The 144,179-nt window shown below is 41.0% G+C and overlaps 1 protein-coding gene across 1 annotated transcript; it reads right to left on the bottom strand.

Annotated features, from left to right (window-relative positions):
- Positions 1-53,592: 53,592 nt before the first annotated feature.
- SH2D4B (SH2 domain containing 4B) lies at positions 53,593-143,874 on the bottom strand. The gene is made up of 8 exons (XM_067552924.1): positions 143,691-143,874; positions 124,625-124,784; positions 123,334-123,481; positions 114,738-114,885; positions 103,900-104,110; positions 99,264-99,391; positions 58,729-58,949; positions 53,593-53,774 (listed from the first exon to the last, which is right to left on the bottom strand). The coding sequence occupies exons 1-8, from the start codon at positions 143,872-143,874 to the stop codon at positions 53,682-53,684; spliced, it is 1,293 nt and encodes a 430-aa protein (XP_067409025.1). The 3' UTR covers positions 53,593-53,681.
- Positions 143,875-144,179: the final 305 nt, after the last annotated feature.

Raw genomic sequence — 144,179 nt, 5'->3', positions numbered from 1 at the left:
TACAGTGAATGAACTCCTGCTTTCTCCTGACCTTGTTCTTCTCCCGTCCAGTCTCTCATGCCCACTTACACTCCATTCAACTCCAGCATCCAGCACAGATTCCCCTTCCTGAACACATTCTACCATGTGGTGAAAGGCAAAAGGACTCACCAATCCAGATCACCTGCATGAACTGTCACTCCCCTTCTGAAAGCCCAGGTAATTTAGAGGTAAGGAGTCACAGGACATACAAGGAGATTTTTTCATTTCTCACCCCCAAAGCCTAGGAGATCTGCTGGGAAGACGTTCCCCTGAGATGGGAGGTATATATATGCTGAAGGGAAGGAAGTGTCCGGACCTGGCAGAGCACTCTTCCATCCATCTTGCAGCCTCTGTTTCTACTGGCCTCATGTTCATCTGTAGTGCTTCCTTCCCAGTTCTTCATATACCTACAACAGCAGGCAGTCTGCTGCTCCAACAGAAGCACCAATCTCAGGGCCTACTCCCAAGACTTGGTCCTGAACTACTGTGGCCCACTTGAAGCCTGCTGGTGTGGTCCACTGATTTTAGTAGAATTACTACAGATTTACATTAGCAAAACAAAGCAGAGTTTGGCCTATTTCCATCTCAAGTTTCTCCATGCATAAAATAGGGATAAACCTTTTTTACCTACAGGAGCTGTGACAGAGCTAATGAATGTACAGTGCTTTGACAAGGTCCGCTGAGAATTTTCAAAGAGAATTGGAAATCTCAGCCTGTAAGTGTCAGACCACTGCTAAGTATCATTAAGAGTTTTCACCTGCTTGAAAAAGGCCTTTGGTGAAAATGGTCCTGTCAGAATTCAAGGTGGCTAATGTCACATGCTTATTGATCCTTGCCAATAAAAAACATGACATAATCTGTAATGCTATTATTTCTGAAGCAGGCACATGTGCACGTGCGCGCGCACACGCGCACACACACACACACACACACACACCCCCCCCTCAGGTGCTCTGCAACAACACTTTCTAAAACATTATTATTTTGGAAGCAGGCTGCTATTCAAGGGACAAAAGCAAGAGTAAAAATTCAGAGCAATATATGCAAGATATGATCACTCATTTTTACTCATTGCAATCAATCTGTCAGTTTACTGGCAGCCAATGTAAAGAATGCACAATGGGTGCAATATGCTCAGGATTGCTCAAAACCAGCAAGTAAATGTGCTGCTGAGCTCTGAACAAGCTGTAAATAGTACACCTGTCCTGTTGAAAGCCCTACTGAAAGGGAACTACAATAAATCAAGTCTCCAGGTTATGGGGAGGATGTCTTGCTGTTGCTAGGTCATCACCAGATAAGGAAAGGAGCAGGATGTGCAAATTGTACCACTGGACACATTTTCACACCATATCCAGAATATTGGGCTTTCCAGAGAATTACATGTCAGGTCAACAGGGGTGATGATATTTAGTGTAACTACCTCCTTCAGAGCAAATCTTTGCAACAAATAGCATCACAACGAAGAAGTCTTCTCATACTGATGACCTCAAGTGTCACAACAAGAAAAGCCCTTCACATATTGAAGGCTTCTACCAGCAAAGTCCAGTGCTCACACCTGTAGATTTATATATTCATACTGCCACCTACTATTTGTAGCACTCGCTTCTGTCCTGTTTATTGTTAGATTGTAAACTTACCTGTTCTGTTCATCCCCTCTAAAGCCTCTGGCATTAGCCACTGTCGGAAGACATGATACTGGGCTAGATGGACCATTGGTCTGACCCAGTATGGTCGTTCTTATCAAGGCAGGAAACGTGTCTACCTATATGTTCTGGAAGGCACCTAGCCTAACAGGGGCAGTCTGCATTATCTCTACCTAACAGCCAAGCTAACTTTTTATGGGGCTGAGAACAAGTACCATCTGGATGCATCAGAGTTAATGTTATGTAAGCAATTCTCCAGAGCACAGACCGAACTCCATGGGGCAGGAGATATGCAGAGGTTTAGGATGGGAATACTGTTGTTAGTGTATGCCATGTTCAGAACTGATCTTCACTAGCGGCTTCATATGTTTATTAAACAATGCACGAGTGAGAATAGATCCTGGATAGCTGCCATGTTTTAATTCCATATGTACTGAAATGCAATTATGACCTGACTGTTTCCTTCAAGGTCTAAACAGAGGACCATCTCAGCTCTAAAGTATGGTTGGGACCACAACTGGAAAGTACCCAGGATACTATTAGTAGTATATTAGGCATCTGAAAATGAAGAGCAACCACCATGTTTCACAAAAGGAAGAAACCTGAGACAGGACAGTAACTGGCTGATAGTTCAACATCAAAAGATGATTTCTTGAAGAGAGGGTAGACCCCTAAGAATGGTCAGCGTCCATCCCTCAATAATGCATTCATAATACACCACAGCCAAATCATTTAGCAGCCAAGGTGGGTAAGGATAACAGCCACATATGGTGCACAAATATGTCCACAAACATGGTAGGTGCCCAGCTTGGCTTAACAAAGAAGTCTTTGATAAACTTAACACACAAAAAAGAAGCTTACAAGAAGTGGAACCTTGGTCAGATGACAACGGAGAGTTATAAAAATACTGCTCGAACATGCAGGAATGAAATCAGGAAGGCCAAAGTGCAATTGGAATTGCAGCTAGCAAAGGACGTGAAAGGGAACAAGAATGGTTTCTACAGGTATGTTTCCCTAAGCTTCCTCTTGTTGGTAAGTGTGGGCCCCTTACAGAATGGGGGAGGCAACCTACTGACAGAGGATGTGGAGAAACCTGAGATACTCAATGCCCCTTTTCTCTGTCTTCACAAAGAAGGTCAGCTCCCAGACTACTGCACTGGGTAGCACAAAATGGGGAGGAGGTGAACATCCCTCAGTGCTGAAGGAACAGGACCAGAACTATTTAGAAAGATTGGACATACACAAATCCATGGGGCCAGATGCAATGCATCCGAGGGTGCTGAGGGAGTTGGCTGATGTGATTTCAGAGCCATTGGCTATTATCTTTGAAAGCTCACGGCAATTGGGGGAAGATCTCTGATGATTGGAAAAAGGCAAATATAGTGCCCATCTTCAAGAAAGGGAAGAAAGATAATCCAGGGAACTACAGACCGGTCAGCCTCACTTCAATCCCTGGAAAAAAAAATCATGGAGCAGGTCCTCAAGGAATCCATTTTAAGGCACTTGGAAGAGAGGAAGGTGATCAGGAACAGTCAACATGGATTCACCAAGGGCAAGTCATGCCTGACCAACCTGATTGCCTTCTATGAAGTGGTGACTGGCTCTGTGGATGTGGGGAAAGCGGTGGACATGATCTACCTTGACTTTAGCAAAGCTTTTGATAGTCTCCCACAGTATCGCAGTATTCTTATCAGCAAGTTTAAGAAGTATGGGTTGGATGAATGGTCTATAAAATGGATATAGAGCTGGCTGGATCATCAGGCTCAATGGGTAGTGATCAATGGCTCCATGTCTAGCTTGCAGCCGGTCACAAGCGGGGTGCCCCAGGGGTCAGTCCTGGGGCTGGTTTTGTTCAGCATCTTCATTAACTAAATAGAGGATGGGGTAGATTGCATCCTCAGCAAGTTAGCAGATGAGCTAAGCTAGGGGAGTGGTAGATACCCTGGAAGGTAGGGAGAGGATACAGAGGGACCCAGACAAATTGGAGGATTGGGCCAAAAGAAATCTGATGAGGTTCAACAAGGACAAGTGCAGAGTCCTGCACTTAGGACAAAAGAATCCCATGCACAGCTACAGAATGGGGACCCCCGGGCTAGGCAGCAGTTCTGCAGAAAAGGACCTGGGGGTTACAGTGGATAAGAAGCTGGATGTGAGTCAGTAGGGTGCCCTGGTCGCCAAAAAGGCTAATAGCAATGCCCCTACTAATGCAGTCCACTATGCTAGCAGATCAAGGGAAGTTATTATTCCCCTCTATTCGGCACTGGTCAGGCCGCATTTGGAGCACTGTGTCCAGTTTAGGGCCCCTCATTACAAAAAGGATGTGGACAAATTGGAGAGAGTCCAGCGGAGGGCAACAAAAATGATTAGGAGGCTGGAGCACAAGACTTATGAGGAGAGACTGAGGGAACTAGGTTTGTTTAGTCTGCAAAAAAGAAAAATGTGGGGGGATTTGATAGCAGCCTTTAACTAGCTGAAAGGGGCTTCCAGGGAGGATGGAGCTAGGCTGTTCTCAATGGTGGCAGATGACAGAACAAGGAGCAATGGTCTCTAGTTGCAGTGGGGGAGGTCTAGGTTGGACATTAGGAAAAAGTTTTTCACCAGGAGGGTGGTGAAGCACTGGAATGGGTTACCTAGGAAGATGACGGAATCTCCATCTTTAGAGGTTTTTAAGCTGTGGCTTGACAAAGCCCTGGCTGGGATGATTAGCTGAGGTTGGTCCTGCTTTGAGCAGGGGAGTGGACTAGATGACCTCCTGAGGTCCCTTCCAACTCTAATATTCTAGGATTCTGTGATCCCCTCCCTCCTCCTCCTCCTCCCCACCCATGTAGAGTCAGCCACAATCGAGCCCTTAATGCACAGCTTAGCTAATAACCTGGAGCAAGAGTATTTGAGGAGAGTACAAGAAATGCTGCAAAAAACGTTTGTTTAAAACTATGACTGGCAGCAAAATAATGTACTGGCATAGCTCAGACATGGCTATTTTGCAAGCTATCAACACTGGTAACGGGATTACAGAAGGGACAGTCTGCATACCAATCAGCCTAGGTGAATCCTGGAACAGAAAAATCTTGCACAGGGCACCCTTAACTGCTTTGTGGAACTTGCATTTTACTTGCATGTAGAGTGCTGTGCACACACTAATGTGAATATATGAAAGACACTGATGCATCTTAGCTAAGGCTGCTAACATTTCAGACCAACAGCAGTTCAACAGGGTGACTGACTTTCCTTTTTCCAAACAAACATTATCTTCTTCCTCCAAACATGGAATTTCTCTTCCAAATTATATGCACTTGGGACCAGGACGGGCAATGCTCAGTCCCACACCAGGGACAAAGACAAGACCAAAGAGCTTGTGACCCACCGGAGTTAGAAACATGAGCTTGAGACTACTGGCAACTAGCTCGACAGCCTCAAGGCTGAGGGGAAAAAAAACAACAACAAAAAAACCACCAACCACTAAGCCCCCCATCCTGCGAACACTTCCACATGAGGATTTTTGCAGCCATAAATTGTGCCATTGAAGGCAATAGGCTACTGGGTGGTGTCAGAATTTGTGGGATCAGGGCCAACATTTGTAAATGTTTCAAAAACAGTACCCCCTCCCCCGCGCGCACACACACTATAAAATCTGTCACCCATACAGAGTGTGTGATGGGGTGATGTGTGCGCACTACAGCCATCCCAAACCTATGCCTATCAAGTCTATTCCTCATGCCATTCTGTGCACTGACTGCACATATGCAATAGCCTTAAATAAGAAACATCAGAGAAAACACAAGCAAAATAGATTTCACTGGAAAAGAGAAAGGTCTCTCCTAGTAACAAAAAGAAATAGACTTTCAGCCCGAGCGATGAAAGTAACCTTGCTCCCTTTTAATGTTTCTGTTGCCCTCTATTCTTAAAGTGGTACCGCAGCCTCCAGAAGTGTCTCGAACTAGAGAGATGCGTAGCATGCATCATCGGGATATTAAGAAGAATCGAGGGCATCCCATGTGGTAAAACAGCTCTGCCTGGATGATTAGCTCAATGGTGCCACCTGCTGAGCAAAAAGACCAGTCACCGAGTGCAGAGTCATTCATAGGAGTGTGGCTCCTTTCACACAGATCTGCATTGCTCGCGGTCCTGCTTTGCGTAACACACCGCAGTAAGCTTTTGGTCAGCTTTTACCTTTGCATAAGTGTAAGAGGAAGAACACCAACTAGAAATGAATGTGAGTACGAGTTGCCCAGAAAATATTACTGGGGACAGAGGGAGAGAGAAAGGTCCTTCTCCCTTTAGAAGGCTGCCTGTTGTCCATCTGCTTCTTCCTCACATTACAATGGAGGGTTCAAGTGATCTATACATCATTATTTATTTATTTGTTAATACAGGCTTCTCTCTTAGCTTATTCAGGCTTCTGTCATCTTGTGCTAGTAAATGCCAGTGGCTCTAGGAACAGGCTCTGTCTTTTCCTTCACCACAGCTAACGCAGCCAAGTTGCAAGCTGAGAGACACAGAACTGCAGTATGCACAAAAGACAGAGAGGGAAGGGAAACAGACACAAAGCCCAGAGTTTCCTCTGTCAAGCTCAGAAAATTGAAAAGACCGCAATATGTGCTGCATAAAAGATCTCTCTCACTAGACCACTGTTTCTGTTTTCATACCAGAAAAGATCATCCCTCAAAACTCCACTCAGCCTCCAGGTTGGGTCACATAAACGTCCTTTTACTCTCCAGAATAATAATTTTAAAAAAATGTTAGATTCAAGGTCAGATAGTGGCAAGGGGGAATGCAGGGCTAAATCCTGCCTTGAGGTGGGGAGGAGGGGTGCATGGGGTGATGGAGGGGAAAGGCTACAGGAAGCTTTATCCACCTTACTAGCTACACAGGAGCAGGGAAGAATGCCTTTCCAGCACTCCTCTGAGCAGCAGGAAGGGGCACAGCCATCACAGGGAAACAGAGCGTGACCAGACCCCACACTCTTTGTGGTTATACTGCAGTTTGCAGCATATTAACAGGGTTCATGCTGCTCCTTAATATAGGCTCCTCAGACAGTGGGCTAATTCAGGACCTACTGCTTGATCCTCATTGCTTTTCTCCCCACAACCCCTCTTTCCTGTAACTGAGCGTTTCCTCCCCTCCCCCTGTACTGCTTTGAATTAGCCACACATCTTCATTTAAAACAAGAAATGTGGGGCCAAATGTTCTGCACTGCTTTGAAAATCCTAACCACAGAGAGGAAGGGCAGTACTGTGTTTAAAGTCAGATGGTCTGTTTCACAGTGTGTGCCAGAGAGGTAACAATCCCCTCAGAAAAAAATCTCTATTAAACAGTCCAGTGCAGGAAAAACTGAAGAGAAGCCCAAGATCAATGCAGCCCACAGCATTCTGCAGTACCCAGACTCATTCTTATTTGGAGGTGCAGCCGGTGGAGAACATCTAGATTCATAGCTGTCAAGTTCAGAAAGCACCATCAGATCATCTAGTCTGACCCCCTCTAGAACAGACCAAAGAATTCCACCCAGTTACCCCTGCACTGAGCTCATAACTCAAATCCAAGTTGCCTCCATGTAGTTTTTTCTTTACTCATCTTCAAAGAGAAGGAGTGAATCTTGATCTGACTGGACCCCAGATTGCCAGGGCTAAATTCATCTCCTTTGTAATTCTATTACACCGGATTAGTTTAGTACAGTGCAAGAGGTCCACTAAGGTTTAAAACAACTGCCAAATTACAGGATTAATTAGTCCCTATAGTAAATGCTCTGATTCATTCTACTATTTTATTAGTTGGATTTCCTGATACAATCCACATTCTCACTGGATACATGAAAACAGACCCGTAAAATCAAGTTCTGCACTACTGACACCTGGGATGTGTGTCTTTTGCCAAGTGATATGATGCTACAGCCTGAAACCACATCACTAGAAAGGTATTTTTCCCTTATTTTTTACATCCTGCCCACTCTTCTTCCAGAGTATGTCAACATGGCATGAAAAAGGACAGTTCTCTCCCACACCTGCACCCACAAATCAGATTACATGGAAACAATTGCCATTTGGGTGGCTGCACGTTTTCCATCTCATGTATCCATAGTTAGTGTGGTGGATTTAATCACGATCCTCTTCTAATCACCTTTTTTTCCCCTGAAACAAAACTACAGTAATCAGTCTTTGTGTGATGAGAATGAATTATGTCCTGGTAGCTCTGCAAATTCAGGGCTTGTGGAATCTAGTGTGCCAATTAATGGTATCCAATGACTGGTAGATTGTATTTGATCATCCCAATCTTCTACTTGCCAAATTTCTGCAGCTGTGTAATTGATCATAAACGCCAAGTGACAGAGGACGGGGTGTACATTATGCATATCAGAGGAGTAAGGCATTTTTGTAGATTCTGAATTTTGTTTTATTTTAGGGATATTTACAGACTAAAAAAAAAAAAAGAATGCACAGTTGTTTCCTGCTGCTGCAAGCGCATTCTAATGAAGGAAGAGAATATCCAGGGCTCATTCAATCCTTTTAAAAAAGATCACCACAGTTCCTTGTGTGAGAGAGATTGAAAACAAAGAGGTATTCTCTCTGGCACATCAACTGAAATACCAGTCACCAAAGATGTTCCCATCTATACAAGTTTCACTAGGAGTAATATTTACCTTCTGCCTACCCATAATTCCCCTATTAATTTCCACTGCAGAGGGTGGTCTTTAATTCTTCTCCCTGCAACATCGCTAGCACAGAAGCTCAAGTTTAACCTTGCATGTGCAAATGTGTGCACAACCAAATATAAGAGTTCCAGAGGGGTAGCCGTGTTAGTCTGTATACAGCAAAAACAACGAGAGTCCTGTAGCACTTTAAAGACTAACATTTAATTTTAGCAGGCATAAGCTTTCGTGAGGCTCAGCTCACTTTGTCAGATGCAGAGGTAGAAATGAGAAACATAGGATCATCATATGTATATACAAGTGATGAGAGAACAATGGGGGAGGTGGATGAAAGCCGGGTACTTGAGGTCTAATGACAGTCATTGAGTAGGCGGTGAGAATGGGTGAGCAAAGCAATTTACCTCTTGTAATGACAGAGAGCCATTCCAAATCTCTGTTTAAACCCAGTTTGATTGTGTCAAGTTTGCAGATTTCTAAGTCAGCAGTTTCTCTTTGAAGTCTGTTTTTGGAGTTTTTTTTTAGAAGTACAGCAACTTTCATTGTTCTCTATGCACTTGTATATGCATGATGATGATCCTACGTTTCTCATTTCTACCTTTGCATCTGACAAAGTGAGCTGAGGCTCACGAAAGCTTATGACTGCTAAAATTAAATGTTAGTCTTTAAAGTGCCACAGAACTCTCGTTTTTACAACCAAATATGTAAATTGTGACTGGTTAGATGTGTCACCACTAATCTCTGAAGAATAATCAGTTTTTTTAATTAGTAAACTAGAATAACTATCATATTCCACACCAGAGATGGCTGCAGCAGATTGGTCAATTCGATGTATGCCTTGTGCCAACTGCTTACTGAAGGATGAGTACACACCATCTCAAAGTTTAATACATAATTTAAGTGGGATTGTCTGTGTAGAGGTCAGCTGAACATTTTCAAACTGAATAAATAAAAATAATGAGATCAAATTTTGGCTAAAGATTTGAGTCAATTTTACCCAAACTAGTTTGACTTTCCTTATTAAAAAAGAAAAGGGAGAGTTGTGGCCTGGGAAGCATTCCAGGGAAGAGTGGCTTTCATGACCTAATCGGGTTTCCTTATTTGGTCGGTCTCCAGCTTGTAAGTATCACAGACATTACAGCCAGGGTATTCAGAAGCCAAAAGAAAAAAAGATCAAACTTCCAATATAGGGAAAACAGTGATCACAAGCAGCTCATTTTGAAAAGGAATTCCCCCATCACCACTTTTTTTAATGTTCTTGAGTTTTCATTATGACGACACAGTGTATAATGTGAATGTGCTTAGCGTTAAACTTCATTTAAACTTAAGGCCTTTTTGATTGGCAAAACAGTAGCAGACTCAACGCTCTGAGTCTTCTTACCTGTTGGAAAGATTTCATTACTGATTAGTCAAGTGACATTTTGTTGGGGAGAGCCTTGCTCAGTTTTCCAAATTAACATTTTTTCCTCTGCATGCTGCTGGCACAAACAGTAAAATGTTCCTCTCCAAGAAATTTTATCTGTACATGTTGGTGAAATGTGTGAGCTGCTTGATGAGGAAAGTCATGGAAGCTTCTGAAATTTTTTAGCTCTTTTAACTTTCAGTTTTGAGGAAACAGAGATAGAAAGCAAAAGCATCATTGCCTTGGCAATATGAATCTAGACAAATGCTCTAATAGATAAGACTATCATCCAGAGAGATCAAAGTGTGACACCCACAGGTGATCCTACTACAGCACTGGTTGTATACAGAGTTCTTGAAAAAACATTAAGTAATTAGTCCTTACACCACTTTATTGGGTGCTAAGTATTAGTACTTTTCCCACTTTACAGATGGAAATTGAGGCATAAAGCAGAACTGACGTGGCAGAAGAATCAATATTAGGGCTGGGATTAGAACTCACGAGAGTGCTAAACACGTCTGAAAATTAGACTCCAAATGTCTCAAGTTCGGCACCTAAACTCTTTGCAAGACTCTTTAGACCTGGCCAATAATTATAATTATTTATTGTTTTTGACACTATACAAACACAGGAGATTAAATGGAGCTCAGTTCAGTGGAATTGCACCAGAGATGAATTTGGCCCATGGTCTCTACTCTCACTTCCATACAAGTCTAACTCAGACTCAGATAATACGAGTCAAATTTTTGGGTGCCAATCCAATTCCAAACCTAATCTCCAAAACTCTTAAAGACGCACCTATCACTACACTTCTTACCACTGGGACTGCAGCATGTTACTTTTGGAATGTTACTTATTGCTGCTCCTGATCAGATTGCAGTTTAATAGGCAGGGAGAATTCCTTTGACACTCCTATACTAACGATAGCAGGAAGGATTTGAAAGGGGGGGGGGGGGGAATATCAAACCAAAACTATCAGAGGCCCAGCAAACAGTGAGTAGAGACTTTCCAGTCTTTGTATGCAAAGCCAGACCTACAGTATATGCTATTCAGCTATATCCAAAAATCTTTATAAGAGGAAAATTCATCAGATTTAAGGGGTTATTCTCTCCGGCTGAAAAAGCATGCATACACTTAATTTGCATTATCAGCGAAGCTCAGTCCAAGTAGAGAGAGAAGGAGGCAAATAGAGTTCTTGAGATAGCAAGAACCTTCATTTTCCTCTAGTAATAAGAAATCTGTTTAAATAGGACGCCCATATAGAAGAGTTCCATTGAATTTACTAAAGAATGGCATCCTTTCGATAGGCTGTTTGAATCATCCTGCCAGTGGTGCTGGAACAATTTTTATGCTGGGTGTGACGAAAGCCATTGAACTAAACTGTAAACGCTGTATATGAGGGGAAACTACTTCAAGACAGGGATGTGGGAGCATCCACCAGCACTTCTAGTTCTGGCACCTGTGCATCCTGGGAATTTTAGAGAATTTTATTCTCATTACAGAATTTTAGAGGAGGGTCAAAACAATTAGTAAGTTCTCTGAAGGATATCCTGACTCCAGTGAAGTCAATGGCAAAAAACTCTCAAGATTGCAATGGTGTCAGTGTCATTCTACAGGTTTTAAGAAAATTTCTATGGAACCCTCTTGATTCCATCCATAATCAAGTCTATATGCCTTCCCCATATTACAAAATGATTTTAATAAAATGGATTAAAATTCAGATTACAACATTGTGCTCGATAGGTAAAATTCACTTGAGGTGTGGAAGACAGAGCAAGGGTGTCAGCACCATTTGTACTCTACAGATATTCTGGGGAATGTATATGGACAGATAAGAGCAGAAAGCTTTCTTTTTTGCCTGCTATACTACAGCAGTCCGAAACGGGTCTGTAAATAGAGACTGAATGAGACAGGCCGGTCATGTGATCTACAGCCATGCAGATTCAGAGTCTCCACATGTACATGTAGGGGGTGCAGATCAGCAGCCGCCACTTTGCCATCTTACAAGATGTACTAATAGCCCTGCAGCCTGTCCAGAAACTGGAAATAATGTCATCATACAACCCTGCTATAGTTCAGTTGCTTTGGCTTTCTGCAGCAAGGGTGCACCGCATCTTACCTGTGTTAGTTGGCAATACTATTTATTGAGAGAAAATTCTGGGACTCCAACAGTCATCAGAAGCAACGGGGAGGGATTGTAAATTACAAATTATAACTACAAACTGCCAGTGCACACAAAGTTATTTCCTCTTAACATAGTCAATGCAATGTATCAGTTGGATTCTTATTTTTTATACAAAGACAAAAAGCTACAGTACCAAGGTCGCTAAAGATGGACAAATCATTGTGGTGTTTACATTTAGATTTTTTTTTTTTAAATGTACCCATTCATGTTCTAAAGCAATTCTGTTTTTGTTTGTTTTGTATTTGCCCCACATGGAGCATGTATCTCCCAAAACTCTTGTTTGGTTTTTAGTTAGTGTTGAGAAGTCAAAATGTTGTGAAGATGTTCTCTGAATCATTAAATTGACACACTTGCTAATAACAATGGAGAAATGAAATAGCAAGCAAAGAGGAAGCTAGGTTTCTGCGGCACTGGGGAAAAAGTTAACTGCAATGACCAACTATCCTCTGGATTGCTTCTTTGGCATGCTTTCAAAGTATGTCACTAACAAATTAACAACTTGATCAATGGGCAAGGTGTTTCCTAATCTGCCTTCAACTCTGTTAGCCTCACTTTGTCAGGTGCCAACAGAGATTCCTGTTGGCAAGAGCAAGTTGTGGAGATATTTCAGGAAATACTAGAATATAGACAGACTTAGGTTTGTGGGAAATCAGACATGCAGGGACCCTAGAAAGCTGGTTAAGGATCCTGATCCTCCAAGCATCAGTGACAAGATTAGCTGGAAGGACAGCTTGCAATGGAACTGTAAAGCACCAATCATAAGGAAGAAACTTTCATACTTTGGGAGCAATGGTGTCCCTGAAACAGAGATGCCTAGGAGCAGCTGCTACTAGACGTGCTCCAAGAACATGGGCCGGCTGGATATATATACACACTACACGTGAGGGCACACAGGACCACAGACTTTGGGGTCCCTACTCCAAGCACCTGTGCATTACTAGGAGAAGCACCAGGACTACCTAAGTGGTTAACTTTCAAAATTACTCTTATATAAGAAAAATAGGTTGAGCTCATTAAGGTCTCCTTCTGAGTAATCTAGGCTTTCTTTCCAGTGCTTTAACATCAGCTGAGCCCAGCATAATATACTCATTTTAAATATGTTCATGGTGTATCTCCACAATTTCCCAATTCACTAACCACAAAATTAACCAAAGGGCTGTTGAGTGTTATTAGTCTATAGGTATCATTCTAAATGATTACTCATTTGGTTCAAACTGCAGGAATGCTCAGCAAGATAGAAGAAAGTTTGTGGAATTACAGTACGCTAAAGAACAGAACTGCCATTTTTTATATTAATCCACTAGTGGGGACATTACACACACACCCACACACACCATTTCTCTTCTTTATGAAACACTAATACTATCCTCCAGTTTATACATTCTCTCTCTCACACAGTTAATTTTATTAATAAGATCTCAATTTCATTTTGATTCTCAGGTAACATGCCCATTCTCATTACAGGAAAAAATCATTTGTGAGATCAAGAATGATAAGCCTGACTGGTTGTGCATGTTTGTTTCCCATTTGCATGCTCAGACAAACTACGGAATGTTGAGCTGATACGCTCACCCTAGTACTTGGCAATACCCTCAAACCTAGAGTCTCATCAAATTGCTAGGAGTCAGAGAATCCTACGTTGGTCTCCGTCTTAAAAAAAGACACACACACACACACAATCATCCCTGAAGCAATAAACAATCGTTGCAGTGACACCCTTTCACTGTTCTAATGTAATTTCCATTTAAGATACTACTTTTGGAGGCTTGTTTATTTTTGTTCAAAAAACATTACAGAAATGGAGTTCTATTGCCCTTATGAAAAATTCTGGTAGAATTTCACACACAATGAGGTATTCTATAGGCTTTTTTGGAACATCTAGAATTTAATGGAAAGTTGTGCGCTTGCTACAGAATTCTGTAGAATAGATCAAAACAGCTTTAGAAAGATTGTAGGGTTTGAGAGTAATTTCTATAGAACTTTAAGTGTCTATTGAACACTTTTAGTTTCAACATTAAATCTTTGAGTACTTCTGCTTAATCCTTTTTGATACCCACATATGGAGAATTCCCAGCCCAAGGCCAACGGGGAATTCTGCTTTTTAAAAAAAAAAAAAAAAAAAAAAAAAAAGTCAATACACTATGGCCCACATCCTCAAAAGATACTTGGTGCCTAAATCCTACTATTTCCATGAGAATTAGGCATCTAAGTACCACTGTGTATCTGGACTTGTGGCCTTTTTTGGGGAGGCACCAACTTCAATAATAGTACAGCTATCTGGTTACAGCCCATAGTGGAAATAACACTTTCCACTTTATACTCAGACTATTAGTTGGAATGGTCTAGTCACATTCTATTCATGTTTGATAGAAACTTGTTCTTGTACAAGAAAAATGAAATAGAAATCGTCTGGGTGGGTTAGCTAGACTTCCCAGAAGTGACGTTAGTTCATTTTTTAGAGTGGATGAGCCTCAGCTATTAGTATATACGAATACACACACATTTCACCAAAAGTTGCTATTTGAATGAAATTGTCTATTTGACATGACAGTGAATTCGGTGTGATAATCACAAGCCTGAAGGGGAAGTAAGTTAACAGCTTGATTGGTCTGAATTAAGAAAAAGATATGATGGACTGCACAGCAGTAAGCGTTAACTAACCCCTTCACAGCTGCACTAAAAGCAAGATCCTTGAAATTAATGCAAGTTGAGAGCACTTGCTGTCCACTAGCAAGGTGCCTATGCTGCTTTCCCATATAATGCACCCAGGGAGGTTTGTGCCTTTGAAGCACCCTCACTCCATTTCTGTTGGCACTTTGAATACCAAAGCTGGTACTGCATCTGACAGACACTTTTCTCCAGATTCAGGGGCATTTGGCAACATATATGGTTCATTCAGCCCTTGGCTACACAATGAAGTCAGGTGAATGCTGTGCACCTAAGATGTACTTTAGTCAGCACTACATAGTAATGGGCTGAAGATTCTCTTTATAAACTATGCGTTTGGAGGGCCCGGTTCTTTCATGGGGGTCCCCCTCCCCCATGATCAAGTGTGTTGCATTTTGTGCTGGAGAATACATTCGGGAGCATGAAACAGCTCCTGATCATTGGCAAACTTTTCAATCCAGAATTAAATTAACCCATTGATCAGGCCCATGTATTTGAAGAACAGAGGGGGGGAGAAAGCCAGTATAGAATTTCAAAGCACTGTCATTTCTTTCCTTAGTAGTCTGTTCAGTGAGAACAGGGTCTTGATCAATGGATTGCTAGTTCACTGTCAGGGCTGCCAAGAAATCTGGCAGGTCCTGGAGGGAGATTACTTTGACTGTCAGTTTTCCCCAGACAGACAGTAATATGATGGTCATCAGCTCAATCTCTATTGAAACAATTTGAGACCAGCTGTTTCACCAACCATTGTTTTGAAGGAAGTGGAAAACAGCTAGGCACGGGGAGGTGCATTCATCCACGATATTACAGCTCAAGCTGTGAACTCATTGTCTATGGCATGTCTTATAACGTCATCAATTATAGATGTTGATTGATCACATCATAAATATTTTAGGCCAGATTCACTTAAATTCTCTAGCTTCTTAGTACAAAGCAGCCAGATCATACTCGTAAATCCGGCTGTACATCTGTAAAGATTCTTGTGTGAAATCTAGGAAGGTCTGACTGTACACTGGCAAATGGGGAGAACATGCAAAAAGGGAAAATTCCATAACCATAGATCAGTGCACAGCAGCAGCTCTGTTTGTAGGATTGGACAATGAAAAAGTTATGTGAGTGGTGGAGTCGTACACACACACACCCACCCACCCCAGCTGGGTTGTCTCTCAGGACTGATCCCAAGACTGCTGCATGTAAAGAAGTGTAAGCTTCTACTGTTTGAACTGAACAATCAATTTTCCCTAACTTGAAGGCAGTAGCAGACTCATAAAACTAACTCCCTCTCGTTGCTGGACCAGATAATGTGCCACACTCTGGCCGTATGGGTTACACACAGTACAAGCTCATAGTGGAAGGAAGGACGCCAATCAATCAAACTCTCACAGTTCAGATTCAAGTCGATCAGAAAGTCTCTCTCCGAGCAATTGAATTATCCCTGCCATAACACCCAGCCGCTAGAAGATCAGTCTACCAAATTCCCAGGGAACAAGGAAGCCAAGCCTCATGCAATATTTAGAACAGAAATAGCTAATTAAGACATTCATAAAAGACCTACTTAGCAAACCTAGGAAACCAATTGAAAGCTTTAGTTTTTCCCTTTTAAATTCATATATGGACTTTCACTAGCTATAGGGCAATTGTTATGGTGTTATCAGGATGCTCCTCTCACTCATACAGGCTATAAACTGGTGTCATTCAATTGACTTTAACAGAGTTATTCTTGATTTACAGTAAGATCCTTACATGGCCCTCATTACTGGAATATTTACCCTTACCCTGTGAGGTAGTCAAGTATCATTTTGCTGTTTTACAGGTGGGGAATTGAGGCACAGAGAGAGACTAAGGGAGTTGCACAAGGTCACAAAGGAAGTACGTATGGGGCAGAGCAGAGAATTCAGTGAGGGTCTCCCGAGTCCCAGGCTAGCATCCTGACCATCCTCCCATTGGTGTAATAGGAAAATCAGGCCTATTATTCCTAATTGGAAGTTAGTGTTAGTATGAACTAAAATGAAGCTAGATACACGTATTGTGCATTCTACTAAGCAATCAGCCGTGTTCTCAAGTTAATAACATTTTGTGATTGAATAGTAAGTACTTTCTAATAGTGTCCATTAGAAGAACAAATTGATAATCAGCTTAGATACAACTCACTCTGCAAATGAGCCTCCTATTTATTTAGAGGAATAAAAATTGCCTATGTGAAATTCTAAGCTATTACAATCATGAGACATGACACCCAAAACTACATCAAAATAAAATGCTACCCTTCAATCCATCCAATAACCCACCCTAACCAATAATCCTCCTTATTCACCAAGGAAGATCGGGGGGAAGGGGGAGGGGAGAGAAGAGGATTGGCAGAATTACTCTGAGGTCATGCGCTGTCAGGCCTTCTCACTAAAAAATACCTGGTTTCAAGTCTTCTCCCATTCCATTACAGCCACAAGGTTATGAGACTAGGCACCTCCCTTCACCAAAACAGCCACAGCATTATATGAAGAGCATAATGTTTGACGTTATCACTAAAATCACTTAGGGCTTTAAAAGTCAAAGCCAGCTTAATAAACTGCACTATTTAAAAGCCAAGGCAGATCACAGGTATAATATGTCTTCTGCAAGAGGTACTATTTAGCATGCAGTCATTCTACAGCAAGTGATCTTCAGGAAAGTCTCATTACTGAGAATAATCTCTCTTAGAAGAGCTAATAGATGCTTATTAAAAAGGACCAAATATACAACTATTCATCTATCTTGAATCTCATATGATTTCTTTCTAAAATAACTTAGCTTCAAGCAGGTCCCCGGCATGGAAAATTTCAACCGGAACAGTTAAAACTTAGCAACTGTATAAGCAACTGAAAACAGTGTCTTACAAAATGGAAGGCAGCCTTAATAATCAAGGTGGTCAGGAATTTTTTTGATGAACCATTTCCCCTACCTCCCCCCTCCCCACACACATCAGCATTTTTCTCCCTGTGTATTCATCCAAACAAACAAAAACTGTTTGTGAAACAGTCAGTTTCGACAAGTCTCCTGACTCAACAAATCTTTGGAAAAGAGTTTCAAAATTGTCAGAATGGGACATTGACATTTAACCGGAAAGCTTTGAGCTGAAATGACTTTTCATTTTGAAATTGAAGTAAACAGACTTAAAATATTTTGAAAAAAGAGTGAAATCAAAATAAAATGTCAATTGACCCAAACCAATTTTTTTTAAAAAAAAGCAGATCCAGTTCATGCAAGTTTTCCAGATTTTCATTTTTATTTGTAATTTAAACAGATTTTTTTTTAATATCTCAAAATTTGGGAGGAGGGAAGGATGGGAAAATTGTTTTCCCACCCAGCTCCACTAAAAAATAGAGAGTGGTACCAACCCTGCCTATAATATTTATTGTCTCCCTTCTTAGTAAGGAACTAATAGATAAGTGTCAATAATTCATTAGTGGATTTTCTAAATCCTTCTTGCAATTCTTAAAATTAAAATGTGCCTATTTTAAAGATGTGCATTGAGGGCTGAATCCAAAGTTCATTGAAGCGAATGGAAAGCCTCCTATTGGCTTTGAACAATGCCCTTTGGGTGTAGGTCATCCACAGTGTGAAGGGCTGGCCCTGAGGCACTCCATAACACTTGTCCCACACGCTGTTATTGTGCAATGGGTCCACATCGCTGGATAAAATCCTAGACCTACTGAAGTCAATGAGAGTTTTGCCAGGAGCCTCTGCACAGACCTCTGCACACTGACACACCTAGAGAAGAGTTCCCTGGTGGCCCAAGATAGGTTGGTATATACAGGATCTTTGGGCTGGCCAGGACAGAGAGCCATAACTATGTGGATCCAGTGTCCTTAAGACCCTGCTTAGGGGTTACAGAACAGCAGCAGCTGTTGATCCATTGTCCATGCTGATATAACGAAGGGAGAGGCATGAGCTGCAGCCCCATTACATGGCCATGCAATTGAAGGCGCTACATTCCTGTTTTAAGTGTACTTCTACCTCAAGACACCTGTAGATTTACTTGTGAGCAGTTAAATGCTGCTGGTAGCTTCTTCACCTCTACAGGAAACTTTAATGTCAAGGTTTGATAAACATGGAGTTACAAGATGACAGATTATACTGCCTGAATGTGTCATATTCCTCCTCCAACATACATTAGAATGTTTGCCATTCAGCTAAAAGGAAACAAACCCCACCGGCTGTATGAATCAGTTATTGCAGCTCTTCCAATTAATTCTAATCAAACAACTCCTAAAACAGAATGACTTTTCTTAAAATTAACAGCTGGATGAGAGACTGCATGTTGGGAGAGAGGAATTGTTCTGGGGATGAGAAAGTTTTTAAAAAGACATGCACACACTGAGGCAACAACAAAGATAAGTTTGTGAAGAAATGTGCATGTCTCAGAATGTCCTCTACCTAGTAGTAAAAGCAGGAATGAAGCTTTTGAAGTGAGAATCAGTATTTATCACTAAAAGACAACTATTATCTTGCTTTCCTTTTTAAATTAGATTCCTATTGGCTGACTATTCTGAAATGAAAAGAATGCATTATTTCCCAACTAGTTGTGAATTACATGACTACACACTTTTCAAGTTGGTTTTAATTGTTGCTTAAGATTATTTTCTTGCTTAAAGGCTTTTTTAAATAAAACCCAAGTGTTCAATTTCCAGATAAACAGGATCCCCGCTGTTTACAAACAGAAAATATGGCATGCGGATCCTGTTTAGCCTAGAATGCATATCTGTGTTGGTGGAAGTCCATGGGGTAGACCCTGAGCTGTTTAAATTGTCATAGCTGTTGACTTCAAAGAAACTGATGATTCATGCCAATGCAGAATCTGCTTTCATGTGTTTTGTTGTAAAAATCTCACCCAAAGGTCAGTTTGGAGCATCAGAGCACCATTTAGTTCCCAGTGCCTGTTCTAGATTCTACAGAGTTTGCCTTCATTAGTTATTACAAAATAAATCATATGTTAGAGGGCTGGTCCAGCTCTCTTGTATTAGAGCTGTCCAGTCCCACCTGTTCCTGAAGGTCCTTACAGCTACAAAGAGGAGAAAAGGACTGTTCCTAGATGGAGGTCTCCTCTCTGCAGTATCTGCCTCTTCTGAGCTCACCCCTCTAGCCGAGAACTCCCCCAGAGTTATGAGACCAAACACTTAATTAAAGGGTCAGGCCTTATCCTGTAATCACCCTGGTCCTCTTCTTAGAGGGCTACATTTTTCCCTTGCCCCAAGCCCAAGAAGTCATGTGAGGGTACTAGGAGGATTTACAAAACCAGGAAGAGAAAGGAATCCTCCTCTCCCGAGTCTCAGAGGTGAAGGCACAGAACCATGCCATAGCTGCTACTACACCACACTGAGCTGCAGCTGTGCCCCCATTCCATACAGGATAATGGCTGATGGATTCACATAGCAGAAGATCCACTGGCCTTACCCTGCTCTTCATTCAGTCCACCCTGGTTGGGCTACCTTGCTAACCTCACTGAGTGAAGACTTAGAAAGAGCCACCCTATAATGATTCTCTGTGGCATAACTAGGTGGGCCCCAGAAATGCTGTTTCCCTGTGCTGCTAAAGCACCATAGTCCTGCTACATCTGGATGCCTCTGTGACCAAGTTGGTGGGGACAGAATTTCACCCAGGGTGCACATATTTTTGTTGGGCGGGAGGGGGGCAGGAAGGATGTGTTCTGGGGCAAATGAAGGAATGGAAAATACTGGACATTTTTATCTCCACTTTACACAGGTGGAAGTGACTACACAAGGCAGTGGAGATTCAGGTCCCTGTATTTTAATTCAGGGTATAACCAAAACGAATTGCTTGGCACTTAGGTAGAACAAAAGATAAAGGTGATTAATAGCTGAGTGGACATGTACCAGGGTGGAGAGTGCGCTGCTAGAATAATGAACAGCATCGTATACACCAACTGTACTGCCCTTTAGCACAGAGCATATTTCTTTCTAGAGATTAGTTACCTTACCAACGAACGCCTCTTCGTTTGCTGACATGAATGAAGGAAAGATTATGAAGAAAAGAAATTCCATACAGTCATGTAATTTTAATTAGATGTCAGCTAATCTGTTTTCAGCAGTGAACAAGTTTCACAACCTCTAATAACATTCCTTCTTATATATTAAAGGAGTGAGTTGTTCTTCAAGAGTATTATTGCTGTTCTGTGGGTTGGGTCCCCTTTCACTGAGGCAAAAGGTAAAACTTATTGATAAACCTGTGTGGGTGTTTACACAAACACACGCCACCACTTATTTCTGTAGTCAGAAATGTGATTGTACAATGAAAACATCTCAACCAATACTCATACAGTTTGTAATCACAGTCTGCTGCCCTCTGATCCATAAAAAAAACCAACTCCTTGCATCTCTACCTTAAAATTCAATTTAGATTCCTATTTCATTAAGCATTCAAGTTTTGTGGTCATAACCTACTCTGTGTGTGTTTATTTTGTCTTGTACTGGATTGTTATCACTTGGGTCTTTAGACTGCGTGCTTTGAGACAGGGAGCTGTTACGTTGTCAGTCTAAACTGCCTAGCACTGTGTCCATTCATGGTTCTATACAGTATGAACGATAAATAAGAATAGTTGATCACTTTTCCACAAGTATCACTCTTGAGGTTTCATATTGCAAATTAAGAGCTGGATCTTCTATTCTCGGATTTGCTTGTTGATTTATCTTAAATAATCGCATCAGAAGAGCTGTTGAGCAACAGCCCACATCTTAATTGCTATATGAAACAAGCAGTTCAGAAGCAGTGCAGTATTTCCAGATGACTCTTGTAAGAGACATTATGATCATGACTGCTGAAATTTAAACTACATTAAATCAGCTGCCTTACAATGTAGTTGCTGTTAGACTTCTGAAACTGATGGAATTCAAGACTGATTCTGGATTCCTCCCCATTTAATTACCTGCATTATATGATAAACCCAGTTTTTAAATGTTGAATTTCCATAGAAATGTCAATGCTATATAATTTGTCTAATGATATTTTGAAAAAAAGAGTGCTATTTTCTTAATTAGTAAATGTGATTAATAAAGCAGCACTGCTCAAGCCATTATGTCTATAAATTAGCCTGGGCAACATTGCAATGTTTCATGAAAAAAAATACACTACTAGGATTTTGCTTTGCTTGGCAATCACACTGATTACTCCCTGGAGCAAATGCCTAAGACCAGCAGCCATGCACAGAAAAACACACTCCTACCCTCCCTGGATCATCTGATGAGTCTTCTCCATCATAATGCAGGTCAGATGAGCTTTCCTCCCCCTCTCTGCTGCATCACTAATCAACCCTCCAATTACTCCCTTGATTGAGACTTAATGAGCACAATCTTTCTCAGTTAGAGACCTCTGGCTCAGTGAGGGCTACAAGTTAAAAAAAAGAAACTCAAAGAGGAAGATCTGTTTCTAGCAAATTCTCAGGGTAAGTTTCCCATGTTGCTGGCATAGCTTGCAAAGGACACAGGTTGGTGGGAATGGGCAGATCTCTATAGCAGTAAGTTATATTTGGGGATATTTTCAAGTGCCAGTAAGTTTCCAAGAGACCTTCTTGAATTCTGCATGGTACCACAGAATCTTCCAGCATTGTTTCCACAAGAGCAATTGTTTGGTGCTCAGTTAATGATTACAGGGTTATTTTTGGACTGGGGATGAGTCAGTAAAATAGTTTTAGGAGAGAAGAGGAAACTATTGACCAAGCCTCTAAAGTACAGCTTCCCTTAATAATGTAAGAGCCACAAGAGGTACCTCAAACATGGGAATTCAGCCGGTCATGGGGTGCTCCAGTCACCATCAGCCTGGCACCATCTCCTGGTCACTCTGGAAATTAGCTCTCAAGGCCAACATCATGTCCATGGTTTGCAGGCCACTGTTCTGTCTTTCTCACAGGTCTACAGTTCCTGTCTCCAGGACCCACAGCATCTCCTTTGTCACTTAACCCTCCTACTAGATCACTCAGCATCCCTATTCTGGGGTACAGTCCAGCAGCTGTCCAAGGCAGTCTTCCCATTCAATATCTCAGTTCTATACTACACCTCAGTGGATAGTAGGGGAACCCTCTTCTCTGGGTTCCAGTCCAGGGATCCCCTCAGCTCAGCCGTTTTGGGCTCTGTCTGCCCTCACTGCTCCTTCCCTAGACTGCTTCCTGGGTCCCCTTTTCTTCCTGGGTGTACCAACTCCAAGAACCCTCCTCCCAGGAACTGACTGCTGCCTTTCTCAGTACCCCCCCTCCTCATTTCCACAAAGCAACTGTGCTTTCTCAGCAGCTACCCAGTCTGTAGTCCACTGCCTGGCTTCATAGGCCCCACCTGTTCCTGCACAGGTGAGCCTGTTCCTAATCAATCTTCTCCTCCCTGACTCCTGCTCTAAGTGCAGCCTGAGGAGTTAATTGGCCTACCAGCCACTTTAACCTTTGCTCAGCTCTGTGTGGGGTGGACATTTCATCCCACAGCCCTATACCAGTGCACCAGACACAGGGTAACAGAGGCAGAAATACTAAAATTCTCCTCCTCCCTTCACTACTAGGTTCTAAGGTTCATTTGGCAAAATTATGGGCTGGCATAACTCTATGAAGTCAGTGGAGTGATGACAGAGCATTTGGCCCATTATCTGAAGTGATGTCCTGTTCACACCAGCAGATCCTTCAGAAAAGGACCAGTTGGGGCCATGCTCATTCCTGGTCAGGGAGTTTATGTTATGCAGATATAGTGCAAAAGCAGGTATAAGCTTAAACTTGAAGCCACAAAAATTGATACAGACACAAGACCTTCTTACTGTAATTATACAGCAGAAGAGAAGAAGCAGTCACAGTAAGCCAGCGAAATGAGGCCGGTCCACAGGTTTGACTCAGTCATCTCTTGGGAAAGAGTTGCAATCCCAGTGGTCTGCCCAGTGAGGCCTAGTTATTATTTCCATCTCATTTCAAATAATGAGGCCCTAGAACTTATGCTCCAGACTCCCACAGCATCCTTAGCCTCCTCAAATGGGCAGACAGTATGGTAGGCTCTATCTTTTACCTCCTCGTCTGACAATAAAGATATTCTTGCGTGGAAGGACCACATAGCAACCACATTCCTTCCTCTGATCTGGCTACAGCACACCAGGACCTCATGCTCAGGCTGTGTGGCTCTTAATCACTCTCTAGTGATAGTTCACCCCACGGAATTTATTCAGTACACTTTATCAGTTTGAATAATAGGCCATAAGAAGGGTGACTGCTGGTCCTGTATTTTAAGTGACATCCATTCCGTGGTGTCTAATTTCCCACAGAAACGCTAATCAGGAGCTGTTAAGAAGTAGGGCCCCGTTTTTTTCAAGAGTGATTAATGATTTTGGGTGCCTCAGTTTTTAGCTACACATTGGAAATAGGACTGGCAGGAACTTCCTAGGTCATTGAGTCCAGTCTAATGCAATTGCAGCAACTGTCATATAATCCCATTCATAAATTTATCAAGCTGCATCTTAAATCAAGTTAGGTTGTTTGCTCCTACAACCTGAGATGCCTTGAAAAGGCCTGATTTTTAAGGTACTCCACATTTCCTTAACATGAGGCCATTGTAAAGTGTGTCAAGTGGGCACTCAAACTAAGGGATCCAAAGTCATTGTCACTTTTGAAAATGTGGGTCATAATATGTTTATAAGAAGTGGATTGTACATACAATGGGATACACGTATATGACCACAAATAAGCATTGGAAAGTGAGATCTCTTAAGAAGATTACTCCTTTTGTTTTTATTTAGCTGTCCTTTATTTCCTTCTAATTCTAATCCATTTTAATCCAGGAATGGCTCAACATACTCTCAAACAAGTTCCTTCTGTTCTGCTGCCTGGCTTTAACCCTAAGAGGCTCACCATGTACAAGACAAGACAGCTGGAAATTATTAAAATGTCATGCTTCAAGATGACTAACTGCCTCCTTGTCTACTTATTAGAAAGGAGATGATAGAGCAAAATCACTGGCATTTCAATACTCAGGCCTCTCTCAAGAGGTTTCTAAAAGAGACTGGAAGGAACTGCTGCACAGGTTAGAGACTTTAATTTTCATTCTATACAAATGATTTCCTTTCTAAAGTGAGGAATTCCTAGTTCTCAGATTTGTGCCTGAGTGCTTCTTTGGAGGATTTGTTCATAATTCTTTAGAACCAGGACACAATAAACTAAAGGATTCTAGGCCTGCTCTAACTTCAGCACATGCTGAAAAGGAAAACATATTAAGTCAAGTATATCTGCCAAGCCCTGAGGAGGGTCAAACAGTGAGTGTCCAGATAAACGGAGAATGCAACCTGCTTTCCTCTGTCTGTCAAAAACAGGCTTCATTAGGAATCTATGGAGAATAGTTCCAGAGGTGTAGCCGTGTTAGTCTGTAAACAGCAAAAACGAGAGTTCTGTGGCACTTGAACTCTTGTTGTGGTTCTTTTTTTTTTTTTTTAAATCTATGGAGAGTTATGCATACTGGTCACATCTTGGCAAGATGTTGCAATATTTTAAAGTGTGGTGTTCCTTCTCCTTCTACAGGAAGAAAAGATGTGCTCTGAAATTATGTTTCATAAAGACAAACCAGCTGGAAGAGATTCTGGGCACTAAGATCCCTGAAAGATGTCTTCTTATACCAAGCGATAATTAGCAAAAAGTGAATTTTCAATCTGGTTTTATGGTATGTGGCAGCTAATATGCAGTACAAGTGAGACCAGAATGCCCTGATGCAGCAGGCCCTTAAAACGACATGCATAAAATTGCTGAACAGGGATGGACAAACATGCTTAAATGCTTTGTTGGACCCTATAAGAAAGACAATAAGAGAGTTGCACATTATTCTTGCCCTCAGCTTAGGTACGATATACATAAACAAGTGATAGTGTGTTTTGGACCAGGGAGGACAAGTTAACAATGAGCGGATTCTGATCAGCATGATCACTGTCCCAGTACCTTCCTTTTTACTGGTGTGGATTTGGAGCTTCCTGACCCTAGTCCTGCCAGCCCCATGTGTTCAGTAAGTGAGGCCCCCCCCCCCAAAAAAATATGATTGGCTTAAAAGTGATGAGTTAAAAAAATGAGTTCTTTTTATTTATCTTCTGCCCTTTAAGTCTTCAGGGTGCACTCAGGTCCCATTTTCAAGCTTTTCTCTACAACCATGAAGGATAGAACTATTTTTTTTTAAAGGAAGCCTAGATTCCATTCCTCATCACCTGCCTGTAGGAGTCACATCTTCCAGAAAAACACCAACTACCACACAAGTTGTGATAAAATCTCAAGGGCTGGTAACACATTGACTCAAATTGGAATGGAGTAGGCTTGAAAGGAAGAAGGCAAAGCCAGCTCTTCCTCTTCAGGGACCCTCCCCTTACCCTTCCAAGGCCTCTTCTTTATGTTCCAGCTGTCATGAAAGTCTATTTACCCATCTCTTCCTACCTTAGTGTGGGGTATGGACGTACTTCCTATCACAAACTTTATATTATACAGCTTTTTGTTAAATCCTCCCAAAACACTAAAAGGCATCTTTCCTCAGCAAGGCAAAAAAAAAATCAGTGCTTACCCTTAAACACCAAATGCTATGGCTACATTGCAATTGAACACCCACAGCTGATGTGTGGCAGCTGCCTCTGGCTGCAGGGCTGCAATCTTGTGGTGTAGACATTCAGGCTCAGGCTGGAGCCCAGTCTCCAGGATCCAAGCTTTGGCTCAAACCAAAACATCCACACTACAATTTAACAACCCTGGAGCCCAAGCCTGAGTTAGTTGATACAGGCTGGCACTTGACATACCACAATTGTTTAATCTTAAACGGTTACAGTGTTGTTGCTTTGTTAGAATCTGTTCAATGGTGGTGGAATAGGCTCTTTACACTGCACACAGCACAACTGGAAATCACTGGTTCTAGTACAAACCCAGATGCTTAGCTAGGATGAACTTCTGCTTATCCCTTTGCAGCATAATCCTGGGAGAAGAAGTGCATGGCCTGGAAAAAGTATGCAGAGGGAATTCTAATCTCCCATGTGCCCCAGAACCAAGTTTTGTGACAGCCCCCTCCCCAAGAGTTTCAAAATAGGGTTGAAATGATGCATGGGCCTGGTGCTGACTATCTGAAAAGGAGTGAATTCCCCCCCAAAGGCATATCTGTGTGTTGGAGAGGAGGGCAGGCCAGGGGCATGAACAGCAGCTCCACAACATGTTACTCCTGCTATTCCCTGCAGTAGGAAGCCACCTACAGCAGCTGGTGGCTGAGGACTGTTTTCTTCAACTCCAGGAATGTGTTTGAATGCACAGCATATATATTTGACTGCATGTGCCTACACAGGCTTTCCATCTTTAGTAAGAGTGATGTAAGGATTACTGAGTCCTGGGGCCTCACCTTCTGTTCACATGTGCCTAAGAATCTACATCTTAAAGTGTATTGCTATGTTTTCTTCTGCATCTTACTCTCTCTCTCTCTCTCTCTTTTTTGGAGGGGTGGGGGGGAGCTGACTGGTATTATTCACCTGAGTCTTAGATATTTACCATTGAAAAGCAGCTAAGTGCCAAAGAAGGCCTAACACTGCTATAAAAGGCTTCAGGTTTGGGCTAAGCTCTACTTAGACCCATTGATGTGATGACAGTTGAATGGGCGGCGAAGCCAAGAAAATCCACAAACTGTCGGCCTGCTTAGCATTGAGCAGTATTGGTTGCTCAGTGCTGGACTGAGAGTGGCAGCCGGGAAGGGAGGGGGGAATAAACGGTTGAAAGATGGAAGTAGTCTTTGTAGCAACAAGACCTCATTGAAGTCCATGGGAATTTTGCCATTAAATTCATTCTGCAAGTTGGACCATGAACATTAGAGCAGTATGAGATTTGTAACCAAATGCAAAATGGACTCCATGTTCCAGGATTTTTTCTTTTTTTGTCATGAACTTGAAAAGGGGCCCATTCTCACTTAAAAATGTAGCTAATTTTCAATTGCTATTTGGGGGTGAGAGCCATTTTCCATGGAAAATGAGCCAATTGCCAATGAATGTTGGCTCCATATTTTTGGAATGAAGATAGTTTTGAATCTGAAAACATTTGAAAGTCCTTGTGTGTGCATGTTTTAGAAATTACCAACTAAGTAAATTGAGGCACTGTGACATGATGCAAAAGACAGCCACAATTTCTAAATGTGAACAAAAGTTGTAAGTTTGCACAGATGTCATGAGTGAACCTTAAAAGTTTGAGGGGGATAGGGTACTTGAGTTCTATCAAACTGAGGGAGTTAGATGGCCCATATCACCATAGTATTTATGCTCCTCACAACACCTCTGAGGTAGAGAAGTGTTATTATTACATTTTACAGATGAGGAATGGAGGCACAGAGAGATGAAGTGACTTGCCCAGAGTCACACACGAAATTGTGGCAAAGCAGGCACTGGACTCAGGTCTCTTGTGGGCCGGGCTAGAATCTAACCACTAGCTCTACCTCTTGAGGATTTGATGCTCAGTTCAAGTCTCTCCCAGACCTTGTAGCAATAAGGTCTTGGTAGGATGTAAATCCAACTCTGGGCTGGTTCACACTGACCGCAAGATTCGGCGGCAGTTACGCAAACTACAGAGTAGTTTGCGTAACGGACGTCAACTGCTGTGCTTCCCTTCTGCACGCTGTTCTCACTGCACTGAGCAGCGTTCCCGTCGGCTCAGCACTACGCTACTTGAGGGGGTGGACTTACTCAGTCGACTTCCTGATCGATTGAGCAGGTCTCACTGACTGCTCAATCGATCAAGAAAAATCAATCTGGCGGCGGCGATTTTGCTGCCATCAGTCTGAACATAGCCTCAGTAACTAGGGACAGAATCCTGCAAGATGATTAAGGATGTTCCAAAGAGAATCTCATCAAGTGTTTCCCAGCTGGAAGGATGGTAGCTGGGACAATCTATCAGAGAGCAGAGGCAATTTAGGACTGTCTCTGGTATCTATTTTAGGGCTGGTCTACACTTACCTGGCGATTCGGCAGCAGATGGGAGTTATGCAAGCTATGCAAAGTAGCTTGCATATCTCCTGTCAATTGCTGTGCTTCCCTTCTGCGCGCTTTCTTCACTGAACTGCGCCATTTGAGGGGGTGGATTAACAGTGTCGATTTCTGGATCAACTGAGTGGGTCTTCACTGACCGCTCAATCGATCCAGATAGGTTGATCTGACGGCGGCGACTTTGCCACCATCAGTGTAGACATACCCTTAAAAAATGTAAAGGACACCCCTATTATCATGGTATCCAGGAGCCAAAAACCCTTTGAGCTCCATTCAGGAACATATAGAACCCAGCCCCTAGGCAACAACAACAAAATATCCCCACAGTTTGGGAAGATACTGAGGCCATAGACTGGTGGGTGGCACACAGATAACTGCATACACACACACACACACTTTTTCCATTTTTTCCACTGATCTAATAAAAAGTGAAATTGTTGATGATTCCTTTTCATTCAGGCTCTCACAAGCTAAATTACCGCATAATCATAAACCATAAATGGTGGTAGAAGTGGTGGTGGCTCTGGGTCAAAATTTGAGGTGGGCACTATATAACCTCTTCTTTCACTATACATGCATTCAGCCCAATTCAGGAAAACATTCCTGTTCATGGCAGCACTTAAGCATATGCTTAACTTTAAGGATATGCAGTCTGAAACAGGAGCACTAAATAGGAGACTAAAGCACTTGCTTAAAAAGCTTACTTGAAAAGATCAAGAGTACTTTTCAAAGGCACCTTGGTCATCTGCTGTGGCTGCAGGGTGTTAAATGGAATAGGAGTCTTAGAGATCCTGGGTGGAATGTAACTACACATCTGGGTTTGTACAGTCACTGATTCCCGTGTGGCTACTTCACTTGAAATATCAGAGCCTATGGCCTTTCAGGTAACACCCATGACCAAACTATACTTTTGGGGCAAAAGTATATTTATTTTACTTTGACTTATTTGAACACCAGCATGGCCTTCATAGTGAGACCAAACTGTGAAATGGCAGATTTGCTTCAAGATGTGAGACGTTAAGTCAGTTCTTTGCAGAAGTACTCCAGGACCTATTCAGAGCCACACTCTGCCTCCCTTACTCTCATGCTAATCCACTGATAGCAGTGGGGCTATTTTTGGAGTAATTCTACCCAGCTGAGTAAGGGTAACTTAATTTGGCCCTTAGAATGTAAGGCCTTCAGGAGAGGGAGCTTGTCTTTCTTTGTATCTCACACGGTACAGAGCACACTATTGGCACTTAAATAAAGCATAACAGCAACATTTAGTCTTTCTTGGGCTATTTCAGCTGATATCAGAAGTTGCAGAGAAGCACAAATGAACAAGAATACATTTTTAAAGTTAATCAGATGTTGCTTTGGGATTAATTCAATGGCTTGGCAAACTTTCAGGACAGTTTTTCTTATTTGAACCACTTATTGTCTTTGTCTCTGCATGTGAGAAAGAGTAGACTCACCGTTGACGGGCCCCCTCATGGCTAGATGTGGCATAGCAGGCTTTCCCCATCTAGTGCTCCCTGCTAATGGCCGCTCCAGTTCTGCAGTCATCAGTCTCCCTGTAACTTTCTTGGCCCTCTGGCCACATCACAGTTTAGTCCCACCCCTTTTGGGAGTAACAAAACCCAACAAATAATAATAAAAAATAATAATAAATAACAAATAAAAGTCCAAGTGTCCTCACAAAAGGTCTTCAGACCTGACTCTGGGCTGTCATGGTCTTCAAACTCTTCTCTCGGGGCTCTGTCAGCTTTATCCCTGTCTCATGGCAGCAGGAACTTATGCCACCATACCAGTGGCTGGTAGGGGAACCCAGGTCCTCCCACTACACTGGGTTCTAGTCCAAAGACCCTATAACTGGTAGTCAAGTCTGCTCTGCTTCTTTTTGAGACCTTTGTCACACAATCTCTCCAAGTTCACCCTTCTCTCAGGGCCAGGACTCACAGGCCTCTCTAATAGAATACCCCACAAAATCCCAAACTAAAAAGTAACCCACCTCTACCCTCCTCAGGCTTAACCTTACATCCCTTTTAAGTTCCCCTGCTCTGTTCCCTGGTTAAATGCCTCCCAGGGCTTTCTCCCAGTAAGTCCAATCCCTGTCTTTCTTTCAGAGCATATTACCAAAGCCTACAACAGTCCAGCATCTGCTCTGTGTCTCTCCTGGCTACTTGCCAGCCTTCTCTACAATAAGAAGAATCCCAAGGTTTACTCTTCTCCTAGACCCTTCTGGTCTCCCTACTCGATAATGCCAGAGAATGACTGCAGATTTTCTGTGCTTCAGTCTTTCTTCCTTTATACTAACCACAACGCTGACTCATCTTTAATTGGGCCAAGTGTAACCAGCTGAATTGATTGGACTCTCAGGCACACATTAACCCTTTCAGAGGCTGTGTGGGGAAAACACCCCATCACAGCACAGTTTCTTATTTAGAAGCCAAATTCAGCCAGACTTCTATTCAGATGTATTTGACTTCAAAATCTTTCTTGTTTAGTCCTAGGTAGTGTATGTTCATGAAATGGAAGGAATGTTTCTCTCATTCAGGAGTATGTAAAGATGGAGCAATTGGCTATCATAAGACTATGTTTTGTGGGCAAGAGGGAATGGAGTTCACACAGCCAGATTATTATATTATTTCTTACGATTGGTATTTTTTTAAAAGGCTGTCCTGACACTTCACACATGAATGGCTGGCTAGCAACTCGCATCCAGATACCCAGGGTATGTCTTCACTGATGGCAGCAAATTCGTCACTGTCAGATCGATTTATCCCAATCAATTGAGCAGCAGAGAAGACCCGCTCAATCGATCTGGAAGTTGATTAAATAAAACCGTCTCCAAAAAAAGTGTCGTGTTGCATCGACGGGTGCACATTTCCCATCAGCACAGCGTAGTGGAGACGGCACACAGAAGAGGATTTAGGAAGTCGATGTAAGTTATGCAAGCTACTCTGCATAGCTTGCGTAACTCCTGTTGACTGCCGCCGAATTTCCCCATAAGTATAGACCAGGCTTCAGACTGGTCCTTCTAGGTTACTGGTTCAAATGCAGCTCCACTCAGTCTGAGGGCTCTTAGAAGCTGATGTGAAGTATGCTGGCAGTCTTAATGTTATTCCTAGTGCCCAGCTATCCACTTCAAAGTTAATACTAATACGCAGAGAGGCCAAGAGCATAGCACCTTACCTGTCTTCTCTGCCTTTAAAATGAGCTCCACTGATCAGGAAAGATGTGTGTTGGTGGCACTGTATGGAACACCTTTAACTGGTGCTGCAGTTGCTCTGCCTGTCCTGGGAATAAAGGAGAGATGTCAGCCTCTCTCACTGTTAGTCCTGCACCATCACTAAGTTCATGCTTGTCTTGACCCTCATGATTCTGTTCTTTCTGGAGGCACAGCACATTCATTATATTTGCTCCACTTACTTACATGTCTGCTGTGCCACTCAGACATGGTCTAATTCCACTACCAATGAAGTCAATGGGAATTTCACCATTGACTTCAAGGGAAACAATACCGGGCTCTGGGAGTATAAAGTTACTGTCCTGGAAATTGTAACAGTAGAGTTCTGTTGCTTTTAATTCACACAAGATGAATGTCTTTAAAGGAACAGATATGAATGAATGAGGTAACTTAACACAAGTCAGTGATATGATCCAAACCTTCAGCAAGATTAATTCAGTGACATTCAAGCGATAACTCTTGGATGTCCTTTTGTATTCAAAGCAAGGAAACAGTGCCATAAACATTAATGGACCTCTTTTTCATAAAATGAATGATTTTTCAGCATATACCAAGGGTTTTATAATATTTCCTTCAAAGATAAGGGAGAAAATCAGCTTCAGAATGTTTTATTTAAACACAATTAAAATAAAACCCCATTGTACACTAGGGGTTCCCAAAACCTTTAAATAAGTTTGCCAACCATTCAAACCAAAGATCCCTTTTATATTAGATTGTGTTTTGTTTGGTGTTGATGGGATCCTGCAGAATAAAAAGGTGTGTGATGATATGGATTTGAAAGCATCATAAGTAACTTTTGATTACATATTAGTGCCATTTTATTGATAATGAGGGATTTGCTGACTATTTAACAGTGGCATTTGGAAAAGCTGTTCTGTAACCTGAAATGGTCTCCCTCTGTATAGCATTTATTATTTTAAGCTACAACCCCAGGGTAAACAAGTAGGTGTACTGCACAACATGACATTTTGATATATTCTGAAGAGTTAGTAAAGAATGTAGCATCAAAAGCAATGCTTCTGCCAAGGCAGATTAAAAAACATGGATGGACATTTTTATTAGTGACTGGTCATGCTCAGAAAATTCCAGGGTTCAGATATGAATACAACAGTTCAGATATTTATCTGAAATTCACTCACAGACTACAAGCTCCTGAGTCTAGCAAAATTGCTCTGGAGATCTTATGCAAAAAGCTTTCTTGTGAGACTTTAGTACTTCACATTTCCTGCTGTATTAGAAATAGCATGAGAAAAGTTGGTCGGGTACAATCCAAAGCCCAGTGAAGTTAATGGGAGTCTTTCCATTGACTTCAATAAGCTTTGGCTCTGGCCCTTTTATTACAGTATTTCTGTACTTGCAGTTCTGGGCTTAGTGAGACCCCAGAACTGAAATGATATAAAATGGGAAGCTAGGAGAATGGCTAACCAATTAGTGGCTAACCAATAATTTTCATACTTCAAAAGAGTTCTGAGTTGACAAACTGAACTGAGCCTCCATTTACTGTTCCATCTGGCCACGTTTCTCCTTACCCCTTTTTATAACTAACTTCTTTATCTGGACACTTTTTCCTAGCTTTAACATGATAAACAATTTTTAAACCATTTAGTACTAAACAGAAAACATCTTTTAATGTCATTGACTGAATTTTCAAACCTGGGTGCATATGGTTAGGCTCCAACACCTGTATTTAGGCACCTAAGGGTATGTCTACACTGACGGCAGCAAAGTCACCACCATCAGATCAACCTATCTGGATTGACTGAGCAGTCAGTGAAGACCCGCTCAGTTGATCCAGAAGTCGATGCAGTAAAACCACCCCCTCAAGTGGAGTAGTGTTGCGTCGATGGGAACACGGTTCCCATCGGCGCAGTGAAATGAAGATGTCGCACAGAAGGGAAGCACAGCAGTCGACAGGAGTTACGCAAGCTACTCTGCATAGCTTGCGTAACTCCCATTGACTGCCGCTGAATCGCCCAGTAAGTGTAGACCAGGCCTACTTGAAAGTGGCCTGATTTTTTAAAAAGTGCGAAGCACCTTCAGTTCATGTTAACTTCTATGGGATGTGTAGATGATTGGCACCTTTCAGAAATGAGGCCACTTTGATTTAGGTGTCTAAATATGGGTTTAGGAGCCTAATTTTAGACACATAGTTCTGAATTTTTAACATAACCCAATGTGAGAGGAAGTGCATACCCCCAAGGAATAAATAAAAACAACAATAGTTTTACCTCCAAAGTTCATTGACTCTGAAAAAATGATATCTATCAAGAAAGCTAATAGAACTGCTCTACTGGTCTTCCTTAGAGAAGTCATCACTCAGATGCTAATATAAATTCATTGAGTGGAAGGATATAGATGTGTTATCTGTTACAATATTTATTCGTTTCCTTGCTGTCAATAATGACAGATAGTTTTCTTTGTATTCTGTAGTTAGAAATGGACTGCATCATTTTTTCTTATGTACCTCCCAGCACCCCTGCGTAGTTTTTCAGTTATATCAACAGAGTTGTTACAGAATTCATAGTACTAATATTTCATAAAGACATGTGACAGCAACAACCATATCAGGTATACTTTTTTTTTTTTTGGTTTCTGTTTAAGCCAGTAATAGAATTTATATCCAAAGGACTTTCCTGGACTAAAATTAAACATCTAACAAATCCCCTGGCACCATCAAATAGTTCAAAAGAAAGGCACTGTAGTTTAATATATACATATTAAGTATTTTAATACTGTAGAAAGGAGAAGACAGACAAGCTTCCCCAATTGGCCTTCCTGAAATTGCACTTTTGGGCTTCTTTAGCAGAACCTTTATTTATACTCACACATTTCAAGTTCCTCTGTTGCCTATGAAATTATGCTAGAGGCTCAGTAAAGTTTTCTGAGCACAAAAACTTTGACAGATGAACAAGTCTCTAGCCCCTGGAAAAAGCAGAAACTTGTACATAGCAGGGGCAAGCCTGCTAGTTGGTTTGATCAGTCAGTCAGCTACTGTTTCACCAGAGTGAGGGACAAATCAAAAGAAAATAACCCAACGTACAATAAGACTAAATGAAGCAAGCCAAATGCCATCCAAGGGAGGTTAAACCTCCATAACATATCAGCGTTTGCATGAAATATGTTGTAAAACTTCCTTTTCCAGTTAGCAAAAACTTCTTTTACCCTGGTACGGTGACCCTCTTTCCCACTGGCTGTGCTATCATCTACCATTAACATAACTGAATGTCAGGCATGACTGCTATGTTCAACAGTAAAATTATCATCATTATAAGTAGATATGTTGCAAAGATAACCAGGTGTCCCAGTAAATATTAATGCTTCTTTATATTATTATTATATTATTACTTTCATAATACAGGTCCCAATTATTTGAGCTGGTCAGGAATTTTCCGATACATTCCCCCCACTGGCAAACACCGATTCACCAAATCCAAAACTGTTCTCAGGAAAGGGTTAGTTTCAACACATCTAACAATTTTAAAATATATATTTTAAAATTAACAGTGGGGTAACTCTGGACATACAGCCAGTACAGAACCAGGCCTCTCATAATTCCTGGGGGATGCACAGTGCCTGGGGGCTGGCCTGACAGCTTGTTACATGTGGGGGAGCCAAGAACCTGTGCCCTTTTCTCATGCAAAGATCAGGTATAAAACCACACTAGGAAAACCTCCTGGAGATTTCCTACTCCTGAGCCACTGCCTACAGGAAAATTGGGCCCATTGTTGTTATGCTCCGAAGAAAGTCATTACAAGACTGACTATCTTGCCTATTGAAAGACTATCTTAAAATGATTAACACTACAGATCACATTGTAGGAAATATATATAAATGACTAAATGCCATTCAATAGTCTTAAATTTAGTCTTCAATGAAGAATGGGGAAAGAGAATTAGACTTCACTTTCTCTCTCAAGAGAAATGGGAAAAGTTATAGCAAAATATTAAAGACACCTGTAGGTCTCTTTTCTTACCCTTCTTTCAGAACAAGACCATGAACAGGTTTTATTAGACCCCGAATGTCTTTTCAAGGCTGGGCTAATGAATCAAAGCAAATAGTGGTTTGTGTTTCTCCAGTCTGTGATCTTGAACCCACTCCTGTGATTCACATTTATATCCTATCCCTAACAGAGGGATCCCCTGGACCTACCAGGTGCATCTCATAACACCTCAAACAGACCTGCTGTGATCTAGAGGGAATCAATTCCAGCCATGCAGGACAAGCTTCTCCTCATGGTAAACCCAGGCTAAAGTAAGATTCTTGGGAAAATCCTTGATATTTCTTCCTTGCTTATTTAATCACAGTGGAAATAATTCTCTGCTAGCTTATATTTTGTGTTACCATTTACCGTAGTTCAATGTAGGTATAAAGTGCTACCTAATCAGACTGCTTAATAACAAGACCATGGAGAATTGGGACCAATGACTGTCAGGAGGGATGGGGAAGGAATTCTATCAACCAAGCTGTGAAACAGCTCTACAGCTGCTCCGCAGCGGCTACTCCAAGACAATGGCTGCTGTAGCATCCCTGGATCCTTCTGTGCTCTCACTTCCATGGAGGATCAGTGTAGCAGCCACCCATACCCACACCATTCACTGCCTGCTGCCTCCATAGAGCAGTGCTTTGTACCTCATAGGGGCCTTGGGGCCTTTGTGGGTCTTGGCCAAATCTTGTCTCCGTTATGAAGTGAAACCACATTGTTTTCACTGCTAGGGTTCCTTCTGCAGGTACAAGGACATGATTTAAACCTTTGTTCTTATACTACTTCATACCCTCAACTGCTTCTCGGAAGCTTTCAAAAGTTTAGGACTAACCCTGAACATAGGCTAAACTGCTCCTGGTCAATCATCAGACCCAGCAAGGAAGATCTATATTGACAGAGAGGAACTGGAAAATGTAGAACACTTTGCAGCCATCTTTCATAGAGGGAAAACCATAGGCATGGTTTGACTGCTATATTTGGGGGGGGCTGATAAACGCACTGAAGACAGTTGCCCTATCCCCCAGGCTCTCTCCCCCCTCCTGGATTGGTACCTGGGCTGTGGGGGAGCTTAATGAGGAGCCCCAGCTGCTGCCGCCAAAGGGATGCCGCATGCCCATCTCCTGCTTCCCCACCCCCCTTCCTGTACCCCCTTCTCTTCCCCCCTGCCCTATCCCATCCACCTTCCTCCCCACTGCAGTACTCCAAATTATCATGGGAACCAATCCAGCAAGCCCCCACAATATAACACTCCATGGTTAAAGCACAGCAGTACTGGCATCCATTATAGAAGTTCCCCCGTTTCCCCCCCTTACAGCATGCCCCCCCATCCCTTTTGCTAGCACCTAAGGCCTCCCCCCCAAAAAAAAATTTCAATTACCCCCATCAGCTCAAACCCAGCTGCCTCACAGGTGCAGGAACCTGCCCATTAGAGATCCTAGAGGCAGGCCTTATTCAGCTTGGCAGCTTGGAGTTGTTTATCTGCATTGGCTAAGGAGAGGAGAAAAAATGAGAACTACAGAGGTACAGTACATGAGGACATGCCTGTTGCATGACCAAGTGCACACAGTCATCCACTAGCCGTGCACACTGCATGGCGTTGAGAGACCAACACACACACCCTTGCACCCCCTCCCCCTCAGGAATGGTCTATAGCTCAGAATCGCCTGCCTGGGGCTGCATGGACAATTCAGTCACCTCTTCCCCCACCTCACCCCCTTTCCCTATGTCCCCTCTTGCCCCGCTCCTCTTCCCCATTCCACCCCATCCACTTACCGTTGTGCAGGAAACAGGATGGTGGCCGTGCAGGGTGCCCAGCACACGTACAAGTGGAAGTCAACTGGCACTAGGACCCAGGAAGCAGCATCCAACTGCAGAGACTGTGAGCATCCAGCGGGAGAAGCAGCTCTGTTCTGCCCCCTCCACTCCCAGCCCGGGCCCAGCTTGCAGTGAGAGGAGCAGCCCAGCAAGTTGGAAACATGCCAGAGGCAGGGGGAGTCATAGCATGGGAACGACAGAGCCTCCCTCTCCTCCCCCCAGCAGGCCGAGCAGAGCAAGCCCTATGCAGCTTGGCACTCACAGAAATGGGGCGGGGAGGGGGGACCAGTGGCACATAGCCCTGTGTGCCCCTCCCACACCTCACCTTTGTTTGGGAGGGGTAATGGCCCCCTGTACCTCCACAAACTACAGCCATGGCAAACATAGACGTCGAGATTCAGCGCAGGATCCGTTGTGCCAGCCTTGCCTTTGGCAGACCGTCCCAGCGGGTGTTCCACAACCACAATAGCAGAACACACAGTAGATGTTTAGTTTATAAAGCCGTGGTAACTCTCCTCTGTGGCTTTGAGACTTGGGTGACCTACAGAAAACACTTGAAAAAACCTGGAACACCAGCACCAACACTTTCTCCAGAAGATCCTCAACATAAAGAGAGAGGATCACCGTACTAATGTCAGGGTCCTCACAGAAGCCAACATCTTCAGTGTTTGAGGCCCTGATGATCCAGCACCAGCTGAGGTGGAGCAGGCATTGCATGTGCATGCCTACCAAAACAATTGCTGTACACCCAACTCACCAAAGGAGAAAGGAAATGGGAGGCCAAAAAAAAAAAAACGCGTCAAAGACACCTTCAAGACAAACATCAAGAGATGTGTCATTGACATTACATACTGGGAGACAGTATCACAAAACAGGCTAACTAGAGAAGTCTTGTCAGAGAAAGAGCCACCATTTTTTAGGAAAATCATCTTGCCCTGGTCGCAGAAAAACACCAGAAAAGAAAGTACAGACAACTGTCATGCATTAATCATGGTCCAGCCCTGGCTTCCAACACCAACTGCAACGTCTGCCAACACGTCTGCAGCTCAAGAATCAGACTCCTCAGTCACCAAAATACCCATATAAAATAAAACCCATAAAAGAGATCATCCTGGACTTGACAGATTGCTGACAAATGCACTGTGCATTGGCCATTACTCTTTTCAATGGGGAATTTTCTAACTGATTTTGGATATTTTTTCCCCAAAGGTAGGTAGTGGGATGTGTGTGTGAGTGAGAGACTTTACAAGTGGATATTTACACTCTATTTAATCATTCATCCAGCTATCCGCCTCAGCTCCCATTTCTTTCTATTGTACTGCAAAAAAAAAACAATGCCACTGTTTAAACAAAGTTCATTAACACAGGTAATTTTACTACAGCTGATCAAAAGGATGCTACCATTGTGCAGAGACAAAGGGGATGGTTATCAAAGCAAAAAATCTAAAGACTATTACCCTTCTAGACTTTGAAAACTTCACTTGATATTGAAATAGGGAAGGCAACATTAATTCAGTCTGAAGTTAAGCACTCTGTTCCATTAAAATTTCATTGATTTGCTGCTGATATAAAATGAACCACCAAAGACATTGATAAAAAAACTTTACAGAGAGATACACAAGTGATCATCAATTACAGCAAAAGAAGTAAGATGTAACTTGAACAGAGGTTTAGCACAGTGGGGAGTTGACAGACATTGTATTATATTTACAAACAGAATATTTGCAAGCCGGCAGGTTTCTCTTGGATTATTGTGAATTTAGTTCGTTATGAATAGGTCTTGGGGGAAAGGAAGGATGTCTCCATTTATCTCCAGACTGTGGCCCAAAGAAAGTGCATCCAAGCCTTTCCAACTCACCTTGACTGCCTCCTTGGAAGAGAGAATATTTTTAGTCCATTCAATTTTGAACAACTGCAGAGACCGAATGGGTAACTCTTTAGAATTATATGTACAGTTCAGTGAAACTGAGTGAAAATCCAAGGCCCAAATAGCAAAGTCCGTATTCCCAAGATGAGTTCCATTGCCTTCAATAAGTCTACTTGTGTAACTACTCACGAAAGGGAGTAAAAAGGCTGCAGTGATGTCCCAAATGTCATCTTGATCTCTGTGCATGGTCTCCTAATATCATAATTTTTTAAAATGTATTTTTATATAGAATTCTTAAAATAATTTCTGCATATCATTATAGGTCAGTAGTCTTATTTTCAAGCAGTTTACTGCAAATAATTTCTATTTAGTATTTGAAAATTGAGCTGTATTAATTAAATACCTTTGTCATGTACTATGTCTCCATTTCCTAATTGGATGATCTTAGCTCAAAATCAGATTTCCCTCATGATTATCATTATTACAAGTTGGAAATTTAGACCCTGATCCTGCATGTGTTTATGGCCCTCCTTTCCTTTCCTCATGAGAACAGTCCTATTGAAATTAATTTCTTTGCAGGGAAATTGAAATCAAGGCCTTCATCTCCCTGTATATTTTGCAATATTTGCATAAACTTAGTTGTTTCTGTGAACACTTCTGCCACAAAACATGTTTACTAGAATATTTATGGAAATCAAATACAAAGGCTAAAAATACTGAAAGCAATAACAAAATTGGAACAAATATTCATTGCATTTTTTCCCAGAATTTGCCCATCTTTATAGTTTGATTTTTGCTGAAAAAACACTATCTAGGGGATAATTTAAATCTTCTTCACTTTATTTCAGTTGCTAATCTGTCTTCTCCCTGAAACAGCAAATTTGTGTTAAGAGAAACAGTGGATACCTAATGAAATAATTACATGCAGAATATCAGAACAATTGAACATCTTTACTGTCTTGGGAAGTTAGAGAAAAGGGTGGTACACTTTAACAAATAGTTTCTTTTAGAGCTAGTCAAAAAGTGGCAATTGTTTTTGTGAGACATTTCAAAAACAAAAAATGAACTGTTTTTAGTTTCCTGCAAAAACACATAAACACATTTTGATAAACACATTTGCTTTTTCAGTTAGTACTTTTCAGTTTTCCTTTAATTTAAAATATGAAAGATCTCAAATGGAACAAATTTTCACCAAATTTTATTTTTAAATACAGGCCATGTTCCATTTGAAAAAAAAAATGTGGATGGGAGATTTTTTACTTGTTTTTCTTTCCTTCTTGAAGAAGGGGAAAGCAATCTACTAATCAGACTGACACAGAATAGAAAGGTATGTTGCTTATACAGATTTCCCACACTCTTGAACTAAGGATTAATTTAGACTTCAATAGGAGCTTTTGGAGCTCAGCTCAGCTCAGCTCAGGATCAGTCCCTAAAACAGGAAAAAATTCACATGTACTCTCACATGGATAGCTATCAACTAGCAGGTTGTGAAGCAGCTCCAGGAAGTCACAAGTAGGCAAAATTCCACTGCAGCACAGTACATAGTGTGCTTGGGTTTGTAACTCCTGAATCTTCAGTATGCTGGGAGTGTCAGCTACAAATCAATCAAACATTTTATTTGTCTAGTCAGCCTGGTTAGATACTTTTTATCATTTCAGGAAATCCCTGGGAGAAAGTAACATTCATGCATGGTGAAAATATATTATCAGATACATTATTGCCTTTTCCAGCATGTATTGCCTTTTCCAGTATTGATGAGCTCAGCAAACTGGTTACCCAGCTTGAGAATTTACAGTGGTTTGTGATTGCCAGGAGTCAATAAGAAACAAAGGCTTGCAGTCCCAGTGAAGCATGCAAGCACACTCTAATGGCAGTGGGGTGTCTTGTGTTCACTATATCACCAAAGGATGTCCAGGCCATACTTCTTTTAAATAGTTCAATACAGCCTTAGAGTTCTTTATTAAGCTTGGGTTTATAGGACTTCCAAAAGAAGTTCAGGAAGGGTCCTTCGAAACCTCATTGGCACATCTGCTGAAAGAGCAGACGATGCACTGATGGCCATGTCCTTTGTTTATTTTTTATACAAAGAGCTCTGTTGCAAGTTTGAATCATGATTTATGTGGTCAGCAAGGTTCATTTCCTTTATTTATATCCTGCTATTGGTGTGCATGACTCTCTAAACAAGATAAGTTCCAGAGGGGTAGCCATGTTAGTCTGTATACAGCAAAAACGATGAGAGTCCTGTAGCACTTTAAAGACTAACAAATTTAATTTCTGCAGGCATAAGCTTTCGTGGGCTGCAAACCACTTCATCAGATATGAGAAATAGAAATCAGATAGGGGGTATATATATGCATCCAAGGGTAAGGAACAACGAGGAGGGTAGGTGTTGGCAAAGTCTATTCAGTTAGAGTAGATGAGGCCTATTCACAACCATTGATTAGAAAGTGAGAATGTGTGAACAGTGACAATTACTTCTTGTAATGAGATAACCATTCCAAGTCCCTATTCAGACCCAGTTTGATTGTGTCAAGTTTGCATATGAGTTCCAGCTCTGCAGTTTCTCGCTGAAGTCTGTTTTTGAAGTTTTTTTGTAGAACTATGGCAACTTTCAAGTCAGCTACAGAGTGTCCTGGGAGACTGAAGTGCTCTCCGACTGGTTTACGGATGTTACCATTTTTATGTCTGATTTGTGTCCATTTATTCTTTTGCGTAGTGATAGTCCAGTTTGGCCAATGTACATGGCAGAGGGGCATTGCTGGCACATGATGGCATATATAACATTGGTAGATGTGCAGGTGAATGAGCTCCTTATGGTGTGTCTGATGTGGTTAGGACCTGTGATGGTGTCACCAGAGTCGATGGGTGGGCAAAGCTGGCAATGGGGTTTGTTGCAGGGATAGGTTCCTGGGTTTGTGTTCTTGTTGTATGGTGTACAGTTGCTGGTGAGTATTTGCTTCAGGTTGGGGCGCTGTCTGTAAGAAAGGACAGGTCTGCCTCCCACGGCTTGAGCGAGTGAGGGATCATCTGCTAGGATAGATTGTAAATCCTTAATGATGTGTTGGAGATATTTTAGCTGGGGGCTGTAGGTGATGGCCAGTGGTGATGGTGATGGTGATGGTGTTCTGTTGTTTTCTTTGTTGGATATGTCCTGTAGTAGGTGACTTCTGGGTACCCGTCTGGTTCTGTCAATTTGTTTCTTCACCTCTCCAGGTAGGTATTGTAGTTTTAAGAATGTTTTATGGAGATCCTGTAGGTGTTTGTCTCTGTCTGAGGGATCGGAGCAAATCCAGTTGTATCTTAGGGCTTAGCTGTAGACAATGGATCGTGTAATGTGTCCAGGGTGGAAGCTGGAGGCATGAAGATATGTATTGCGGTCAGTTGGTTTTCGGTATAGGATGGCATTAATGTGACCATCTTTTATTTGTATTGTAGTGTCCAGGAAGTGAATTTCTTGTGTGGACTGGTCCAGGTTGAGGTTGATGGTGGGGTGGAAATTAGTGGAATTCTTTGAGGAACTCTTTTCTGTGGGTCTAGGTGATCAAAATGTCATCAATGTAGCGTAGGTAAAGGAGAGGTGCTTGGGGACGAGTTTTGAGGAAGCGGTGTTCTAGGTCAGCCATAAAAATGTTGGCATACTGTGGGACCATGCAGGAGCTCATAGCTGTGCCACTGACTTGAAGGTATAGATTGCCTCCAAATCTGAAGTAGTTGTGGGTCATGACAAAGTCACAAAGTTCAGATACCAGGTGTTCCATATCGTCATCAGGGAAAATGTTCCTGATTGACTTGTAGTCCATCTTTGTGTAGAATGTTGGTGTAGAGAGCTTCTACATCCATAGTGGCTAGGATGGTGTTTCCTGGGAGATCACCGATGGATTGTAGTTTTCTCACGAAGTCAGTGGTATCATGAAGATAGCTAGGAGTGCTGGTGGCATAGGGCCTGAGGAGAGAGTCCACATAGCCTAACAGTCCTGCTATGAGAGTGCCAATGCCTGAGATGATAGGGGGTCCAGGATTCCCAGGTTTGTGGATCTTAGGTAGCAGATAGAATAACCCTGGTCGGTGCTCAGGGGGTGTGTCTGTGTAGATTTGTTCCTGTGTTTCTTTAGGGAGTTTCTGGAGTAGATGTTGAAGTTGCTTTTGGTATTCCTCAGTGGCATCAGACGGTAGTGGCTTGTAGAATGTGGTGTTGGAGAGTTGTCTGGCAGTGTCCTGTTTATAATCCAACCTATTCATGATGACTACAGCACCTCCTTTGTCTGCCTGTTTGATTATAATGTCAGAGTTGTGTTATGCCAGGCACCACTGATCACAGCTGCCTGCAGATTCTGAATACCAGGTGAAGAATAAAAACACGCCCACACCACTTAGGTGCACTTATCTTTAATCACGGCATATGCTGCAAGCAGCAGAGGGAGACTCTAACGCACACTGCGAAGCGGGCTGCAGGGGATCGGTGCCACGTAATCCAAGTGGATTCATGGCCAAGTCTCATTGTGCAGTTTTCATTTCAAGCTTTTATATGCAGCATAACATATCAGCTCTAAGGTACAGCTAGCATTGGCAAATTTACAGCATGTGACCTTGCTTCCTAACTTTCCTCCTCTTTCGGCACCACAGACAAATTCACATGGCTTTGCACAGCCTGTTTACCAGGCCGAGTTGCGCTTCTTATCAAACCGGTTCTGACCAGACCCGTCAAGCCCCTATCTCCATCCAACGCGTCACAAACATCTTCCATGGCCTACAAGTTGTTATTGAGGCTGTGGATGGCGTTGCGTTCTGCATGGCTGAGGTTATGGGGCAAGCGATGTTGCTTGTCGACAATCTCAGCTTGTGCACATCGGCAGAAACACTCTATGTCAGCGGTTCTCAACCTTTTTTCCCCAAATACCACTCGGGAAAAAAAAGGGGGGGGGGGACTTGCAGCGGTGGCGGGGTTTCGCGGCGACGGAGAGAGAGAGACTTCGGCGGCTTACACAATACCCGCCACCGAAACCCTGCCGCCGTTTGCCCATTTTCGGCGGCAAAGTTTCGCAAGGGCAGGTGGGAGGGCACTTCTGGCGGCGGATTCGGCGGCACAGTACGGCTCATGTACCACCCAGCCTTCTCGTAAGTACCACTGGTTGAGAACCACTGCTCTATGTAAAAGTCTAGTCTGTTGTTTCGACTATCTGGAGGAGTCTATGCAGAATTCTTCTCTTGTAACATTGGTAGGAAGGTATCTGTGGGTTAGTGGTTGTTCAGTGGTGTGGTGGAAACATTCCTTGAGTCTGAGACGGTGAAAATAGGATTCCAGGTCACCTCAGAATTGTATCATGTATGTGGGGATGGGGCAGAAAGAGAGTCCCTGAGATCAGACGGACTTTTCTGCTGGGTTAAGTGTATAGCTAGATAGATTTACAATATTGTTGGATGAGTCAAGGGTATCACAGTTGTGGTCTCTTGTGGCATGTAGGAGTTTAAATAGTTTAGAGTCCTTTTTCCTCTGTAGAGAAGCAAAGTGAGCGTTGTAAATGGCCTTCTTGTTTTTGTAAAGATCAACCACGTGCAAGTTTCTGTGGAGATTTCATGAGATTATCCAGCACTGAGAGTTCTTTCTTAATCTTCTCCTGTTTGCTGTATAGATTGCTGATCAGGTGGTTCCATAGTTTTTTTGAGTGTGCGTGACACAATCTCTCACCATAATCTGTATAATATGTCGATCATAAGGGATTTTTCACTTTCAGTCCATTTGGTATGATGTCCATTTCTTTGCATTTGGAGAGGAAGATGATGTCTGTATCTGTGCAACAAACCCCGTTGCCAGCTCTGCCGGCACATCAACTCTAGTGACACCATCACAGGTCCTAACCACATCAGACACACTATAAGGAGCTCATTCACCTGCACATCTACTAATGTAATATATGCCATCATGTGCCAGGCATGCCCCTCTGCCATGTACATTGGCCAAACTGGACTATCACTACGCAAAAGAATAAATGGACACAAATCAGACATAAAAATGGTAACATCCGTAAACCAGTCGGAGAGCACTTCAATCTCCCAGGACATTCTGTAGTTGACTTGAAAGTTGCCATACTTCTACAAAAAAACTTCAAAAACAGACTTCAGCGAGAAACTGCAGAGCTGAAACTCATATGCAAACTTGACACAATCAAACTGGGTCTGAATAGGGACTTGGAATGGTTATCTCATTACAAGTAATTGTCACTGTTCACACATTCTCACTTTCTAATCAATGGTTGTGAATAGGCCTCATCTATTTTAACTGAATGGACTTTGCTAACACCTACCCTCCTCATTGTTGTTCCTTACCCTTGGATATAGATATATACCCCTATCTGATTTCTATGTCTTGCATCTGACGAAGTGGGTTGCAGCCCACGAAAGCTTACAAAAGATAAGTTTTCTGACTCAAATAACTTTTAAAATCTAGTGTCTTAATCAGCTCTGTTTTTTTAAAATGTGAAAGTTGTTTGAAGAAAACTTTTTTCAGATGGGTTTGTAACAGGGGAAAACTGGTGGAGGAAATTGATCAATGAGGCAATATTTTTTTTAAATGCAAAGAGCACACTGGGTTTCCAAAAATATTGGCTGGCTAGAGTTACTGAGAATGCACTAAAACAAAGTCTTCATACACCAAGAATAATGAAACCAGGAACTGCAACGTTTCTGGGATCAAAAAATTGGAGATTTTTAAAAGTACTTCCATGCATTTTCCAGAAAACATACCACCATCAGGGTGTCTGAAAATATGCTTCTAAATTCTTTCATCGGTGCTTAAGGAGTATTCAAAATATATCTCATATAATACTCAGGGCCAAATCCTCCATGCTGATAAAGTGTAGCTACTCCTCAGATATTCTTTGTACAAAGCCACTTATGTGCTGACGCACTGATCAACTAATCAGTCATCTCCACAGGATTGTACATACCCTGCTCACAACTTATTCATCCCAGTGCATCCTCTGCCTGCTACCGTTGTGATGAGCAAAACAGCATATATGTTAGGATTCAGCCCCAACCATTTCACTTGCTAATTGGCATCCATTGTGTGCATCTGGCATTATTTCACTCTGGGCTATATTCTACCATGTGTAAGCTCCACAGAACCAGATGTGTCCGTCTATGCTCCCCCAATGCCACTGAACATATGTCCCTTTAGCCACATGTAGATGTCTGTGGAGTCTGAGAACACTGGGGTCAAATGGTGCCACAGAGGCAGCTAAGACCCTGGCATACAGTAGGGGCAAGAGATCTGCAAACTGAGAGCTTCCACCATAGGAACATAAGAACATAGGAATGGCCATACCGGGTCAGACCAATTATCCATCTACTCCAGTCCTGTCTTCCAACAGTGGCCAATGCCAGGGGCTTCACGGAATGAACAGAACAGTAATCATCAAGTGATCCTCCCATCACCCATTCCCAGCTTCTGGCAAACAGCTATCTCTGCCTATCCTGGCTAATAGCAATTGATGGACCTATCCTCCAAGGACATATCTAGTTCTTTTTTTAACCCCGTTCTAGTCTTGGCCTTCACAACAGCCCATGGCAAGGAGCTCCACAGGTTAACTGTGCATCATGTGAAGAAATACTGCCTTTTGTTTATTTTAAACCTGCTGCCTATTAATTTTCATTTGGTGACCCCTAGTTCTTGTGTTACGAGGAGTAAATAACACTTCCTGATTTACTTTCTCCACACCAGTCATAATTTTATAGACCTCTATCAAATCCCGCCTTAGTCATCTCTTTTACAATCTGAAGAGTCCCAGTCTTATTAATCACTCCTCATATGGAAGCATTTCCATAGTCCTATAATTTTTGTTGCCCTTTTCTGTACCTTTTCCCATTTCAATACATCTTTTTTGAGATGGGGTGACCAGATCTGCATGCAGTATTCAAGATGTGGGATTACCATGGATTTATAAAGAGGCAATACAACATTTTCTGTCTGTGACAGGGTGCTGGCTGAGAACTGAAGGTTAAGCCAGCCCTCTGCCCCTGAAAACCTAAGCAAAGAGGGAGTGGAGCCAGCTGAGTGAGCCTGCAGGTACTGGACTAACTCTGTTACGCTCATTAGATTGGCCCTATAAAGACTCACACGAAGGAGCTCAAGGGGGGCTCACCAGAGACTCACAGCAGGGAGGTGGGTGGGAGGAAGGAAGGTCGGTGGCCGGCCGGCCGGCCTGCCTGAGAGAGAGAAGCCTCAGTTGGAAGGGAGCTGCCCTGCGTTAGGGGCTGGGACTGTGTGGCCCCTGAGCCTGCCCTGTATTTGTAAATAGTTGGTGGTGGAAAAAAGCCTGTAAATAAAGAGCACTAGTGAGATCACGAAGCTGCGATCTGTGTATGGTTTGTGGGGCAGAAGACATAAGCAGCAGGGGGGCCAGTGTGAACCTGCTACACTGTCTTATTATGTATCCCTTTCCTAATGATTCCCAACATTCTGTTAGCTTTTTTGACTGCCACTGCACATTGAGTGGATGTTTTCAGAGAACTATCCACAATGACTCAAGATCTTTTTCTTGGGTGGTAACAGCTAATTTACACCCCATCATTTTATATGTATGGTTGCAATTATGTTTTCCAATGTGCATACTTTGTATTTATCAACATTTAATTTCATCGGCCATTTTGTTGTCCAGTCACCCAGTTTTGTAAGATCCAGGGGACATGATCTAAGTCCAAACAGAACCATCTCTTATGAAGCTGTTTCTCCACCCTAAAAAATGTACTTATAATCAATGTTTAATTAATGTATAATAACTAAACCTACAATACAGGATGTGACCTTAACTTAAAACTACTGGAAGAACTTCCAAGAGAGCAAAACACCACCAACAATTAGTTCCAGCTTGGTGGAAAATCTGCATTGGCACAGGCCATAATGTAAATACACAATCTGCAGGGGTAATCACTAGCAGTAAACAAATATTTGAAGAGGCGGTTTCAGAGTACTTGCATTGCAATAAATTAGCTATAGAAATCAATTATGCATCATTATCATCAAGCAGCCTAAAATATATCCAAGGAACAAGGATCAATCCAGGAAATACAAACCACTGTTCATATGCAAACACCTCCTTCTGCAATTGACAGACCAGCCTGGGGCACATTAATACTTCAGTTCACAAGCAAGAGCCTCTGGGGGAGAGGTGAAAAAGAAACTTAAAGAAGAGATCTAACAAAACAAATAAAAATGTAAATCTTTAGCAACTTGTGAAAAAATTGGCTCCAGCTTGTAAATGATGCAAATGAAATTTTACACAGAGAGAGAGAGAGAGAGAGAGAGAGAGAAACTTGCTCCCAGGAGGAGAGATGCCATTTCCTCCCTAGAGCAAATTTGTGCTGTGACATCATAAACATTGGAAGACAAGAATTTATGAGTTAGACTTCAAACCACTGTGGTGCACATAGGCACCGCTAGAAGATAACAATATAAATAGCCTTGTGTATGTTTAAAGCAAATTGTGCATTCATGCCTCCTGAAAGACATGGGGGATTGTGTGTACTCATGGAGTTGGATCTTCAGATAGTGTAAATCTGGGTAGCTTCATTGAAGTCAATGAAGGTATCTTGATTTACACCAGTGGAGGTTCTGGTTCATAAAGCTCAAAGTCAGTTGAAATTAATTCAAAGTCTCACATGATCTAAATGAACTCTGCATCAAGCCCAAATTCAGTAAATATGAACACCATGTATTGTCCATCTGTTTTAATTAAAATCTTTAAATAGACATCTCTCAGAGGCAGGGTTAGTCTTTTACTTGATGTTTGTTCAGTACAATGGGGCCCTGATACTAAATACGATTTTGAGGTGCTACTTTAATGCAAACATTTAATCATTTTAAAGACTCCTAAACTATGCATTAATTCCATTGCAATGCATATAGCAGAAATGGTACACTGGAAGTGAGCATCCAAATACCATAGGTGGGTTTCAAATTCTTATCCCTGTAGTAGAGCTTGTTTGGGATGTCTTTGCTTTCCCCTACAAAAGTCAACACCATTAAAGTGGCAAAATCTGCACACATCATTAGTATTGAGTCAAAACCAAAAATTCCAGCTGTAACAGGGATCCCAGAAAGCAAAGGTAATGAATACATTGGAGGTTCTTTCTGAAGAATATATATAAATACTTATGAACCTAGATAGTGCATTTATATTGCTATGACAGGGATAGAAAGGAAAGTCCGCTTCATTTAAGAATTTAAATGTTTTCCTTATTACTGAAGATTGTTTCCCTACAAAGTAGACTTACCATAACAGGCCTTCCATTCAGTTCCTAGAGGCCATATTGACCGGAAATATTGACAGGACGCCTTATAATGGAAATCTGCAACATGCAGCTCCCCTGCCTCAACACTAGCTAGGAAAGGAAAAATAAATCACAACCAAGATTTGAAGGTCACTGCTGTAATATCACAAACCTGGACATGCAGGAAAATGAAACCACCTCTGCAATCTTTTGAGGTGGTGAAATGGGCAGAACCAAAGAGTGGAATCAAACAACGCTGAATGCAGAGGAGGCAAGGCAGGGTTTTGGAATCTGAATGCAGATCCTGGTAAGAATCTGCAGTAAGGAATCTCTGTTCTTTATAATGGGCTAAGCCAACATCTCCAGACTTTGGGTATTTGAAATACAGTTCTGAATTTTCTGGCTCAGGCTCTACGTTCATTTTAAGCATTGTGATTTGGGGAAAAGAGCGATCTTCTGAGTTTCCTCCAAGGACTTCAAAAATACAGTAAAAGTTTTAAAAACGGAGATAAACACATTTGTCTCATTTTTTAATTCTCTCATTTTCTAAATTGTTTTTCCCCCTGCTATGCCTCCCACTCACAGGTTACCTTTTCATAGTCCATTTGTTTTCTAGAAGGCAGCAACAAACATTTGTTAGCTCAGAAAATGTCTCTACTCTTGTATTTCCCCCACTACCCTCCAGTGTATTGGCAGCAGCTGCACATCTTTACCAAGGAAAGCTTCTGTTCTTTTTAATTTCTATCTACTATGATCTCCTATTGTTTTCTTTGAAATTTATCTTCAGTTAAGTTGCACTGTATTTTATTGCCGATGTTTCTGGTTATATATTGTCAAGTTTTACTCTACGGTTCTCTATGAGTCGGCTGGATGTTTTTCATTATTTCTGTGGGGCTCTGGAAAAAAAAGCAATTCCTTTATTTGAGAATTGTGACATTTATTAACATAATAAAACTCTCAAGATGAAATTGTGGTTTTCCAGACAGTAATTTCATTTGCAGGAGAACTTACAAGGAATTTATTTTAAAGCCAGGTAAAACCTAAAATATGAGACATGCATGGAATGCAGACCCAAAAAAGTAGAAAATATATCATGAACTGAAAACTGTGTGGTTGTCACACGCATGTTAAAAGGGCACAACAGGACAGGTAGGCTTAAAGATCCAAACTTTCAAGTTCAAGTTACAATTCCTGGGAAATGTGTCATTTAGAAAGGAATAATGATGTTATTGCCAACCTCTTATGAATGTGAATTCTTTATACAGAACAACGCTGCTTCAATTTTATGCACACAAACATTCCCATAATTGTAGATGCTGAGTACTAAGGGTAGGTAAACCTCAAAAGAACTGGAAAACAATGTGTCTTGCTTTTAGAATACATAATGACCTTTTATATGAGAATCTGAAAGAAGTTTAGAAACGTGGGAGAGTCAGTATTATTGCCCCCATTTTCTAGGCTGGTAAATCGAAGCTCAAAGACTGACTGACTTGCAAGAAGCCCCCTGTTAAGCCAATTGCCAAGTACTGAAGACAACACACATCTCTTGACTTCCAGTCCTCTGCTTAAACTGCTAGGTCACAGTGCTTCCCAAGATACTGGCTAGATAAAAGACTATCCTAATTTTCCAAACATATTTGGTGAACTAATCTTGGCTGCATTCACATCAGAGTATTCTATGATAAGAATGGCTGTTCCAGCAAATGAACAGTACATTCAGTACTCCCTGATTACAATTTAGACTGAACACTAACTTCTTAGACAACCCTTTATTATGAGGTGTTACAGAAACCATTTAAAATCACCTGAGCCAATGACCCTATGTGGCCAGTGCAAATCACAGAGAAATTGTCCAACTAAATTTCCCTCTGTGGAAAAACAACGAGAGTCCTGTAGCATAAGCTTATGCCTGCAGAAATTAAATATGTTAGTCTTTAAAGTGCTGCAGGACTCTTGTTTTTGCTTTATACAGACTAACACGGATACCCCTCAGGAACTTTTCTCTGTGGAAAGTTTACTGGAATTCTCCCTCAGAGGTGACAAACACAGATGGATTTAATCTCACAAAAAGTTAACATTAACAAAAGGAAAATATAATCTGTGACATTGCGGTACATGTCTGAATTTTCTGATTTCAGCAAGGAAAAGACAATGATGAGGAAAGTCGCTATCATTATGAAGAGCATTTATTATTTATGTAGCACCATAAGTGTACCTGGAGCTTAACAAACATGTAAAGACAAGGTCCCTTCCCCTGAAGATCATCTTACAGTTTAATTCTGACAGACATAATACACAGGATACCAGTTCAAGGGCACAAGCAAGTGGAGTCACCCTCTGAGGGGGAAGGGATTCAATAATAATAATTATAAAAGGTTTTAAGGGGATGTGGAAGAGTGGCACATAAGAATTGTGAGGTGGTTCTAAGCATGAGAGTATCATGAAGTAAGGCACAAAGCTGAAAGTGAGAGGCACAAAGAGGGGTTTGTTAAGAGAGTACTGAGAAGAATTTCAAGGAGCAGGCCAAGGAAATGAGATGTGAGATGTAGGTGGGGGCAAAGTCCCTCATTATTCAAAATAGGTCTTAAATATCTGAAAAAAGATGAATCAACCCACTTAAGGGATCATGTGACCATTTCAGTTATGTCCCACCCCTGAAAATGACTCAGATCAAATATATTATGTTATATATTGTAAACAAACCTTCAGCATGGCCAGACTATTCTGAAATGAAGGGAAGAATAAGTCCTGAGGTACTGAAAAGGGAAACAAATGCACACCCCAGCTAGAAGCACAGCAAGATGGTAGTAAGAATTCTTTAAAATCAGCTTTGGTCTTTATGCTTCATAACTTGTCTAACTGGAATAATATCAAACTTGTCAATCAAGTAAATCTAAGCAGCTAGCCTATGTCACTCGCTTCTGTATACCTGTTTCTTTATATGTGTTCTTATATCTAGTAGGTAGCTGTAACAAATGGTTTAAAAGCTCTTTGATTGCCTCATTATAGAGGTGAACAGGCATGATATCTAACAAATATATATGGATCCCCCACTAGCGGAACAGGTAAGGGAGTGTTTGGAACAATAACAAAGTGAAGCTAGGAAACTTCAAGATACGGCTCGGACATCATTGAAAGTAGAGAAATGTCAGGGATTGATTAGAGTTTTGGGTAAGGATTCAGCTCATTTCATATTTTATCCAGAGTGGTTTGCCTGTCCTTCATTAATGCATTACTTCAAGTTTCAAAACTATATTCCCACCATAAAGTGATTTGTGAACGTTTTAAATCTTGTAGTTCTTTTTTTCCTATTGGAAACAGGGACTAGCTACACAGTGCAGAATAATTGACCATCTTCTCTATAATATGGGTGAAAGTCATTCCAGTGCAGCTGGACCACAAAGTCTTTAACAGCACACAGGGTCTTGTGCAGATGTCTACTCTGGGGCAAACTTCACTTTATAGGCCTGAATTTGAAGGCAAACAATAAGATATCACAAATTACACAAGGTTTTAAAGTCTATTTCCCCTTTCTCATCAAAACTGCAAGATTGACTGATGAGACTGTCATTGAAAACTAGCAAACCTGGCTTCGGAGGAAAGAACCTAATTCAACATATAATGCCTTGGGAATGCATAGAGTAGTTCTTCTTCCTTCTTAAAGTCAAGTCAGTTTGCATGTTCTACCCTGGACGTTAGTTGAAAAAATAAAATATGACCTTGAGTGTCAATGCCAGTTGACCCACATCTCTTAGAAGACACTAGGAATTGTCTTCACCTGTAGTCAGTCAGTATTCTCTCATCTTTAACTCTTGGTGATATAAATAATTACCACAAATCAGGTATCAAATAGTTGTTTCTAGGACTCTTTAGTTGTGATAAGTTTGTTGGCCAAATGGTTAGTGACTGAAGATTTGATAACTAACATACTATTTTAACTATCCATGGGGTTTTCATTCTAGTCCTAAAGACAGAAAACAGTCATTCAAATAAGGGACTGTAGTCAGGTGGGTTCTTCCTCTGTCCACATGGTTCCAGTAGTAGCTCCTCACCTGAGGATGTGATCATTTCTTCCTGGAAAAATAAAAGGACATTTATATTATCATTCAAATGTTATTATCATCAGCCCTCTCCTGGCCCCTAAAGAAATAAAACCATGGCAAAAAAAGAAGATCCTCACTCAATCCCAGTAAGGACCTACCCCTTGGTGAGATGAGAAACCAACTGCTGTTGCCCAACTATACATCTTAAACTATGATTATTGGAAATTCTAAGACACACAAATGTGCATCTGATAAAATGTGCTCTGGGATACCAGCTGCTCCTCTTCTCTCTTCAAGGACCTTGGCACAAAAAGTGGGAGTGTGCTAATAAAGTTTGCAGATGACACAATGTTTGGAGGTTTGCCAATACAAAGAAGGACTGGGATATCATTACAAGAAGATCTGGATGACCTTGTAAACCAGAGTAATAGAAATAGGATGAAATTCAATAGTGGAAAGTGCAAGATCATGCACTTAGGGACTAGTAACAAGAACTTTTGCTATAATCTGGGGACACATCAGTTGGAAGTGACAAAGGAGATGGACCTGCGCATATTGGTTGATCACAGGATGACTATAAGCCGCCAATGTGATGTAGCCATGAGAAAAAGCTAATGCGATCCTAGGATGCATCAGGTGAGGTATTTCCAGTAGAGATAGGGAGGTGTTAGTATCGATATACAAGGCACTGGTGAGACCTCATCTGGAATATTGTGTGCAGTTTGGGTCTCCCATGTTTAAGAAATATTAATTTAAATTGGAATAGGTGCAGAGAAGGGCTACTAAGATGATCCAAGGAATGGAAAACCTGCCTTATGAGAGGAGACTCAAAGAGCTTGGCTTGTTTAATCTAACCAAAAGAAAGCTGAGGGGAGATATGATTGCTCTCTATAAATATATCAGAGGGATAAATACCAGGCAGGGAGAGGAATTATTTAAGTTCAGCACCAATGTGGACACAAGAACAAATGGATATAAAATGCTCATCAAGAAGTTTAGACTTAAAATTAGGCGAAGGTTGCTAACCATCAGAGGAGTGAAGTTCTGGAACAGCCTTCTAAGGGGAGCAGTGGGAGCAAAACACCTAGCTGGCTTCAAGACTGAGCTTGATAAGTTTATGGAGGGGATGGTATGATGGGACAGCCTAAGTTGGCAATTTACTGGTCTTTGACTACTAGCGGTAAATATGCCCAATGGTCTGTGATGGGATGTTACATGGGGTGAATTCTGAATTACTACAGAGAACTCTTTCTGGGTCTCTGAATGGTGAGTTTTGCCCACATGTTCTTGCCCATATGCTGATCATCACATTTGGAATCGGGAAGTTTCTATGGCTTCTGCTTCTAGATGATGGCTTCTGCTAGATGATCATAATGGTCTCTTTTGACCTTAAAGTCTATGACTGCCCAAACAAAATACAGCTCCTTCTTTACCTCTGCTTTGTACAGGGACTGATATTCCCTCTTCCACACAGTCAGGGAAAAAGATCATGCTAGTTCCACATTCTGTCTTTAATGCTCTATATAACCTATGCCACCCGCTGCACATGCACAGCTATAAATTTATGCCAATATAAAAACAAAGAAATAAAAGACTATACCATTTTTTCCAAATTTAGCATAGAGGCTGTTATTCATTATTTAAATTGTCCCTTTAGAATACAATAACTGAATTGAGTGGGGAAAATACCAGTTGCCTAAATCAAGAGAATTTGTTTGTTTGTTTGTTTGGGCATTCATTCAAAAATGATTGAAACAATTTTAATAAGTTTATTAGAAATGACTTGGGGATTAGATATGGGACAAAGCCATAGATCAGAACATCCTAAAGTTAGGAGTTCATCTTAATCTAAATTTAGATTCACGTTATTGGGCTGGGATTTTCAAAGGTGTACAATTCTCACTGAAACTCAGTGGGAATTTGGGCACCTAACTCCTTTAGGCCCCATTGAAAATTGAAGTTTTAGTCCATGCCCAATCACTATGTTAAATTGAAAATAAGTATGGAAAGTTCCTATCCAAATGGAAACATTGTGGGAAAGTTATGAGCAAGCAGAAATGGGTTTAGCAGGGAAAGCCCTTCTCAACTTAAATATAGTGCTTTCCACACTATAATTCCATGCAAAAATAAACTCTAGTGAGTGTAAAAGCTCATATAAAATATGACTGGCTGGTGCCATATAGTCCTCTGTGGCTGCAGAGCTGGGTAGTTATCTGATATGGTCTGACAAACTCCCCACACCCACATTAACCAGTGTCTTCAAATAAAGACCAAAGTGAGGCAAAGAAGAGAAAAGAGGGTCAATCTCTGTATTATTGTCATTTCCTAGCCCCTTACTTTCTATTACTGGCTCTGAATCCTTACAACATTTGCTGTGGGTCTTTGGAATCACAGTATACTTCAGGCTCTGAATATAAATGGAATTCCATGTACAGCTTTTCTTAATCATGACAAAAAACCAGAAACCTTCCTGAAGGAGTTTCATCTAAGACAGAACTGGGGCGTAGTCTGGGAGAGACTCTGTTAATTTCTATTGCACTGCTTTCACATCCTCTTGCATTGTGTAGCTGGCCATTAGAAGGCTGTGGAGGGCTTGACAGTGCACATCAAAGTTAAGAAAAAACTTCAGAGACAACCATATGGAAGACAGGAATGGATATTAGGAGCAACCTGACCAGTTTCACATATGGCCAGTAAACTAGACAATTAAAAGAGAACTGTGTGGTCACTTTAAAGGAAGAGCAGCTTCTCTAATCAGCCTGTCATAACTAGACCTGTCAATTTTATCGTCAGGGGACCTCCACCCTCCCAGAAATATTTTTCTTAATGTCAGAGATTAGGAGACATTTTGCTTCTGACAGGTGCCCTTGTTCTTTTTGTAGATGGATGACTATCTTGTGTGGTTATTACCTATGATGGGCAAGGATAAAACAAGGGAAATACAGGAACTTTTGTCAGACTTGACGGCTCCCAAAAAGAGGAGGAGAGATCTTGGCTGCCAGAACTCCTGCTTCAAGGTCTAAGTTCCCCTAGAGTTTCAGCCTGCAGTGTTTAAATGCTAGCTGTGCAACTGTACATGCACTCTTCTATCCTGGCAAGGAGTATCCTGAGACTCCCTGTCTCCAATATACTGATCTAGGTGCTGCTTATCTCTGTAGGAGGCAGTACAAAGAGATGCATTAACTTTGACAAAAAGGCAGCCAGCATGAAGGCTTCTTCAAATGTATAAAATAAAACAGAGGTGTCTAGGTTCAGCTTGCCCCCTACTTATCATGGGAGGGGAGGTTATATGTATAATGGGCTAAATCCACAGCATAAGCAGCACTCTGCCACCTTTCCACCCCCCAAACTGAAGTTAGAACCATCTTAGGGCTGCTGTGCCTTATGCCAGGGGATAATGGTCTCGAGGAGTTGTTCCTCTAGGATCACTGGAGCACATTGCACTCTGGCCCCATCCCTGCCTGGAGTGGGCAAATAGAAGGTCTGTGTCAGGCTCAAATTTCTCCTATGTTAGTTAAATTCTCAGCTGCTGAATTAAGGTAATTTTAAGACCCCCTTTTGTGCCACTTTTTAAGAGATGTCAATGTATTTGTGTAGAATATCACACTCTGCTGTGTCTGCATTGTCTATTTCTTACTTGGGATGTAAATTCCTTGAGGAAGGGACTGTCATGTTCTGCGATGTTGTGGGTGCAACTTCGCATCTAGATTCAACTGATATAAAACTAGTGAATTATTCCAGATTTATACTGGCGTGACAGAACAGAATTTCCCTTGTGTTGCTCAGAATCATAAGAAATAACAAGAGGTTCACTGCGGGGAAGGAATAGAGTGTGTGTATGTGTGGAGAGGGCCTACAGAGGTGCTACAAACTGAGGATCATGGCACCTCAAGAAAGGCTTAAAGGAGAAGGAAGGGAAATTGGGAGCAGAGGAGAGGGGAAATTAGGGGAAGAAAAGGAAAACTCCTTACATGTTGTCTGGGAGGAAATGGGATATGGAAATAGTCATAGAGGAGAAAAAATTGACTGGAATGAGGGTGAAACAAAGATGAGAGAAAACCGGAGACAAGGAAAAGTAAAGGAAATTCTACAGAAGAAGGGAACAGTATGGGTGAGAAGAAAGAGAAAAGCAGAAGAAAAATTGATGGAGAGACAGAGGTGTTGGAACAATTTGTATAATGGAGATGCTGAGAGCCATTTAACCGAATGGTAAACCCTATATGTGATGGAAACAACTTCAAGCCAGGGGATGCAGTAGCACCCCACACACTCCAATTTCCAGCACCTAAGTGGAGAGAGACACACAAGAAGATGAAAATAACCTGTCCCATCGGAAATCATGCTGCTTTTTAGGCTCAGACTGGCCCATAGGAAGCACTACTTTCAGGAGAACCAATTCCTGTTCATGCAGAGTTGTCAAAGGCTCATAGTAAATTATTCTGGGAAGGGGGATTCAGAGAACATAAAAAATTAGCATTACTCTGTTCCTAAAATTGAACCCAAACATTTCTTCTATTTGTTTGACCCTCACTTTCCTAATTGTGTATGCTTTTGCATTTTGCTGCTCCAGGATCAGAGGCTACAGAGCTGGAATACCATTAAAAACCCTTTTCTTGTAATATTTTCAATCCAATTTTGCAGACCAAAGAAGCTCAGAAAGTGTTAGTTCTGTCAGTCCATTTTAGTGCATCTTTTGGTCCTTCAAAGCAGGCACTGCATACAAAGCTGGTTAGAAAGGTACACAAATGGATACTGAAGATTTTGAAAGCAGAAAAGAAATCCCCTGGCTCACTTCAGCAGAGAAACAAAACTCCAAGTGTGTGAATGTTAATTTGTATATTCTGACTAGAGCCACTGTTCACTAGTTTAGCTTTTCACTAAGGTTATTTCCACTTTCTAGGTTGGTTTCAAATTACATGGTTCCTCTTTAAATTATTAATCTGCTGAGTTCAGCGATTGATCTTTCTTTACACAATAAGTGATACCTTATGAAAATCAATAAGATCCGTGAGTGTCACATGCCGGTTGGGATCCACCCCCAAGAAGCTGTAGAAATCCCCCGAAGCATCCACCAGAAAGTGCTTGAACCCACTCTGTTGGCGATAAGACAAGGCATAGCCCCAGATTTTCTCACTGACCCGCACCAGGAATGCTCCTTCAGACTTGTTCATTAGCAGCTCTTCTGCCTCCTGGCGGCTAATAATACCTGCCAAGAAGAAAGAGGCCGCAGTCATCACATAATGGGCCCTGAAGAACTTAGTAATTAAAATGAAATAGACAAGTGTTAAAGGGTGGAGGTGAAGTTGAGATGGGCAGGGCCTCAGGTGTTCGAGCACTTATAATGGAACATGATTGAGGTTACGGTTCAGGAGACTCAGTAATTATTACCTGTCTTTGATGGAATTCTGCATGCGTAATTTGTTACTTATGTGATTAACAATTATTTCCACTTGTTTCACCAGATTCCCACTGTCTTCACATTTCTCCTAAAGATGTGCACAAATACAACTCATGGCAAAATGACTTAAATAGGAAAGGTAATTTAGTCTCTGTATTCAGTATCTACATTCTAAGCCATTGAAAGAAAGGGGACATCATAGTAGACAGGGGACTGGAATGCCCAGGGCTGCAGTGTCTGTATCATGAGTATTCAGGGGCTATTGGCAATAATAATTATACTTTTCATCAAGTAATATAGTACCTCTCATCTGATCATCTCAAAATGTTTTACAGTCAATAATTAAGGCAATCTTCAGTCTTGCAGAGAAGGGTATAATACGATCCAATGGCTGAAAGTAGAAGCTAGACAAATTCACACTAGAAATAAGATATAAACTTTTAACAGTGAGTAATCATTGGAAAAATTTACCAAGGGTCATGGTGGATTCTCCACCACTGACAATTTTTAAATCAAGATTGGATGTTTTTCTAAAAGATCTGCTCTAGGAATTATTTTGCGGAAATTCTTTGGCCTGTGTTAAACTGGAGGTGAGACTAGATGATCATAATGGCCCCTTCTGGCCTTGGAATCTCTGACTCTATAAAATACCACTTTAGGAGACACGGAGAAAGATTGCATCCCAGGTGATACAATCTCCCTGGAGCTGGCTGGTGTGCATGAGGGTTACATATTGCCCCATCCAGTAGCGTTATGCAGACTGCTCTCCTTTGTGGGCTGGCCCATTCCAAAGACCAATACGGAGGGGAATGTTCTTTGTCTTCTCCCCATCACTTGTTGAGCAACTGGCTCACTGGTAGGGGAAGTCTCTTTGCTAGCAGATAACCGCTAATTTATTCAGCAAATTCAAGAAAGATTTAGGCCTGGATTTTTCAAAGCTACTTGAGGGATCAGATTAAAGTTGATGGAAAATTAGTGTCCAAATCTCCCTGATAGCTTTCAAAATCCCACCCCAAACAGGGAGTTCTGGGGATATTTTGTTCCTTTCAGTTTGGAAAGACCTTAACTTTCTGTGGAGAACAAGGGCCATATGTTATCTCAATCAGGGCCCCAAAGCTGACATTGCTGAGGCTTTTGAATGTAGACAGAGTACTGTATAACCCTAACATACCCAATGAGGGGTACAGTCAGAACTGTCCATTAACTGAGTTATGCCCAGTCAGAATAATGGCCTACAAATGTACTCTAATTGTGAGCTCAACTATGAAAAGTTGAGTGAAGGTTCATAAAGTGTCACAATAACCTATAATAAACGTTGAAGGGCAAAGGTGCAAAAAGGAGACAGAAAGAATGAGTTAGTTCAACCAAAAGGGACAACTGATATAATTCAAGGTTAAGATTATGCCTGGTAAACAAAAGAAGTGTGGGATAAGAGTTCAGTTAACCAAAATTGGTATGTTGGCAATTAGACCTAATTGGTATGCAAAATAACAAAAGGATGGGCTATTTCATCCATCACTCCCTTTTAGAGACCTCAAAAAGAGACTTTTTGGGAAAATCTAATGGACTGCAACGCTGGCTGACTGAAAAATGAGAGTAGGGGAAAAAGCAAGCTTCACCATCATGGCTACCACCCCCCTCTGTCTCCTGGACCTTCTTCATCCTAATCCTGAAAGATATCCTGACCAGACCTGGCTTGAGAGAGACAGCCAAATGACATTGCCACCTCCACCAGCTTTTGCTAGATCCCAAATGCCATCTGGGATGTGAGACTTGGTCCCCATGTCTCTCCCCCGGGTATCCTTTTCCTTCCCTACCTTGTTTCTTCTCTTTTCCTATCTCTCTTCTTTTTCCTTCTGTCTTATAACATTCTGCCTTAGCAGGAAAAGACTGCATATTTTGCAACCCTGCTGTGAGCCTGTGACCAGACAGAGCAACTAATGAAATGCCCTAAAGTACCCGTGGGTGGTATGAGTTCGACAGGTCTCAGAGTGGCTAATAAGACCAAGTGTCATGCCTGTGTTTTTTCCAGCAGTGAGGTTACAAGTGAGAGTCAACACCAGAGACAGAAGCTGCATTTTTTTTATCACTGCTGTTCTTTTCTTTCCCCTTTTGTGTACATTTGTCTTTTAGGAAACAGGATCGGATTTTAACAACAGCTCTAGCCCATCTCTACTCACTTCTTCTCTTTTTCCCCCCAAAGAACGATTACCATCTGTAATACCATTTCAAAGACTATCATACAAGAGGGATTTCCTTCTAAAAACTCCCTCCTGCTAAAGGGAGAGGGAAGAAGGGGTGTTGTTAAAATGAAAGCCTTATTTAATATTTTTCATTTGAAATGCTTTGTTTTTTCTTCTCTTTTGTATCTTGAATAAAAGCAGTGTTTGCCATGATAATATCTCTGGGATCTCTGTATACTGTATAATATGGGATCTCTGTATACCAAACCCCAAACCTTATTTTTTAAAACTGTTTAATGTTAGACAGTGACTGGTTTAAGTTAACAACTTTAACTTTTTGGTCCATATATTCCATCTAAATTAATGCAACAGGTTCTACCTTCCACCTCGGGAGTTTCTCTTGAGGGCCTATGGCTCAATAAGCTCCTGTGTCTCATAACTAGCAGTGAAATAGCAAGAGCTGACTTTAAAAAAAAAGCTGAATTAATCAATTCTGGATAAGCACATGACAAAAGTAATAATAAAGTAATGCATATGAATAGTGCAACTCTCTTAGAGTATAAGAGTCTAAACTCGCTCAAACCGCATGTAATTGGATAGACTTATCAGTCTATGGCTATGTCTACTACGAGCTAGGGGTGTGATGCCCAGCTCATGAAGACATACTTGTGTTGGTTCTCATCAAGCCAGCGTGCTAAAAAGCACTAATGTACGAGCCATGCCAAGCACAAGGGGAGCACAAGCCACACCAAGTACATACCCACAGGGTTCAGGCAGGTTTGTACCTGGCAGAACTAGCCCATGCTGCCACTTGCCTCTACGTAAGCTACCCCAGCTACACTACTTCTTTTAGCACACTACTGTAAGGGCCAAGGTGTAGGCAGTTAGGTCTACTGGTCAAAGCCAGAGTCAGGCCTCCAGCCAAGAGTTGACGCTGGAGTCAGGAGTCAAGGCAGGGGTCAAGTTGGAGTCAGGGGTAGGGTGGAGGAGCAGGGATCTGGAGCAATTCAGGAAAGCAGGAACCTCGAGTGGAGGAGGATCTGGGATAAAGAGGGTAGGAACGGGCTGGAAGGCAAGAAGTCAGGACCTAAGTGACAGCCAGACAGGAATCCACTTAGATGCTCAGACAACTTCCTTTGCCTCTTTCTGGCTTAAGAAGGGCATCTGAGACCATTGGTGGAGCCACACATCTCCCACCAATAACGATCTTTGTGCAAGGAGCACTAGGTGAGCTAGATCTGTGCTAACCCCCTTCTCCACTGGTTCCAGTGAGCTAGTGGCCACATCCTTCACCGCTAGCATGGTGAAAGCTAGCTCAGGTATGTCTACTTGAGCTGGGAATAATTATGATGATTAGGCTGCCATCTCATACCGTGCCTTAGAAAAGGTTTTATTCCCGAGGCTGAACTTTATGCAGTTTAATGGGGATATGTTGGTGGCAATTCTTTTACAGGATCCCACAGATACCTTGAGCACTGTATGGCATCCACTGGTTCAAATCCACATCTCTTGTGTTCATTTGTTATATTTGAGTGTATTAACAACAGAGCTCTGAGTAATAAATTACTACTTACCATAGGTGAGCGCATACCTTCTGAGACTGAAGCAGAAGTGTCTCATGAGAGATTCCCTATATACACAGGCCCTGATTCAGCACTTAAAGCAGTGTTTTTCAAACTTTTTGAGCTGAGCCACTACTGTGAGTTACAATTTTTGGTTGCGTCCCCCCCCCCCCCCCCCCCCCAACCCAAAAAAAAAAAAAAAAGACAAATGCAAGGCTGGATGGTCCACTGAGGTGAGTCAGGGGGTAGAAGTGGCATTCCCTCCCCAAGCCTCACCATGCGGGGCCAGCCCAAGCTTCACTGTGCAGGGCTGGAGTCATCACTTCCCCCCATCCCCCAAACATTCCTCCGCACCCCTTCTGGAGGCATGCCCACCGTTTGAAAACCTCTGACTTAAGGAGAGGTAGTACATATAGGACCCTGGACTAAAAGGGGCGGTGAGAGGCAAAAAAGCATCCTTTAAAAATTGGAAGACAAACCCTACTGAGGAAAATAGACAGGAGCATAAACTCTGGCAAGTCAGGAATAATTAAGAAGGCCAAAAAAGAATGTGAAGAACAACTAGCAAGAGACACAAAAACTAACAGATTTTTTTTTTTAAATACTTCAGAAGCAGGATGCCTGCTGAACAATCAGTGGGGCCACTGGACTGCTAAAGGAGCACTCAAGGAAGACAAGGTCAATGCACAGAAGCTAAATGAATTCTTTACATCCGTCTTCACTGCAGAGGATGTGAGAGAGATTTCCATACCGCAGACATTATTTTTAGGTGACAAATGTGAGGAACTGTCCCAGATTGAGGTGTCAGTAGAGGAGGTTTCGGAACAAATTGATAAATTAAACAATTATAAGTCACCAGGACCAGATGATATCCACCCAAGAGTTCTGAAGGAATTCAGATGCAAAATTGCAGAACTACTATGTAACCTATTGCTTAAATCACCCTCTGTACCAAATGACTGAAATATAGCTAATGTAACACCAATTTTTAAAAAAGGCTCCAGAGGCAAGCCTGGCAATTACAGGCGAGTAAGTCTAATTTCAATACCAGACAAATTGGTTGAAACTATAGTAAAGAACAGAAGACACAGAGGAACACGATTTGTTGAGGAAGAGTCAAAACAGCTTTTGTATAGAGAAATTATGCCATGCCAAACTATTAAAATTCTTTGAGGGTATCAGAAAACATGCACGCAGGGTGATATAGTGTACTTGGACTTTCAGGAAGGCTTTGACAAGGCCCCTCACCAAAAGTTGCTAAGCAATGTAAGCAGTCATAGGATAAGAAGGAAGGTCCTCTCCTGGATCAGTAACTGGTTAAAAGATAGGAAACAAAACGTAAGAAGAAATGGTCAGTTTTCACAGTGTAGAGAGGTAAATAGAAGGACCCCCAAGGATCTGTACTAGCATTAGTGCTGTTTAACATATTCTTAAATTATCTAGAAAAAGGGGTAAATAGTGAGGTGTCAAAGTTTGCAGATGATATAAAATTACTCAATTTGGTTTTACTCAATATAGTTAAGTCCAAAGCAGACTGTGAAGAGCTACAAAGGGATCTCACTAAACTGGGTGATTGAGTAACAAAATGGCAGATGAAATTCAGTGTTGATAAATGCAAAGTAATACACATTGGAAAACACAATCCAAACTATACATACAAAATGATTGGGTCTAAATCAGTTCTTACACTCAAAAGACCTTGGGGTGATTGTAGATAGTTTTCTGTAAACATCCTCTTAACGTGCAATGTTAGTCAAAAAAGCTAACAGAATGTTAGGACCCGTTAGGAAAGGGTGAAATAATAAGACAGAAAAATATCATAATACCACTATATAAATCCATGGTATACACACAACTTGAATACTGCATGCAAATCTGGTCATCCTATCTTTAAAAAGATTACTGAGACAGGCAACAAAAATTATTAGAATATGGAACAACTTCTATATGAAAAGATATTAAAAGCACTGGGACTGTTCAGCTTTGTAAAGAGGCAGCTAAGGGGGGACATGATAGAGGTCTATAAAATCATGAATGGTATGAAGTGAATAAGGAAGTATTTATGCCTTCACATGACACAAGAACCAGGGGTTACCCAATGAAATGAATAGGCAGCAGGTTTAAAATAAAAGAAAGTACTTCTTCACACAATGCACAGTCAACCTGTGGAACTGGTTTCCAGGGAATGCTGTGAAAGTGAAAAGTATAACTGGATTTAAAAAAGAATGAGATAAGTTCCTGGAGCATAGGTCCATCAAGGGCTATTAGCCAAGATGGTCAGGGATGCAACCCTATGCCCAGGGTGTCCCTAAACCTCTAACTGCCAGATGCTGGAACTGGATGGCAGAGGATGGATTACTTGATGACTGCCCTGATCTGTTAATTCCCTCTGAAGCATTTGACATTGGCCACTGTGAGAAAACAGGATACCTAGCTAGATGGACTATTGGTTTGACCCAGTACTGCCATACTTATGTTCTTATGACAAAGACTCAATAGAGCGGGGCTCTATTCCCAGCTCTATCACTGACCTGCTATGTGACCTTAGACAAGTCATTTCACCTCTCTTTCGCCTATTTAAACTGAATGCTTTTTGGGTCAGAGACAATCTCTTACTGGGTTGGTACATTGCCTAACACAATGGGGGCCCATTCTAAGTGAGCCCAGTAGACTTTACTGCAATACGTGATAATAGTAAGCACATGCTTAAGTGCTTGCCTAAGTGAGGGCTACAATATGAGAGTCCTATTCTCCTTTCTGGAGAGCACTGTATTCTCTTTTCATTAAACATACAAACATATGCATCCATTTAGAAATGACATGCAAATCATCAGTCTAACAAGTCAATTAATCCATTTCTCAAAATCAAAAGAATGCTGTTAGGGAGGAAAGGAGAAGTGTTCAGATCTGAATTGTTAAAAATGACTCTTGCTGAAAGTTCAAAGGAAGGATAGTGCCACTGTGCACCCATGTGACATGTACTATTATGTGATGCTACACTATTAGATCCTAATACAAGATGCTTCTGTGTCATTCTTGGCATGTAATTAGTTCTGAAATCAAACTATTTGTTGAGGCAAAAATCCAATCCTCTGTCATACTGCCCTAATTTGAATATAGAAACAAAAGGATTTAACAGTGATTTGAGAACCAGGCTCTAACTCAGTTACCTCTATTAGCAAATACACAAACAAGGTATTCTCATAGTGTGCGTGTTTCATTTCCTTGTAAGGGCTGGCCTACTAATGGATAAAAGCCTGCTTCGGCTACCAGATAATGGCGTTATCCCATGAATTCAGATGGTCAAGGTCTGGGCTGTGATGCTGCGATTTCCAGGTTTAAACCTTGCTGATGACACAAGTGTGTGGCAGGGGAGGTTGTGGTTACACTTTTTCTTCTTACAGTGACAGAACTGTCCTGGGGCCCTGCTTGGGTGTGACAAGAACTGGGCAATCCAACAGCTTTACAGCAGAGGAATAAAAGAAAAGAGGGACTGCATACATAATATGGAGAACACTGGGATGAGGATATCTCAGGCTCTGAATGACCATCACTATCAGGCATATACCACCAAACATGTTTAGTCTCAGTTTGTTTAATTCAAAATAATCTGTCACCTGCTCCCAACTCCCACAGCTAAAACACTACAGGCCTCCACACAACACTATCTTCCTTGCCAGAGCTTGCTTGTGTGCTCCGGCACCAGTGTTGGTTGGTAGGTGAGAAATTGCTTAAGCCAAAAGCTTTTTGTTTTAATGCTCTTTCTTCCTAAAGATAGTGCAATAAATTATCAACCAGCTGCATTTTTCCCTTTCTCTCTCCTGATATTAAAGGCTCCTGGGAACATCATCTCGCTTTTTCCCCCCTTTCCCCAATTTTCTTTTATTTTTCTACAGTTCAGTTCTTCAGTGGGTGGTAATTAAAGCAATGAAAATCTCCCTCCATCCTTTGAGAACATTATAGTATTCTCATGGCAACAAGAAAAAGAGTGGCACCACTTGCTCCTGAGATGGCTGTAGAGAAATAAACATCTGTGAAAACCTTACCTGAGCATTTAAAATTATTGGAACCAAAGTCAAGAAACTTTGGTTTCCCAAGTCTCTGGTAAGAGATTTTGAATCACCAGTGCTTTTATTTGTGCTGATTACAATATTAATTGGAAATATTACCTGGCAAAAATCCTCTGCTGCTTTGAAAGCTATTTTTTCTCTCTCTCTGTTTCCTACTAATCTCTTTTTTTAAAAATAGTACCAGATTCTCAGCAAAGGTAAATCTGGATAATACTTAGTCCTGCCTTGGGTGCATGGGTACTGGACTAGAAGACCTCTTAAGATCCCTTCAATGGCATAGCTCCATTGACGGCAAACTACTGCAAAACTAAGTTGATTTTATGACAGCTGGGGATGTGGCCTCTAGTATTAAAATAAGTAATAATTTCAAATAAGCTCAGCTTTTCCAAGCAATGAGATCATTTAAAATAACAACATTACTATTAAACTCGTGACTAGTTTGATCATTTTAACTTTTCAGGCAACTAAACACATAATGGTGTATAAGGATATCAGCTCCCTACTCAACTCAGTCCAGAGCTAACTCACTTAACTACTTCCATACATCTTCCACCTGCCATGTCAATGAACAGGTGTCAGTGGTGTGACAGGGCCAGACCTGATGACTATGGGAGAGTATTGGAGGGAATATATATTAGCCCTAGGATCAACAAATCCTTGTTCCTTGGGTGATGAGCTGGGATTACTCCAAGTCAATTAGGCCAATTAGGCCAGTTGAGGCCAATTAAGGTGCTTGCCCCAGCAGTTAAAAGCCTCCCTGTCAGGCAGATAGGGGCAGCTGGAAGGGAGTTGAGAGAAGGAGTGGTGCGGTGCGGTGATGGAGCTTAGAGTGATTACTGTTGCTACCACAACATCAAAGATACTGGAGTTAAGGAGAAGCCCGTCTGTGCATAGCCAAGGGTCAAAGGCACAGAGGCCAGAAGGAGGACCCAGTCGCTCAGACAACTGAGCAAAGGAGTAGAGGTGGGGTGACCTCACCCAAACAGGGGGAGGAGCACAGGGACAGAGACCCATGGTGTAGAAGGGGAAAACCCTCACCCCGGTTCCAGGGAGTGGACCACAAGCAGTGGGGCCAAGGACAGGCAACCCAGGGAAGGTAGTAGCCCTCATGAACTAAGCAGTTTGAGGCTACTCCTCACAGGATCCCTGGGTCAGGGCCCAGGGTAGAGGGTGGGACCAGGCCCTCCCCTGCACCCAGCCATACCACCAGCGTAGCCAAAAAGGGCGCAGGAGCCGCAGAGTGGCAGAACAGGCCTCCCTCGCCACACTGGATACATACTGCTGCTGTATGATATGGTTTAGGCTGTATAAGAACAATAGGCCATGACCTTCAGTCCTCACTCTGTCAGGAAGTGCAATATGGACAACTGGCTTGATTTTCACACACATACACCCCAAAGTCCACTTGTTCACACACACTTTTACACAGACATACATGCACTCACAGTTAAAAGGTGGAAATAAACATTCTAGGCACCTGAATCCACAGGCCTAGAATAGGCCTAGACTGTCTATAGGCCTAAGCTGAAAATTTGGATCTAAAACTCTAGTTATTTCTAATGGTAGAAAAGCTAGTAATACATCATCATCTGCTCGGTTACTGATCAACGGCTGACTTTTTAAGTGTAGTGGTCTACATTGGTGTGATACTTTCAGTGATTTACAGATGCTTTGAGTATCTTACAGATTTTCATTGTAATTTTTTTCATTTTTAATGTTGTCTGTCATTTGAAAAGTAGAGAATTGTAATATTTAGAGTACACTGGAATTCTGTAACAACAGAAGGACCCATTACAAATGTAGTGGGTACGGCTCAAAATCTTGACCCTGCCACTGAGTTTATAATGGCTCCAACTCAATGGTAATGAGATGATTTCTTTGAAATACTATGAAGTAGGATTCCAGCTGCGTGCTAGGGGTTCTATTCTTGGAGATGGGGGAAAGAAAAACAATAACGTACATAAACATAAAATACAAGTTTGAATGGGACAGATGCTTGAAGAACAAAACAGTCTCCTAGCTCCGGTATTCTCCTATGTTCCTATTCCATGAAAAAATGAAGTTTTTGTTACTAAAATTTTAAAATTATTGTGCATGAAATTCACATGATTTTCAATGCCACTAAAGTCAAAGATTTTTTCTTAGTGCTTTACTGTTATATGAACACAATTTCACGAGGAAAGGCTGTCTTCAATGGTGGAATCCTCAAAATATTGCCTTGATCCAATTTTTGAACAATAGCTAAAATATCAAATTTCAGTCACAAAGATCAATGTTTTCACATAGCTCTTATTCCAAAGAAAGACGGAGTTAAAGATATTTTACCAAAAGCTATAAAATTATTAGGGTAGTAGGCTGGGACTTTCAAAAGCAATTTAGATGGCTAACTCCCATTGACTTTATCTTTTGTTACATTCAATATAAAATATACTTATCTGAATCTAGGCACCAATTTAGCAAGTCTTTTAAGCACATGTTCAGTTCTCACCGATGTCTGCGTTCAGTTAAAATGGAACATGTGCTCAAGTGCTTTGCTGAATCAAGGGCCTAATTTTGAAGTATAAATCACATGCCAAAAAATTAAGGGTCTTAATAAAAAGAAGCTTGTCACTCTGATGAAGAAGAGGACTCAAAAGTGCAGCTCTTCTTTGAATTTGTGAGAACTGGAACTTTCAATGTTGTTAAAAAAACTATTATTTTTATGAATCATGATTATCACAGTAATGCCTGGAGGCAGAAGGGTCCACTGTCCTAGGCACTGTACAAACACACAGTGCTAGACACAGAACTTACCGTACACTCACTTAGAAAGTACCTGTTTTCCCATGTATTCAAATGGGAGCTGCATGTTCTGAGGCCTATCCTACACAATCTGAGTGGTGGGAAGTATTGGCAAGATGGTGGCTTCTATTGAGAAACAATTCAATGTTCAGGAGGTAGTGAAACACTGACAAATATTTTCAAAAAAAAAAAAAGTTCTGAAAATCCATTTTCCAAGCTACACATATTTGGGGCTATCCAAAGCATATAATTCAAATGAAGCCAGTGGGGACTGATGTAGGTGCATTTGTAAGATCTAGCCTTTATTTAGTAAGTATTAATGCTTTTATCCAACACATTATAAATAATTGCTGCAGTTTTTGTTTAATTAATGTGAACGTTGGAGATGCTTTTCTTCAAGGAAGCAGCACAACACAAAAGGCAAAGACAAAGGGGAAAAGTGTCCTACATTAATATTCAGAGCAACAGAACAATAGCTCTCTCCTTTTCATGAAACTAAAAATGATAGAGTAATCAAATGCCAAAAAAATAACCCTAATACTCAGGAATATCATAAAAATCACCAGTGTATTTTAATATGCAACAGTAAAAGGGAAATACGATCCAGTACTTGAGCCTCCAGTAAGTGTTAAAAGGGAATACAAAATCATAAACAAACTGTGATTGTACCAAAGTTAAAGCACTAAAGTCTACCACCAGGTTAAAATGCGGAAGAATGCAGTCATCACACCACAAAGCGTAAAGATTAAAAAATAAACTCAAAAAAACCTTTATCGGCTTAACCTCTCTCCTTTCTGTTCTTGGAAACTGTCAGCATGTGAGCACCACCCATCCAAAGAGGAAACCCAAAGATCTCCACCAAAATGGCATAGGTATTCCCTCTCCCAGATTACCTGGAACCTATGTTGGAATTATGTTATTTGCCCCTTCCAGGTTTGAGCCTTAGGTGTTCAAGGAGCTTGATACCTCCCAAGGTGAGAGCTCAGACTGGATGGATTTCACCTATCTTGCCAGTTAGAGTGGCTGACTTGCCATACTACATGCAATGTCATACAGAAAATGCAAGAGGGCACACATATGCTGGAGAAGTTCAAAACCATTTCATGGAATGAAAATAAAATCAATATCTGGCTGGTACAGTGAATAATGGGAGTGGGGAAATTCCATTGATGTTTTTGAATGGAGAAGGAGGGAGTGTGCACTTTTTGAAGTAAACAGAAGTACAGGATAAACCTGAAGCTGAGGAACCAGCATCTTGAAGCAACACTCAGTTTGTAGGCCTCACAGCAAGGCAGAAGGGAATGGTGAAACAAATACAATAATTTCACAAGAGGTGGCATAAGCATCAGTCTCTGATTTAGCAAATATTTGGAGGGGAGACGGTTAGTACCAGCTCCCCCAGCCAAAAACATAAGACATATGAAGGGAGAGGGAAGCAAAGGTTGCTGGATGACTGCTTTTTCTAGTGTAACAATCACAGTAACTTCAATTCTATGTTTCTATGCAGAAAAGCTTCCACAATATGAGTCATTGAAGCCTACCTCAGAAGATGCAGTACTCCTCAATTTCACATATCATAAGACAATGTCACCAAGTAGGCCCCTGGCTAGCTGATCACAACTGTGTGAGTGTGCATGCTCTCTTTGTACAGAACTGTATAGGAAGTGTTTATAGGATCACAGCCTTAAAGTCTGCCACCCAATTATAATGACAATATTTTTATTTCTAATTTCTTTTTTAAGATGCACTGCTTTTTCTTGAATAGGTGTAAGAACACAGATAGTGAAAGAAGAGATCAATACCACAGTGTATAAATAGCCATGGCAGGGAGATAACAATAGCTCTGCCTCTCCCATTGCAAAGCAGAAGCAATAAAAACTGAAAAGCAAAGCAAGAATAAATCAAAGACGACTGGTAAAGGAAACAAAACTGCTGGAGCAATTCACCATCAACTGGTAACACAGGCTGATACTCACATAAGACTAGATTTTCAAAAGATCTCTGTGATCCCATTCAGGCATCAAAATAAGTGGAAAGATTTTCAAAAATGCTCAGTACCCAGCGTGATCTGGAAGATGGGGGTAGATTGCACCCTCAGCAAGTTTGCAGATGACACTAAGCTGGGGGCAGTGGTAGATACGCTGAAGGGTAGAGATAGGATACAGCATGACCTACACAAATTGGAGGATTGGGCCAAAAGAAATCTGATGAGGTTCAACAAAGACAAGTGCAGAGTCCTGCACTTAGGACGGAAGAATCCCATGCACTGCTACAGACTGGGGACCAACTGGCTATGCAGCAGTTCTGCAGAAAAGGACCTGGGGGTTACAGTGAACAAGAAGCTGGATATGAGTCAACAGTGTGCCCTTATTGCCAAAAAGGCTAATGGCATATTGGACTGCATTAGTAGGAGTACTGCCAGCAGATCAGGGGAAGTGATTATTCCCCTCTATTTGGTACTGGTGAGGCCTCATTTGGAGTAGTGTGTCCAGTTTTGGGCCCCACACTACAGAAAGGATGTGAACAAATTGGAAAGAGTCCAGTGGAGGGCAACAAAAATGATTTGGGGGCTGGAGCACAAGACTTATGAGAAGAGGCTGAGGGAACTAGACTTGTTTAGTCTGCAAAAGAGAAGAATGAGGAGGGATTTAATAGAAGCCTTTAACTCGCTGAAAGGAGGTTCCAGGGGGGATGGAACTAGGCTGTTCTCAGTGGTAACAGATGACAGAACAAGGAGCAATGGTCTCAAGTTGCAGTGGGGGAGGTCTAGGTTACATATTAGGAAAAACCTTTTCACTAGGAGGGTGGTGTAGCACTGGAATGGGTTACCTAGGAAGGTGGTGGAATCTCCAACCTTAGAGGTTTTTAAGGTGCGGCTTGACAAAGCCCTAGCTGGGATGGTTTAGTTGGGGTTGGTCCTACTTCGAGTGGCGGGTTGGACTAGATAACCTCCTGAGGTCCCTATTAACTCTAATCTACTATGATTCTATGCTGTTTCTTTTCAAAATCCGGCCGCGTCAAAATGGAAGCTACGGGCAGCTGAGTTCATCTGAAAATCTGATCCCAAATTCTGGCTACTGAGCCCTTGAAAGCCTAGTCCTGGGAACTTTTGAAAATCTGCAGCCCCACTAAGAAGCAGTGCCAGAGACTCTCCCACTTCTGGAACAAAGGAAGAACTTGTAGCTGGCAAAAGGCTGTCAAAAAGGAGTTATTGAAATGGAAATGGCAACAAAGTCAAACCTCCCAGTTGTACTAAATAGCAATAACAGAAACAAGTTTGGACCTAGTCAGGTTTCACCGGTGTAAGCTTATGGGAATAGTTTGTGTCTATAGAACAATGACCCTTTCACATTCTGCCACTCTTATCTGCATATGCAATGCTCATTAGCAACAAAGGGACGATTCTTCAGTTTACCGAGTTCGTTTTGGGCTGCATTAGTACTGCAAAATGGACTTATGAACACCCTCCTGCTCTGGCTCCATCACCCAATGCAGCTGTCTTCTCTGCCAAAGGTCAGCCTCCAGGGCAGAAAGGGAGGAGATGTGGTGGAGTAAGGCTCCGTTAAGCCCCATTCTGAGCTAAAGGAAGTTAAAGCTGCCACGGTCCCCTGAAATTTTAACTGAAACCTTGGCTGGACAGCAAAGAATCAGAGATTCACTATCAGCTGCCTGGCAGTCCTCATTCTGCACTGCACCTGGGCACAATATGACACTATATGGAGAATTCAGCCCAAGAGGAACAGTGTATGTCCAATGGTGAGTGTCCCTCGAGCCCAAGGCTGAGGTATATTGATGACACAGCATGGAGGAGCTTGCAAACCTTCCATGTGGGCTTACGTAGTGCATCTGCCCTGTCCTGGGCCTTTGTACAGGGGAAAATTTCACCCAAGATAAACAAAAGGCATAGAAATAGTACAAGCCTGATTCTTATTACTACTAATGGTCCTTTGCAGTGTAAAGGGACCTTATTATAAGTGAGAATCAGGCTCTGAAAGACTTATTTCATTCTGAATTCCCTAAGGCTGAAATTCCTCAAATTGTCCAAATCCCATTGAAATTCAGTAGGAGATGGGCACCTAACTCAGTTATGCATCTTTGAAAATCCCAGTCTAAATGAGTACTGCAGCAAAATATATTTTCCATCAGGTTTGATGAGAACTGCGTGTGCTATGCCCCTTATTGCTAGTGTGGCACACAGTTAATTCCCTGTACATGCCACTGGAAACATACCCCTTAATTGTCTCTTCAAAGTTCATTCTTTACCTCTACTACCAAATAATGTAAACCTCCTTATATTCACTGTCAAAATATTTAGACTGTATTCAATAACAAGCAGTGCAGCACATAAAAGAAAGGCACTTGCATTACTTGTCTGAACACACCGCTGGTATAATGGAGCTATAAATTTGTCCGTTAATGTCTCCTTGAAGTATATTGTAGGCTCCTCACCATCTCCCCCCTCAGTTCAGTTTACAGACAGCATTACACCAGGATAGAAGGAAAGATCTCAAACTAGCTCTTTTATTTCTACCTTATTACTCATTGCCTCAAAGTGAAATATAGGGGCACAGACAAGATCTTTTGCTTTTTATGTCTCTCAATTTATCCCACATACATATTTCTCATGTCTTCCACTAGAGATGGGCCTCTCTGGTCTGGAATGCCTCCATTACACCTCTGCTATTTCTTATTCATTTTTGTCTTTTCTTATCTCAACAAACTTCTCAAAAATAGTTCATTAAAATTATTATTAAAGACATTACCACCCTTCCCATTTTCAGTAGTTTCGCAAAGCTTTCTGAAGTCACCCAAATTATGGATTTCATGCCCATTGCTTTTATTTACACTCAGATATGATACTTACCAAAGCTAAGTGCACAAGAACGGATGGTTGTATATAGAGCTAGTCAAATGATTCAAAGAAAATAATGTATCCAGTGAACTTTGGTCTGTGGATCATTCATGAACCAATCCCAATTTCTATGAATGGATTATTTGTAAATATTCACTGAATAGTTTATGAACACAGGTTCCATCTTACATGTTGTTTGCAAACTGTATGTTTGCTATTTCCATTGTGTTATTGGTCATCTATGATACACGGTTGGTTGGTTTTTTTCTGCTCGCTCCGATGGCAAACTTTTAAAATGGAAATAAAGCAAATAATGAACAGTTTATACTCTTGTTTATGTAGGAATACCCTTAATTCCATGCAAATATGGGCATCTGTATGAATAACCACCATTTTCAAAAAATTGTGCAGACAGAAACACATTCAGAACTATGGCTACAAACGGGGGAAAAAAGGAACACACATGCTTTGAAAAAAACAACCCAGCTGTTCTGTAATCCAATAAAGAGGCTGCAAACACTATTTTTGCAGGATATGACAAGTTCTCAAGATATACATAAAGAGTTAATTTTTGTTTGTATTATGTATGGGCAAAGTATTCAACTATATGGAACAACTGCATATCTAAGTAGTATGTGATATATAGAAACTAGACCAACTGAAATCAACTGTGCTATACTCGCTGAAGATCTAATCCTTAATCTTTTCCTCAATGGGGTTCATTAAAATGTGGCTGCTAAATTGACACCAGAATTGTAGTTAGGAGATGAGAGAAACCAAAATGAGTATCAGAATAACAACAATTAGTAATCACTGTGCTCCCACACTCACTCAGAGAGGTCACTTTATTCCAGTCCAAACCCCTGATGACTAATCAACATGGGTAGAGTCAACTTTCATTGTTTCTTCAACAGCAAAGTTTAGCAATTTGTGCTTTCCACAGCTACCTTCGTCTATTGATGTCTTGGTGTATTATTTCCAGTTTACATCTGTTGGGACACAACTGAATTTGTTTCTTCTGCTCTACTCCTTGGGATACATGTAGCGTCTCCCTTATGATGCTTTAGGAACAGTCATAGTAGCTCCTCTTTAACATGGAAACAGGAGCTGCTTGTGACAGGAAAAAAGCATGGGCCTCCAACACTAAGTCATTGCTGGGATCAAGGAATGACAATGAGGTGTAAAAATATTTAACATGCTTTCAAGTTTTGTGAAGTTTATGCAGTTTAAATAGTAAAATTTAACATAAAAAAGGTTGAAAATGTGTTAATACATAAGGACTCTGTTCTTCAGGAGTGAGTATCCATAGCTCCCAGTGCCTTCAATAGGCGTTTGGGATATTCAGCACATCTGCAAATCAGATGCTAAATGACACCCAGATGTATGTCCCCTATTTTGCAACCTGAGATGGCTAGGACTGCTCCAGAGCACACATACAAATACTTGCAGAATCAGGAAGCTTTTCTAAGCACTGGCCCAGTAATTGGAAAGAAATATAGCCAGTCCCTACGCAATGATTTCTGGATACTTCTGTCTCTCTGAAAATGATCTTTCAAGTGAGAGTTTAGTGGCTATACCCTGCCCATTTTTTTTTTTTTTTAGTGGCCAGGATCCTCAGGCCATTCTCTAGGCTAAATTGTTTGTGGATTATAGAGTCATCTGAGGAAAAGAGAAGAGAAATTCTTTCTCCTAATCATCTCACTTGTTTCAATTTCTCAGTTTATTATTTTGCATTTAAGTCCTCCTAATTTTGCTACTTTAGAAACTAGAATGAAAAGTTGTCAGTATGTAAATGAAGTCTAAATCCAGGAGAAAGAGAAGAAATCTGATATTAATGTGAAAGGCGAGAATGAGAAGGCAAAATCCCTCCTGGGAACTATATACTTTTTCATAACTCCAGCTATCATAAATACTTTTTAGGCCTCCTGCATATGTTAAGCATGGCATGTGCTGTGAGAAATGTCTTAGCAGGTCAAATTTTCACTGAACCAATTGCAAAAAATCTTTTCCCTCTCTGGGTTTGTATAAAAAGGTGCAGTAAGGTTCAGAATTCTTTTGAGTTAATCTCTATGGGGCCTTCTCTACCACTCTCACTAGCACTGTATCTCCTAATGCTTGGCAGAAGGTAACTCCTCTGAGCCCAAAGACAAAAGTGTACTAAGCAGTTCTGAGGGCAGGCTGGTATTGGGACCACTGAATCTGCAAGTATGGGGCTCTAGTGGACCTGACACCAAATAGTTCAAGGAACCACCACTGCTAGACGAGTCCCTAGGCTGAGACAGATGCTGAAAGATTATGGAGAAGCACTGTTCTGCAGCCGCTCACCACAGTGCCCTAAATCAGAGGGATACGTTGTCTTCTTCACCTGCATATCATTCACTTAGGGCCTTGATCCATGAAAGTTAAGCACATGCTTAACTTTAAGCATGTGACTAGTCCTATTGATTTAAATTAAGCATCTCCTTAAGCACTTTGCTAGATTGGGGCCACACAACACAATGTTCAGAGTCTGAGGGGATCAAGTAAACTCTTTCAGCTTTTTGTACATTTACATTAGATAGGGTAGACAAATAGTTATTGCTCAGTCAAATATTGGTGTTTTAGCAGCATAGCCTGGTGAACAGTCTGTGCATGAATTCATTAAATGTTTTAGTTGACCCAAATCTGCATTTTTCAATGGAAAAAAAGTTTAATTTGAAAATTTTTGCCCAGCTGTAACTGTAAGCTGTATCTTAAGGGTAGGAAACGCTGGTTCAGCATGTGTTCGGATCACTGCCACTATGGTGCAAATCCCAATCCTGACTGGGACCATTGAGAACCGCTGCAATCTAAATATACAACAGTAATAGCTGCAGCTCTAGAAGCATCATTAAACTACAGTAGAACCTCAGAGTTTCAAACACCTCAGGAATGGAGGTTGTTCGTAACTCTGATCAAAAAGTTATGGTTGTTCTTTCAAAAGTTTACAACTGAACATTGACTTAATACAGCTTTGAAACACTACTGTGCAGAAGAAAAATGCTGCTTTCCCTTTATTTTTTTAGTAGTTTACGTTTAACACAGTACTGTGCTGTATTTGCTTTTTTTTTTTTTTTTTTTTTTGGGTCTCTGCTGCTATCTGATTGCATACTTCCTGTTCTAACCGAGGCGTGTGGTTGACTGGTCAGTTCGTAACTCTGGTGTTCATAACTCTGAGGAGGTTCTACTGTGTGCTACAGTCTTTCATCACTTTGTTCAGGCATCACTGCAAACATCCAAACGACTTATCTTTTATCTGATCTTTTTAAGGATCTGTGCAGTTCATCAATGTTCAGATGTGATTCCGAATACACATCTAGATGAACATATCAGAAAGAGAAAATATCTTGGAATCAAGAAAAAGGGAAATTCAGATCTTTGTAAAATTGTAAGCAATTCATTTCCTAGCTACCTACTTTCAAAATGTAATGGCGATAATTTCAGATGTTCTTTATTTATATAAAATTGGCACATTGTGTGCCTGAATTTACATAAAATCTCACTAGTATAATATAGCACAGGTATAGAACAGCCTCTTATTGAGGTAAATATGTTGTCACATTGGTGCTGAAGAAATAAGTGTATTAAAAAACCCTTATTTGCTAAATGCAAAGTAAACAAGGGTTGTTAGAACCAAAATACCGCCACTTATATATTTGTTTCCTAGTTTACTTTTTAATACATAAAAAGGTGTGGATTTTGCACAAGGCTTATTGTTTCACCTGCTGTGAAATAGAAACAGCAAACATGTCATGTGTTGCTTATAAGAAATATAGAATTTCAACTCTGATATAAATATAGATGAGTCTAAAGGTTATAGCATGATCTACATAGCGAACAACAGAAGGAAACCAGAGCAGGGAAATACACACACTAATCCTGGTTTTATTCACTACTTAAGGACAAGTCTTATGCTGATACCAGAAAAAAAAAATCAAAATAACCTCTCCGTTCCACCTCTTTTTATTGAAGCCTAGATTTTAATTGATGGATACTGTTTTATAAATTCTGTAGTTACACTGGAACTTTACTAGAATGGCTCCGAACTTTTTACTAAGATGACCCACCAACTGCATTGTTTTCTTTTTGAAGATGTAACTCAAGGTCCCCTTGGTGCAAACTGGCAGAGGGCACAGGGGATGCATATGATTTTAAAGTGATCCCTTGGGTCAGATATCTGCATAATAGTTCACCAAAGAGTGGCATTGGAGGTCTCTGCCGAGAACCAATAGCCAGTTGGTCATCATAATCATAGCAAAATGTAAGTATGGATAAGACTGAAGGAATTCGGTATCTCTACTGAAAATTATCTTCTTAAAATCTTGGTGTTAAGACAGATCTACCAAGAGGTAACATATCTCAAAGATATTCCTGCCAGGCAGGAGCCAACTGACACTTATGTCCCTTGTTTGTAGTTTTGTTGTAATCCTCTTACTCCCAGGTCATGAGACAGACAAGGTGGGTGAGGTGATAACATTTAGTGGACCAACTTCTATTGGCGGAAGAGACACGTTTTCGAGCTTCACAGAGCTCTTCTTCCCAGACCTGAAGAAAAACTCTGTGAAGCTTGAAAGCTTGTCTCTTCTGCAACAGAAGCTGGTCGAATAAAAGATATTACTTCACCCAACTTGCTTCTCATTTATCTCCCTGTCTCCCCATTTGTGCATCGTATGTCTAGTTGCATACTGAGCCAAAAGTGATTTTCAAAATCTACAAGAGAGGAAACAGAGGAAGAAACAAACAGTAGGGGGGCTGTCCTTTTTATGAATAAGACAAAGGACTGGTCTGGAGTGCAAAAAGATACACAGAATCCTTCACCTAGAAAGCAAATTGACAGCATGTAGGTTTCATGACAGAAGGGGTCACAGCCAACCTGGCTGTAAAACACTAAGGATTTTAGGTGAGCAATATTTGGTTAGATGTGAGAGGATCTTGTTACTTAAGTTTAAGCTCTAGAACATGTGCTATGATTTTATTTTATATGTAACTTTTTGTCTCCAATATTTCTACTTGCTACTACTTGGATCTCTATGTTCTGTGAAATGGACAAATGATAAACAGATCTGAGTGCTGTGAGTTCAGTGGAGCAGTGCTCTGAGGCATAACTGGTAAGCAGCCATGTACTGTTTTTTGGGAAGCAGTGAATCTGTGACTACTGCAAATGTCCAGTGGAGCAGGGGCTGGACACTCCAAGGCAACAGTTGCAGGGCTCACAGGTTGACATGTGCCTATTGCTAACTTGAAGAATCGGTGTGGGTCTAGAAGGGAGTGCTTATGTTTCCTCAGGCACGTGGTGTCAGGGAGCTGACAAGGTATCCTCACACTAAGGGAAGATGATAGTGAGGTTCCTCATGGCCCTGTGTACCCTCAAGAAACATCACAGGGGGACCTACCATTACCCCTGTTCCCACCTGCCCAGTGCCCCCGCTCCTTCCTCCCTGCCCCCCTCCCCCCGCTCCCTTCTTCCCAGTCCTCTACTGCCTCCTTTCCCTCCCCATCCTGACCCAGCCCTGAGGTCTCCTCCTTAACTCCCCCCCAGCCGTTTCCTCCTGAAGCCCTCCCCACCCCCTCCGGCGGGCTAAGTTTTCCCTATGGCCAGGCCGTAATTACTACCAGGCTGCTGACTGTCTGCTCACTGGGCCCTGCAGCATCCTCCACACAGAGGGATCCAGGTGGCAGCAGCATGAAAAAAGCAGCAGGACCCACTGAGTGGACAATCAGCAGCCTGACACGGATTGGCAGATGCTACCTCCATGCTAATGCTGCTGGCTGGATCCCACTTGGCCTCTGCCTGCTGCCACAGGAATTGAGAACACTTTACTAGGCACCTCTATGGCTTTGAGTCCTTGTGCAATGAACCAGTCATTTTAAAGGGAAAAAAATTCAGAAGTGCCTCAGTGATTTAAGAACCTAAGGCCTCTTTTCAAAAATGATTTAGGAGCCCCTGTCCCACTGACTAGCAGTGACACTTCTGTGCTACTGGAAATGGGACTTAGGCTCCTTCAGTGCTTAGAAAATATGTACCCGCAACACCTTATGTGTTGATGTCAGATTGTGTTTCTCCAGAGCAGCACTGTCTGCCTGAGTGTGTAAACTGCTAGCACATTTTGGGTGGTAAGATAGTTGTAATAAGAATATTTTTAGTGGATTTCTCAAATATTTTCTACACAGTCAATAGAAAGGGGAATTTTGTATAGCTAATTCTGTGTAAGTTGTCTAATTTCACTGAATCAACTATATATACCTTTCCTTACCTTTTGTTAAAATAGTGCTTGTAATCACTCACTTCTGAAAGCACTTTGCAGTGAATCACAACCAGTATGCCTATGCTTCCCAAAGCAATAACAACACAAAAACTCTCTTTCCTCTTTCTGTAACTATTAAGCATAGTACTGTCACAAAGATGTGCTAAATCACAGTACTGCCAGTAGAGGATAACTTTGAGACATATCACACTGTGGAACAGTCAGTGCAGGCCACTGTGTTCCTAGGAAAGTGATGGGATGAGCAAATAATTCATAAAAAATAATTAACTGAGTTTCACTTCTTCTTTCTGTCTGTGAAATATTTGTGGGCAGACTGAAGTTCTTGAATGTACTTGTTATGCAAAATTATTCATGAATTTCTTCACAATATTTTACATACCTATCACAGTGAACTATTTGTGAGAATATTCACACTTTTAAACTTAGGTTGTTAATGGTTGTTAGATAAGTCACTTGATATCATCTCTGTTCTCTGATTAGATGACATATGTAACCAACCAATACAAGGACTATCTATCCATCAGTGTTCTGCCTTCACTTTATGCTAGTGCCATTGATTTTATTCCACTAAAAATCAATGGAGTTACATAAGCATAAAAGAGATTGTAGAACTGGGCTCACTTAACCTTTTACAATTAGTAAAAGCTAATAATGCCAAAAGAGAAAAAAAACTATTGTAAAATGTTTGCATACCTATACATACAATTAGGTGCCTAGGGACCCGAGAGGCAGAAGGTAAGTACTTTTGAAAGGCTCTCTTCTCTATATTTAGAGCTTATGATATTTTATTTTTCTGGAAGTGTTGAAACAAACAGATGTTTAAAGTGCAAGGACGGTTTGTATGTGTAGTAAGTACAAGTCTGAAATACATCTCAAGAGTAAGAGAAACTCTGGAAGGAGCCTGGCAGGCTCTTCAATATATTCTGCTGGGGCAGAAACACACTTGTGCTCACTGTACATGGGAGTTGTTTCATTGCAATCCTTGCTAGAAACAAGTAGTGTCAAGTGCCAGGGTGGCAGTGGAGGAGGAGGCGGTAAACAAAGGTTAGAAACATTAAACCATGCAAAGCAGAACATGAAATTTAGGGGATATCCTAACCAAAACTAATTAAGGGAGACGAATTAAGGGAGATTCATTTGCTGACATGTTTATAGTAACATGTAAAACAAGCCACCTATGTTGTGCTTCATTTCACAGCTCTTTCTTAAGTGTGAAAAGAGCTATTAACCTAAAGCATCTGTGCCCTGTTGTGCACACTGTGTTATTATATATGCCAGTAAAGATTATATCCCATTTGTGATGCTGCCTCATTACGTTTTGTGTTAAGATGTCAGAGGCCTCATTTTAATTAATTAAGCCATAGAGTGGAATGTCTGCCATTTTATTTCGAGACATTCTTATGCCTCAATGTTCCTAAAGAGATTTCTGTCAGTTTTGGCACAAACTGATTTTTATCAGCTTGCCATTTTTCCCTTCAGTGATCTACATCCATACAACTGAACATCAAGCCTGCCTTTGAAAATCAGTCCCAAAAGAAACACTTGCAAAACAACAGGTGCTTAAGCTTGACAAGAAACACAAGTCACATACAAAACTTCTGGCTGTGAAGAGAAACCATACAGTCCAAATAAAGCAATCTATTCTACTAGGTCACTGACAAGGGTTGGCAAATACTTTACAAATTACATAATCATTTATTAAAGTGCACTGGTTTAAAAATAAAATACTGGCTGTCTAAAAATGTCCACAATTATTTCATTTAAGTGCCAGATTTTGCCACCTACAGTCACACTGAATTCATTGAGGCTGCTTGAGGAGTAATACATTACTCAAGCAGAGTAAGAATGGCAAAATCTTCCCTTAAATCATTTTGGTTTAATAAAAAATGGAATATGCAGAAACATCTGATGTATTGGTTCAATATTGGCCTGCAAAATATTAATCACTTTACATTTGTGGATACTTGTGTGAGTATACCAGTAGTTAGGCAACCAATTCACCTGTTTGGGTGGCCGTATGCCCATTTCTTTTTGCTCTGCAAACTCAGTACTTCTAAAATGGAGAAGTACACCACAGGCACCAATGCTTACCGCATTTATACCATATCCCACCACCAATATGTCTCAGCTGTGGTATGAAGGGATCACTTCTAGAAAGGATCATATGGTTTAATTTTCAAGGAAATCTTAGGTCTCTATGCTGAGACTGCGGTTAATGGTGTGAATTTAGGTAGGGTAGCTTTTGTGATGTTGACAGCTGGGGCCTGATTCTCTGTGCCTTGTGTAGCCACTTATCCCACTGCAAAATGGGTGTAACGCACTGTCATTCTGATTGTGTAGTATATGCACTTTGCTCTGGTGTAAATTAGGGATATAAAAATTAGTTTAATTAAGGATCTAAAAATAGAATCTAAAAATAGAACATTTAAACTGTTAAATGCTGGGGGGGGGGGAAGACGGAAGACGTGCTGGGCTCAACTCCTCACTGCCAAGTGAGAGCTGCCTAACTGCGGCTCCTCCCCAACCGCGGTAGCCGGGCAGCTCTCACTCACGGGCTCCATGCCTCCCCACTGAGCCAAGCCCAGCTGTGGCTGCCCCCGTAGCCCCGCTGGGCTCCGCGCCTCCCCGCACGGCTCGCCACACCCTCCTCCCCATACAAGACTCCCTGCAGCTTGTGGAGCTGAGCCCAGCTGCAGCTACCCCATGCTGGGTTCTGTGCTTCCCCACCAGCAAGAGCTGCCCAGCTGCACTTGCTAGTGGGGAGCCAGCCCAGATGCCGCTCCCTTCCTCCCTCCCCCTGCCTAGTTTAAATGGTTAACATTTTACATCCCTAGTGTAAATGAGTGTACAAAGGGCAAGACAATGGAGAATCAGGCCCTTGACTTATAAGGCTGGATTGAGACCACCAACTCACACTTCCCACAGGATACTAAACAGCCTTCAAATGATAGTGATAACTTTCAGAGACTTGTAATGTGGTCTGGATTTGACCTAGAAATGAACGGCTAAGATGTTCCAATATTAATCCTTAGTGCAGTTTTCCCACCACTACTACAGCTGTAAATACTTATGAGACCTGCCACCAGACCCTTTAAATGAAGAAAAAAGAACACAATAATCCATATAACCAGAAGCCACTGGAAGATTTTGTCAAGCCAGAAGACAAGTAGCAAAATGAACAACCAAGAGAAACTTTAATCATCAGTTAATTACACTGGGGCTGACTGATGCGGATCTTCACAATTAAAAAAACAAAACAAAAAACCAAACTGGACCTACTTATACAGTACATTTTATATGGAGCGCCTACCTTTATCACAGAGTATCTCTAGGAACCATTCAATAAAATCAGAAAGAAAAAGTCAGCCCCCTCAGTCATTAGTTACATTGTAAAGAAATCATTACCTTAACTCTTAAAAACTCCCAGAGAAAGAGGAAATTTGAAAGCCTGTGGGAGCAGCACTGCACATTCCAGCATTCGTCTCGTGGGACAAATAAAAGCAGTATGATTCTGTATTGGAATGTCTATTTCTTCACACTGTGACACTGCATTAAAGCTTGATGGTGCTACATCCTCATTTACTAACCCAACACCACTGAGTAGGTATTGACACCACCTCATCACATATCAACACAACCTTCCTTCATAAAAAGGCCCTGACAGAAGGCAGCCCGCCTTCTGAAAGGGTCAGGGGCCTACCCTACCTCTAACAGGCTCCACAAGGGGGAAGGAGGATGGGGGAATGAGATTGGAACGTCCTGGATAATAGCATATCTAAGAACATTTGATCTGGATTAAATTGATCCTTGCTAGAGATGCAGAATAGAAGAAAGTAATGTGACAGATACCTTTTGGTCCCGTCAAAATTCAATAGCATTGGGTCAGATCAGTAGATGCCATTGATAAAGTTTGGAATTTTAAAATGTTTCTCAGGCCCCAAATTCTTCATAATAAGCTCTGTAGCAGAAATAATACAGTATATATTCCTACGACTAATAAAAGCTCTTGCCATAAAGGCAATAATAATAATTTGCAATTCTATATGAGAATCTGAAAGCACTTCAACACTAAGCCTCAGTTCCCCACTGTGAAACAGAGACGTTAGGTTTTCCTCTATTTGGGGGCCTGTAAGGGATTTGAATCGAGGTCTGCTTGTACATGAAGTAAGAAATAAATCTCTAAGACAAAACCTTAATTAGTGACTAGCATACAGATATGTCAGAAACTTCTGTGAATTACCATTTTGTACATATCTACTGGATGATTTATCAAAAGGTAACACCATGTAGGAAAGGTTTTGCAGTTTTACTAACTGAACTACAGAGAGATGAGTGTTCTACGATTGATACCACAGACTAGGGTGAGAACAAGGTATATTCAGCATCTTTTGTTTTCTCTTCTCACCCCCGATATGTTATTTAGAATTGCATTGTTTTCACTCCAGTATTGATTCACCAGTCAATACAAAGATATACATTCACTAATGCAGTGATCTAACCAGTAATATTGTTAGTCCAATGTTGGACACAGAAATGTCTAAAGGCTAATTGGGTAGCATGGTAGTAGGCAAAATATTTTATTACAGTCATTGACAAGTCACTAATTTACTAGAGAGGCTGATGTTATCCATTTTATCCCCACATTGCTTTGTGTTTATGTTGATTTTTTTCTAAGTTGTACCCAAGTTGTTTTAATTGTAACTTTCTTTTACTTGAAAATAATGAAATATACGTCCTGATTCTCAACTGCATTCAGTCGGAGCTGGGCTCAGCAGCTGGGGGAAGCCCCACGGAACTGGTGATGGCTTTCTGATTCTGTAATCATTGCTACACCAACCCTAGCCAAAATCAGAGCAGCCTGGGGACTTACTTTAATCTATACCAGTTAGGTATGGACATTAATGCGAGGTCCATCACCAGGGAGCTACAGTATTTTCTACCTGCTCTCTCCCCCTGACATTCTCCTATGCACCCCAAAGCTTAGCAGACACCCTATGCTTACCAGGGAGAACTGGATGCTTTCCGGCAGCCCAAAGGCTATGTATACATTCTGATTAAAAAACCTGTAGCACTGAGTCTCAGAGCCAGGGTCAGCCAGCTCAGGCTCACGGGGACCTGGTGCAGGGCTATAAAATTGCAGTGTAGACATTCAGGTTCAGGCTTGAGCCTGGGCTTTGAGACCCTTGAGCCGCAGCCTACGCCCGAACATCTACACTGCAATTTTATAGCTGTGGGGTTTTTAATCACAATGTAGACATACCCAAAGGGACTAGGTTTCAGCAGAAGATCCAGCCCATAATTTATAGCTAAACTGGCACATGAAACCAGTGGGAATCTGTCGAATAAGACACACAGTACAATTAGAGCTGGATGGCCAGCACAACTTACACTACAATAATCAAAATTACTGGTGATGAAGTGTGAAGAAAACCTCGTGTGTAAGCCTTTAAAGGTAAAGATTTTATTCTAGCCACATCCTACCTTGTCTAAAAGGGATGGCTTGGCAATGGTTGCCATGCACATTTCCAAAAGTTAGCAATATCCTAATTGTGCTTTGCTGTAGTGAATTATGATACAAGAGATTGTTTTACAATTATGATACAAGTGATTGTTTAAAACAATTTAAAGGGTAAGTCATTTAACAGTGAAGATCTTCAAAGAAAAAAAATACGCACCTCCCCCCCAAAATATACTCTTTATAAAGAAATTAATGGCTCCAGAAAGATGGCAGATGTTACAATTATATGGAAGTGTGCATGGTGGACTTCAAAAACTGCCCTAACAACTTACATATAACATCATGTCTTATAGATGATTAAGATACTGTCAGGATACCATCCCTTCTGCAAATTCAGTGATGATTGTTACTGTAAATCAGTGTCTGGAGGGTTCAGTGAGTGTAAGGAGAGAGAATTGCCACAGTTTTCAAATGTTATAACTGGGCTTATAATAATTAAGTAAGAAGAAAACATACTGTAGTTTTTGGTTTTTATATCTTTCCCCAGGTGAAAAATGTTGGTTTGCTTTGGTCAAATTTATTTCATATTATTACTTTGTCTGCAATACACACTTAAAATATGGATGCACACATTTACCATGTACAGGACAGATCCAATCTAAAGCCATTGGGAGTTTGTCCATTGTCTGTAACTGGCTTTGGATCAGACTTTATATACATAGTAAAAAATATACTTTTTATACAAGTATAAAATATATATAAATTTGCCATATTTTACATGGAATTTTTTCCCTATATTCAAACTAATATTCCAAATAGACTTTTATAAAGCACTTTGACGGTGTGGTTTTTGGTAAATACTTTATAGAACCTTTATAAGGAATTTGGGCTACTAATTTTTCTTCTAAAGCACTTGGCTAGAGTGAGAAGTTTGTAATCCACAAAGTTAATGTTTATCTTCTTGCTTAAAACATACCTAGGGGCTGGTTTTTGTTTACTGAGTCCTAGACAAAGGTTTGACTTTAAGCACTCATGGAAGTGATAATCAGATACCATAGCACTAGCAAAAGTCAAGCAAGACTGCTGGTAGGCACTGTAAAAGCTACTCACACCTCTGAGCGGCAGTCCTGTAACCTTAAAGTACATCACTTATGGTATTCCAGTGTTGGGGCTTGATCCAACTCTCACTACAGTCAGTGGAACCACTGAAAAGACAGACCCTTGTGTCTAAGTGTGTGGTGCTGTGATGGACAATCAAAATGTCATCAGTGAGGTACAATGATCTAGGAGTCAGAATGATGCTCACCGTGGTATGATCTACAGCAGTGTCCATACTGCCCCACAGTTCAGACTACAGGGGTGTGAATATCACTGCACACCAAAGTGCTCCATTGTCATTCCACCATGTGTACACTGCAGGCACACACTAAAAGGTGTGCAAGTTTGTATTAATGTAATCTAACAGCTCTTTGGTGCGTGCTATTATTCACAGCCCTGTAATCCAAATTTAGGGGCCCTAAATCTAAAATGTACCCAGTTTCAAGAGGTGGAAATGACTTCAATAGAGCTACTCCAGATTACAGCAGCCATGGATCTGGCAAACTACAAACAAATGAGAATCCTTACAGCCTACAGGGCTGGGCTGCTAACACAGGCTCACAAATTAAGGATCTCTTAATGGATCTATGCCAGATTACAAGAGCTGAGGATCTGAGCCCTTGAATGTGAGAATGGAGATTCATTTGGCTACATAATCATGTGTAGACTCCGCTGAAACTGCAATGCCCATTCTGCAAAGGATCTCTTAGTATGGTTGTGGGGAAAACTGAGGGGGAAGCTGTGCTCTCAGTCTCATGAATTATTACTACTTTTCAGTTTGAACGAAGTGTTCATACGTGGTCTGCAGTTTAAGTTTAACCTAAAGGAAAATATTCAAGAGGCAGGTACCCAGTTCCATACTGCTCCATTTTTAATCAAACGTTCTGGGCCTGTTTTACAGTAGTAATGTACAGTCAAGAAAGATGCATGTAGATTTAAGGGGCCAGAGGTAGTTAACCTCAGGGCCAGAATGTTCAGTAATATTTTGTACCTACTGATTCTGAACATGCTATGGAGGTGGGCCGATCCTACTAGGTGTTAATCTGTATAAACCCATTGATTCCCAGGACATTATGCTGGTTTTTCTGAACTTTTAGAAAATGATGAGAGCACGAGACCTTGAAGAGGCAGACAGAGGTCATGTCAGGGAGAGGAGGGGGAGCTATCCCTTTGCTTTTAGCAGAGAAAGGAGAGCTATGCTCCCCCACAATCTCCTTACTTTAGCCCCTGTCCAACACAAACATGTCCCCTCCCCCCAATAATCATCAGGAGCACAGAACCCCTCCGGCCGTGGGTCTGCAGGGGCAGAGAGCAAGCTCCTTCCAAGCTGGGGAGGCAAAAGTTCAATTTCTGTGCACACCCCTGCAAACACACACATACAGAAAGAAGCTGCATACAGGTTAGTAGTCAGCAAACTCACAGAAGTATCTTCCCTTTGTTTTCAAATCATCTCCCAGCATCTAGTTCTTGCAGTGCCAACAGGTTAAGTGTCACAATCTGCTGCTACCTGAGTCAACTAGAGTTGGCAAGCCAAACCACCGTCCTATTTCTGCACAGTGATGTGCCTTTTCTCTGTGTGATCACAGCGCACAAGTGATCCACTGAGAACCTGTTTGAGAGAGTAATTTTGTTTTAGGAAGATTCAAAAGACATCATTCCAAAAGAGCTGTCAAACTGATAACTGCATAGCTTTTGCCAAGAGGCTGGATTAATAGGGCAGTAGTTCCAATGCTTTGCATAGTAAGGACGAAGGGCCAGTCAGAAGACCACTGCAAGAAAGCTGACTATAGTCTCTGGGCTTTGATTTTACTACAGTATTTGCTGTGCTATAAATGGGAAATATGGAGGAGAGGAAAAAAAGGAAACTATCTTGAGATTAATACTGATTGTTCAGTCAAGTAAATGATTTGTGTGATACAGATGTAATAGATGGATACATGCATATCAACAGAAGGTGGTCTAGATGTTTATAAGCAACTATTTTTGCTTTAGTTTTTTGTTTGTTTATTTTAGTTTAAAAAGGACACCACCGTCATACTACATGTCCAATGGTTGGAAGAAACATCTACCAAGAAATACTTTCCTCTTCTGGGGCATGTGTTAGAGCTCTGTCCTTGCTTTTTATCTTTTTTTACTTTCTCAAAATGAAGGTCCTTATACTTTATTTACTCTAAATAAATGACACTCTTGTACTATACTGATTAGTTTGCATACATATTATCTCCAAACATGACAGCAGAACAGATATAGTCAGTCTCAAATTACTTTTGTTCTTTTTTCTTATTATTTTGCTTCATGTAAAAGAGTCCAGTGCTGGAGCATACCAAATTAAAAGGATAGTCTGATGCCACCTAAACCTTGGAATGACACAGATTAGTTTAAAAAAATCTTCCAATACCGAGGCAGTTCATACTCAGTGCACTTAACCTGTTTGTCTTCTAAACTTTTCACACCCCACACCAGACAAACATCTCTCTACATCTGTAGTCACACGCTTTGTGTAATCACTTATTTTTAGTATCCAACATCTGTCCAGTAAAGTAACCTCTTTCTAACCACCATCTATTTCTTCAGCAGATAGCATCTGAGTCTCAGTTAAACAGAAAGCAAGGAAGATTACCTATCCTGAAGAGACAGGGAAGCCTATTTTCACATTAGCAATTAGCCTATTTACATGAATTATTCAGTTACCTCACTCTCATTTCAGAGCAATAACTCTGATGCTCTATTGTGCTTCCTTTTCTCCCTGCTGAATGCCTCAGATCACGTTACCTCACTTTGAAACTCTGCACTCCTATAAAGGGGATCATGGGTCTAAAACATTTCTTCTGTTTGCCAAGAACTTCTCTATGTACACACTTTTGAACTGTAAAGGCACCAAAAAAACAATCCCAAAGCCTTCCAAAGGACTGACAGAGCAAAACAATTATTGAGAGCTAAGTGGAGTGACATACTACTGGAATGCTCTCATTTCTGAGAACCAATAAAAAATACCTTTAGTTTCCAGAGTGAGAAGTCGAGAATTGACTCAGAGTTTATGAAGTGGTCAGATTTTCTTGCCATACGTTACTGAGCTTGAAACACCCATCATCAGCTACCGGTAGCCCACGAGGAATCCAAAGATTTAGCACATATTCACCAAACACCGTGCTGTTCTTGAAAAATACAGTCTGTATGAGATGGTACCTCATATTTTAGTTGGATGCCTGGGATTGATATGGTGATGCTGTCAATCATCTCCCAGTGAATACAGAGCTGGGATCACATCACTGTCATTATATAGTGAATCCATTCATGGTCCACAAATACAAAACCTGTCAGGGGCATATTGTCTATTTTTAAGATACTCAAAATAATATTCTCATGCCTAGGAATTACCACTTCAAGGGTTTGGTACAAAAACAGGAGTTGCCTCCTCAATATACCTTCAAACACCAGTCACCTAGATTTTCCCAAATTGACTTCTGTGTACAGCAGTCCCTTTATAACATATGGGGGGTTATTCACCATGTCCTACCATTAGCCCTGTTTAAGAGGGAGCCCCCGGAGGGACAAGAAGGTGATTCAGTCTCCAGACTGATTCAATCTGTGGCCTTTGTGCTAAATTGCCAAGCCAGGTGCCATTTAGCACTAAGTGCAATAATGATTTTTGGGACATGGACAGGTCCACTTGGAACAGGATTATGACATTATGAAAGGCTCCCATTGACTTCAATAGGCTTTGGATAAGGCGCTATCTCCATCAAGTGCTCCTTAATTCCATTTCTATATAAACAAGCTGAGGATTCATCCCTCTGTATTCTCAAAATAGCGGATCAAACAGGCAAAAAAAAGCAGATAAAGTAACAATAGGAAAATTGATAATTCACATAAAAATGTTCCATATCTCCAGAGCAGTTTACTTCACAATATACTACATCTCATCCTAGCATGCTCTCTTACTTACTGAGTTCCCCCTTTAGAGAACAAGAAGAAGTGTGTGTTTTATGAACAAACAAGCAAACTGTATTTATTGCTGCATGATTAAAGCAAACAATTAAGGAATTGTGGCCCTCAGAAAATGCTCATTTCAATAGAAGCTACAAGAAATCTTGCTGTTGGATCCTATCCCAGTCGCAGGGTTATTCTAAAAACAAAACAAAAACACAAAGGCTCAAAAACGTTAGACATCTGGGAATGTTAAAAATCTTCTCTCCATACTGAAGGTATCCAATCTGCAGAAAAGTCCTGGCTACTTACCTCTGTCAGCGTTTCTTCCCACAAACAACATGGGGGAAAAGCCATTAGAGAAAGAATTATTGATCTGAAATCAGAGGGAACACCATACTTTTGGGCTCAGATGTCTCGATCTCAGGAAGACTCCCTGTCAAACACCTAAGCTCCTTCACTAATGGCATGTAATAGATTTAAGACAATAATGTGTTGATAATAGTGATGCCTCAGACATGTCCTTATTACACCTTTGAGAGCTTGACATAATGTAGGTAGATTTCAATTAGCTATCATGGACTTTCAAATCTTAACTAAGGATGGGATAATTTTAGAGTCTGGTTCTTGTTTGCTAAGTGACACTTGAATGATTTGAGACAAACGATGCATGAGCCAAAATTCAGGATCTGAAAGTTTGCCACATCTGCACTTTCCCAGAAATAACAACTGACATGCCAATTTGAGTGGGAAAAGATCTGCATGCCTAAGTGGAGTTTAAACAGAAGGGACAGAGTGGAGGAAATAACCACGAAGGGCGAAGTGTTAGCGGGTGTTTCAGCAACCAGCATCTCACATTACAGCACAGAACAGTTAAGCGTTAGGAGGGTAGAGGCCCATGTTTTTGTTGCCAAAAGGAATTATATTCCTGGCCTATATCATATGTTTGCAGCTAATTGACAACAACCAAGGTTGTTTGCAGATGTATGTGATAGAGTTTGGCAATACTTAACAACAGATGGGGAAGACTGAAACTTTTTCATTTTACTTTGGCATGGGTTGCACTGAGGTTTGAAAACTCCCCAAACGAAAGCAAAACTCAGTCAAAACAGCCCAGTTTTACCTGTCTCCAGCTGTGATCCATGTAAAACAGCTTTCCATCTGAAACCATAAATCCAATTCAAAGCTTACCTAAAACTCAAGATTCACTGACCTTGGCAAAGTTCAGCCTAAATTGCAAATTCATAGCAAGTTTCATGCATCTCTAGTATCAAGCCCAAGAAGGGATCGTAATATTGTGTCCTCAGAGTCCACATTCACTGATCAGTTGGTATGGTATCAATTGCTAATTATGAAATCCTGAACCTTTAATTTTCTGGGCTTAGGTATTCAAATAATTTATGTAATTTTTATGATTGCCTTAAGACTATAGTGAAGGGTGCTGTGCAAATGAGAATCAATTGATTATCAATTGAACCAAGATATGTTCGGGGTAGCCAAGAAGCTGGTTCTGGCTCCCTGATACTCAAGCAGCCCCAGCTATCTCAAGTCCTTCAGGAATCATAAGCCAATTGACAACCAGCACTTCCCAGTGGGAGTGAAGCTAAGCTGCTTTATATCCTGTAAGGAGGCAGAGAGGAGCAGGTGAATGGAGCCAATGACCATCTTTATTAAAGTCAAGCCAGGGCTTCAGTCTATTAATAACAATGGGAGAGGGCAGCCATTTTGAAAGAGGACAGTTCTTGTGATAGTCTCTGAAGGACAATATTTTCCTGTCTGTCTTGAAGGAGACTAATAGTGGGAGGGGGAAAATCATGAACCCTAAACATTTCTTTAACACACATACACACACAGCACCAGATCTACTCAAGATTCACCTCTCTGCCAATTTCTGTAGACAGACAATGTTTGAGCTGATATCATTTAGGACAAAAAATGACTCTACACATTTTTAAGAGACCCTTTTTACCACTAATTTTAACTCACACTAACTAACAGATTTCTTTTTTAAATGTTCCAAAATTCATTCTGTACCCAAGGAGTAAGTGCTGTAATTTTGGGACAAGGACAGAGTGTATTCTACAGACTTAAAGAAAAGCTGAATCCCTGCATTCAGTACAAAACACAACTCAACCTTTACTATGGAGCTGCAGTTGACACCTCCATGTTAAAAATAATAATTTTTCAAGAACTCACTGCAGTTTCTTGAACACAAACCAGAAAGATCAATGTTACCATAACTTAAACGATACATTTTCCATGTGTTGGAGTGATGAGATTAATAATATTTCTATTCTATGAAAAAGGAACGACTGTTGGAGCTGAAATTGATTTTTTCCTTGCAGTTATTTTTGGGAGTAAGTAAAGAAATACTAGCTAGATACCTTAAAAAAGGTCTTTTACATTTATTCCAGGTGTTACCACATAGTAAATGTAACTAATAACCCTTTGTATATTTATAGTACTTTTTACCTGAAGATTGTACAGAACGTGCAAAATGTTTATTGTATCTATTTTACAGGAGGATGAAAAGTGAGACAGAGGAAAACGTAGGATGACTTCCCTAAGGTCACCCAACACATTAGTGGCTGATCTAGGAATACAACATGTGACTGCTTAGCCTTGAGTTCCATCCAGTAGACTACACTCCCCATGCTGCAGTAGTTTAGATCTGGCACAAAGGTGACTTAGCCAGCACCAAAGATCTGGCCCAACTTCTTCAAATGAGACTGGAGGGAGACTTTTATATAGACAGAATTCCCCATATGCTGCATTGCTTCACACCCCATGAAAACACACTGGAGAAATTAGAATTTACAGGAGCACTTGGCTTAGCATAATTACAAGAGGTGGAATATGTACAGAAAGACCCCAAATCTTTATTATATTTGGATTTGTGATTTTATTTGCATCTTGAAGAAGCCTTCATTTTCTAGTTAGCACCAATAAAAAATGCTACATGTTTACATTCAAATTTAAAGATATTGAGTGTGCTGAAGCTTTATCTTGGCAAAGAGATTGATGGCTACTTCCTCAGCTGATGTAGATCAGCATAGCTCCGTTGACGTCAGTGGAATTACATCATTTTACACAATCTGAGAATCTTCTTTCAGCACTGCTCTAATAACAGATGATCATACTCCATGACATTTTACCTTTCTTTTGCCCATTTCATCCAAGGATCTCAAAGCACTTCCAATCTTTCACTGAAGCTTGAAAATACCCTTGCAAAGTATTATCCTATTTTACAAATAGGGCAACTGAATAATGGGTAATTCAAGGACTCACTCAAGGTTGTGAAAGATCTGATCCTATAAGTTCTAGGGACCCTCAGCAGTCATTATAGTCAACGGTACTTGCTCAAGAGGTAGTTAAGCACATGGCAGGTTCCAGGCCTAATACAATAGTAGCGCCAAAAAGGCAATGCAGGAGTCATGGCTCCTAGCCTCCTGACATAAATACTAGACAATCTTGTTTTCCATGCCTCCATCCATTTAAACAGATGATGAACAACTTTTTGCTTCTTTGGCCAGAGCCATTAGCCAAATTTCAAGGCCTTGCATGATTGTTTCCATTTAAATGAGAAATCAGTTATATGAGTCAGATACATGCTTTGGTGTAAACTTGTTTATACACAAAAAATGTGCACAAAGTCCTGTATCCCAGAACACAATCGAAACAAACAGCAAGGAATTTCCTTGCTTGGAAATCACAAGAGAAAGTTACTCACCTTGTGCAGTAACTGAGATTCTTCAAGATGTGTGTCCCTGGGGGCACTCCACTTTAGATGTCAGTGTGTCCTCGCATCCCTTGATACGAGATTTTACAGCAGTACTCATCCGGGTCACAGATGCGCAGCTCCCATCCGCACCATTGGCACCTCTTTTGCATGAGCACAACCCAACACCCTCTGCTTCTTCTCCACCATAGAGTCCAGCATATGAACTCCTAAGTAGAGGGGAAGAGTAGGGGTAGTGGAGCATCCCCAGGGACACACATCTTGAAGAACCTCAGTTACTGCACAAAGTGAGTAATCTCTTCTTCTTCAGTTGCATCCCTGTGGGTTCTCCACTTTAGGTGACTCTAGAGCAGTGCCCCTCATTCGGTGGAAGGTACTTTGGAGTCTTTTGGTTGGGCAGTTGAAAGTTGGGCATCTCCTCTGGATGCGCGATCAATGGCATAATGTTTTGAGAACGTATGTGCAGAGGCACACATAGCTGCCTTACATATATCTGTAACAGGGATGTTGTTGAGGAATGCTACAGACACAGACATTGTTCTCGTTGAATGTGTTTTGGACCCCAAGGGAGCTTTCAAGTTTTTTAGTTCATATCATGAATGGATACACCCTATCCTTTTTGACAATCTCTGAGTAGATATTGGTTTTTCCTTTTGTGCGTTCCACCACTGAAACAAAGAGCTTTTCTGATTTTCTAAAAGTTTTTGTTCTGTCTGGGTAGAAGGCTATAGCCCATCTTACATCTAGCATGCGTAATACGGCTTCCTGAAGGTTGTGATGAGGTTTAGGATAGAAGGTAGATAAGTGAATCGGTTGATCTATGAGAAAGTCTGATACCATTTTGGGGAGGAAGCTTGGATGAGGTCTCAGCATAATCTTGTCCTTGTGAAAGATCATGTAGAGTGGATGGGCCATGAGTGTTCCAGTCTCTCCTACACGTTGAGCTGATGTATTGGCTGTTAGAAAGGACACTTTAATTGACATGTAAAAATGAACATGTTGCTAAAGATTCAAATGGGGTTTTGGTAATGGTCCTTAGTAATAGGTTTAAGTCACATAGTGTTGTGGGGTTACGTATACTGGGGTTCACCTTTTGTATCCCTGACATAAATTGTTTCACTGTTGGGTGAGTGAAAACTGTTTTATCATTGATTTTGTTGTGGAAGATCTAAATGGATGCTAGATGGACTTTTAGTGAGCTAATCGATAGTTCTGATTTTTTTTAATTCTAGGATGTATTCCAGGATGGTTGAGATGGGTGCAGATGTTGCAACTGTGTGTCTATCTTTGCACCAGGCTGTGAATCTACACCATCTTTGAAGGTAGGTTTTCCTTGTCATCAATTTTCTGCTATTTAATAAGATGTGTTTAATCTCCTCCAAGCATCCTAGTTCTTCTATGTCAAGCCACTTAGGAACCATTCTGTCAAGTGAAGCTTCTGTAGTTCTGGGTGGAAAGTCTGGCCATTGTCCTGAGAGAGATCTTCACAAAGTGGGAGAATGATCGGTGTGAACATTGACATTTGAAGTAGATAGGAGTGCCAGATTTGTCTGGGCCATGGGGGCACTATCATTATCACCATTGTCCTGTCCCTGCGTATCTTGTGGATAACTCTGGGGATCAAGGGAATTGGTGGGAATGCCTACAGGAGGTGTTCACTCCAATTGATAAGAAACGAAACCCCCATCTATCCCCTTCGTATCCCACCCTTAAGCAGAACAGGTGATTTTTCGTAGTCATGAAACAGTGGATCATTGGTTGACCCCATTGTCAGAAAATGTTTTTCAGAAACACATTGTTCAACTCCCACTCGTGGTTTTGGCCAATTTTCTGCTAAGGACATCTGCAGTGGTGTTTTGTCATCCTAGTAAGTATGCTACTGATTTATTGATGTTGTGTTTGATGCACCAATTCCCAAGTTTTATCGCTTCGGTACATAGGGAGTGGGATCTTGCTCCTCCCTGTCGGTTTGTGTAAAACATGCACACAATGTTGTCTGTCATTATTTTTATCGTTTTCTTCTTTATAAGTGGAAGAAAGTGTCAGGATGCATTCTAAACTGTGTGAAGTTCTAAGGTTTATGTGCAAACTTTTTTCAATTTTGGACCATTGGCCTTGTACTGTACGGTTCTGTAGATGGCTTCCCAACCTATTAGGGATGCATGTGTAGTGATCATAGCAGAGGATGGTTGTTGTGCAAATGGGATTCCGGTCATCATGTTGGTGACTGGAGTCCACCATAGTAGTGATTCTTTGACCTTGTTTAGCATATTAGAGTTCTGTTCAAACCATGTTTGTGTGGTTTGTAGGTGGTTAATAGCCAGCCCTATAGACATTGTGTGTGAAGCCATGCATGTTTGATCCCAAAGGTCGTAGCTGCCATGTGTCCTAGTAGTTGAAGTGCTGTGTGAGCGGATAGTGTTGGGTTGGCTCTTATTGAGAGTGAGGTCTACTATATTCTGAAACCTGGTTGATGGTAATGATGCCCTCAGTGTTATTGAGTTCAGCTCTCCTCCTATGAATTCCAGTTGTTTCTGCCCTCTTATTTGGCAGTATGGACACAGGTCAAGCTGCAGATCCAAGTCAGAAGACCTGTGTAGTGCAGTAAGGAAGTGTTAGTATGGCTGTTGGGTTCAGCTACTGTAAAATCACTTTTACAATGCAGTATGGACACTCAAGCAATGGCTCGAAAAGACCAAGTCCACAAGCCTGGATCCCACAGACCTTGGTTTACAATGCAGTGGAGGCATACCTTCAGAGTTGGATTTAAAGGTTATTGAAGTCAGTGAAAAAAGACTCCCATTGACCTCACTGGGCTTTACATCAAGGCTTAGATGACTTTTGCAAAAATACATGTTTGCATCTGCCCATGTATATTCATGTGAATGAAATTCCCTCACACACTCTGGGGGGGAAAACCTTGCCCATCAGAATGTTTGCAAATAGCAAATAAATGTGGGTTGCAAATAATGTGGAAATTACCTCAAATGATTTTATTCCTATGAATGTTCACAGATGCTTTCTTGCGTAATTCAACCAGCTCTATAAATCAGTAAATAAATCATGGAGCTGAATGTTTGCTCCTTTTATCTTGCCATATACTGTAAACTAGAGAAAATACAATTATCACATTAATTACCTCTTAAAGTGATCCCATGTCAAATATCTGCATCTACAGACCCATCTTTCTTTTGTCTGCATCACTGCTCATAAAAAATTGAAATGTATAATATTTACAAGCTATCCACTTCTTTTTTTTTGGCATAGTGCTTCAAACAACTGAAAATAGCAGCTTGCTGATGTGTCCTAAAATACTTAAGTAAGAAGTCGTGTAAAGTGAGAAGGATTTGAAACCACAGCCCAGAGCCAGACAAGAGTTGTCCATAATTGTATTTCTCCATTTTTTGCTTGTAACAGATTAGTTGAGTTATGATTCTCCATATGCACATTTAACTTATTTATGCTTTGAAAACAGGGCGTGAGGGAGGCTCACCTCTGTCAACGTACTCTCCTGGAAAGTGAGGGATTATCTAAAAACACAACCCAGAGACTCCATAATAAAAAACAACAATTGAGTCAAACAAAGGTCAGGCCCACCACTCCTACTATAATGCTCTGATTCCTAACACTCAGATGAAAAAATCATTGTGGCTTGGGTCTAAAATAAATTCAAACTCATAAATAAAAATCTTTGTGTTAGCTACATTTTTTTATGATTAGCCTGAATGCTTGGTTCCCACCCTTATAATTACAGCAAGTATAAAAACTGTGTTTGTAATTCAGAATTAAAATGAGATTCCCTCTCCCCCAAATTTCATTCCAGGTATTCAGTTGTCCAGTGTAGGCTCTGCTAATGCTAAGAAATGGGAGGACAACTGGCAAGTGTCACAAATTCAGCTACAAAACAGGGGAAAAGAAAGTGGGGGAAGAATCATCTCTCCATGATAAAATGACGGATCAACATTACTTATCAGACTACAACCTATTTTATACCAGTCTTTGTGAGAAAGGTGAACAAGATTACTCCCCACTAGACATGTGATTGAGAGTGCCTATTATGTTCCAACTCCTTGCGAAAAGCAAACAAAATATATTCTGTAAACCATTGCTTCAACCCAGAATGTCCTTCAGGCTCAGTTATAAGATAAAATAAAGATCAATGAATTACCATGAAACCAGGGTGCAACAGCACTAGTGTTCCTCTCAAATCCAGCGCGTCGTGGAAGCTGTTCCTCTTTGAACCAGCGAATGATGATTTCTCTGGAAATAGGTCTAGAAGGACGCTCCCAAGTTTTACTATATTAAAGATACAAACAATTGGAGATTGATGTTATGCAGATCTAGTACAAAAATCATTTGCACCATGGTCACAGAGTAGGAGGAACAGGGGCTAATCACAGTAGTTCATGGGGATTTTTTCCCTCCCACAGCAAAAGAGAAAAATTTAAACAAAAACAACTGTTTTTCTCCACTTATCAAATTTTTTTGGATTTCACTGAAAAACCAGATGGGGATGGGGGGGGGCGGTGTTTTCCAATGAAAACCCAAAAACTTTTGACTAAAGAAATCCTATCACTAAAACTTCAATTTTGTTCAACAGTCATTTTCTGTCAATAAGTTTCAATGGAAAATTTTCATCCTGCTCTATTCTTCCCTTTGAATTTTTCATAGATAAAAGATTGTTATTTGCAGGCAAAAACTGCTTTTCACCTATTGTATGAATCCCTTGCATGTTAAGCCAGATTCAGCCATGTGGTTGGTATGCCTCACCTAGAGAAAAAACATGAAGAGCAAATATTTCTCTGAAGTGTCTTTTGTGCCCCTCCCTCTCTGAGGTGCCTTTATTTCCCTCTACTTCTACTACTGCTCCACAGGTCCTATGTCTCTACTTATATATCTTGTAAGTCCTCAGTTTGTTTGCATTTTTCTAGCTCTCGTATCTTGTGCTCTGCCTATGATGGAGCTATCATTTAATAATCCATATTAGCAAGCAACATGGGTAAGTGCTGGAAATAGTATTGTTTTGAACTACAATTCCTTCAAAATCAGGATATCAACTGGACAGTCACAGAGAGGCACCAAAATAACCTACCAGACAAACAAGAACCAACAAAAAAAAAACTAGATACTATAATACTCATTGATGAGCTTGCCCTAGTGATTGGATGCCATGCAAGAGGATACAGGATGCGCTTGACATCTGAAGGATATCTTCCTCAGGGCCTGGGTCCTCCTTCCATTGAGGTTAGTTTGGCTGCTGATTTCAACAGAAGCAGAATTAAGCCGTTAGTGTCAATGGCAGAACATCTAGTGTTGGCCCCAAGGATTCTCAGTTCAAGTGGCAAGACAGACCTAGTCAGAATATATGTAAGATATGCTCTGTCTAAGGCTTGATCTACTCTACACGGTTCTACCAGTAAAACTTGCCTTCAGTTAGCACATCCTTGGACACATCCATTCTCAGTTGACTCCTGCCAACAAAACCCTGAGCTTCTGCCATTCAAGCTAAACCACCTCCCCAAATGGCTTAAGTCCTGTACAGCACCATTCCACCAGTACAATGCCTGTGTGGATGCTGCATTACCCGTACCGGTATAAAATGTCATCCAGCAAAAGACCCACAAGGTCCTTGGCCACACAGTAGCGACTGCTTTTGTACAATTTTTTAACTCTGCTGCCCAGGGGAAGCTTCTCTGCCCCTTTAAAATACCCAATGTTTGGAAATTCCTCTCTGCCTGCTAGCTCACCTTTGGTATCTTAGAATACAGATATGATTCCAGGTTAAGCTGTAGCTAAAAATAGCTCAGGTAAGCCTCGTGCTGCTAAATGGTGCAGGACAGAAGTCCTGGATTTCATCAGCCTGTGGGGGAAGAGGGGCAGTGCAAGTCCAGCTGTGGAATTGCTTCAGAAATAAAGATGTTTATTTGGATATTGCAAAGGCCAGAGGTACGACAGAGACAGTTAGCACTATCAAGCAGAGAGAGAGGAATTGTGTCAGTCCTACCAAAAGACAAAGGAGGGCAACAAAAAATCTGGAGCTGTCTTCAAAAGATGCCACTTTTGGGGATATGGAGGCTGCAGAGCCCACAGAGGGTTAGGAGCTCTTCCACACCCAGCTGAGCCTGACCCACCTGAACCAAAAGATGGAACCCAGTGAGGAAGGGGAAAGGGAACTCTGGTCGGTAAAACATACTGCCCCCCATTAAAGCATGCTTTCTTCTCACAGCCCCAAAACATCCTCCTCTGGATCCCTCTTTCCCCTTTCAAAATGGCAGCAATCAAAGGAAGTGCCTTTTATAGCATCTAATTTATTTTAAGAGCATGCACTGGCAGCACTAGATACATCTTAGCAGAAAGAACACATTAAGCAACATTTATTCCCAAATACCTATTTTTTGTAGGCAGAAAATAAAGTACAACAAAAACAATGCAAACACAGAAATATACACAAACCAATACCAGAGCATTCAGATTAAGTACATGGAAAAGCAGCTATTGTATTATGATAACAGATAGAGAGGTCAGTGGTATCCACACACAGAAGAAAGCAAACGACACTAAGACATGGAGGCCCGGCAAGTTCCCCCAGATATTGCTGCTTTTCAAGATTTTATATGGGTGGCCTAGACATCCAACCCACTCCTGGACCCTGCAGTCCAGAGCTCCCTTCTCTCTGATTCTGTGTGTCTGAGTGATAGATAAATAGGATTCCACCAGCGTTGTGGGAACTGATTGAGCATAAATTAAAAGGGTGGTTTAAAGCAGTTTTCTGCCTAGGGCCAAATGATGAAATTGCTCCCAGTCGATTTCTATACAAACGATAGTAGACAAAGTGAGCATGGTAGAGGCATTAGGGGAAAAAAGTACAACCATACAGATAAAGACAAACAATGAGTAAAAAGAACAAAACGTTTCAACAAACAGACAAAATCAACAGGGAAAAATAGACAGGAAAGAAGAACTGGGGGAAAAATAAAAGCCCAGACAAGCTTTCCAAAGAACACAGAAGGTGGAAGAAATAGGGATCTCATGCAGAAATAAAGAGAGAAGGAATAACACCATTCCACTGTGACTTTAGACATAACCTTGGACTGAAAAGGCAGTGCACAAGTTGCACCAGCTCAGGATTTATTCTTAGGAAGCATTGTGATGCAGAAACTCCCTTCTAGAAATGCAGTGCTATCTCCCTTTCCTTCACTCCAGGGAGCAGTAATCTGCTGATGTCCCATGCAGTAGCGGATTACAACACACCCCGCCATACCTTCTTAGCTGCACTGGTCAGCTCATTGGAGGAACAATGCTTTGGCTCTGACCATTCTATTTCTGTTCACCCACCTGCCCCTCCACCCCCATCTGAGGAATAAGCAGGAACATAGTAGTTGTTACTCCTGTGCATGCAGATTCAAGATCTGGATTGCTTGAGCAATGGCTTAAGAAGAGTTCTGACTCTCCCTGAATTCTTCAGCAGGCATGAAGTCTAAGCGACAATCTAGTCATAAAAAATGACAAAAAGATGCCTTAAGAAACAAGAAAAACAAACAGTGCCAATTATTAAACAAAGATGTGACTTGGAGATGGATAAACTGTTCTGGACAAGGGCTGGATAAGGATCCAAACCTTTCTCAGGTCTTCTCAGTCCTACTTGTAAGAAATTCACATTGAACAGCACCCAATATTGTAGTAAATAACTCCATTTAGAAAGCAGAGAACTTCAGGCTGAATTATAGCCACTAGTTTTCAAAATTTACTATCTTTATTAGTGTTTTTATTACATCAAGGAGTCTTTTCTGAACTAAAGTAAGTGGCTTGGAAAAATAAAAATAATGAGAAGATTGTTTTGACAAGTGACTTGGTGGCGAGTATAGAGATCCCACTGCCTTTCAGACAGAGCAATTTTGATTCCTCATCAAACTGGGAATTTCAACAACTATTAGCAGCGAGTTTCTCTATCTCACATAACAAGACAAAAGAGATTGCTTGTCAAAACAGAACACAAACCCTGAGCAGGAATCACTGAAATCCTTTTGGTGTTGTTGTGCTGCCTGACATCACAAGCACAATGACTGACAATTACAAGAATTGGCAGTAAAAGGGAAAATAAAAGTTGATAGGAAGGGACTCACTCTTCCTTCTCTGAATGTGGATTTTTTTTTAACTTTACCACTTTGCCCAGTTCATGTTATCTTGTTCATTTTACCAAGACAAATTAAGAATATCAGATGGCAATATATAAACCCACAAAGAGTAACTGATAAATTTCACAGCAGATGGGGTGCTGTGTTGGATTGTTTTTCACTTCTGGAATCCACATGGTTTACTAAAGAGATAGATGAAAGATCAATAGATAAAAATTCAGAAGACACTTGATTTTGCCTGAAGAAAACTCAAAACCGCTGAGACTTAGGAGTTTGACAGCTCTCTGTAAAATGCTCAAAGACCACTTAAGCAGCAGATATTTTTAGGCTGCAGGGCTAAGATTTTCTTGAGAATATTTCCATTTGAGTCTCCCCTTATCCCAGCCTTGAATTCTTATAAAATCATTGACTTTTTTAAAGACCCATCTCATTTTTGTAGATGCTAAAAGGTCCTTTTAAAAATCAAATGCCATTTAAGTGACATCATGCAGTCAATCCATTTTGATCTTTTTTAAACATCCCCTTTCTAATCAGAGTCAAGAGCAACACTGGAGAATCTACACACACACAAAGAGAGAGAAGAAAAAAAAGCAGCACTTATTAAAATGGAGATGAAAAGCACATGAATGGAGGATCATATATTTTGAGCCACCTACAACCCAAACAAACCTGGTTGGTGCAGTGAGTGTCATTAGTAGGCTAGAATTGTTGTTGGTCAGCTTTGTCTCTGGCTCATTGTTCAGGCTGGTCCCTTTGAACAGGGTACTCAAGCCAGCCACTTTTCCTTTCTGGATGGCTCGCAAGGATTGCCGTCGATATTCATCTCGGGCCCTGCGTGCTTTGTGGCTCCTTTCCTCGTCTGCAGCCTTTGAGCGGCGCACTGGGTGGGGAAGAAAGAGTCATTTGTGGTTTAGAAATATATATATATATATGGCTCTTTATCCTTTCCTTTATGGAACAATTATCTAAATTCAGTCCCTTCTATTACCTGATTTAAAAAATATTCAGATTCCAATACACAAAATGCATCAAAGAGATGAATGATGGTTTGGCTAATGCCCATTGCAGTTGATTGCAGTGAGATAAAGGAAATTTAAACTCATATTTCAGGTCATAAATTCACCTCTACCAGGGCTGGGCAGGAATTATTGCCCTGAGTTACAACAGTGCACACCATGTTAGGCATGCCATGTGGATGCATGCCTTGGAGGCATCAGGTATGGACTCATGGATAGTGAAAGCATGCCAGACCTGGACACCGAGGCACCAATGGTCTAATCTCAATGGCCAGTCTTTTGAGTCTAGGTAGAGTACAGGTTAATAGTAATAAGCCATTACAGGGCCTGCATTTTAGGCCCACTTGGACTGCATTATGAGAAACTCACTCTTTGACCTCATGCCTTCAGCCACCAAATGCCCCGTTCAAGGAAAACACTAAGCAAGTGCTTCATTTCAGCATATGAATAGCTGGATTCAATGGGACTATTCACCTGGTTATAGTTAAATACATGCGTAAGTGCTTTGTTGGATCAGGGCTCAACAGACTACTACTTAATGCATGCCATGGTGAGACTTAATGCTTAATTCTAAATATTCTTCAGCTGGTATAAAAATAATTGGTGTGACATATGCAGGGTAATATTTCTATTATGGAAAGTATTTTCTAGGAGAAGGATCATAAAGAATACTAGGCTACATTTTATGAACACCCTTTCCCTACTGTTTTGAGTATATTAATGTTTTTTCTTTTTTAAAAAAAAGTTCCCTGGACTACTTGGATCCCTCCTCCTACTCCAAGTGCTGGGCTGCACTTTCACCAGCTGTTTGAGTCCCAGGTGCCAGTCGCTTTCAACACAACTAAACTTGGAATAAGGAATGCTTCCAATTGTGGGGCTTTTGCTTGGCAGTTTTTCCTCTGTCTCACTCCCCCTCTCCTCCCCAATCACATTTTTTAAATAGAAAATGGATTAAAAAGTGACAGAAAGTACAGCTTGGTACTTTGGTAAGGCAGTATAAAATTTGAGTCTCAACAGCTGGAGAGCCAAACTCTGTTGCTGGGATTGTAAGCGTATATCTACACTGCATTGCACACCCGGATCTCTGGCATCTGGGTTTGTGGAGTTGGACTTGGTGTTTCCAAGCCCATGCCTGAGCATCCACTTGGTTTCAACTTGGTTTAAATTGCTGTACCTGGGTCTCATAGCCATGCTAATGCAGCCATACTGCACTATGAAAGCCTTCTGACCCAGCTCTGCAGCTTGACCTGCACTCACACAGCAAAATGACAGGGCTTGGATCAGAATTTCAGTGGGACCCAGACTGTCACCCACTGCCTTCCAACAAAACCCTCAGACCTGAGTCCTTGTTGACCTGGGTCTGACTGATTTGCATGTGGACAGACAGGGAGGTTGAGCTCAAACCTGAGTCAGAACCTGGGTTTTGCATGTGGCGCAAACATAACCCTCACAGATGCCTATCCTCTGTGTATTGGCAGACAGGGACATGTAAACAGAACTAGAAAAATAACAGTTTTTTTTAATTCAGTTGGAATTTCAAAGAGTCAAAATAATTCATTTCAGGTTGAATGCCATGTTTCGCTTCAGCAGAATCTAAACTTTTTGCATCTGTTTTTAACAGATTGTGGATTTAAAAAGAAAAATAAATAAATAAGGACATTTTGAAACAAAAAGTTGTTTCTAATAAAAAAATTGAAATGTTTCATTTTGAAAATGTCTAAATATTTAGATTGTCTGATTTTTTCCCCTCAGACTGAACAAGTCAGCACAAATGACATATTTACACGAAATGATTTAGTGTTGCTAAATCTGCATTTTTCACTGAAAAAAGTGGGCTGCTCTGCATGTAAAATATTATAATTTCCATAATGTGGAACTATAAGGCTGCTATCCTTGACTGAGACCACCACAGATGAGATATTCTGAGGTCTCCTGGGTACTCTTCATTTGGAACTTGAGTAGTCCAAAGGTCAGAGTTAAGAATTTCACATCTGTTTCATCACCATTCAACGACTGGAATAGTCCAATAAAGCAGAAACTATTACCAACATCACGAGTGTGAGGCTAAATCAGTTAGTTACCTGCACAGAAAGAGAATGTTTCCAAAAATTAGGAGAGCCTGGAAACAAAAGGGAATAATGGAAACAGTTTTGTTACCTTAACTATAGAGGATATTAACTGTGTCCACTATAATTGTATTTTTATTCTGATCACATCTTTCTCTCATGTGTCTTTACGGTGCATAATATATTGTTCAATTATTCTTAAGTAAAAGTGTTCCCCCTTTAAGGATCAGAGGAGCAATACCTTTTCTGCCTTTGCAATGCACAGTATACACAGATTTGTTCTAGCTCCAATAGCCCTTTTCTGAGCCAGGGTAGTCATGGCAGGATTGATAATTGCTACTGGAGGCAGCAGCTTGATTCTTTAATATTTGCTTCACTGGATATTAAGGGGTTTTTTTTGTTTTTGTTTTTTTGTATTGGAATAACTTGCCTGCCTAAAGTTATTTATGTCTCAAAAATCATCAAAATGGGGCTCGAGGCACCAGAAAAATAGTGAGTTGATAAATGAATACTCACTGTGCAGTTCTTAAGGCATACAAGATTTTTAAAAAGCAAGGGAGGTTCTGCATGTGTAGTATGTAGTTGTGTATGCAACACATACACAAACTCTCTCCTTCTGCAGTGATACCTGGGACTGGCAATGCATGCATGCAAGCAGGTATTCTGCTAGACAGCTACATTTCATGAGTCTGCTTGCATGCCTTTGGTTTTCACTCCCGAGGAGAAATAAGCATAAGTATATATTGATTTATGTGAATTATGGAAACACTCAACGGAGCCAGGAAATAATAAAAGAATGAGCAGACCTTACAAGAAAATCTATAAGCAAACATGGGACCAAGGAACATCTACAAACTTTGGAGGTTTAGTAATGTCAAAGGCTAAGGGGTGTGCTGGAGTGGAAGCAAATAAAGAGATCAGATTTAATAAGTGATCCAAGAAAAATTATCCAGTTTCAGTCTGGTGCTTTCATCTATACACTTGACAGAATTACAGTTTGGGTAAATATAGTCGGTCTATCTAAAAATTCACCCTGAATTTTCAGCTGTGGGGAGTACTGAACTACTGAATAATATGGAAAATGGAGAAACAGTTTTCACTGTTCACCCTACAGGTGAAGTGATTCCAATATGTAATTTGAGTGGGGCAACTGTATTACTTGAAAAGCATTCCTGTTTTATCTTTAAGAATGTAAGGCACAAAACACTGATTGTTCTAAATATGGTCTTTGTCTATATAACAATGCCACCAGAAGAATGAAGATGAATCTGAGGTGCAATGCTGCATGGTAAGTAAGGAAGGTTAGAGAACAGCCATCATTTGTCACAGCTGTATCGCAGCCAGAACCATAGTTCTGAATACACTAAAGCATCTTGAGTTCTCTAGAACTCTATTCCACTGGACATCCCAGGATAGCCTGCCTGCATCTAGGAAGGGGGAGAATGAAAAGAAAAGAACCAAAAGCATCTACATGCCCCATTTCACTCAGCAATAGACACATACTTCAACAGAGCCATGGTCAAGTGTCTACAATCCTTACTGTAGTTAACACTTGTATATCAGTAGAGGCCAGTGACCTGGACTACATTTTCCTGTTCAGTATAAAGATATTGTGACACTTCTACCATCTAGGGAGTTGCTCTTTGTGTGAAGAGCAGCATTCTTCGGCATTGTTTGGAACTGTTTAACATTAATATTCACTAGCCTTTTCCAGAGTAACTTTGGTCTCTGACTTACAGCCCTTCCTCCCTCATATATATTAATCACAGATACATATATTGACACCAGGGATGAATTCTATCTTTTTGTGTTTTACAATTGTCCTCTGTACAGGTCCCTCAACAGAAGTAACTGAAAAACTATACAACTATCCATATGGACTTGCGGGGTCTCTTACTGATCATTCTGTCAGCAAGAAAAGGGCACAGTTCTCGCTGTCTCACTTCTCGGAGTGAGAGGGGATTTAGCCTCCCTCACAAGCTGACAGAGGCTCTGTGTCTTTATAATGGCTCCCAGATCCCACGCTGCCCAAGACAGCAAATATATTGCAGGAGCTTTGCTTTCATGCTGTCCCCAGCTTCCATTGACCTCCCTTTAGGGAATCCACTGAGTGGAAAAGGAAACTCCTATAATCCAAGATCAGTGGCATTACCTTTATACCTGGAATACCCAGAGGGGAAATGAAAGGGCAGGGAAAGGGCATTCTCTGTCCCACCCTCTCCATAGTGAGTTCACTCAAGGCAGTCAGCAAGACCATTCAAGTCGTGGGGTTGATCCTCACTTGCTGTGCCTTTCTGTGCACTCAGAACGCCACTCATGGAAGCACCAGGGTGCAATTAGCCCTGTGTCTCTTAATTTTTGCTTCCTTGTCCTTAACCTAAGGCTGGTTAACTAAATCCTTATTCTCAATGCCCTGCCTGCCTCTGCGCTGTCTCCAGATCTTTATGCTGGGATGGAGACCAGCACAGATATTGTTATGCTGAATGCCTGCACCGGCAGCAGGTACAATCTCTGCACTATGCGTTATCTTTCAGAACACATTGTAATCTTCCGCCTCCCACCCCGTCAAGAGGAAGGCAGAAGGAGCTTGGATGTCTGGTATTATTCGTTCTATGAATTAATTATTTTTCCTGTTTGATTGCCCAAAGTTATTCTGTGCAAAAGGTTGTGTACGTTTAACACCCCACGGACACTGGGCATAAGATACTCATTGCATAAAATCGTCCAAGGTCAGACTAGAGGATGTAATGGTCTTTTCTGGCCTTAGAATCTATGAATCATGAGCATAGGTTAGCCTCTCTCTCTAAGTACTCACGGGGCCCTGTGATGATGCACACTCACCATCAGTGCACCCCCTTGTGTCAGAGTGCAATTATGCAAGCGTTTTCTTCTCCAGTCCTCTCTGCAGGCCATGTATCTTCACACACCAGTCAGACTTCTAGCTGAGAAGCAACTGATCCAAATCCCTTCCAGAGTAACAGAATGTCCAACTGTACATCCACATAAATATCTACACTAATAATTCTTCTTGGGCTGCATGAAGTCCTCTGCTTCTTGGCCCCTACTCCTGAGACCTAGAGAACTTCTCTGATGCAGTTTCCTCCCAGCAGGTTTCCCCTACTGCCTCCCCTCCTCAGGGACTCTGGCAGCTTCCCTTAGGGATCTTCCTTCTTCTTATAGGCCCTTTCTCCACCCCCCTGCCAGAGCCTAACCAGCTCCCTCTGGATCTCTTCCAGTCTGCCTTCTCTGGGCCCTTCCCAGAGAGGGAACTCCCCTTGCTTGTCTCTCCTGGTTCTCCTCCCAGCCTGAGCTCTCTTTAAATAATCCTCTGTCTGATCCCCTGCAGCTGGGGTCAGACATTATAATTACATCTCCATCACATTCAGCTGGAGAGTAGCTGTCTGGCCAGAGGCAAGCCAGCCTGTGACAGACCTTCATCACCATAGTACCTGAGCACCTCTCAGTTATTAATGGATGTTAACCCCATGAAGCAGGGAAATATTATTCCCATTTTACAAACTGGGAATGGAAGCAACAGGATGGAGTTACTAAGGTTACACGCAAAACTGTGGCTAAGCCAAGAACTGAACCTTGGTCTCCTGAGTCGGAGTCCAAATCCAGCACTCTATCCTCATCTTTCCTATTAGGTTACAGTATTGCCAGCAGCAAGGGGAGAGGGCATTCTTCTTCAACTCACGAGTGGGTGACAAGAGAGAAGAATCTGCACTAGGGTTACTGCTGGGCAGTGGGCACTGCTGGGGGGGTGGGAAGGGAGGGGACATTGGCGGTGCTGGAGGGGGTGCCTGTGGCCTCACACCCAAGGTGGAAGGCAGTGTCATGCTCCCTGGCAGGGTGGCTGGCACAGGCCCAGGACGCAATGCCAGCTTGTCAGTCAGCGCCTGGCCCTGTCACCTCTCCTGGCCAGACTCTGAAGCCCCACAGCAAGGCAGGCAGCCTGTCCGAGAGGCACTTGGCTGCTCTGCTTACCTGGCGGGCCAGGCCAAGCCAGGGCAGGAGGGATCCAGCAGCTGCGCATGCAGGGGATGGACCAATTGGGATGCATAGACAGCTCTTTCTGAGCTGTAATGTCTGCTCTGCAGAAATCCTGGACATTTTTTCTTATTTGAAAAATCCACCCATAGTGAAGGCAGAGGATCAAAAAAGAGGTGATGTCCTGGAAAACCCAGGCGTACAGTAACCCTAATCTGCACAGTTTGTGAGAGTGAGATGAACAGGAGTGGGACACTTCTTAACTAGCCTGAAGCCTTGGGACAATTGAGCTTCTGAGTCTAGTCTGAGATTTCATTCGGCCTTCCTTATTCTGGACCAGTTTTAGCAACCCTACAATCTTCTAAACAAGCCAAAGTTATCTTTTTACTGAAAGTAGAGCACTGCCTTTTACATTTCCATGCAGAGATGGAAAATCCCTCGTTTCAGTTCTGACAGGATTCTAACACTAGATCCTTTGATACAGACATGGATCAATCCATGCAGTGCTGGGACTGCACACGAATGAGTCACATCATTGTGAAGGATTACGAGCTCTCCCTTTTTTATGGTCTATTTTGTGCTTTTGAAAAGCTGAGAGTCACAGCTGGAGCTGGGTGAGTTCTGCAAAAAAATGTTCCATGAATATGCATCCCAATTTTAAAAGATTTTGCTTCAGCTGTGCCCTCGTTAATAATTCTTGGTCTATAGCTTGTTTATGAGCAGTTCATAATGACTATTTAATATTCAAATTCAAAATTCAACATTTTTAGTGCACATATAAGACACATGGTATGTTTTTGTTCCCCTGTTGGAAACTGACTTCCCATAAATATTATGCAGTATGGCTCCTGGTCAACAATCTGCTTATTTTAAAGCTGTAAGTAAAGCTATTCAACAAAGCACTCTGAGACCCATTGAAATCAATGAGCCTCCAGCACATACTTAAAATTAAGCATGTGCTTAAATGTGTTCCTGAACAGGGGCCTATTTGCTTAAAAGTCACTCTTTCCACAAACATTCCTGCCAGTAAATGTGTTCACTTGAATTTTTATGGAAAGCAAACACAAAGAGGTTGTGTTCACACAGCCTAAGCAAATTCCTTTAAAAATTCAAACAAAACTATACAGACATTTTTGCAGTAGTCACCCTGCTTTCGTTAAGAATACTATACTAGTGTTCACACTGGAGATGAACAGAGCTGGTCAAGCATTGTTTGATTAACATAGCTAATCAGTAAGTTTTCCTGTTTTCTATCAAATAATTCATTCCACAAATACATTTTTGCAGTGTTCAATCCCATTCATAGGTATTAAACAGTTTTTCCTATGTTATTTCACAAGTCCTTTCTTTGCAATTGTGGAACAAGCACAGGTCACTATAGATACTGCAAGGGACTACTGCTTATGAATGCTTTGGGGATCCATGACATGGATTTTAATATGGCTGGGAACAAAGCTGAGCAGGATCTATAGATTGCCTATCACCCAAACTAACTCCACTTCTTCTCAGCTTCATGCTATTATTACCTATTACAAGCCTACTGAAATATGGACTTTTGGTTCACCATTTTCCACTAATCTTATTCACTTTATTCCATTAATATGCTATTCCACTAATGTACTTGTACCCTTCTATACTTGTATCAACTGACAGCTGCTCTCCAAGAAATTCCTATCTCATGTCCAGCATGTGAAATCTAAATGTATAATTACATTTACAATGTCAATTGTTTTTTTTATAGTGGCAATTACTCAAGGCATTCCACACTAGATATTTAGTCTATTAAAAAGCACTAAAAATATGTATTTCAATTAACTATAGCAAAGTGACGCTACTGCAGTTCTAAGGGCTTTTATTGTTTTTTGGCACAATCAAGTGAACTGAAATGAACAACAGAAACTAAAATTAGCAACACTTCATCTATGCCCATTCCTTTGGCAATAAACAGCTGAGGAATAATGTGATGATGAGAGATAAATCCTCATTCTTTTCTAAATTCCATCTACTAAATAAATTAGTGGTGTCATCAATATCGTTGCTACATTTGCCCTCCACAACAGATGCACTAGCACTTCTGCTCCTCTTCAGCCATGACCCCCAGCTACTGCTGAGTTCAAGAAGGTAAGACAAGATGGAACCTGGCCCAGCTCCTAATGGGTAATATGGCTTCAATGGCAGGTGCGGAATGGCAAAAGATGCTAATGCTGCATCTGCCAGTGCCTCCTTTGCATATGCATGTGCTTGTTTATTTATTTATTTAATGTTTATGACAGAGGCCAAGCTCAGTTATTGCAAGGCTAATAGGACTACAAACTTTTGCCAGGATGTTGCAGTGGGGAGCCTAAAGCCTGAACAGAAAGAAACACTTCAAAAGTGGAGAGTATTTGAATTTGAATTAACAGTGGCATTACACTCCTTTGCATTTCCTTAGACCTACTTTCACATATGCATTCTAAATGCTGTTAGTGACTTTTCTTGCTATGTTCCCCTCTTCCAGCTTTCCCCATGTGAGTTCCACTAACTTAGACCTGTTTAGACTCTGTGGATCTGATTTTCCTATCAGTAACACCAGTGTAAAGCAGGAGTAACTCCATTGACTGTAATTGACTTACACCAGTGTGAAACTAGTGTGTGAGGAAAATCAACCCAGTGGGACAAATTTAGAAGTGAAGTGACAGGTAAGGGTTTAAGTTACTCATTGGCATGTGGCTGTGATGCTAAGTAAGTAAGCTGAAAGGAATACTGGGTAGCATCTAAGTTTGTGAACAGACAGTTTCAGGGTAAGAGAAGATGATGTAAGTTACGCTAATTTAGGCTCCCTCTAAAGACTTGCCTATGCTACAAAAATTAACTCTTGTAGACAATGTGTGTCAGCAAATGGTGCAATTAAAGCAGTGTTGAATGACCACAATTTAAGTGCAGATTAGAAAAATCTGTGTCCAGAACCATTTCAGAAACCCTGGCTGAAACTTGCTTTCTTTCTTACCCTGTTCCTCATTTTCCATTTTCTCTTATCACAGTCCCTATACCACACTTTTCATCTCTGTATGGTCCCTGTAATGCAGCATTGATTCCAGAACACTATCCAGTTTTTGTTTCTGTTTTAGTTTTATTTTAAAAACGGAATGAGTGCAACACAGAAAACACTTCCAACTTTTAGCAAAATTTGTAGTATTTTGTTTTATAGCCAATTTCCATATACAAGATATTTCTTTTGACATCAATCTTACAAATTTCTTCTGTTTCTTAACTTTCCCTACTTCATGAGGTACCAAATTATCTCATGCAACACCTTTTGTTGACCTATAACAAAGCCATTTCAAGTGCGTACTTTATACACAATCAGCTCAATGTCACTGTTAGAGTTAAAATCTTCTAAATGTTTCTTCCTCTTTTTGTGCTGAGTAATCAAATCAATGTAGGTGAGGGAGTACTAAATACATTCTTTCCTCAATACAACTGGGTCATTCTTCTCATTAATGGGGATGTCACACATTTAAAAAGGGAAAATACAGTATATCCCACAGTTATAACAGAGACAGCTAACCCTATTTTACTCCCTCTAGCCTGTTAAGACTACCCTTATATCAAACTAGTGGGAATCTTACTTATCTACAGTCACATATGGGCTATGCCTTCTACATGGCTGTTATTGAACACAAGCTTCTCTTGGGATTCTAAATTTTTGTCAGTCACACTGATGATATTTATAAAAGAGTTCAGGAACCAACCTGAACAATGCTGTTATGATAGCAACATCATAAAGATCTATTCTAGATCATGCTCTAACTGCCATTGAAAATAATCCTTTGAAGTCAATAGAAATCTGCCAAAGTAAGGACATCAGGATTTGGCCCTACCAGCTTGTAAGGAATACTTAAAATAACCACATTAGAATAAATACCCAGGCAACAACAACTTTTGTCTGTTCAAAGCTGAATCCTCTAGTATAAGATGCTCAAATACAGATGGCCAGGTTTTTTTTAAACAGACTTTATAAAATATATTGGACAAAAAAATTCCAATCATTTTCTACGGTGCTGTCTGCAAGAACTAGTTTCTAATGCAGAAAATGAATGATGATGCAACCTGATGTAGAAAGAAATATGAAATTGGCAAAGTGACTGAAATTTGCAATATAAGGACAAATTGGCTGCTTTCAGCAAAATTTGTGTGTAATTTTGTATTGCACAAGGTATAAAAATCACTAATGCATTTTTTACTTGAGGCATTCTGGAAAACTGGATGTAGAATCTACCTCATAAAACATAAGTTTGTCTAGAAAGAAATATTTCTTGTGGTGGTTGTTTAAAGAGCAGCTTCCCCCAACCACCTTACTGTTTTTGTGAGTTTTAGGGTTCCACATGGTACTTCCCACATGCTTAGCTAGGATTTCTGCATATTTCATATTCATTCATTGATTAAGTTTACTCACACTGTGCTTCCCACTCCTGGTCCTCATGTTCATTGTGTTGGCTGTGCTGTTGAGCTTGCTTGAGGCTCAAGTACAACTCTTTTGCTCTACGTTCCTCCTGCTGCCGTATCTGTTCTTCACCTTTTTGCCTCTCTTCGTCCTCTCTTTTCTTAAAAAAAAAAAAAGAAAAAGAAAAAATCATTAGAGGGTAAATTTAGTCCAGACATTGGGTCAATTTCCTCCTCCTTTTCCAACTTCCTGTGTGACCTTCGGCAAGTCATTTAGTCTCCTTGTGCCTCACTTCCCTATCTATACAATGGGGATAATAGCACTTTCCTACCTCCCCGGGGTTATTGAGAGGCAATTTTCATGACAGCAGGACACGTGACATGACCAGAACAATCCACAGTCTATTTTATTAATTAAACACTATATACAAGTGAATGGAGAGATGTTAGAGCTGGGATGATAAATGGACTGGTGGTGTTCTCTAAAAATCAACACTTCCATGTCCATATGTTGCCCATCCCGACTGCAGATGCAGAGTTCCCATGCTGGGATCATAGTTCAGCAATTTAGAGGTTTCTCATCCAACCCAGCTTGGCTTACAGCAGCTTTCATGTGAAAACGAAACAGGATTCCAGAACAAGTTAGCATGACAGCAATATTCGTTACTAGTCATGATCATCTTCTGATGCCCATGATTTATTCTCAGTAGTTATTTTTAAATACCTTTCCTGCCAGAAGATTTCAGTGTTTGCAGTTTGCTAACATGTTAGTTTACACGTGCTAATACCGGAAGGAGATAGCTAAGGAAGAAAACACTGCAGGGTTCCCCTCATAGGGTTACACACAAATTGTTTCATCAGGTGAGTGGACGGGAGAGATTGCCTAAGAGAATGAGCTATACATGTTTTCAGAACACCTGCTGAACAATCTTGAGAAGACAGCGCTGCTACCTTTCTGTATCTCAGAGTCATCTTGAGTAGACCAGTTTGCACCATAAAAGGGGATCATCTTCATTATTATTTATTTGTATCATGGCAGTACCATGAAGCCTAAGTATTGATTTTCTCCCTTAACTTCTTCAATCAAAGCATTGCACTGAAAGTAACCACTTCTCTTCTCAGTAGAAATTCAGATACTGCTCACTGATTCACAAATGGGGCAATAATAATAGCAAAGGGAGCTAAGATAGCTTTTGGAATCTTTACATGTTAAGCCTTTTCTACTTTTATCACACTATATTAGAGGAGTGAAAAGGTGGAATTCATTGTTTTGCAAAGCAGTGTCAGAAACCAAAGCCACCATCCAGCCCAGCCTCACAGTACTTGAATATTAGAGACTAAGAATGTGCTGCAGTTTTGGGCCCAACTACCAACCAACTACAATGCATCTCCTGCCACAAGGAGAAAAATCGGATGATTTATTTAAATAGATTTAGCTAGGTAAGAAACGAAAAGAGCCCAGTATGCTCTGGGATATGTCCTTCGGATGATCATATTATGGTATCAGCTTGAGGCCTCTTTCAGGTTCAGAGCTTCATTGTGCTAGACGCTGTACTAACAATAGGTAGAGGTGGTCCGTGCCATTTAAAGCTTATTGTGTTGTGATTAGGGGGCATATAGAAAGGTAGAAAAGCCAAACTCTGATCTTAGTTATACTGGTGAAATTTACTCTGAATGTGTATCAGTTTAACTGTGATTTGTGGTTAGAATGTGAGATTAGTGTACTGGACTTCCTGCTTCAGCTCCTGGAATCTAGCACTAATTTACTGTGTAGACTTCGAGAAGTATCCACCCCTGCAAACATGGACATGCTTAATTGTATACATGTGAGCAGGCCCAGTCACTGCTCTGTGGGACTACTCCCATGGATAAAAGGTAAGCAGTTGCAGAATTGTCTGCAAGATCTGGGGTGAAATTGTCTTGTCGTAGTTTTGTCACCTCTTTCATAGTTTAAGAATCTGATCCTTGGTTGAAAGGTGAGGTACAAATACAAGGTATTATTATTTATTTATTTATCCACTGTTCCATAAATATAATTTTTGTTGCGGTAATATCCTGAAGAAGAAAAAAAAAGAGCTATTCACACATCTAATCTTGTTCCTAAGAAGGCTGTCTGTCCTATCTTTGCTCCTTTCAGACAGGAGAAAGTCAGGCAAACTGCAGCTGTGCCATTCCATAAGTGGTAGTCTCACAGCAACAAGTCCTGGCATGGCTTGCCACCTGTAAGAGGAGTGGCAGCTGACTGGTGGGAGTTTCATTTGGGACATGTAAACAACCTGGTTTCTTGGGATTACATTGCTTTCCCACTTCAAAGCAATTTCTCTTACTCACTTCCTTTGACACTTTATAAATTGTTTGTGAGTGGGGGAGGGTTTTTTTCAGTAAGATCTGAGGAACTGATATTTTTTCCAAAGGAGACTCTTCAAAGCAAGCACTATTTGTATGTCATTTGTGACCTTTAAGATCTCAGTGAGAGTCAGAAAAGGTAGCAAAGATTAAGGTTTTTTGGTTGTTCTGAGCTATGGAGCACACTAAAAAAGGTATACTTAAGGAAAAATTACTTTTATTAGCAAGGATGGAGAAACAACAGTCATAGTTTGTCAAGTGTGAATAAACAAGGCCAGGTGTCTTGAGTTTTTCAGGAATTGTTTGCTTAGCGGTATTCAGCCAGCTGACACAATTCTAGGTGTTTATGTCCATTGACATTTCAAAGTCATTGGAAAAAAGTAAGCAATTTACTAATTACAAGCAATTATCTTCAGGGAATGGAGAAGTGGAGCAGGTACAAGTCTCCATCTTCTGCAACAACTCAGGCTCTTTCCCAGGTGGTCTGAAAACTTTTAATGGGCCAGATTCATAGGTGGTGTAAATCAAAGTATCTCCATTGCTGTCAATGGAGCTACATTAGATGAGGATCTAGCTCTTTAATTTTAAAAACTTGTTATTCCTAATTAACCCAAACTGAAGTCCTCCCACCTGAAATAATGGATGTTAATAATGATGTGCCTGGGGCCGGTTTTGTTCAATGGCTTCATTAACTAAATGGAGGATGGGGTAGACTGCACCCTCAGCAAGTTAGCAGATGACACTAAGCTAGGGGAGTGGTAGATACCCTGGAAGATAGGGATAGGATACAGAGGGACCTAGACAAATTGGAGGATTGGGCTAAAAGAAATCTGATGAGGTTCAACAAGGACAAGCGCAGAGTCCTCCACTTAGGACGGAAGAATCCTATGCACAGCTACAGACTGGAGACTGACGAACTAGGCAGCAGTTCTGCAGAAAAGGACCTGGGGGTTACAGTGGATAAGAAGATGGATATGAGTCAGCAGCGTGCCCTGGTGCCAAGAAGGCTAATAGCATATTGGGCTATATTAGTAGGAACATTGCCAGCAGATTGAAGGAAGTGATTATTCCCCTTTATTCGGCATTGGTGAGGCCGCATTTGGAGTATTGTGTCCAGTTTTGAGCCTCCCACTACAATAAGGATGTGGACAAGTTGGAAAGAGTCCAGCAACAAAAATGATTAGGGGGCTGGAGCACATGACTTATGAGGAGAGGCTGAGGGAACTAGGTTTGTTTAGTCTACAATAGAGAAGAATGAGGGGGGATTTGATAGCAGCCTTTAACTACTTGAAAAGGAGTTCCAGGGAGGATGGAGCTAGGCTGTTCTCAATGGGGACAGATGACAGAACAAGGAGCAATGGTCTCAAGTTGCAGTGGGGGAGTTCTAGGTTGGATATCAGGAAAACGTTTTTCACTAGGAGAGTGGTGAAGGGAGGTGGTGGAATCTCCATCTTTAGAGGTTTTTAAGCTGCGGCTTGACAAAGCCCTGGCTGGGATGATTTAGATGAGGTTAGTCCTGCTTTGAGCAGGGGTTTGGACTAGATGACCTTCTGAAGTCCCTTCTTCCAATTCTAATATTCTATGATTCTATGAGCTTAAGTGCTTGCTGGATCAGGCCAGAGTGCTTAACACTTTATGGTATTGCACCCATAGTGATTGTACCATGAATAGTGACATACAATTCAGTGGGACTATTCATTGATAAACTCTGAGGCCGGTAGTCAGTATCTGCAGAATCACACCCATAGAGTGTCAGGTTTGATTCAGGAAGGCACTTAGGCGCATTCTTGCATCCCACTGACTTCTATGGAATTTAAGCACATGCCTTATCTTAAGTGCTGCCCTGAGTAGACTATCATGAATGGGGCTTTAATTAAACTCTCTCTTCTGTCCTGAATAATTTTGGTTCAAATTACGAGTTAGGGATTTTCTATACAGCTAGTGAGTAGCAAACTGGGGTGTAAATCTTGCATGAGCATGCCACACACTAACTGACCATGTGGACTCTGCTGTGATACACTAGAAACTCCCTAGTGTGCTCTGATCTACTCCCATTTCAAAACAGAGTAGATTAAAGCACTCTAGGGAACTTTTAGTGCCCAGACTTGTATGGACTTATACAGACAAGTCTTGCGTTGTTCAGAGTGATGCAAGTATGATGATCTCACAGAACAACAATACCTAGATCAAACTTAGCAACAAACTTCTCTCATAAGCATTCAGATCCCACCACCTGTTTTTAAAAGCATTTGAAAGAAAATATTGTGAAATTTTTGGTTAATATGCATTTCATTTTGCAAACATTTCATAACAAAAACAAACAAACAAAACAGTCTAGTTTTGCAGTCAGCTGTGTTGATATCATTCATCCTGGCAGGCACCTCAAGTTGTCATGCAACTAGTTCATTACCATTAACATTTCCTTAAGGAATGGGGAGAAGATTAAACAGTCATTAAAAGGATCATACCAGTGTTATTTCTAAAGTGTAGCTGAAGAATTCTGCTCTTACCTGGATGGCCAAGACTCGCATCTTTCATTTTGGACAATCTGCTTGTTATGCAACATTCTTCAACAAAAACAACAGCAGCAACTGATCACAGTAAAAAATGGTGCCCATGCTCTCATAGATTTGTGAATTAGCATATGATTAATGCCTTTAATTGCGTCTCTTATTTATCCATTGCAAAAGGTGCATAAAAGGAGAGTTGTCCTTAAATTGCAAAAACAGAGTAGTCAACACTTAGACTCTGGCATCATCAATTAAATGAATCTCTGCTTAAGAAGCACCAAGAAAGGTATGATTAGTATCGGCAAAAGGAAACAGGGATCATCATTCATTTTGATAAGTGAAAATATAATGTATCTAGTCCAGCCAACTTGAAAGTCCCATGATATGCCAAGAGGAATAAACGTTAACTAAAAAGGGGAAGTTGTGATGCAATATATTTTGAAATTAAACACATCAGCCAAATGGACAGCAAGCTTTAATTTCACAAATCAAAATGCTTCACAAAATGAAACTTTAATGGCGTTCATGTTTCTATTCCCGTTTTCAGAGATTGTTTTAAATATGATCTGGTCATCATCACAGAAAGATGATTAATGAGGTGTTAAATATTTTACACTTGTTAAAGTGGGCTTGTTAACCAATCTTGATCTCATTCCATCTCCTGAATCATTCATGAAAGGCACATTTCTTCAGGATTTCACATATTGCAGTCAAACACGAATAGATTATTAACAGATTTGCCTTTTCCACCATAGCCTGGTTGGTTTTTTTCCTAATTCGCTTCTTGAAGTTGGAGGTAAGTAAAGCAATATTTTTAATGCTAAGTGCCACTTTCCTACCTTCTCATTTTATTATTTTTAAATGGACTTCGTGTAAATATTGAATTTGGTGGTTGCAAAAGGAATAAATGGAATGGATTGCCTGAGAACATAAAGCTTAACAACTGACCAGGATTACCATCTGGGGAGGCGGTCCAGTCATTTAAATGTATTTAAGCAAACCTACAAACTTATACATAAGTATTACTCTTAAAAGAAAATCAGATTAGGGTTTGAGGAGATGCTTTATAAATGTCTGAGGAGCAAAGATTTGTTATATTACAGGTTGCAGTAGGACCCATGAAGGCCGAACGCTGTGCCAGTGCAGAACCCACTGAAGTTAATTCACTTCCAAAGGTTAGCAGGGTTCAGATCTGACTGCAGGATTGGGGCCTCAGACTAAGTTACAACATGTTGTTCTATTATTATAGGAGGTGCTAGTAGCACCTACAATAAACTATTATTGCAAAAGCACTTTCATCCATAACCTCACATCTTCCCAAGGTGAAGCATTCACCTTTGGAGCTGAAAATTTTCTTCTGAAGTAGTAGGCCTCTGACTTAAGGTAATTTTGCTTGGTTTAATTTTCAACAAAATCCTTTCAGGTGTTTTTGAGTTATGGGAGAGTAAAAAACTAAAAATACTTTTCCCATTGTAAAATAATTCTAATCAACGTATTTTTCTGAACAGGGCTTGAGCAAAAACCATGGCTGAAGTTTGGCAATTAAAAGTCAGAAAGTGTCAGGGGCACTTAGTTACCCCAGTGTAAATCTTGCAGTACTTTCAGCCTCACAGCATGCTGGACAATTTGTGTTACAGATTGTGGGATATCTCTCAGCACCCAGAGCAATTGTGAGAGCAAGCATTAATCACTCCACTGATTTCAGATTTACACCAATTTAAGTGAGAGCAGAATCTGGCACTATTAAAACTATACCAGGAGCTTCTAATAGAATAATTGATTTTCCCTAAATGTATATAGCTACATTGGCTGACCAGTGAAGCTGCCATGAGGCTACTTGTTAACACTGCTTTGCAACAGGCCTCTTTGATACATAAGAGTGGCACTAAGTTTGAAGGGCATCATTCCATTATATTTGAGCAAAGTGCAATACAATTCTAGAAGCTGCCAGTGTCGTTTGAGTGTCAACTTGTGATATGAGCAGCACCATAGGCTCTTAGTTCAAGAGGGCTTTGCTTTCTGAGAAGCAGAGGTGGAGGAGCACAAACAATAGTTATTCTGCTTACAATCCATGCTTCAATAAAGCCACTTGAAAGTTACAGTTTCGTTTTTACACATTGACGTAAGATCCAAGGGCCTAATTCTCTTCTCTTTCAAGATAAGAGCATGCATACATTCAAGTTAATTGCATACAAATTATCAATGACCTTGTGCAAAAGTGAGGCTAGAGGATATGCTCCTGTCGTGCTCCACATACTCATCAGCATCATCTCCCCCACCCCAACAGTACACAAGCTGACCAGCTGACTCCAGTTGAAATTAGTGATCTGGCCTGGCAGTGAGTAGAGGAGTCTGGGTAACATCAATCTACATCACATGTTCCTTTATGGAAAGGACCATAACAGATGAGAAATCGCTACATAAATTAAAGCTGGATGTTTCTACCCTAAGACCCTCATGGAGTTTGTGTGGTGGGGAGCATTAACTCTCTCCATGGTTTCTACACACTAGTAGAGATGGGGACTTGTGGACAGCCCCAGGGAGGGGGACAGCATAACCAAGGTGTCAATGCTCAGGGGAGATGAGAGCCATGTGTCAGGCAGCTGCTGCATGCAAATCTCCTAAGATCCCAAGGCTTTCTTTGCAGATCCTCAAGCAGACCATAATACCTACCAGTCCTGCACCTCCACAGTACAGAAATCAGCCCTATCTCCAAGAGGAATGACTGTGATGAATTTGTTTGCAGGCAAAAGCCATGTATATTTTCAACCAGGTCCTTTTTTACCACCTTTACTTATGAATGAGTGAGAGGATGTGACTCTTTTTCATGAAAAAATGGGATAAGAGGGAAAAAAAACCACTTTAAATAAATACAAAATAGGAGATAAAGAGATTAAAACCTCATCTATGCCTAAAAATTATACCAACCTAGCTAGGTCGCTCTGGGCTGTGGAAAATTTTGTGCCCCAAGTACTGTAGTTAGGACAATCTAACACTCAGTGTAAATGCAGCTAGGTCAATGGAAGAATTTTTCTGTTGACCTAGCTACTGCCTCCCAGAGAGATTAATTAACTTCATTAAGAGAAAAAACCCTTGCATTGATGTAGGAAGCATCTACACTACTGCACTATTGCAGCACAGCTACAGCACCGTGCCTGTGCTGCTGTAGTGCCCGTAGTGTAGCGGTGCCCTAAGAGTTAAAAAAAAACATTAAGAACTGTCCACATGGAAGACATTATAGAAAAATGCAACTAAAGTTAATAAAATTAGTCAAACGACCTTCTCCCGTCAGAGTCAATTGCAGTTTTCCCCATTAATTTAATTGGCGTAGGATCAGCCCCTCGTTAAAGAAAAAAAGGGGGGAAAAAAAACAGGGAAAGCATTTTGAGATTAAATACAAACATTAACTGCTTGTCAAATAATAGTCACTGGATGCTTTTCAACTAATTTTAACATCTTCAAATAAATTTATTCCACAAGTCTGTTTTTCCCCTTCCATTATTATTCATCCAGCATCTATAGAACTGTAATCAATTTAATTAATTTGTTAGCTGAATAACCTATGCAATCACTGTTGTGACATTTGTGAATGTGATATGCAACATTTAAGGTTATTCATCCAGCTGTACTAATGAATACAATGGTGCTATTTGTACATTTCAGAAGAAAAGCTTGTAATGCTTACAGATTATAGGAGTTGTGAATCTATATGAGAAAAGTGACTACAAAGGCTAAAGACGATTGCAGGCAAACCTTTAATTCCTCCTGAATTTTTTCCTCCAACAGTTTGGCTGCTTTACGATCTTCTGTTTCTATTTTCCATTTTTCTGCCACTATTCTGGCTTTCTCCTTAGCCATAGCATCCCGAAATTTCTTTGTAATTTCAGCCTCTTTTTGCTTCCTTCAGAAAAGAATTAGAAAAAACAAGAAGTTGTAGAGACTGGTCTCTTGGAAGTGAGAAGAAGCTATTATTGAGTAAACAAGCCTATATTCTTATTGCTATCAGTGATACTAAATGGTTCAAGTAAGAGGGTAGGAAAATACACACTGAAAAAAAAGAATTTAAAATGTATTTAACAAGTGAAGTACAATAAGCCTAATTCCAAGCACATACCCAGAGAACAGACAGACACTTTCAGTCTTGGAAAGTGACTAAAAATAGCACCTTCTAAATCAGAGATCGTTCATTGGATGTCTTTGGATGAGACCATCTATTGCTTTTTCTGATGAAAACCAGATATTTCTTGTCAGCAACGCAAAGCCAAAGAGGCAAGGAGATAGTGATCTGGAATCTGTGGTGCCTCAAACATCAGCAAAACTACCTGCTAAATTCCAAGGGCAAAATCTTTATTACTGGTGGCAATGTAAGAAGCAGAAAGAGCGCAGATTGACATCTGAATCCCAAGTTAAATATGCAGCATCCGCATTCAGAAGCGGTCTATTGTGACTTACCCTAAGAATATCTAATAAAAAGAATAAATATGAAATGACAGCATGTTGTTCTCATCCCTTTTCTGAGATTTTCAAAGCATTACCACAAAGAGCGAGATCTGCAAAGAGGCTTATCTCTCAATGCCATTGGACATCAAAAAACCCTCTGACCAATTCCAAAGCTGTCATAGACTCCATTGGAAATACAGTTAATGACATTTTCCAGAGTCAATTACTATGTTCTACAGAGTAAAGTAATTATACTAAAATGCAAATAAGTCACTAAGTAATGGGCTTTATGTGCCAAACTTCAGTCAGAAATTTGTATCCCTGACTACAGCAGCTATATCTGATTTGTCATCCAACAGCAGATTGCAAACTAGAAAACAACCTAACCAAACAGGTCGATGGTTTAGGACACGTCAGACTGAGCCTAACCTCGACATCACTCCTACCACTAGAGGTAGCTGACGTTGTTTAGTTTGAAAAGAGGCATTTTGCATTAAAAAGTTTGAAGTAAATGACAAAATATGGATTTTTTTTAAATTCCAGCTTTTCAATAATTATATCATTGTGCCAAATGGGCCATCAATTCAGACTCACAAATCCTCACCATAGTTCTTCTGCCTCCTTCTGCGCTTGCTGCCTGGCTCGTTCTGCCATTATCTCCTCAGAAATCTGCTCATATGGCTTGTCACCTGGGGAGTCTCCCATAATCCAGACCCAGACTTCACCATCATTCCCACGCAGCCACTGCACACGTTTATCATTACCTGTAACAGCCACCAAAGCAAACACAAAAAGGGCTTATTAAGCAACTGGCTCATGCTCAGGTTCATCTGAAACCGTGCTGGCAATTTAAATCCACAAAGTGAAGGAGAGTTAAGAGGTAGGACTGAGCCGTCATACTTGGCCTGCTCTACTGTGCCTCTACATGGCACCACATGTTATTGTACGTAAAGTCAGGCACTGTTCCTGAACCTGAGAAGAGGAACTAGGGAGGCTGTTCCAGCCTTAGATCTGAAGCGTTACTTCTCGAGGTCCTTACTTTGACCTCCAGTTTCATTTTTGTGAATAAATTCTCCTTTTTGATCCAGCAATAGAAAGGAAAAATTAAGTGAATGTGACTAGCAGTGCCTGGTTACACATATACAGGATACAGAGAAAATAATTGTAGTGGGGCCTTCACCTGTGCTATTACAAACACATTCTTGCTGGTTTCTCAGCTTCCACTTTACCACTTCCAATTGTAAGTTCATAGAATACAGGAGATCTAGTGGCTCAAAATAGCATTGCATATACTACAGAAACATTTCTTTTAAAGTAAACAAGATTTTCTGGTACAGTTTATAAATAAATTTGTATTGCATAGAAGTGTTTTTCAAAAAAAACAAAAAAACAACCCTGGATAAACTACATGTGCCCTTTTTAAAATACATGGACCACATTTTTTGAGCTATGAGACCTTCCCGTTCCCACTGAAGTCAATTGAAAGACACCCATTGACTTAAAGGGGCATTAGACCAGGTCCTGTGTAAATCAATATAAACTGTTATATATTCTACTTCTAATATATCTCACCCCTTTTCCTTCCTGTCTTTTACACATAAGAATGTATTTTTATACCCGAATACCTCCCCTCTTACTATACTTGTCCATTACACTTCTTGCTTATTCATTGAGACTGCTTTAAACATCCTTCACAAACATACAGAATCTACAATGCACAAGTTGTTGGCAGAAACAAACCAATTGTAAAGCCCTATAGGAAAACAACCTATGGGCTTGATTCACCATTGCATTGCTATGCTTTTATTCCATTGATTTCAATGGTGTTCCACTGGCACAAATTTGGAATGCTGTAGTGGTGAATCAGGTCCCATACATAGGCATTAATTCACCCAGTATCAAAACACTGTCTTTTCTTGTATTTAGATAAAGCCACATGACAGTGTCATCACCACAACCATAAGTACTCAGTACAGAACAAATAACTCATGCAGCTATAGGGGGAATCCCAGTTAGACAGAACATATGATTATTACCTGAGTTTTAATTTAGGTAGGAGACTAAACTAAAAGCTTTGCCCCATTTAATGACCATCGATGGTTGTCGGTTTTTATACTCCATCCACAAAACATTATGAGAGTTCGTCAAAGCCACCACTTGAAAGTTATCACCATAACACATTACAGATAAATTCATAGCTAAATTAAGCTCAGCTGTATAGGTGCGAAAATATAAAAAATCTTACCTGGGGCTATGGGAACGCTGCAGGATTTGGTTTACATGGATTGGAAGCTAAGTGAGCTCCTGCCAGTTCGATCTTGTTAAATTTGAACCTCTGACTGAACTGTCTAGCGGACAATCCAGGATTGGTTCCTTAGACTTGTGGAATGGAATGGGGAAGCTACAGACAGGAATGCAGCAAGGTTGGTTGGGTTTTACAACCCCAACTTCAGTCCAAATTCACAAGCTTTTTGAGAATGTGGACTGAGGTTCATAAACACATGAGACCTTGAACTCAAGGTTATGGCTCCACATCAAGTTTAAAAGGTGGAATTTTCAAGAGTCCTCAGCTTTGGCCTGACTCTGCTTTCATTGACATCAATGGCATTGGTTTCAATGGGGAGCAGAGTTAGGCCAACATTGAGGACCTCTGAAAGTCTCATCCAAGCTTCTTGTCCTCACTTTCTAGGCCTTTTAAACTATGCCCCAGCATGTACCTCTGAACAGCATATTGCAGGTTCCATTCCAGGCCTTCCTCTATGCTAGCAAAGCCACTCTTGCCATAATGTACATCTCCTTCCACTCCACAGTCCATGCTTCTCCCTACACACTGAATTCCCTCCTTATACAACTTTACCAAGCCACAACCATCTCCACCTTCAAATCACTCCTAAAATTCCATGATCTCCACAGAACTGATCTGTAATAGTAAATTTAAAAGGTAAAGCCCAAGTTATTTGTCCCTGGATCTCCCAGTGTGCCCTGTCTTCTCCAGGTTTGTCTTTTAGACTGTAAACTCTTCTGGCCAAAGACTGACACCAATCTGTGTTTTGCACAGCCATAGTTCTCAGAAGGAATGCTGCCAGGCAGCCCGCAGAGAGCACAGCAGTCACATGGGGCTTTCCTCAAAACAAGGGTAGCACTTTTGGAAAGATTTCTAGCATCTCCTAGGGATCAAAAATTGCATATGAGCTTCAAATAAGCATCCATATTTTTGGCTGATTATCCTTAACTGAACCTTATGCATGTTTCCTATCATTATTTACTTCTCTGTTATAGCTATTACCTATTATTTGTATTGTGGCATCTACAACATATTAGGTACAGTCCACATATGAAGCCACAGCCCTTGCCTAGAAAAGCCTAGTTACAAACTTGGCTTCAGCCATATACAAAATGAAATGTGTTGGTCTCTAGCCAGCATTGGTCTCATGGGGACACTGGTCCCGTAGTTAGGGCACTGGTCTGGGAGCTATAAAACCTGAATTCTGCTGTGGCTCTGATGTGTGACCTTGGCCAAATCACATCATTCTCCATCCCTCAGCTCTTCCCCTCTAACCCTGTGTCTGGTCTACTTAGACTAAGTATTATGCGGCAGGAACTGTATTTTGTACAGTTCTCCATTTGTGCCTCTACATGCTAATGTAATAGATATAATCATAAAACCACCATGTAATTTGTCGTAGCATGTCGCGGAGCATGATGTAGACTTTCTTGACAGAGCTGTGATGATAAATAGGGGGTGGGCTGTATGCATTAGACCTGGCTTTTGACAGTGCTATCAATCTCATACATTTATGAGGGCAAATAAAAGGTAACCCCATTAAAAAATGTTTGTAAACAGGCATCATCCCAATTAGTATCCTAGCACCTAATTAGTAGGGTAACTGGGAGAAGTCAAATCTCACTGCTGTTCTGAGATTCCTGCTGCTTATTTATGAATTTAGCAGGTTCAGAGCACAAAATAGACCCCCTTGGAGCGTGCACACTCTTTTCGTGTTTCTTTAGGTTTCCTGCATCTCTGGCCTATTTACATATTTCTCATAGGTGCAACTTTCCCCCATTAATACACAGCCATATGAATAAAAAACCTTCATGTCTTTAGAAATTGCTTCCTTTTTTAAAAAAACTGTAGGTCTCTCTCTTCCCGCCGCATAGGCACCAGATATAAACTCTCTCAAAACACACCAGTATAATGTATCAGTTGGCACAGTGCTAATAACGATATACACATCCATCTTTCAGGATGAAAGACTGGAGCATAATCTACCAACCTGACAATTTTAAATATCAGCAATAGCCAGACAGCCCTCCACAGCATGTCCAATTTTAAGCCAATTCAGCTGGAGCATCATATGCCTTTATTTTATTGTTTCCTTAGAACAAGCAAAACAACTTTTTCACTTCTACCTGCAGCCTAAATTTTACCTCTAGAAGTGCTTCCCATGCAAATCTGTCCCCAAACCAATATCAGTAATACTCCCCATAAAGCAGGAGATGGGATTCGCTGTGCAATCTGATCATAAAGCTTTGTAGTTTCTCAAAGAACAGCATCCAAAAATACAATGTGATGAGTGGGCAGCAAAAAAATAAGTAACTTTCAGAAGGTCTGACACTGTGAAAATGGAACTCTTGACTCCAAGTATTTGCAGTCTGCAAGTCAAGTTAAGAGACGGCTCTAGTCTTTTAGAACAAAAAATAAGATCAATTCTTAAACCAAGAGAGGAAAGCTGGACCCAATGGTGAAGGCACTAACTTGGAAGACTTGGGTTCAATTCCTTGTTCCATCACAGACTTTTCTGTGTGACCCTGGCCAAGTCACTTAATCTCTCTCTGACTGTTCTCCACCTGTAAAATAGGGGGTATAGTTCTTCCCAGCCTTATGAGATAAACTCCATTAGAGACTGAATACTATGGCAATGGAGAGACCATATAAGTACTTACGAGATGAATAGGGATTCTAGAAGTGAAGTTTCCTTTGCTGATTTTACTTTTAACAATCAAGAAATAGTTGCCTGTAAGGTATAGTTACAATTCAAAAATTAAATGAAAGTTTGTTTAGTTTTGTTTCAAGATTCCCATTGAACATGATACTTTTCCCCCATGAGAGAATTTTTCAGTTGAAAAATTACAAGCAGCAAAAAACAGCCCCTAGCAAAAGGAGCTTAAAATCTAAATAGACACAATAGAGACTTACTAAAATGAGGAGTATTACTACTCCCAATTTAAAGCTGCGGATTGGAGACACAGAGATATTAAATGACTAGCCAAAGTTCACATAGGAATTCTGCGGCAGAGTCAGGAATTCAGCTCAAGTCTCCTGAGTTCCAGTCCAATACCTTAGCCACAAGCCCACTCTTCATCTATATGGAAGACTAAGAAATAATCTGCAGTAGCATGTGGGGAAAGTCCCATTGCTTAAGGCATAGAAATTAGACTTGACAGAACACTTGAAACAAATGTACTATTAGAAACAAACCTGCATGAGAAGGGACATGGACTGGATGATTTATTAGTCTAGTCCATCTCTGGTGTTTAGACTATGATTTAACAAAGTTAGTTCTCTACCAGTTGTTCTTTTAAGGAAACTTCCTCTTATCGTAGCACCCCAACAAACTGCTGTAAAGCAAAATTATGTCCAGTTTTCTCTACTTGCAGCAGATCTGTGAAGGAGTATCATTCATGGACTTCAGACCTCCGTCTACAATAAGATCCACACTGCTTACAGAGTGGTGAAATGTTTTCTTAGCAGCTCTTGGCGTAGCACACCGGCATCCAAACTTTTTGCAGCACCAAAGGGTCTCCATGGCAATTTTCCAGGAGATATTACAAGGCTACACTTAATATGCATGGAAAACACACATGGAAAATATACACATACTGAATACTACGAACATATCAAACCATGTCATTTTGAATAATAGTATTTGCTGGTGCTTATACAGTACCTTGTGTGATAGATTAACAGAAATTGTTTCTGGCTTGAGTTCACAGCAATGAAAACATAAAACAAGGCCTTAGAGAGCAATAGTACACTCAAGGCTCTCGCCTATAAAAGTCATTAGTCTCTACTGACTATGCTGCCAATATATATAATGAGCTAGGGGACAGCCATTATGTGCTTTTTAGGCTACTGTAGGCTGCACTGGGCCTTCAAGCTGTTATTTGGGTATCCCTATGGTAGATGAGTAACAATGAGTACTGATAGAAGTTTCCATATTTCCTATCATCAGTCTCCTTAAAAGAAAGGCATAATCACAATCTGAAGGAGGCTGGGGAGGGGGCCACCTGATTTGCAATGATAAAGATATATCTGGTTTAAAGATTAAGCCAGACATAACAGTCACACTGCAAATAAGATTTATCCAGCTTTGAAATATATGGGGAAAAATTGTCTTTCGCTGCCTCTAGCAAGTAGGGCAGGTAGGTAGAAGCATAGTTTTCTTTTTATAGGAGTTCTGGTTTTTAATCTGGATTCATTTGCATGTGTGCTGCTAATTAAAAGCTATTTAAAACAACAGAGGCAGTCGTTGATTGAATGTTGCTGGAGTCAGCTTCCTTTATGAAGGGCTCATTTATCATTGTTCTAACAATTATGGCATCCCTGACACTTCCCATTTGTTATCTATCTCCAGTTTTTGTGAGGGACCTCCTGCAAAGTCCATCTCAGAGCCTGATTCGGTGTCAAGTCTCCCAGCCACGCAGTTACTCAGACACAGACTGCATGTTTAACATGGTAAAAAAAAAAGTGCAGGTAACCCTGCTGCCATTGCATTACATGGAGTACAACAGGCTATTCAAATTATAGTTTTAAAAAGTTAGAGCACTGCTGATTTAGAATCCCAGACACATGAAATGAAATCTCAACTCTGCTTAATAACCTTTTAAAACAAAGCCCTGCGTTTCCACTGATAAAATCTAATTTCTTTGTGGTTTGGCTTCCTACCACCATTTCTACCCTGGATGGCTGCAGATGTCTCACAACATAAATAACTCCCCCTCTTTTGCCATGAGGAAGCCTTGTGTTCATAAAACCATTCTTTGACCCTCATCTCTGTATAAAATGTTCCTTGTCTTTCTGCTTCTCTGCTATGATTACTGTAAGGAAGCTAAATTCTCCTGAAACCTATTCTGCATTTGAAATAGGCTATAACAGCATTCAGCACTCTGGCATAGGGTTGATCAGTCTGATTTCCCTTTGTAGTTTCAAGACATGCTGTAGCTCCTGGGGAATTGTTTTTGTTCCCTCTGAATTTAGATACCTGATATACTTTAAAGCATGGTGTGTGTTTTGGATAAGATTTAATCACCAGCTTCCACACTCTGTTCAGAACTAATGACTTTTACATCTTCTTCAAAGGTTTCTGCTTGGATTTCAAAACTCTGCAGGGTAAATGTTATTCCATTCAGAGTTTCGTCAGCTGCAGTCCTGCCTAGCACACACATTGAATAGGATTTTAGGATAGAAATAGAGATGCTGTGAGTTGTGGGATGGACTCAATCCCGTATATACCTGCCCCTCCAAGTTTATTGAACAAGCTAGTCACTGCTATTCACAAGCTATTCACTGAAGTATACTTGGGTGGTCAGTAAAGAGCCCCCCCAGAGTATCTCTGCAACACAGCCAGGGGTGTGAATGGCAGTTCCTGTAGAAGTATCCACTCTACCTATACTATAATTTGCTAAAAATAAAAGTGAAGGTATGACACTGAGAGCCCTAGTTCTTTGTAAACAGCTCTCACCTCAGACCTGATAAACTCACTACACCAAACTCATATCTTGCAGGGTATTTTTGCATAAGGGATATCGTGTGTGGTGTTGCCAAAAGCATGTAACTTGTCAAAACTCAATCATTGCTAGATGTATGCACACATAATATTTAAGAAATATAAAATATATTGAAAGGATGCTTTATGGACTTGGAGTAGAAATTAATTACCAAGAAAGGGTCTGCCTTAGTGATGGCCCATTCAAGAAAGAGGGAATGGTCATTGTTCCTCATCAGCTGGCAAGGTAAAGCAAGCCTCAGTTGACTAGCCTTGCTTGCTCCCAAAACGATCAATGGAAAACCGTCAGAGGCTCCACCAAACCAACGATCGATATCTCTCCGATATGAAAGAGGAACATTACAACAGAGAGCTTTGCCCTGGCCATGAATAAAAACAAAAAGCTGTTTTCAGTACAACTCTGGATCCATGCACTGTGGAAACTCCTGTGGGGGGGGCATGAACATTTGTGTCCTGGTTCTTATGAAACCAGTCAGTTCTGCATGAGCTATTGCATTAGCTAGGAAGTAGACCTGAGTTTGTGTTTTAGGATTTTGTTTTTTATTGTAGCCATTTGTTTCCATCACTTTTATTTCTACTTAAATGTTTATTCTTCCTTAAATAAGCGTATTTGTGTTACACTGTAAGTGCTCATGAGGGCTGGGTCATTTACAGGCACGATGATTTAAGGTAAAACTGGTAAATTGGAGTACGCTGCACCTTTGGGTGCAAAGGATTTGGAAATTCTGTGAACAGCCAATGTCAAGGACTTGGAAATTGGGGTGCACCTATCATTAGCCTGCAAGATAAAGTGAGGAGGAGAGTTTGTGAAGGGCTGATGGTATCAGGGAGTGGACACTCAGCTACCACAAGAAAGACGCCTTCTCACTGCCAGGTTGTTTTGCATTCTCTTAGGCCCGTGCCATACTAGGGCTTATAACTAGACCTGAGTGGATAACCAAAAAACAGAATGTATATGAATGTATATATAATGTATATGAAAAGAAGAATTAGCTGAATATTATTCACCTAGCTCTACCTGTAAGTGTTTTTAATATGGTTACAGCCTATCATGTTTGTAATATAGGAGGGTGGGGGGGAGAAGAGAATAGCTCATGTATCTCAAGTAAGGCAACACAAATATGTGATCCATAATTGTAGGCCTTATTACAATGCTTGTGCATAAAGAGACAGAGTTGAGGTTGTAGATGCAACTGAATTAAATAAAATGTGAACTGATTTGGCCATTTACCACTGGAAGGCACTTTGCACCTTAGTGATTGCGGAGCTCTTTTTAGAGTCCATAAACATCAGTACTTTTTGAAGGACACAAGTAAATTGGCCTCTCAGACACATGCAACATGATCTTAACATAACATAAGAATGGTCATACTGGGTCAAACCAACCATGCATCCAGCCCAGTATCTTCTGACAGTGGCCCACGCCCAACACTTCAAAGGGAATGAAAAGAACAGGGCAACTATCAAGTGATCCATCCTCTGTTGTCCAACTCCCAGCATTGGGCAGTTGGACAAGACTTAGTCACAGGCTTCCTTAGACGTGCACTTTACCAGCTTAGTGGAAAAAAAGCTAGGTCAAAATACTGCATAACTGTGGATTTACAAGAAGTCATAATTTGGCCAAATTAAAAAAAATAATAATTCACCAGCACATTCAAATATATTTCCTCTCTACAAGGACTATCTTCTTACCAACTCTGAACATGTGGGCCCTACTGCTGTATTATAATAGGAAGAATTTATATTTTCCCCACTATCATTGTTTTGAAAATTGACAACTATTTTTCTTTAAAACTTTAACAACAACAAAAGAAAACACAAACACACTCACCCTAATACACAATCACTTCTTTGTTCATACCAAGCCCAAAGCATGGCTCAAGCCTCCTCCTCCCAATCAGAGGCTGCTCCAGTGACCCTTCTCTGTGCCTGGGGGCGGTTGCTTGAGGGGAAAAAAAACCCTAATATTACTAGTCTTAACAAGGAATATAATCCAGTACTCAAGAAATGAAATAAATACAAACCCCAACAAATGAAATTACCTACCCAAAAACAACAGTATTACAAAGGGGGACTTCACTGGGAACAGGAAAAAGAAAAGACTCTAGGGAAGGAAAGGGTTAAGCGTAACTAAAAGGCTATCACATCAACACTATAACAAATTCCCCATCTCCTAATATTCACAAGTATACCCCTGGCAGATGGATTGCCTAGGATGAGTCTGGAGATGGGTATAGCAACACAGCAAATATTTGTGGTCTTTAAAAGAAAAATCCACAAGGGTCTCTCTCTTACAGTGTTTTCACCCCTGGGTGGGACTGGGTCCTCTCCTAGCTCTTTGATCCACAGTCCTGTGGAAGTATTGACTGGCTTTAGGTAGCCGGCACCAGGTTGGGTTTTCTGCTTTTCCAACCACTGGTGTCTGCAATGCTGGAGCTACCTGACCCATGTATTAGACCCCACAGTAGTTCAAAGTCTACTTTTGTGGAGATTGGGAGCTAAACAGAGACTCCCTGGGCTGCTCCCCTATGCTCTCAGCTTCCAAATTCAAAACCTCCAAAAGTGAAACCTAGTCCCTTTGTAAATGGGTCAGGCTGGCCCCTCCCACTGGTGTTTGCGTGTGTGCGAGAGAAAGAGAGAGAGAGAGAGAGAGAGAGCGCACGCACGTGCAGTTCTGATAAGTCATTGGGCCAGCAAACTGTCTGTTCAAATCACCCCATTGTAGGCCTCCTTATTGGATTTTTCAGGAGTTTCACTTTATTCTGTCCCAGACCAGACTCTAACCAAAGCAGGCTGGGAAATGGTATCCAGAGACTCTGGGGCCAATACAGTTGTACATCTTTCAGGCTCAGTCCAGCATCTCAGGAGCTGACAAACTCTAAAGTGGGAAAATATTGTCTAATATTGAATGCTTCTGATAGCTAGGCAGTTCTGAGTGACTGAGGGGGTGGAATGACACGGAAACACTTTTGCAACATGATTTCCAGGGGTTACTTCTGTTAAAATATACAGCCCAATTATTTGATAGCGATATTCTTGTGAAAAACAACATAGACATGCAATAAGTTACAGAGCCACTGGGATAAATTCCATTTGTCTTCCACACCTGCTCACTGACCATTAATCCATCTCTGCCAAGATTACACTCCAAAGCTTGGAGCAGTGTCAAAATATGCTTTTTTTAAAGTCAACTTAACAGAGAAAAAAAATTCTAACTTCCATTCACTGCCATGCAGTTTAGCTTTCTTTTTGAAAAGCAGGGAATTTAAATGCGTTGTATTAATACATCAATGGGAATTATTGTGTCTCAGCACTTCTGAACATCAGCTCTTTCTAGCTCAGATTCTTCTGCTGTGTCCTGATCATGTAATGAACTCATAATCCTATATTTATGGCATTACTGCCTGTTACCATGGAAATAATTATGCTGTGGTATATCCCTTCAGGATCAAAGAGGAGATGGAATAAGTGTTTGCTTCCTTACAGTCTATAGGACTAGGATAACTGGCAAACGTAGCAAAGATCACTAAAAGGCACAAAAATCAAAAGGCGTGGCTTTGTTCACATGATACATTTTCATGTTTTCCACACTACAAACACACTCCCTTAAAGAAACACAAAAGCATATACTATTTTTAATTTGGTCTCCAACGTGACTCCAGAGATCTTACTGGCCCACTGGCTATGATTTACTGTAATATCAGTTTCATATCAGACAGATATAATCTCCCAGTCGAAAGTGTATCCAGAACTTACACAGGCATATTATGCACCTGTAACGCCTGTGCTTTAGAAAATGAATTAGCTGCCCCTCCACTATACTTGGACCTGTCAGTGAAAATCATTTAAGAATATTTGTCAGTTAAAGTGGAATGTTGTGAATCCATCTATAGCCAATATTATCCAGCTGCTCCTTTGCTTTTATCTTGTAAAAAACTACAAACACACCAATGTGGTTTCTGGCCCCAATTCCATCCCTCTTTGAAGGTGAGCAGACACTACCACTGTATAAAATGAACTACGGAATGAGGCTGTTTTCCACTTGGAGCCATCAGAAGGTATCCAGGATCTTACCTATCAGATCTGATGCTGGATAATGTACACAAATGTATCTGCACTGGTCTTGCAACACACACAGCTTGTCTATACCTCCCAGCCCCTGAAATCCCTGTTAAAAGCAGTCCCTTTCAGGCCATAAATAGTTAGTCATTTAAAGAAGCAAAATTCAGTGGAAATTGAATTCGCTTTGGTAAATACCATTCTGTGGTTGGCTGCAGTAGTGTTCTCTTTCCACATCAAGTATTCATGAGCTCACGGACAGTTACAGTCTCATCTTGTTGCCAGTGGGTTAATAGCCAGAGTGTTCACATTTATAAGAAAGCCTGCCTGAAAATTGCAGGGTCCAGTTAGTCCTAGCAACAGACTGCAGCAAGCAGAGACGCAGGTACATAGCAATTTCGGTAAACATACCCATGGTTCACCTAGTGCAAAATCTTGCCTCTGACAGCAGCCGATGCTTCAGAGAAAGAGACAACTGAGGATTCCCCAGATGTAGGAGAATCTTCTGGTGGAATAAAAGCAGTGTAGCTGTCACTATGTCATTCCCATTCTTTTGTGCTGTGGGCATGTCAGGGGAGGAGGGGTTGAGATTGAAGAACACGGCATTTTGGCTTGGTCCTAGGCTGCCAGAGGAGTCCCTGTGAGCTATTATAGCTTCTGGTGACCTCAGGATCAAAGCAGCAAAAAGATGGTTTAAAAAGTCCCTGTTTAATCCATCCCAACCCACGGTTTAATCCATCCCAACCCACTGAGATTATGGCTCCAAAAGTACAAAAATCCATAATGTCACAAGCTGGTAAATAACCGAAGATACTACACTATCACATCCCATAAACGGCAGTCAGATTTTTAGGGCAAAAAGCTAAATAAAATGTCCAACTCTAGAAATGACTTATGTTAAATGCATAACAGATACCCAGCAATCACTGAACACCAATTAACAACCCAATCATTCAATAGTACTGTGAAAGCTGATGGGTTTATTTCTTATTAAAGCAAGTATGACCTCAGCAAGTTCTTTGTTTTTGGCATTGCTGAAGAGAGCTGAATTTGATTTCTTATGTATTTAATGAGCCACGTGTTCTGCAACAAATTGGTATCTATGGCATGCATGTATTAAATACGTGCCGAGACATAATGGTTCAATTCAGGATATGAGTTAGGTTTAGATAAGGATTTGAATTCAAGGGTGAATAAATGCTCAGGTTAAAATCTGACTGCATCAAAATCTCATAAATTAGTCTTGAGATTTCAACGCCTTCTGGTGGAAATCTAAGGACTGATCCAATTCCCATTGAAGCCAAAGGAAATCTTGACATTGACTTCAATGAGTGTTGGATCTGGTTTCTCTTGAAAAATGTGGGAAATTTCTGATAATTTGAATTGGAAATAGAAATAGTTCTCTGCTGATTTTGGTTCTGAATGCTGCTAAAAAATTTTAAAAGGGCTCAAGTCTCATTTTTAATTAAAAGCAGTTGCCTTACTGGTAGATCAGCTCTTTGATAATTACATTTCTAACACTTTAAGGCCCCTTTACACTTCCAAAGCAGCATAAGTAGTTTATACAAAGCAACCTTAGTGTAAATGAAAAATCAAGCTCTTCAGCCAGGATCCTCAAAGATGTTTAGGCACCTAGTTCCCATGGAAGTCTGTGAGAGTTAGATGCATACATACAAATGAAAGTTCAGTGCACAATACTTTTGAGGATCTGGGCCTTAGCGTCCAAGGTATCTTCTATTGTAACCGTGGGGAAGTAGAAGGGAGTGCTGCTCTCTCGTTCTGACTCACCCACACAGTTGAAATTCATAGGATGTTATATCTTCCAACTACCACTTGCAATACTAGGGATTTTTGTTTACCATGAAGTGTCTTCATCCATCATCCAATGACTTTCTAGCATTAATAGCCTTTAGATACAGGAGTTATTTTCCAGCCATGCTGTAATAAGCCTTGCTAAGATATTCCCAGCTATGCTTGTTAAGGATAGGAGAACAACAGTGCAGCTGTTACAAACCATTCCTGACTGAGCATCATGAATTGCAGCTCACAACAAACAAATGTCAGAATTTAGTAGAAGCAAACCAACATTCTCTCCTCTCCCATAAGCCTGTCCTTCAGCTGCTTGTTTTTGAAATGGCATTGCTGGTATTCGGGCAGCTCCAAGCCCCCTTGGCTCTAGCTACTGCAAAGAACTCTGCATCCAAAGTGGTAGGGTCCTTCACTCAGTCCCAATTCAACTAAGATGGTTAAAAGGCTGCTGCCTAAATAAATAAATATGTTTCTGTGCAAATGGCGAAGCTGCCTGTCAGTCAAACTGAACAAATCCCAAAGAGATCTTGAAGCTTCAAGGTGACTTCCTTTAGTGCTGTTAGCATTCTACAAGACAGCCACCTGGCACTGTACGCTCTTGTGTATTGCAATGGAAGGAAATAGGCCCCTGCAGGAACCACCCAAGGAGTCATTTATAAATAAATTGGATCCAGAATATAAACCTCTCAGAAACTGGCTACATTATTATTAAGAGCCCTCTCACCAGAAGTCCATGCCATCACTTCCCTAATTAATTCTATGTAAGATGTATTTTTACTTAAACATCAACTAGATTGTGAACCTAGTGCCCATAAAGGAAAGGACTAATAATGCTGAGTCAGGCACAGTTGTGACTGGCGTAGGGCAAGCATCAGTCACAAAGCTAGAACATTGCAATTCTGCACTGTGACGTGCCCTGCTAATCAAGCCATGAGACATCCTTGAGCAAAGACTGCTAAACGGGAAGACATCAGAGAATTAGAGTAGTCATGCTACAGTTACTAGAGATGACTATTATATTCCCTTCCAACCCTACAGAAAATCCTATAACATTCGTTATAAAGCACATAAGAATATTAAGCCAGTCAGTTTACTTTGCAGGCTGAGCATTGTAAACCCCCAGCCCCCTTCCCTTTAAAAAAAAAGGGGGGGGAGGAGGTATTTCTGCATTTAATGAAACATCCAGCTGACTTTGTCCATTGTACCCAGTGGAGATCAGATGGTCCAAACTGCATTCAACACCACAAACTTTTTTTTTTAAAACAAAGAAAAAGCCACACTGATTCTTTAACAAAATAAAGTTGATTTGACATGATTTGTTCTTGACCAATCTATGTTGACTTAATACCTTATTATCCTCTAGGTGCTTACTAATTGATAGTTTATATGCTCCATTATCTTTCCAGGTACACAAGTTAAGATGCCTAGTCTATAATTCCCTGGGTTGTCCTTATTCCTCCTTCTATAGATAGGTACTATATTTGTCTTTTTCCAGTCCCCTGGGATCTCTCCTGTCCTCCACAAGTTCTCAAAGATAATCGCTAATGGCTCAGATATCTCTTCAGCCACTTCTTTAAGTATGCTACAATATATTTAGGTTAGGCCTTGCCAACTTGAAGGCATCTAATTTGTCTCTGTAATTCTTAACTTGTTTTTTCCCTATATTAGCCTCACATTTTACCCCCTTTATATTGATGATCACTATGTTAGTCGTCCAATCACTGCTAAACTTTTTGGTGAAAAACAAAAAACTAAAACAGAAACACTTTGTCCATTTCCAAGTTTTCTGTTATTGTCTTTCCCTTCTCATTGAGCAATGGACTGACCCTGTCGTTCATCTTCCTCTTCAATGTATCTAAAATGTTTTCATGTTACCCTTTATGTCCCTAGCTAGTTTCATCTCGTTTTGCACCTTGGCCTTTCTAATTTTGTCCCAACATGCTTATAGTGCTTGTCCAGTGTAAACCTTTGTAATCCTGACTCATGTCATGCCAAGAGGCCAGGGAATTCTAGACCCATTTCTTACAGCTCTTCTAGGTATCAGACTAACCACATGGCATCAGAGAAAAGCTAGGGCTTTGAGTCTCAACTCTGTTACAGTGGCTGTATACCAGTACAGTGTGATTGACTTCAACAGATTAACACGAGCATAAAACCACTGTTATGGGATAGAGAATCAGACTTTTGGCAAAAGGAAGCCACCCAAATCACTCCATCTGAAAGGGAACTGAGTGGTGGTTGTGACACTTCCAAGTTTCCTGGAAGCTGATTAAAGAAGGAGAAATCCCCCACGCTGCTATATGGAGCAGGCCCAAAGCATTGGAAACCTCATTTACATTCCACTGGGAGCATGAAGAGGACTGCAAACTGCCACATCATGTGATCCAAAAGTTCAAAAATACTCTCATATGTTCCAGAATATGCCCTGGGGAAGATTCCTACATTCACAGATTTTAAGGCCAGAAAGAACCACTATGATCATCTAGTCTGAGCTCCTGCACAACACAGACCATAGAATTCCACCCAGTAATTCCTACATCTGGCCCATCATTTCCTGTTGAACATTTTCCTTGCAAGAAACCAGATTCCAGGTGAGACCATTATATTACAGATCTATAGGATAAATAATAATACCTTGCACTTTTCATCCAAAGATCTCCAATCACATCTGTATCATTATCCCCATTTTACAGATGGGGAAAGTGGGGCTCAGAAAAAATGACCAAGGCCACTGTGCAGTACAGCTAGAATAGAACCCAAATCTCCAGAGCCCTAGACACTAAGTTGCACTACCTCCTAATAAACCCAACTCATGTAAATCTGAACAATTAACAGATGGACTAGCATAGTAAAGGAATACAATCTTTTATAACCCAAATCTATGTCAGCTGACTGGGGTTGGGAGGACATTTTTCAGAGGAATTTAAGAGTTAGGCCCCTTCAGTTTCATTCCCCTTACCTCCTTTTAAAAATTCAGTCCAAATTCTTGCCAGCATTCTTGTGTGTCAGACCTTTATTACAATACTCAAGGAACCAGCAAAACTGGTTGCCCAGTGGAATAAGTGTTGAATGAAAGGTAAAAAACATTTCCCGGAAAACCATCAGGATCTTATAGTGTCAATTTGAGACGAAATGTAAAAGGGAGATGGGCCATTGTGTAGCTTTACTATGGATGTGTGCGCACATCGATGCACAAATATGATCTATAGGTTCCTCTGCTGTTTTTCTTCCCTTTTTTCCTTATTCTTTATAAATCAGAAAATTCGTTATCTAGAAAATAGTCTCCTGCACTACAATGCTGAATAGGTTTAATACACAATTTATACATGGAAATTTAGATGTCAGTATGAGAAATTGTCATATAAATATTTTTGCCATTAGATTTTTCTGCATCTGTCTTCCTCAGAGTATGAGTGTAATGCAGATTATCTTGATGCTATAATATTGTTTTGGTGTATGGATCTGAATTGCATTTTTAATTTTTCCCTCAGCTACAAATCAGAGTAAATAAGCTTTCTGTGCTGTACAAAAGAAGCAGCGTGCAGGTGATCTTTCGTAGGAGAAGACCTTTTATAGTGCATTTAAAAACTCTGAGGATGTAAATAAGAAATTAAGTAAAATAAGATCCTTCAGACCCTCATGTTGACAACAGTATAGAGCCAATTTTAGCCCATTTGCTGCTAAACTATAGTATAACTGCACTCCCTATTGGATTTTTGCTTTAAGAATACTTTTGTATGTTAACATCCAGTCATTTTACAAAGGGCATGATCCTACAAACCTTCACTCAGTATCTAGGATCAGTAATGAGTAAAGCATACTGTGTCCCATCCTGAGCCCAGGGTAATCACCTGAAAATGCCAAGGTCAGGGCAGGCTGCAAACGGAGAGCAGATTCTCTCAGCACTGGTAGGTGGCACTGAAGCCAGACTTCCCAACCAGCCACAAACTGTGCTTTTGAATCCCCACAGAAGCCAGTATACAAATACACACAGCCTCCTTTACTGCATTTCAGCTTCTGGCTCCCAATTAGCCACTGGGTCCAGTAAAGACACCAGTTATTTAAACTCTATGCTGTTTCCTAAAAAGGTTCCCTCTGACCCCAAAGGGTCAGCCACAGTTCCAAATCACTATAAGTTTGGATCTTACCCAAAATACCACGCCAGCCAATCCTTTAGTAACTAAAACTAAAGGTTTATTATAAAAAGAAAGAAACAAACCATAAGAGAAATGTTAAAGGATTAGAGCAATCAGATACATACAAATGATTAAAAGTCCATATACATCAGGTTTCTAGAAGAATTGTAGAGTTGCAGGCTTATACACTTCCTCTGGCATACATCCAGTACCTGGATGGGTCTTAGTCCTTCAGCTCAGTTTCAAGTGAATTGATCCAGAGGCAGGTATATGTCTGTAGCTGAATAGGAACAAAGACCTATATACCCCCTGGCCATGCTGTCTTGTGGAATTTTATAGGCACCAAAATGGAGTTCAGAGTCACATGAGCAAGTCCTGGTGACTCTTCAGGTATGTCACTAGTTCCTTCCCCGGGCCCCTTGCATCTGTGAAAGTTTCGATGGGCCATTAAGCGGGCCATTATTACACCCCAGACAGGATGGTGGCAGATCTTATAAAGCACAGTTTGAAACACAGATATATCAAATATGTCCGTAGCTTCCATTACATATATAACACATGAACACAAGTATAATTTTACTTAGCACATTACAGCCTTTCTGACAGTACCTGACTTGGCATATCTTACATGAATTATTACGATTTTGACATACTGATGCCAACCAATATGACAAATGCCTCCCCCCACCTCCCCCCAATCCAACCAGCGTGACACATATGATCAATGTATGACTTTAAAGACCCAGCCTGCAAGGTGTAAAACATCTATAGGGATGTACTCAGAACCTTGCAAGAACAGGCCCTAAGCTACTTAAACCACAAACATGCTCAGTTAAGCTCTAAGTGAAATCTACACTTTTATCTAATATCTAGAATCAAGACTTGCACCCCCCCCCCCTTGTGTCTTAATGTATGTAGCCCATATATCCTCATCCAAGAATTCTGCAATAGCAAAGCACAAATGGCTAATTAGTGACCAAAAAAGACTTATTCTGAGTTTTGGGTTTGTCCAGTTAATTGTGAGCCTTAACAGGTTTTCTGAATCCCTCCAATCATGACTAAACCTTCTATAACAGCAAGGGGCTGTGAAGAAAAAAATTGAGCTCAGCAGATGATTACTGTTCAGGCACACTGAAAAGTTACGTCATCCACGATCACACATTTACACAGAAATGACAATATTGTATTGTGTGTGTCCACACACAAGAACTTTGGGGAAGTAAATCCAGGATTCTGCAATCCTATAGCATTTTCCAGATAAGAGAGACACATTAATTCTCTCAGCACCCATCTGAGAAAAATAAGGATTATTACAGCCATTTTACAGATTGGTGAACTGAGACACAGAAACCTACATTTCCAAAAGAAACTTGAGGAACCAAACTTCACTATTTCCAGGCACCCAACTTGAGACACTTTCCTTTCAGAGGGCTGAAAACCAGGCACCCAATAATCATTAGTCACTTTTGAAAATTGAGGCCAGACAGATTAAAGACTAGGTTATGACCATAGGCACAACCCTAGGCAGCAGGTGGTGCTTAAATTGTGCCACCATACAAATAGTGCTGAGGGACATTGTACTTCAGGGCAGCAACCGAGTAGAAATTTCCTCCCTTGGTTCTGCCTTTCTGGATTAGTAAATTACTGCTGGTCTATAGCAGCAGTAAGTGACTATCCACACTGCTGGGTGCTGGTGCTCTGGCCAGTGAACAGAAGACAGTCAGAGCCAAGCTTCCACCCATTCCCCTGCTCCAGCCACTTCACAATACTACCCCTAAGTGGTATATTCCATTTACAGACTGTCTTACAGCATATCTTGTTCCTCTAGATCACATAGGCCCGCCCCTGCCTACATTCACAAAAGTTTTGCAAAGCTTACTTTGCTTGAGTCTTGCTGTCCTTTTCAGTGCAGCTTCTTCCCTTTCTTCTTTTTCCTCCCTCTCCCTCCAGCGCCTCAGCTGCTCTTCCCTCATTTTGTAGAACAAGATGTGCTTCTGCTCTTCATTCAATTCTGCCAGAAGTTCAGGGTCAATGTACATATCGTGCAAAATTTGTTGCAGCATGGTGACTCGCAAAACCCCCCACAGCACTCACAACCAGCCCCCGTCACAGTGGCAAAAAGAGGGGGGCAGGAAATCACACCTACAGCATTCCACAAAGCAACCGAAAGCAAAAGAACTCTCCCACGGCTGTCTGCTCAGTGGAGTTTTGGATTCTTCTTGGTCCGTTCCTCTTCTTACATACATTCTCTGCTCCCTTTCTCTTACTGATGACAGAATTTCCTGGGCATCTCATCCATTGAAGACAGCAAGAGGAAACAGGGGGAAAATGAAAAGGCCAGGTGAACAATGAGAGGCCACTTGAGTCA

This window comes from Emydura macquarii, unplaced genomic scaffold (assembly GCF_026122565.2).
Source record: "Emydura macquarii macquarii isolate MOO-44397 ecotype Brisbane River unplaced genomic scaffold, CSIRO-AGI_Emac_v2 contig_1390, whole genome shotgun sequence".
Classification (NCBI taxonomy): domain Eukaryota; kingdom Metazoa; phylum Chordata; order Testudines; family Chelidae; genus Emydura; species Emydura macquarii.
This window is presented reverse-complemented; position numbering and strand designations above follow the sequence as displayed.

What these genes read in the sequence shown, in the direction of transcription:
- SH2D4B (XM_067552924.1), bottom strand. Translation starts at nt 143,874, where the DNA reads ATGCTGCAACAAATTTTGCACGATATGTACATTGACCCTGAACTTCTG. An exon ending in GACAGCAAGACTCAAGCAAA is followed by an intron (nt 124,785 to 143,690) that starts GTAAGCTTTGCA and finishes TGGCTGTTACAG; the next exon opens with GTAATGATAAACGTGTGCAG. An exon ending in AAATTCAGGAGGAATTAAAG is followed by an intron (nt 114,886 to 123,333) that starts GTTTGCCTGCAA and finishes TTTTTTTTTAAG; the next exon opens with AAAAGAGAGGACGAAGAGAG.